The 144179-nt window shown below is 41.3% G+C and overlaps 2 protein-coding genes and 3 long non-coding RNA genes across 6 annotated transcripts; 3 read left to right on the top strand and 2 right to left on the bottom strand.

Moving 5' to 3' along the window:
• Positions 1 to 42286: 42286 nt before the first annotated feature.
• On the bottom strand, positions 42287 to 44801 carry LOC132076219 (uncharacterized). The gene is made up of 2 exons (XR_009418879.1): positions 44729 to 44801; positions 42287 to 43055 (listed from the first exon to the last, which is right to left on the bottom strand). It is a non-coding gene; the product is annotated as an uncharacterized LOC132076219 (long non-coding RNA).
• Positions 44802 to 51088: 6287 nt separating this feature from the next.
• On the top strand, positions 51089 to 99419 carry RHOBTB1 (Rho related BTB domain containing 1). The gene is made up of 11 exons (XM_059477400.1): positions 51089 to 51269; positions 55663 to 55758; positions 79625 to 79826; positions 80171 to 80274; positions 88350 to 88535; positions 90289 to 91256; positions 91682 to 91800; positions 93664 to 93814; positions 95343 to 95431; positions 96530 to 96635; positions 97140 to 99419. The coding sequence occupies exons 3-11, from the start codon at positions 79635 to 79637 to the stop codon at positions 97307 to 97309; spliced, it is 2085 nt and encodes a 694-aa protein (XP_059333383.1). The 5' UTR covers positions 51089 to 51269; positions 55663 to 55758; positions 79625 to 79634; the 3' UTR covers positions 97310 to 99419.
• An 8875-nt stretch (positions 99420 to 108294) lies between these two features.
• LOC132076359 (uncharacterized) lies at positions 108295 to 109244 on the top strand. Its single transcript, XR_009418893.1, has 2 exons — positions 108295 to 108430; positions 108932 to 109244. It is a non-coding gene; the product is annotated as an uncharacterized LOC132076359 (long non-coding RNA).
• Positions 109245 to 118823: 9579 nt separating this feature from the next.
• Positions 118824 to 127973, bottom strand: CDK1 (cyclin dependent kinase 1). 2 transcript variants are annotated; one of them, XM_059476850.1, is made up of 8 exons: positions 127878 to 127973; positions 126958 to 127008; positions 125414 to 125570; positions 124232 to 124355; positions 123681 to 123851; positions 122968 to 123131; positions 122702 to 122843; positions 118824 to 119698 (listed from the first exon to the last, which is right to left on the bottom strand). In XM_059476850.1, exons 2-8 carry the CDS (start codon positions 126992 to 126994, stop codon positions 119585 to 119587), a joined length of 909 nt encoding a protein of 302 aa, XP_059332833.1. In that variant the 5' UTR covers positions 126995 to 127008; positions 127878 to 127973; the 3' UTR covers positions 118824 to 119584. The 2 variants fall into 2 exon arrangements, with proteins under 2 accessions (XP_059332833.1, XP_059332832.1); XM_059476849.1 differs by lacking the exon at positions 127878 to 127973 and adding an exon at positions 127149 to 127168.
• A 334-nt stretch (positions 127974 to 128307) lies between these two features.
• On the top strand, positions 128308 to 131869 carry LOC132076509 (uncharacterized). Its single transcript, XR_009418937.1, has 4 exons — positions 128308 to 128467; positions 129751 to 129863; positions 130429 to 130474; positions 131537 to 131869. It is a non-coding gene; the product is annotated as an uncharacterized LOC132076509 (long non-coding RNA).
• Positions 131870 to 144179: the final 12310 nt, after the last annotated feature.

Here is a 144179-nt window from a genome sequence, read left to right as displayed (position 1 = left end):
TCACAAGCCCAAGTATTACTTCAGTGAGCAATTGAAACAAAGGGAAATTGGCATTGTCTCTTTAGACGTGTAATCAAACAAAGCTCCTCATGCCATTAAAGGTCATTGGAATTGGCTACAACATCACATTCTACAAGATTAATCAATTTGAATTAAAAAAAAAAAGGAAAAGAAGAGAACTCATTTTCTTGGAATGCACTTCAATTTTCTCCTCTGTTCTGAGCAAAATCTCCACTGGATTCAATCTAACTGCACAAAAAGGTTAACCCTCGCCTGTCTGTTGAAAGAATGTGATTTGCTTATGTAAATGCCAATGACCTCTATATTTCTAACATCCAATTGGAAATATTCCATAGAAATACCTTTATTATGGAGCTGATTCAGCTCAATAAATTCTGCCAGTGTTTGCCTAAAGACGCGGCTGCCCAGAACATACTGGGAAAGTGTGTAAGAGGAAAGTGAACAAACCGTATCGGCCAAAGCATTATGTGATTTCCAAGCCTGACAACAATGCAGAGTGTTTGTAATCTGTTCCCTGTGCTTTATCACCTATACAGATATGTATATAGATATATATGTAGGTGCTCAAATAATATAGACATCCTCTGTTCACCTGGTTTAATCATGATATTTTAACATGAATGCAGACTATAACCCAGAGGTCTTTATAGGCCTCTGGCACCCACATTTACTTCATTATGAAAGCTGATAGGAAATCACTCTGAATTACAAAAAACCCCAATGCTTTCTTAATATTCATCTGTGTGCACTGCTACAATGTAACACATGAGCTAAGCATTCACCTGCACAGTTACTTTCATTACAAAGGCAGCAGCAACATGGGCCAGCAGCAATTCTCTAAGATGTGTTAGTTGCTCACAGGCTGACAGAAGCAACCAGGAAAATCAGGGAAAGATCAAAATCTATGTTTCTCTGCTTCTCAGTTCCTTTGAGTAGACCCATGGCTCATGCTGGCCACTATTTTTCTTCATAGTTCTCATGACCATCAGTGTGGGGACTCAGTTCAGACCAGAGGTTTATGCAGCTTGAAGGCTGATAGCAGAAGACTGACAAAAGTAGGAATACTGGCATAAGTTTGGGGTTTTGCTTGTTTTTTGGGTTTTATTTTTCCAAAATCTGTTCTCTTTATGCTGGTTCTCATTTCAGCTTCCACTAATGAGGAACCATATCAGTTCCCCAGTGGTGGGGTCACTGAACTTTGCTAGTAGGAGGGCTCCCATTATACATTTGGCAATAATGATATTTATTTAGTACAAGTACAAACATAGAGAAATTCTGCTGGGCCAGTGCTCTCAGAACCTCAGATTCCTGGTTTAAGACATATTTTATGCCACTGACTCTTTCCTGCCCTGCTCCCACCAAATACAGTGGAGATTCTGTCTTTAATCTCACTTCATGCAAGATCAGTCTCTTAATTTAACTGTGAGTGCTTTTCAACAAACTCTCTGCCTGCAGCCCCATTGTCTTCAGTGGGATCACACAGAGCATACCTGCAATACAGGATCTGTTGCCAATAATCAGTGCTGGCCAACACACAGCAATTGCCCTCATTAAGGCTGCAGCTCGCAAAAGGAAAGTAGCATCCTAAACTTCAAGAAGGTGAGGTATCACAGCAGTGAGAGCAGAATGAGAGCAGAAAGAAGAAATCTTTTTGAATAGAGCCCTGCTGCAGCAATTACCCATCTGACAGGAATGTTACTTCATTAAGCAGGAAATACATCAAGGCTATTATACTCTGAGTTCTATATCATAATTGAAATAGTTGCAGAGGTATTTCTTTTGCTATCTGATAGATCTGCTTTTATATCTGCTGACAGGAATTCAGCTGGAATTAATAGCTGTAAATGTAGAATGTACAAAAGAAGTGTAGCTCCACACAGTGCACTAATTTCTTCATTACTCTTCAAGCACCTTAAGGATAAATGACATTGAATGCTCAGATTGTGAAACGTGTTAAACACCCCTGTAAATCTCCCAGGCATCACTGATTTCACTAATAACAAGTTATGCTAATTGCCCTGTGCATAATGAGGGCCAGATGTCTCGGTACTGAAGGTTACAAACATTCAATGGTACTAAGGCACCTCACTCATTTTGGTCACATTGCTTCTCGAAATATGATTTTAGTCCATGAAATTCATCTCTCCAGGATTCTAAAACCAAATGCTGTCCAAAAGGCTGGATTTAATTTTGTTTTTATTAAAGCCATGTCAAATTTAGAACTAGCATTTATGTGTAGTTGTACCTACTCAGCAAAGATAGTGAAATATTATTATGTATAGCCAAAAAAATCACAATGAATCACATAACTTCTGCAGACAGATTATATTATTTATTTCTTCTCTTAATGTTAATAGCACACATGATAAATCTGTCCTTTCTTCATTTTTCCCCTTCCCTCCCACTCTCTTTTTCCACCTACAAACCATTGTTTTTGTAGATCCTACATTCTTCTCTGTTGCCCTACATTTCTATAGCATACAATTTTTAATTACCTATTTTCTGTTCTAATCCATCAAAAGTTTAATTAGTATCTCAAGCTGGTCAAAACACTGGGAAAAAGAATAAAGAAAAATTTCCCATGTTTAAAAAACATTGACCAGACCTCTTGAGTGCATGTGCCTGTAAATAAGCAACTAAAATACATTCCATGAAATATATTATCTGAACTATCACACTGCTGACTCTGAAATACTTGGAAGTACAAATGTTTTCTAGGAATATAGCTGTGAGAATCTAAAAACACAAACACCAAAGATTTCCATTTCTGTACAGCTTCTCTTCCTAACACAAAAGACTACTACTTAACATGGTCCTTCATCAGAAAAGTCTCATGTTCTTTAAAAAGGACTAGTTGTGCTCAGTTTGTGGAAGCTGTTACTCTCATAAGATCTGTAACTAGAGTAAGATAATTATCTGGGGAAAAACTGAGTAGTTTTTGTTAACTAGAAGTCATCTATGATTTTGGCATAAAGAAGAGTCTGGACAGTCATAGCACAGTCACTGAAGGGTCTCCATGAAGAACAGCTCTTCTTGGAGCAAAATTGAGAACAATATTTATGTTCAGATTTGGGAGTCTTGTGTTTTATTTATGAATTTGCATACATCACATTATGGATTCTCAGGTCATTTCTAACAGATGGTAAATGTTAAGAAAGGAAAATGTGCTTGTAAGCACAACACTGCAAGCCATAGCAGGGCTTGAATGAATTGGGTTCTTGCATGTACAGTCCTCTGAATTTTAATACCCTTACACAATATTTCAACTCCAACAAAACCATTCATACATACCAGTGATTTTAAGGACAGTCTTTCACTGTCATGCAGAGAAAATTCTCATTTCTTAAGCATCTGTTCAGCTTTATCCTTGCAAAATCTGATTACGTGTATATATTAGACAAATTCCAATTAGTGATATAAAAGGATAAGTGAAACCTTTTTAAAACACATTTTTCCCCCTTCACTGAGAAAAGGCAAGGTCTTCAGCCCAAGTTGTAGTGAAAGCAATAAGTGATTTACTGTTCAACTTTTTCCTGCCTACTAAAATGGCACTTTTTCCTTTAATTTCCCTGCTTTACTCCACTTCAGGAGCTGCAAGTTACATGAAACCTACATTTAGAAATAATCATTGTCTGTCAGTTCACTATGATTTCTAAAGAATACCTTCTTCTATTCTTCTAAAAAGATTCATACTCTTAATGAGCAGCACATCTGGGACAATTTGCCTAATACAGTGATGTAATCCCTAATGGCAACAACTCTCACCCCAAAAAGTTTGATAAAGATCTGTGTAATATCCTCACTAAGTTAGACTCTGCTCTCATTTGAAATTGTACAGAGCTGAGGATGCTGCTATGAAATGGTATTTTGACATAGGCAACTAAAATGGGATTTTTTTCTGAGAAAGATTTATAAATACTGTGAAAATTATTCAAAATACAAATGTTTCCCAGATGAGTCAAGCATGCAGAACAGCTGTAACTTAGCCTAGTGGGCAGTAGAGAAGACTTGGCTAAGTCCTATGATACTCCACGGGTTTTGGGCGTTTTTTCTCTGTTACTGAAATTTAGTTTTTTTTCTTCTCCTTTCATTCCTTTTTCACCTCCACCTTGGAACAGCTGCATAAAACAAATTAGTCCTTGAAAGACAGGAACACTGAAAATATGAAGTAAAATAATTTCCCCTGGGATTGTAAAGTATTTGTGTTAAATCAAATGAAAAATCAAGTTAAACGTCCATACGAATATCCTAGGAGAAATATTTAGCCACTTTGATACTTTCTAACTATTTCCCCCACACCAAGGAACAGAGCAGGAGATTCCATTAAAATAATGTTATGTATGAATTACCCTTCACCCACGGAGAGTAGGGAAAATTACAGCTTTTATACTCTGTAATTTACAGGGACCTGTTTTGGGATGCACTAGGCTGACTACAACAGTGCTAAGTTTTTCCAGAATATAAAACATGCTATTTAGAGGAGGAGACCTGTACTGAACTCACAGGCACAATTCCAACCATTTCAAGGGTTCTGTTCCCGGCAATGTGCAGAAAATGCTGAGGTGCCTTTTCAGAGTGCAAGCCCAGCTTCACAGGACTGAAGTCATTCCCATGCTCTAAGATCTTTCCAAGCATTTGATAATACTTGGATGCAAGCATGTCTGTCTAATGGTTTTTATCCAACAGAAATCCAGTCAAAACCAGTTCACATTGATCATACCTGGCCCAAAAGATTGGCCATGCGCAAATCACAGAGTTGATAAGGAAATAAAACCTTCACATCTGGTTCTCCATCAGAAGGTTCGGTTCTCATCTCCAGACACAATAGCAACCATGTATTATCTCATATTTCAGTTTTCTGTTGTGCTTAAGCATTCCAAGCACAGTTTCAGTTGTGCTTAAGTATTCCAAGGTATGGTCTCACATACTCTTTATCAAGCCATATTTCATAGCTTGTTCAGCAAGTGAGACAGCTCTGGACACTTGGCTCCACAAAGCCAGCTGCAGTAAGACTGGGAACAAACTACTTTCAGTGCACCATCAAAGGAAATCTTCCTATTTCAGTAAATTTTCTGACTACTGTAATAACCAAAGTTATTACAAAAGACAGGACTATGATGACACTGTGGTATCCCAAATAAAGAGACACCAGGTGAAGTGGTATTGGATCTGTTCCACAGAGATACTCATAAATTCATTGGATCACATTTTTCCTCAGAGTTAGAGCACTTTTCAAGTACTGAACTTCCCAGAGCTAGATTACAGTTTACAAACAGGAGACCTAAGGTTTTACTAACTTTTATCAATATTCTAATAAAATAATTTCCATACTAAGAATACAGTTGCATATGAGATGCCATTTTATGAAGGTATTTTTAAATATTTATATTCTTACACTTTCTTTCTTGGGAAAGTCCAACAATTGCTGTATAAGGTAAATATTTTTTATTATTTACACAAGATCCCTCTTCATGAAGAGACATTTTGGGCATGAATCTGAGCCCTCTCAAAGACTGGCAGCATATTGAATTCAAACTTTATTCTATCCAAGTGAGACATTATATGGAAGCCTTTGGAAACTGTGCACATGAGACTGTTATTTTATATATAATTTCTGACCATCTTTGCAATCCTACCTATCTCAGGGAGGTCAGGGAACCTTTAGTTTAGTCAAGCCTGCTGAAGAAGCTGGGGAAAGCTTCAAATTGTCCTTGAACCGAATCATTGTGCCTAGTGCATTCAAATGTGTTTTTAATATCACAGTGTTTGCACAGACACAAGCAGAGCTCTGTTCATCACTATAGCTCTCAGGCAACACAAAGAATAAACAGCAATTGTCATGTTTGGTAATTTTTAATGATGCCTCTCACATCTTAGTGATTTTGTTTACAACTTTATCTGAAAGGACTGCAAAGTGCTGCCTCAGTTTCCCTGTTTCAAATGACAATGGTCTCACCAACTGCATGCTCTGAAGGCTGCTTCTGCAAAGAGCTACTGAGAGACATTTATCATGAAATGAAATTCATTTTTTGTTATACCACGTTTTTTCCAAATGGCTACTGTCTGCTTGCATACACAAAAGGAGTTGTTTTGTCAATGATTCGGGATTGTGTAGTACAGAGTACCTGGAGAGAGACAGGCTAGACAGGAGAGGCAACTTCTCAACCCCAGAAACTCTTGTCCTCTTAGAAAGCTTAACATGGGGGAAATTGTGCATTTCCTCTACACAGACCTTCTGAGGAACAAAGGAAAGCTGTCTAGAAAGTTCATCTTGTCTAGAATTAATAAGGATGAGTAGAGATAATACAAATTTTTCCCTTATTTTCTCTGTATTGATTCATACCTGGTTTTGTTTGCCTTCTATCTAGGCTTTCTTTTTTATCTATAAAGAGCCTGTGGCCCACTTTTTAGTCTTCCTAGGGTAAGTGAGGTCTGTCCAGGTACTTTTCCATTAGTAAACAGAAACATTTGCTGTCTCCTAGGTGCATAGCCTTGACAGCGAGAGGGGAGGGTAGAGCAGATGTGTTCTTCTTCAATTCTATTAATAGCAATGTAGCCTGATTGTCATTCAATAGGGAAATCACCTTTCTGCAGGGCTGATGCAAAGAAGTTAGAAATAGACAAGCAAAATGTCTTTTATGACTCCAGCTGTGCTCAGTGTTAAATCAATTGTGGGTGGTTCTTGTTCAAGGTTAGAAACAATATAATGGATAGTTCAGGCTGTGTAAATCCCATTTTCAGAACTGCCCTCTGAACACAGCATTTCTTCTTTCAGTCATGGTCCTCCAAACATAGTTTACTTAGTGATGCCCAGGAATTATCTTCCTTTGGACATATGCCTTCTCTGCTCCTGGATACCCAACAGGGCTGTGCTTATTGTGTCCTTGAGTCCCCCACAAGGTCAAGCTTTAGAACTGTCCATGCCAGCATATGGGCACTTTAGGGGCAAAGCTGGGTGTTGAGACCCCTACTACCAAATTGATAGGAGCACCCTGCCAAACTCCTGTGAGCTCAAAGGGGGCTGCAAACACCTTTGAAGAAACAAAACTGAGTAATGCATTTTTTCATCAAAATACACAGGCACTCACACAAATGTTTCAAATCTCCAAAGATCAAGCAAAAGCAGTCATAGATGTTTGCTCTGTCCGCTTGTACAGCCTCCTGTATCCACAGGAGCTGGCAATCCATGAGGATTGCAGACCCTGCAATTATGGCAAAGAGATATCATGAAATATCTAACTTTTGGGAAATTCAAAAATATCCATGTATCAGTAGACACCTTTTCAGGTGCAGTTTTTTCCTCCTTGCATACAGGAGAAACAGCCAAGCAAGTTTCTCATCACTTTTCGCAAGCATTTTTGTAGCACTGAGCCACCGTGCCTCCTTTTAGGCTTCTTCTTGCCTTGTACTTTTCTGTGCATGCAGTCCTGCGTCAAGGAACCCTGTCTGGGCCTGCTTTCTCAGCAGAGGCAGCAGCCTAAAGTGCCCTGACTTGCATGACACCTAGCCAGGATTAATGACTCTGTCACTGCTGCCCACGGCTCAGCGCAGCCCCCCCAGTGCCTCTGTTTTCTCACACCTCCCTCGGGTCATTCCCTATCCCCAAGGCTGACAGCCGAGCCCCAGGTGTTGGACACTCTCTGTGAGACATTTCCCCTCCAGCAATGGCATAGGGTGAACTAGATAATTATACAGTTTACTTTACCAGCCAAGGATTATTTTGTTTTTAATCTTTTGTTGCGTTCAGGCTACTTTATGTGAGGTGTTTGCTGGATTTGCAACCCTAAACTTGTCAAAGACACTCTGAATATGCTCCAGAGCCATTTCTTACATGTCACAGAGACTTATTTTCCACGCAATTTTACCAGCTGACTTGGTGTTATTGAAATGAAAAGCACATAAATGCCTCCTAAGAAATACTCATGATTTGTTTACTTCTCTTTAAAATCTTAATCCAAAATGTTAACACTGACATTATGCAAAATGCCACATTTACATTTAATAACAGCGTCCTGAATAAATATTTATCAAAACTGGATTTTTTAAATTAAACCTGTTGTGAATAAAAAAGCAGATAAATAACGCATACAACAAAAAACTTTCCTTAGTCAATCCACCCTTTGGCAGCATAGATAGTAAGTGATTGTGCAATAAAATAGGTAACATCTGAGCATGAACCTTCCTACTTTTGTGATGATTTGTTGACTGAGTATATGCACACACCGAGTTAATCAGATCAGTTGATTCCCCCATCTGTTCATTTCTCCCCAGAAAGAGAGACAACATTTTATTAATCATGAGCAAACTATAACATAAAAGCAGAAACTCAGATTCAGAGAGACCTAGCCTAGCAACAGAGCAATATTCTAATTTCAGAGGACCTAGCAAAAGGACTCCAGCATTCTGACTTCTGTGATCAAAATGTAATACTCCAGATGGGTGACATTTCTGATTTGTCAGCCTTAAAAAACCAAAACCTAAACTCTTATCTGTAACAACTCTAGTATAAACAATTCTTCTGTCTCACTGCCCAAATGAACTAAAGCATTTATGCTGTTTTTACACAGATGTAGTTTGGTCTACAAACTGGAGGCCCATTTTTATTTTTCTTCACTTGCTGATGAAAAGGTTATGCTCTTGCATCATCTGACTCATCACAGACCTGGCTCTATGTAATGGGGTGCTCCTGCCCACAAAGCTTGCTGTGGAGTTCCTCATTCTAACAGGATAAGACCACCTGTCCTGGGGATTCAGTGTGAACCAGTACAAAAGACAAGTTTCCCTCTTGAGGCACAAGATGTACTGCTACTTCATCACTGATCTGATTTCCAGACTTGTGTCTCATGGATTAGAGCCATGCTCTCTAACTCTGGCCTCCCAAGCCCTCTGTGGCCCTGGCCTGGCATTCAGTGCCCAAGCGCAATGCCCAGCACCAGCCCTGTCCTGCCTGAACAATTAAATTGATAGGAGAAGAGCAGGAGCAGAGAGCAAAGGAGAAAGAGGTCCCCAATATCCCCCCAAGGGACAGCAGACAGGTCACACTGATGGTGGCTGCCATTGGCCTGTAGAGCTGTCAGAAGGACTGAGCTGCAGCAGTAGCAACTGTGGGGAGCTTGAAGCTGCAAGATATTCTGAGCATGGCAGGGACTCCCCAGCTCTGGGAACAATGACACAAAACACAGAATATTCCCTCTGGAATCAGAGTTACAAATGAGCAGTGCTCTTGTACTGAACACAGCACAGCACAAAGCCAACCTTTCTGAGCCAGCTTTTCCTGCTTAATTTATTACAGATTGCATAAAAGCATAGAAATGATAGACGGTGCTTCACTTTGGGTAAAATTATGCAGGTCCATGGCAATTACAGTGAAATGATAAATATTTCCAGCAGAACTAGATGTTACACTTTATAGACACAGACACACAAATTCCCCCATGCAGGAACAGACAAAAATTCCCACTGACTGGTTTAAAGTTCATGAAATGGTCATACTGTTTCACTGACAGCTGTAATAAGAATACAATGTATTTTCTATTACTTTATCGCATACTGAAAAATTGTGTGGCTCATAAGGAAATAATTTGTGCTATAAAATTCCTAGTAAGGAAAATTGGTAAAATGTTATCATTAAGCACTTTAAAAAACAAATATCCAGTCCCAAGACTTCAGGACATTCTATTTCCTGACAATTGTTTGTTTGAATTAATTTACCAAATCCCCACAAGAAAGTTAATATATTTTGTAAAAGATTTTCACTAGCTTTTTTCCCACTTTCTAAAACTGGCTTTAGTACTTGTAAATTATAGAAAATAGTAGTCAGGGAATAGACCTTGTTCTGCCTCCTGTGTCACTGTACTCTGAACTATGATTGTACAAGCTCTACAATGGTTCACATCAGGTATATATCACCCTCCATGTCCTGGAGTTGTTTGAAATTCTTTTCCTACGGGCTGTATCCCTGTGGAAGCATAATTTCAGCCTTTTAGCAATTTTGGCATCTTTTTATACTTTCAAGATAATGTAAATTTGTTTTCATATCATTCCTTTCCTTTTTTTTTTTTTTTTCGGCTTTCTTTGTTTTTTCCAGTGAAGATACAGGAAATTGTAAGGCAAAGGAGAAAAGCCAAGTGTAGAACAGAGAAGTAAGCAAGAAAATTAAAATTTCTTGGCTTTGCAGGGTTTTTTCGCTTTATTTTGCATGAAAATGAGATGCTAACAGCCTTAGACAGAATTTCAATTCTTGCCACTGCCTTTAGACTGACTGCAGTTCATGGAGCATTACACTAACTTCTCATATTCTCTGAATTCTTTGGACTGGCACTATGTTATGAGGGTTTTGGCCTAATATGGTGATAATTTGGTCCTGAGCGAGACCTCCTAGATTCTAAAGAAAATCAAATAACAAATTATAACTCTGGAGAATGCGCCTCAGCATGAGCCATTTGGCTACTTTTTGTTTGAGTTTGGTTTGGTTTTATTGATGCACCTAAGGAATTGGGGTGGGGTATTAAGAAATTTTTTAAAAAACACAAAACCTATTTTCACACTGAAAGCACAATCCTCTAAAATTACAGTCTTTAAGGATGTACTTTCAGTGGGGGAGACACAAACCTAAAGAAACTCTCCCAAAGCTTCATCCTCACATATTTAAATTGTGGTACAGCTGAAATCAACTGCAAAATTTCCATTTACTTCAATGGGACTAAAAGTTCCCTCTGAGAATCTAATCAGTTTTCTTTATACTGTCATTTTTTCCTGCTCCTATTATGAACACTGATGCAATTTCTCTGCACAGACTTCTCCATAGCTTTTCAGCTCCAAGAGCATTCCTGATTCAATTTAGCTCATAAACAACTGCATTTGTTGTTCTTACAATATATTTCTCATAATGGTACCATTTTCACAAATGGACCCCAGCTCAGTAAAATTTATTCTGCCTAACATTAGTAAAAGCAGACAGATTTTCCTCAGGATACAGTTCCTAAGAGTTTTTGTTTCCATAGCTAGTGTTTTTCTGCATATCATTACAAAGACTGAAGGAGCATCTTCAATCCAGCTCATAAAATGGATTCAGAGTCTGAACCCCCTCCTTTTTCTACAAATACTAATCCTCTATCAGAAGTGTGGAGCTTCTCCACTCCCACTTGATGTTGAAATTAATGCATTAATTCTGCCAAGGATAAAAAAGTATTGACAATAAATAATAGTAGAATTATGTGGTAAATCTTAGATGGTCTGTTTATTATATTCTAAAATGGGTTTAGTAGATAGTATTTAGTCATCCTGTAGCAGAATGCTACATATAATATCATCTTAAAGAACAGATCATGCCTTTTCTGGTAACTTGTTTTGCAATATCTAGAATGATAGCACACCATGGACTTATTTGCTCATCAAGTCACTGGAGGGAGCTAAGTAAACACATCAATTATAGTTAAACTGAATTAGCAGCAAAAGCACACAATAACAGATTCTAAACTATTTGTTCCAAGCTACAGCCTAGAAAGACTATAAAACCCTGAAAGGCTTGACGAACAGAAAACAATATCTAGCTAGTTTAAAAAGAAAGAAGAATACAGATGTTGCTGCTCACTGGTGGGACATTCCTTAGGTGAATCAACAACTGAAACAAATTTACAAGGTAGATGTTCAATTGAAGAAAATCTACTCATATTCATTCAATGAGATTCTGAAATCAGCTGGTTAATCTGACATGTATATGTAACTGTTGTCTGCAACATAACTCCTGAAATTACTGCCTGTTCATTTGACTTACATATGAACTCTGTATTTATAATACTTGATATTTAAATGAAACTAACAAAATAACAGGAAGATCCATTAGCAGCCTAAGTATTGCTTCAATAGCACACGAGAGGTTACTCCCAAGGGATCACATCACCATGGAAGAGAGGAAGCTAATGATGCTCCCTGTAGGAAGGGGATTCATACTGACAAATAGCCAGATTATCAATCTGGTTAAGGCAATACAGTAAAGTGATGCAATGCTGGACTACAAGGCGAGAAGTAGAGACAAAACAAAAAAATCTGAACTAGAAAAGACATTCTTGGGAGAAAATTATTTAACAGTTATAAATAACATATCTGGGTATTAACACACTTTATATCCTGGTTACATAGTGCATCTTGCTTGATTATATACTGTGAGAAATTAATATTGTCATGCATGTTTTTATTGGATGTGAGAGAGAGCATTTATTACAAATGTCCACATCTTTTCCCCCATGAACAACACATAAATTAGTTTTTCCAGAAAAAGTCTGCCAGTTTTGGCTCAATGCCTCAGTGTCATGGTATGAGAGACACAGGCAATCAGAAGAGCTGCTGGCAGAAGCGAGTGCTGTATTATTCTCATTTACACTACTGACAAATCTGGCCCACTGCTACACTGGCTAAAACTGTTACTGTAGGAAACACAGCAGGTAAAACTTCCCAGTGGCAGAGGCCATGTGCTGCATGAATTCAAAGCATCCCCAGCTGTATGAACCTAAACCAGCCATCAGATGGAAAATGTCCTGTCACTGCTGATTTGACCTAAGAGAAAGCCTCTCCTAATCATTACTAATTTCCTGAGTCAGCCTGTTCCATTAATGCCTGGCACTAATCACACAGTTTTACAACTCAGTGCAATATTTGTGAACCAAAGGAAAACCCTCTGAGATTGAAGGATTATTAAAGACTATTATCCCAATACTAAAAAAATCACCAGAAAAAAACCCCCACAACCCTTTAAAGACAATGGTGAGAAATGGCAGGACTTTGATTTATGACATTATCATAAGATAAGAAGCATCTAATCCAAGGGAGGCAAACAATTACTTAGGGCTGGCTACATGTGTGGCAACATGTCCGTTACCTTTCTGCTAAATATCAAAGCTCCTGCAGTCCTTCCTCACTATCCCTGTAAGTTGGAAATCAGCTTTGCCATTTATAACACATGGCATTTCACTGAGGCACCCAATTGGGAGATATTTTTAGACTACAGAGGAGAGATTTGTTGGCTAATAACCTTGCAGCATTCCTGCATTATGTTGGTGGAAGAGTCACTGACAAAGTAACAGTTCAAACACTGCTTTTCTGTCATACTCTTGCCCTTTGTTAAATCCATCACCTTCAACCAAGAGCTTCTAATAGCTGAAAGTTCAGAAGTTTGTAAAAATAAAATGCCTATGTGCAATGTCTTGGATAAGATTCTGTCAAAGATCACAAGGTTAGGATCTGATGAGGCAAACATTTCTCCTATGGGAACAAATAATACCTAATTAGACCTACATATTTGACCCATTATGTGTGTATATATTTAAAATCATTCTATTGCCTCCTGGTGCCCATTTTATCTCGCTTTGTCAATTTTTTGGTAGAATTAGGTTACCTACTATAATCAATGGACATTTTATGGATGTGATTTAATACCATATACAAGCATCATCTCCCATTACAGCTGTATAAAAACTATTCACATTACTGATCTCTTGTGGACAGGTTGCAGGAGAAGACCAACAGCTTCTGGAACATAAATTTACTTCATTCTGTTCATTAATGTCTCCATGCTGCCGACCTAGAGAGCAGAAGAGATAATTATTAGGTGTTTTCAGCACCATTTCCCATTGAAATTAGTTTGCCATACCAGAAGCAGAAAACAAGAACTGCAAACCAGGTACAGCCCCCATATCTTCCCACTGAAGCAGAGTGAGTACTATGAATTCAGCACATTTCAAATACTGGTTATATTGTTCATGCAATTTAGCTTTTGCATTGTGTAGATATCTCATGCCTCTTTCATTAGCTGAAGCAATTAAAGTACAGTCAGACATAAGATTTATATTTTCATATTCTCTCTTTGTGCGATTCATTTTGAGATAATTAAAATAATTTTTCAGTGAAGCTGTCACAGCATAATGAAAAATGTTATGGGAATATAAACAAGACTTGTAAACATTTTATGAGGGTTTTTTTTTAAGTGGGAGGGATCCACAAGAGCTTTAAAAAATTGAAAAGGATTCCCAAGGTGAAGAAAGAACTATAATGGGATTTTTAAAACTCAGCTAACAATTACATGCAAATAATTACTTTCTCAGAAAAGAAATATATGAGAAAAACATCAGCTGATTAAAATAGTTCAGGATATTTCTCTCCTATTTTCTCTGTATGATTATTACTGTACCTGTCCAGATAACAGAACAGACAACGTAAAACAGCACACATAATTTCCTGCATTAGCTGCTATAATCTGCTGTGATTGAGAATGTATTTCTGGACACTGTCCAGACAGGCTTCTGGCAACCACAACAGTGACAAGACCTGATGTACCTTGTTAATTCTCTTAAGGCTAAATCCCACAGTCCTTGCCCAGGCTAAATTCTCATTGAGAGTTTTATTTAGGTTAAATTGTGACCTATTAACCTTAACATCTTGAATTCATAGTTCTTTCATCCATACTTTTTTTTCTTTAAATAAAGTATCAGGTTCACCTAATATGCTGATACAGAAAGATAGTCCGTGGTACATTTAGAGTCATGTGTCTTGTGCCACTGGGGAACAGTGCTGGAAAAAATGTTTCTGCGAGTTACGGGGTAGTTAAACTGATGTAAAATATGGAAATAGAAGACATGTATTAGATCATTCTCTTCACCGTTTTTCAAGCAGATATGTACAGGATAAACACAGAATCCACCACATACAGCACCAATTACATTACTAAATGCAGGACTAAAAGAGTTTTCTCCAGCAATTTTCTTTTTTTGAGTTTTGTCCCACTTAATTTACTGCCTATTCCTTTAGAGACTGGTTTACAGTTTAGTATTTTTCTTTCAGTCATCCTTGTTTCCTTTAGCAGCCTGGAGTTATTTTTTACCTCTGGTAGTAATCACAAGCCAATGTGAATACTGTGGAAGTACCATTCACATTTTAAAAAAATTATATATACTTAACAAAGATGCCTCCTGTTCCTTCAAATACTGGTTTCAAAACTCCTCTCCAATAAGCAAGCAGATAACTTGCCATGTCAGTTGCTTTTCTCAACACCTCTACTCCTTTTAATTATCTTTTTAATTAAAAATAGTAAAAACACCAATACAGGAAAAGCTAAGTGTTTCTGCTCTTCTGGTGCCATTGACATCAAATCCATCATTCAAAATCAATCAAAGCTTATTTTCTCTTCAGTACATTCTGATGCTTGACATTTGTGACGTTCCGCCCTGCATCTCTGTCTGCAAGTCCTTACATGACCTGAATCACTACAACCTCCATATTCCTTATCATTTATGGCTGGCATTAACACCTCTTTTGTTTGCTGGACTTTTTGCCACAGCCCTGTTTCAGTCTTCACTTTGTACTTTGCGAAGCTGTAGGCATTAAAAGCCTTCTACAGGATAATGCAGCAGATAAGACATCTAGATACCACCAGTTTGCTGCAACAGAGGCTGGATTTATTTCAAGGTTTACCATGTGCCTTCTGTATCTTTGCTTTTATAGTTTCATTTACTTATGTGCCTTCTTTTGCTGCAGAGAAATAGACTTTCTGCTAGGAAATGTTTGCCATCAAAGACATGATGTAGATAAAATTCTCTTTGAGATAGATGGTCTGAAGAACAACAGTATTAGTTAGAAAACAGCAGAAATTTCTACATTTAACTGCAAACCAAACATAACCTACAGACACAACATACCCTAAACTGTCAGTTTTCATGACAGACATTCCTGGACCCTGAACCCTCCTTCCATACAGATGACACTAGAACAGCCCAGGACAGCATAAGCCAATGGCTCAGTTCCATGCAGAAAGTTCTCTAAAAACAGTTATTCTTAATTGTATGAAATTTCCATTACTTGCTCCTTCCTCTGTAACTGATACAAATTCTGCTGTTGAATATTGCATACTTGGAACTAGGTAGCAGAAGCACTTCAATAACTATTCTTAAACAGAGTTTGTTGTTGTGCAATTTTCTCTTTAAAAATAATTTTTGATCATCTACTGCTTTTCTTTATTACTACTGATACTAAAGGCACCTATGCAACTCAGAGTGTAAAGTTAAAACCTGAAGGAAAACCCCCACACTTTCTGTGTTTTGCAGTGAGCAAGCACTTAGAAGGAACCAGACAACCCAGTTCACAGCACTGCCTTATTTGAAGTCCTTATGCTGAAGCTAATGATGCATCTAGCTAGGCATGTGAGTATCAGAACTAGAGAAACAGCTTGAAGAAATAAATCAACAATTTAGGGTTTAAAGGATTTGATTCACACCCTAATGAGAAGCCACAAATGATCATGAACTCTCACTTTGTTTTATGAGCATTCATTGCTGTTCTGTTGGATAAGATATGTGCTATTTCTGGATAATAGTTCATAAAGAAAATGTCTTGTGTAGTAAATAGAGCAAAGTGTTTCATTTTCTCAGGAGTAGAAAAAAGTTCCAAGTTACAGCCATTGGGATTGCTGTGTGCACTGAGCAAAAGCCTGATCCTCCCTTTCAAACCAACAAAGATTCTGAAGGAGAAACTAAGCTGTAGGTAGTGCTCAGAAGATCAGTTAATAAAGACACATTTATCCTTGGAAAGAGTGTTTTGGCCAGCATAGTTTTCATATTTTCCATAAACATAGCAAAAAAACAACCACTAAAAGGGGATTCTACTGGTACAATCTACATGCTTACAGCTGGTACTGCCAGCAGCAAAAATGCATTTTGAAAAACAAAGGGGATGAGAAGTTCTGTTCTCTCTCAGAAAAGAATAAAAGAGAGAAACCCAGACCAGAATAGATCAAAGAAAACATGTGGAACAACTTTATCTCCCATTTTTGTCTGAGCGCCTAGCATGAGGAACTCTCATGTTTCCTGCAGGTTCTCATTCATACAGAACCTCTCCTTTCACACACACATCCTTGTTTCTCACTGTTACAGGTCTTGTTTTCAAAAGAGGAGCAAGGTTGTCCAGAGTATATCCAGCCCTGGAGTGCCCACAGGGGAAATACTCCTCTCCTTATCACAATCCCTTGGCAAGCCTGCCACACTGCTGTTTCACAGACATGCATTATGACTTAGGGTGCCATCTGCTCCCCGCCTTGGTCACCCTTTAATCACTCACCACTGCACAGACACACACGTCCTAACAACTTCATTTCTGTCATTTCTCAGAGCCCTCACAGAGCCACATTTCTGCCTGGCATCTGCAAGGGCAACCTAACCAAGTGCAAGCCCTCCAGAGCCTCAGCTCTTCAGCAGGAGCTGCAGCACTAATAATGAACTGTGAATAACACTAATAAGGAACTGGGAACTAATAATGTAAGAGCTAGCAAGGACATTGATTAACAGACATTGCATCAGGACACATCAGTATAATTGGAACTACAAGAGCAACACAGATATTAAATACAATTCAGAAAACAAAGTTCTTTGCCAAGAAAATTCACATTTGTAGTAATATTTTTCCATAAAAGGAAAGCAAAACTGTCCTTTGAGACCTTCTTACTGAAAAGAAAGAAAGAGACTTTGTTACTGGATTTTTTTTTAAAATAGTCTCCTTATTTCTCCTAAAAGTGCCATGTTTTATTTTAGGACGAAAAAACCACACATACCACAAAAGATGCTAAAAATTTCTATTCCAATCAGCTTTTCCATAAATATCTGCTGTCCTAAACAATGCTTCAGACATGTTATCTAACCTGGGAAAGCTAAGGACACGTTTGAATTTCCAAGCAAATACAAAATGTAACTTAAAATAATTCAGCACCAGTTTCTACATTCCTTTTTTTGTCCATAGCTTAGACATGTGGATATTCTTCATATTTCTTTTTCTCCTGAGTCTAATCTGACATTCTCTTCCAAACACACACCATTTAAATCCCAAAGAAGGCCAGAAGCAAAATTTCTGGCTGGTAGAACTCCGCTGAAGTCAAGAGGAATTTATCCCATGTGCATAAAGATCTGGGGGCACAGCTGTAGCTTAAAAAGAAAGCAGAAAATTTAAAGCACTCTAGACACAAAAATGAATTGTAGAAGTTTGCTTAAATGGATAAATTAATGAGCTTCAATATATAATCCTGATTTACTGCTCTGAAGCTGTCACCTGCCATATAGAACATCCTTACAGCCTTGCTTGTCTTATAGTTACAAAGGAGCTAACCCTAGTAGTGGGATTTCAGCAAATGAAAAATCTACAAAGCCCAACCATATTTATTTGAAAAGTTAAAAACATGTATTTAAAGATGAAAGCATAAACCTCCTGCACAAAAGATTTACATGAACCTCACTAGTAAGACATTTTCTTCATTTAAAATTAGCTGCTGCATGAGTAGCATAACTAATGAAATGGTTTTCTTATAGATTTGTCCCCTACTGTCATGACCCAGTTCCTGCAGCAATATTTCCAGCTGCATCCTGCAAGAGACAGCTAGAAAGCAGAGTTATAGCTAATGTGACAGTGCAGAAATGCTAATTGGATGGTCAGGTACATTTTGACTGATTAGCTATAGCCAAATGTTATACATAATGTGAGTTCTGTCAGGGTGATCTTTCTTTGGAAAGCTCTTTTCTAGTCACAGCCAAGCCGCCCAGATTTTTTATTCACTTAGACATCTTTGTGTCCTACCTATGCCTCTTTCAGTTTTCACAGAAACTAACCCCTGGGCCCAATATAGGTGGAGGCAGAACTGACAGAGAGACAATCACTGCACATTGGCACAATGGTTTTCCTCGGGCACGTGACAAACAAATAAAGAAGGTAACATGTGGAAATACCTCAGAATCCCTGTCACTATAACAAAATGCTTCATTTAAACACTGCAGGATTTCTGTCCTTAATCATACTCACCCATAATGAGAGGCAGCAAATGTGTAACTCCAAAGGAGTTGCTTGTGCTGCTGGCGCCACTGCATGTCCCCTGCCTGAGGACAAGCTGAGGTAACAGAATAGCCTGCTCATGTCAGAAGTCATCCAGTTTTAAGGTTTGAAGTCCTTCATGGAGTTAGAAATGGGAATTGCAGTGGCCTCATTGGTGAGGAATACACTGATTTTTTAAATGTTATTTTTAAGGAAAAGCCTTAAGGAGATGAAGAACTGGAGAGCAAATAACAATCAGGGAAGCTGTGAAGCAACAGTCTTGTGAGTCTGTCAGAACATTTTATAACATTCAAGGCCAAACCCAGATAATCTGCATCAGCAAGGCAACCACGTGGTGAGAAATGCTGTCATGAGTCCTAAGTGCCATTTCTCTGAGCAGACAGGAGTTGGAAGTCTAGAATTCTTCTTTGCCATTAGTGAGGATTAAATAAAAGACTGTGGGTGGATGCATCCAAAACGCAGGACAATTTCCTTATCCTTCCACCCTGGAAGCATGAGAGTCTCAGGAGAAATTTTTAAAATGCAGGTTGACAAACAGTTCTCATTAAGGGGCAAACACTTTTTGTTTTCTGTCTGGAAAGCAATACACTTTGTGTAAAGCTTTAGTTGCTCCTAAGGTCTGATCTATGTGTTTTCCTAACGCATTAGATTTTGTTCCAAGTCAGATAACCACAATTTGGAAGAGGGAGGAAGAGGGATGAGGGGAGAGAGAGAGGATGGGGGGGGTGTAGGTTGTGTCTTGGATTAAAGACAGTACAGTAGCAATTGCTTCCCAATTACTTTAATTCCCTATTTCCTCTGGCTAGGCAATGTGATCACAACTCAAGGCTGCAGCTGTCAACACAAAATAATACAGTAAAATAATTTAACATATTCAAATATTGAGTGATATCTTTGAAAAAGGCAATGTAGGAGTTGTGCCACCCAGTGGAACAACTAAGAAGAAAATACTGAATACAGAAAGTTCTACAGTGCTCAAACTGCAAATACTTGCCATGGCATTATTTAGACTATGGTTGTTAGTTCAACTTCTTATTTATTGTTCTTCTGAAAACTCATCAGAAGCTACTGATACTTATTTGGCTAAGTATAGAAAACACAATTTAATGCAGGATTTTAAGGAGGTGCGACCCTTTACCTTTTCTTCTGTACCCTTCATGGCTATATAAAGATTTGATTTCTGAAAGATTTGTTTGCAATGAATTAAAATGTTCTGCCTCAGCCATGTTACTTCTCTCTTAATATTTGGTAGTAGATTAATTTCTACAGAGTATTTCTGCAAGAGTTTAATTAAGGCTGACAACAAGAAGCCAATGAGTAAAGACAATAGCACTGGTCTCAGAAAATAACTGTAGTTGCATTATGCAAAGTGCAAGCAATCCCAGTCTCCATATCCAATAATCAGACCAGCACAGGGCGCCTGTCTGATAAGGAAATGCTCATTAAGGATGTCTAGCAACATCAGCCTAAGGACGTGCATTTCAGATAAAAGTCTCTCCTTGGGACAAGAACTTCAGTGAATAAGATGTACTTAGCCTCTGCTTGTGACAAAGCCTTTTCCTATTACATTACTTAGAAAGACATTCTTTGCTCCACACATTTGAGGAAAAAAAAAACCAAAAAACCCAACACCTGAGAAAAGCATTATAAATCTCTTGCAGGCATGTCCCGGTAAAAGGAAAGAGACTCCCTTTAAGCTCCCAAGCTGTAAACTGGAGGACTGGAAGAATCTAAGTGGAGCTGCAGCATGGGACAAACACCTTCTCTCTTGCATAGGCTAGCAAAGCAGGAGGCAGTCAATGCTTTAGTAGGTGCCAAAGGTAACATCGAAAATCCTTCTGCTGTGAAGATAAAAAGCCAGAGTCCTTCTCTCCAGCAGCTCTCAGAGCCCAAACTCCTAGATATGCTAATATGCTGACACCACAATGTATTTGTCATTGTGCCTGCTTGGTATGAGGTAAAGCTTTCCACATAAACCTTAAATGCTTGTTCTAGGCCATGTCCATTTGCGCTGTAATCCTGTAAGTTATCTTTGTGAAGAACATCAGGAAGGGACAGTTTTGCTTTAACAATGCCTGGGCTTTGTCTATTTTAAAAGGCCTCCAAACACAGTGCCATGAGACCAGCCACAGAGGAACTCTAAGCCTTTTTTCTGAACCCTTGAAAAGCACATTAAACGAGCTTACTCTTGGTTCATTAAACATGTTGCCATACTGCCAGGTGACCTTTCAGTTGCAAATCTCTTCAAAACTGCCTTTTCTTGCATCAGCTATTCAGCATGTTCTCAGAATGCAGACATTTGTCTTATCATTTTATAATCATCACAAATCATAGGATAAGAATGACCATGTTTAGTAAGACAAAAGGCAATGTGAATGTGTTCCTTTTGGGTATGTATCTAAATATTCACTGTCAAATATGAGTCTAACATCTAGCTTCAAAAAGTGTAAGATTTGCATTTTGAGGGCTTCCACTCAGTGCATTTAAGCTCTGCATGAATTGAAGTGTATGCATACACCAATGCAGACAGAAAAAAATACATCAAGAAAAACATCCAAATAAATGCAAATATTTTTTGAATGAAAGCATAATTCCGATTTAATGAGCACATTTGTAACAGCAGTAGCTTTCCCTCTTCCTGTGTAGAAAAGGATCCTGTCATGATGAGAGGCCCAAGTACAGAGATGAAGAGAAATCACCAACTGCTCTTCTCAGCCTTGCCATTGCCTACGCAAGACAAGTGAGATATAGCAAAAGGATCTATGGTGATAAATATATTGTCAACGACCACTGGTTTGTTCTTGAAATTTCACATGTATGTTAATTTCAAGGCTGCTGAGACCTCATGTAACTTGCAAATATCCACATAGCTGTGATCACAAAAGAAATAGCAAATTTTCACATTACGTTCATGATGAAAAAAACCTGAAGATAGTTTTTAATTTATTCTTATTTCCCAATTATGAGTTAAAACTCATTCTTTCAGACTGGAGGCCTCCTTGGCAGTCTCATTGGAAATACTAAGGATTGCAAGAGCAAATGAACAAAGACAAGAAGAATTAGGTTTTGAACAACCCATATGTAATTTACACAGCGTTTAAGGATGAGTTAGAATTGTCTATTTGCAAGTAGATAGTTTTGCTTTTTATTTCTGAAAAAAAAAAATCAACAGTTGGCAAAAATAATTTGATTAATTCATTCTTTAGACACAGTACCTTCATTCCAGTGTTACTCCCATAGCTTTCAAGTTAAACCACACATCTTTCATCTTTATATGCAATATCTTAAATGTTTTGCATATTTTTTGTTCAAAAAATTACTAGTCTTTCAAAGCCACATGTTATCAACATATTCAAGTGTTGTGCGCTGACTCTAATGATTCTAGGCAACATTTCAGCCAACAAAAAAGGATTTTTCTGTTTAGATGGTGTTATCCAAGTGAAGTCATTGGGCTGACTCGTATTTTTGTATTATTATATTTTGAGAGAGTTATGGATCTCAATTCAAGGCACTTGTATACTGGAAAACAGAGCATAGCTTCAGACTGAGGTCACACATACGGGTACTTTGCTTAGAGGAAGAGCCAGCAAGAAGTTATTAACCAGCAGCAAGACCATGCTGCATAGGTGGACCATAGAACTTTCTCTGGGAGCATTCTCTCAAGTTGCTTCATTGGGAGTTACTTGGAGTTACAAAACCACAGTTTGCTCTAACGCTAATACTTGTGAAAAAAGGCTAATGAGGTGTCTAGTATAGAATCTTTCATCACTATTCACCTAGTTCAAAATATCTGCCTTATTGAATTATTAAGGTGGCTCTAAAGGGTTCTGACTAAGTGACTGGAACTCAGCAGTCAGTCTGGCTCTGGGTGACCTGCTAGTCTCTTCCTCCACAGTCTGCCATTCACACTCCTCTTTCAGCCCCTAAGGAGTGAAGAGATGGTTGGCTGAACTTAGCATCTTACAAGAGTGCTTAGGCACTGGAGCATGCTTATGTGAATCTGACATAGTGAGCTAGTGGAAAAATGCAGCCGGTTTAGCAATCACAACAAAATAATCTTTAAAGCCAATCATGCTGTTCCTCTAGGCTCCTGTTTCCAGAGGATCCCAACCAGAGGGTTTGCAACAAAAGCAAAGCAAATCTGCATGCCAGGAGGCAAAGCAGAACACCCTAATTCAGGTCAGTACATCCACCACCTCATGGCAGAGCTGGAGCTCTCACTGCTTTAAGGTGTGCACCTTTTATCTACCTAACAGCTACTCTGATTAGACATTCTACCATGTGCTGTGATCTTCATTTGCTTAATAGCCTCCAGATGTATTTTCACTTTTTCCTTGAAGCATTTGCAAGAAGGAAGGGGTAATATAACCAACTTTGAAGGCAAAATTTGGAGTGAAACATTAGGGAAAAAAAATGTTTTTCAGATCTTCTGGGTAAGACAGACTATCTTACCTTAAACAGTCACTCTTGTTAAAACCTGTGTAGCACCCCATTACCAAACCGTGGCAGGGATAATTAGGGAAGAGCTACTCCAAACACACGAATTCAGCTGAAATAATGCCCTGAGATCATTTAACTACATTTCTATATGAAACTAAGCTCATCTCTTAGTCTCTTCAGGGCTTGGGATAGAAGTCCAACTTTAGACTTTTCATTTTTCCCTTGTTAACAGTGGCTAAGCCAGGAGGCACACAGACCTACATTCTGAAATTCACCTGACAAAACTGGCAGCTCAAGACTAAACACGATTCGGCTTGAAAGTGATGAGCTTCTACACTTCTTCACTCAGATTTGTGTAAGATAGGAAAAGATATTTACCCCAAGGCTCCTTATTCACCAAGAATAAAAAAATTAGCATAGGAGCTGCCATTTATCAGAAAATTAAATTCTTTAGTCCAGCTGATGGTTTACACAGTAATAATGGATTGTTCTTTCTTGTTTTCACATTGTATAGGAGTTTTCTTTTTTCACATTATATAGAGGCTCACCTTTCTCTGTATTTTCAAATGCTTTGAGAACCCTCTTGAAAAGGCAGATGGCATTTATTATGAAATAATGTATAGAAATACAGGGGCAGGGAAGAGCTGATCATTACTTAAAAGTAGATTTCATTGTACTGTGGAAAGGCCTGGTTCTGCAATTGGAAGAGGACATCTCTGTTTCCTATTTAAGTCCAAGTATACTTCCTATCCATGTGTGCTCCCCTATGGTCTGAGGCCTCCAGGGTGCTGCTTTAAGCAAGAAGCCAGACTAAGTGTCCTGCAACATCCCTTCTGACCACCAGCTCTGTGACCTTGCCTCTCATTTCTATCTTATTCCTTACCCTCTTCACCCCACCCAAGCTTCTATGGCAGATATTTAATTTTTTAATTGTCCTAGAGCAATTTCCTCTGTCTGCTTGCAAGTATTATCATCTGTCTGACATGTCCAGCATGCCATAAACTTGCTATTCAGCAAGAGTAGCAGCAGTGATCTGCACTAACGTTCTGTTCATGAGAGAAGACCAGGAGGCACACACAGGAAAGAAGTTTAAGAGGCCAAAAAAAGAGGTCTGCTATAATTCATGATGGATCTTGTGCCGTCCACCTGCTCTTCCTAGCAGAAGCTTAAGGAATGATATGACAACAGCCAGCCAACATTAAGATATCATGAAGTAACTAAGGTCAAGAGGCATTTATGATGACATCTGTTATCATGAGAAACTGTCTAACTAGAATAATCTCACTTAGATAAGTGTCTGTGCCATGAAAACTGATCTGACAGCAGTCCCAGTTACTGTCAAGAACCTCACCATAAGCCTGTGCAATAAAAAATGTAACTTAGCAGTCACTGTCCTCCCTGCTCCAGAGGTGACCAGTGTAAATCAAGAGCTTACTGTATCACAGATGAGCTGAGTGACTTTAATGAGAAATCTCACTCTTATGGATTACTGTTCCCGTGCCACATCTTGTCAGCATTCTTCAGAAAATTATTCTACCCTTCCCAATTGCAAGGAAACAGATGGCACATGGAGGGAACTCTCTGATGTGTAATATCTTGGAAAAACAAGAATAAATAAATTAAAGACCAGAGGCCAACACTAAAATTGTCTTCTATCAAAATACAGCTTAACTCAGTGTCTTGGGTTTGTGTGTCAAGGTTTTGGTAGCAGTGGCTACCAGTGACAGAGTCTGCAGGGGTGGCTCCATGAGGAGCTGCTGGGAGCTTCTCCCTTATCTGCCATGCCAGCCAGCTTCAAGATGGACCCACTGCTGGCCAAGGCCAAGCCCATCAGCCATGGTGGTAGCACCTCTGGGGTAACAGATTTAAGAAGGAGCAGAAAAACTGCATGAGCAACAGCAGGCAGAGAGGGGAGTGAGAATATGTGAGAGAAACAACCTTGACACCAAGGTCAGTGGAAAAGGAGGTGGAGGAGATGCTCCAGGTGTCAAAGCTGAGATTCTCCTGCAGCCTGTGGTGACAGCTGTCCCCCTGCAGTCCATGATGGTCCATGGAGAAGCAACCCTTGGAGGACTCCAGATCAGAGCAAGGGAATGCCCCAAAAGAGGCTTCCCAATAGGAAGCCCATGCTGGAGGAGGTTCCAGGCAGGACCTGTGGCTCCATGGAGAAAGGAGCTGATTCTGGGGTAGGTTTGCTGCTAGTCCTGTTAACCCATAGGGGATCCATGCTGGAGCAGGCTGCCCCTGAAGGAGTGTCTCCAATTTGAGGGACTCCATGCTGGAGCAGGGGAAGAGTGTAAGGAGTTGTCCCCCTGAGAAGGAAGAAGCAGCAGAAGCAATTTGTAATGAGTTGACCACAGCCCCCATTACCTATCCCACTCTTCCACTGAGGCAGCAGTAGTTAGAGAATTCAGAGGTGCAGTTGACCTCAGGATGAAGGTCAGGATGAGGGATGGGGAAAAGGTGATATAGGATTCAGGTTTTATTTATCATTATCCTGCTCTGGTTTGATTGGTAATCAATTAAAATTATTTCCCCAAGTCAAGTCTGTTTTGCCTGTGACAGTAACTGGTGAGTGATCTCTCCCCAGATCTTGACCCATGTGTATTTCATTACATTTTCTGAGGGGAGGATGGAGCAACTTTGGTGGGCTCCTGGCATCCAGCCTGGGTCAACCTCACATGCTAGGCTGTGTGTGAGTAATAATTTTCTATTTAGCACTTACATAGGGCAGTCATTGTTGGATCCACATTTAGATGATTCCTGCAGCAGCTGCCTAGGCAATATGTGCTGTTTTCACAATGTGGAACAACATCAATAGAACAATCTACTGTAAGGTATAGAAACAGATGAAACAATGTTAACAGGAATATATTAATTTTCTTGGCTTTTTAAGTATCTGAACAAATACCAGAGCATCTATATTTCAGTCATAATTTATAAGTAGGCATATTGCATATGCATCTATGCATATGAAATCCATCCATGAGATCATAAATACTCAGTAAAGCATATTTATAACCACTCTTGCTAGTTCAATGAATGCTAAACTTTGAGAAGTAATATAGTATGTTACAAAATTAATATCTGAGTAGCAGTCAATGGATACCAAATGTATTCCTTTCTTTCCATGCTTCTCAGCTTTGTAATACAAGAAAGAAGGGAAAATTTTCCTAAAGGCAAGAGCTATACACAAACTTGCAAATAACCTCTTTAGCAACTTACAGATGGGTAATAAGTAGAGAAATAGCATTTTTTCTCATTGAGGTATTATGGGAAAGTTCAGTTCTTTTGTCTAACTACAGAGTGGCTTCCTTAGAGAAGTGTTTAATTCAAACACATTTGGCACAGTTTTAAACAATCATTACTTCTGCAAGCTGCATCAAGAAAAACCTCTGAGTACAGCATAGCATAGATATGTAACACATGAACATTCTATTAAAGCCATCAAAAACGTGGCACTTCTAGTAAGCTCCTGGAACTGTTTCTCTACTAGTATGTGATTCCTTTGATCAAAAGAACAGTGCTGTGGAAGGAGATTGGGTACTGTTACAGGATAAGTAATAATTCAGGGGATGCCCAAAGAACCTGCACCATTGGCAGTTATGTAGTGGCATTTGGTTGTTCTGAAAAAGTCTGCACTCCTGTAGATAATGAAAGCAAATAAAGTACTGCTGCAGTCCTGCAGACTTTCATTCCCTCTCCAGGGACTCTCTTGGAGCACACAAAATTGGGGTAAACACCTGATTTTTCAGATAGAGGTAGTTCTCCTAAGGTACTGATGAGATTTTGACACAAGGCTGAGCTCCTGCCCCTCTATGTAAATATCTCAGCAGGTGTAGCCAACAGCCTGTCACTGGAGGAATTCAGGTTCCACAGCCAGTGGCAAGGAACACAAAACAAAAAATACATAACAATTGGAGATTAAAAAGCCAAAAAATGGTATACAAAGCTCTATCTGAAGTCTGCCTAAGCAGTGTTTATCTCCTCAGCAATGCCACAAAGGTCAAGAGCCACTAAACCACCCATGCCACCATGAATTCCCTAGAAAAACTCCTGGATCTGTAAGGATCATACATTAAAGAAAAAGACAAAGCTTTTGCTAGAATCAGCTCAGTAGCCAAGCAGTTGTCACTGAGCCTATGAAAGTTTTGATGAGAGCAGACTGTGTTTTCTCTTTATAAGAAATGAACAGCTGTGATGCTACCTTTCATATTTTCATGAGTTTTAAATAAAGTAATTACATCCAGTCTTGTCTTCCATGACACAATCTATTACTTTTCACCTAAACACAGCTCTGCTGACACCTTCAGCACATCAAAAAAAGTTATTCTTTTGGCAGTTAAGATGACAAGTGTGTTGTTCTGTTTTGTGCTGGCTACATGGCAGTTGCCATGATGCAAACAACCTCTTGTCTTGCAGAGGATATGACTCAATGCTCTCACACAGGTAGTTCATTAGTCATGACCACAAGACCATGGTTCTATGCCATGATAAGCTCTGACTCCTGCTATTTCTATTATGCCCATGAGATTTTGAGGATGATACATGGGAACAGTCAATTGTGAATGAGAACAAGGTGCCCCATACTGAGATATCTGCTGTACAACTGTGCACTTTGCAGATGGATTTCCAGAAGCAGCTGAGGTTTTCTTTTTTCTGACATACATAATATTCATGACTGCGGTGTCAAAGATCAGTTAATACATAACTGAAATGAACTGAAATAATCATACAGTTCCCCCCTACCTCTAGGTTGCTATCAACACTGGTGTTTGCCCAAATACATCCCAGAAGGCATTCAGACTTGATTAAATTTACCAAGATACAGAGAATCCATCACTTCACTCAGTATTTTACTGTATTTGGCTCACTTTAATTTTTAAAGTTTCCAGCTCACCAAGTCATTGATTGTTCTACCTTTCCTCAGCAGATCTGGATGAAAACATGGGATAACAACTTCAATGCCACTGCTGAGCTGTTTTCTACTGCTAGTAGATCAGAGAAATGTGTTATCATCCAGGAGCTGACTTTCGTTGAAGATTTCTAAGCTTTAATTGATACATTTGCTACCAAGAAATTGCAATAATAAAGGAAGATTTTATTTGTGCCAATATTTTTGACACAAGAACTACTAATAGCCACTATATTTATATCAGTTTACTGACTCTGCAGAGACTTAAATTTTCTGCTCAATTTTATCACTGATCATGGATTAAAAGGTAAGTGCCTTAGGCAAGTGCCAATTTAACTCTGCAGGAGTTTTGAGCAAATTATGTGTTGGGATCATTTGGCCATTGGTCTATTAATTAGACATTTCTCCAAAAGACAATATATTAAGTTAACCTAAGCAATACACAACCAACATCAATATTTCTTCAGATTTCACTTTATCATCTGAGTGAGCTCAAAAAATCTGATGAAAGTTTTCATATAGACATGCAATGCAAACCTGTTATTCTGATTATTTACAGTTGGCTTGAACTGCTTGTTTAGCACATTCAAATACAAGTAGCAGATTTACCAGGATTATTACATACCTACATAAATATATATACACACCCCTAAAAAATTATATGTATATACACACACATAAGGCAAATAGTCCTACCATCCTTAGATCAAAACTTCCTGACTTTTATAAGAGAAAATGTATGAGCACAACCACTACTCAGTGGTTTGAACTCTTCCTGCCACAGCAAGTCTCTTCTATATTGACCCCATGTGAGAGAGATTTTCCTGAAGTGGCCTTTTAGACTGGCTGTATATGAACTCTCGCGCCCTGATACAGTTTCTAATGGCATCTTGAAGCTCCACAATGGTCAAAAAAAGACTTCTCCAGAAAGGCAACATTCTTTAAGAAATCAAATCGTTCAGATATTCCTCCTTGAGAAAGCAAGGAGGCAAAGAACAGAATGATTACAGTATTATTATATTATTCATAATGCTACATATTATTGTACCTAAACTTTTTTTTATATTACTGTTATCAATAAATCTTTAAGATATTCCAGATGCACAGCACTGATCTCAGCTGAAAAGGTTACGCTTAAAAGATATGTCACTTTTCTCAAATTGTTTCCACAGCAAACATTATCTAAGGGTTGTACTTGAAAAAAATCAAGATATGGTGACAAGCTCTCTTCTAGAGAAGAAACAGCAATATAAATAAATATAAATAGCCATATATGAGCCAGCTAAAAATAGTAAATGATGTTTTATTATGTGGCACATTTTAGGGAAGATGTATTTCTTTAACATGCCATACTATTATTAGTTGAAATTATTTTTTGAACAACAAATAACCTTGTAAATTCACTTAAACCAATAAAAAGTTACATTTCTCAGAACTTCCACAGTACATACAAGACAGTATTTATTCACTGTTCAAAATCTTCTTCACCCTGTGGGCCAGAAATCACTGGCATACCAGAACCTGTCCTAAAGTAGTCTATGAAGAGAAGGCAAAAAAACTACACATACATATTCTTACATGTGCAAGGAAGCAAACAAAGAAGCACAGGGAAGAAAAAACAAATATTCAGAGTTCAGCAAGTTGGCCATTATACAGAAGATTTTCCAGTATGAAGAGAATAATGTTATCATTGCACACATTTAAAATACCAGCATCAAAATACCAATGTCAAAACAGCCAAAGGGCAGAAAATCACTTCAGTTCCCAAGCCCAAAAGACAGTTATTAAGCCATTACATGCTGATTAAAATCTCATTTTAATGTCTAATATCCTACAGATGGCTTTGTACAGGCTTTTCTGAGAGTTGCAGGATGAGCTTCACCAGGTAATGCCTTCAGTCTCCTTAGCTGTAAATTCTTTGTTGGCAGAGCTAACTCAAAAGCTGGTCACTGTAAAATTTGTTTTTCAAAGGGTCCCTAAGCTTTTAAAATCAAAACCAAGAAATAAATTCCTTCCACTCTTGTTTTGTTTCAAAATTCCAGAATACCCTAAATCTACAGTGAGGGGCTCTGTATAAGTAATGATGTCTATTTCAAAGGGTAAACCAAGGTGATATGAAATAAAGCTAAGAGTTATATTTATACCACTGAGAAAGCTCCAGTTTTGGACTTCATTATGCTTTGCACTCCACAGGCCTTTCACTTGCACCATAAGACATGGAAGGGACTTTTCTCTGGTACAGGATGTGTCTGTTCCACCCTGTGTGAGCCTGTTGTGATATATGACAGTGGCATAACCAGTCCTTTCCTACCTCTTGGAGCTTTGTGCTGAATAACTTGGCTGAACCTCAGAATCCTGCTGTTGGCATTCAAATGGCACTGAAAGCCATATCTCACTAAACTGCACTGCTGTGTTTCCTGTGCTGCTTTAGAATGTCAAAAGAATCTTTTTATCATTTTGTGTCTAATTGAAATGAGACAGGGAGAACTCTAAAGGTTATATCTTGTGTTCTGTTCACAATCCTGACCTCCTTACCTCATTTCCATTATTAATAGATTTGTATTCCTTAAGACAGTAACAAATGAGGCTAGTCTTGGAAGTAGAGTAGTATCTTTCAATAGCTGTACTGAAATAATGGAAGAAAATAGAGAAGCTTGTAGACCCTAAAGGAGTGGGTTGTGTGCTGAATGCTCCTTTGTTTTTTCCTGCTACAGTAGCAGTCTAATAAAAAGATAATATAATGTTACCACTCACAAAGTATGCTTCATTTGTATCTCCAAATCACTGCAGCTGCAAAATAATCTACTTTAGAAAGGTGGCAGCTGAGAAGCCAGTTTAAAACAGAGCAACGGCTTAAAATAAAGAGATATCTTTATCTTCCAGTTACACTGCAGAGTTAAATTCCTCTGGTTGGTTAAACAAATAAAAGCCTTTCCATAATTCTTTAATACCAGCTAATTCTAGGGAAAAAATAGTAATTCAGATTTCAGATACACCTTTAATTAACCATGAGATTTAACTAGTTTCATCCTTGTGACTTCCCACAGTTCATCTACAGCAATAAATCTTAGTAACACTATGAAATCAAGCTCTCAATTTTAAAAGCCCATAATTTCTATATTTTTTTTTGTTCTCAAAGGACAAGATTCACCATAACCAACTTCTGTCTGTCTTCCACAAATTAGAAACCCTAAAGTTACCTCACTGCCTAGACTCCCTGGTAAAAGAATGGACAAAAAATTTACAGGGATGACTGACTTGTCTCCATGCCTAAGGCAGGCACTCACAACCATCTGTTGAAAGAGCCTCTCTCTTCTGTGGCCACACAAGAAGCCAAGAAAATTGTGTAGGCTATGGACTAAATGCAAGGGTCTGGTCCCATGTGAGATGCCTCAATATCACCACTGCTGCCCCAGAAGGGCAACAATTTGCCTTAGATCCTGTGTCATACCTGCCAGTCCTATGGCAGGACCTTTGAGCATTTCAAATGGCATTTACATGTCTGTTCAGGCAATTGATTACTGCTACAGACACCTAACTAAAAGCAGCTTAATTAAATAAAATTTTGAGCCACAGGAAAAATTAGTGAGCTTAGTAATGTTAAAAGATCTTCAGGTAATTACCTGAAGATGATGCAAAGATGAGACAGAGAAAAGCATAGAAAGCAATAAAGAAGGTGGCTCCTTCTCTTTCTGCCAAGGCAAAAGGCCTTTTTCCCCTACCACTTCTAGGCTTAAACCTGCCTTCCATCCCAGCACTCCCTACTTTGGATGCTAAGGAAAGAACTTTCCTTGTTTCAACCTGCTTTAACCAGGGCCAAGGCAAACAGGAATGCCTGTCATTTCACAGGAGTAGGACAAAATTGGTGTTTGCGTCCTGCAGCAGTCTCACTGCCACTACAAGAGGTTTCAGACAGTTTGCATTTGCAAATCCACAATTCCACAGGAAGCCTTCATGGGGCCTGGCCCCTCCACCACAATCAACAGCCTGTTTATAATCACATGTAATCAGCTGACCTGATGCGAATGCACATGAGATGGCACATTTGCCTCTGCACTTGCAATTGCTTTCAAGGTTTACTTATAGAGCAGGATTTCGCAAAAAACTAAAGGATTGTGTACACAGTACACAAAAAGGAGTACTGTTGAATAATAAATAGTTCACATTTTCTCTAAGAGGAAGAAGCATGGGTTACACATTGCTTTATTTGAGTTTCATGGATGTGTACTTCATGACTGCAGGAAGTTGGGTTCAGAAGACACTTCATTTCATACTTTGGATACACATCTTGATTAGATTATTCTGCAGCTGCCTCATTTTAAAAGAGGTGTTAAAAAAACCACTGTCCTATTTCCAAATCTGGTTCACACCCTTTGGTATGCTAAGAATTTTAATATGTCTCACATTCTACACTTTACTGTAAGAGTTAACAAATTCTGCCCTCAAAATCCATGCTTGTTGCTAAGTATGTGATATAATACTGAAAGAGAGAACTGCTTTATATCATTTTACACAGTATGAGCCATATAATAAGCATTTCTCCCTCAACTCTATCAGAAAAGTCTGTTTTTACTCACTGAAACATGAGTGTTTGAGGCCCCTGGGATTACAATCCCATTTTTAAACCATGTTTATCTGAAGATATATTTGTTTTCTAATATATAGGAATGCATTAAATCTAACAGCAAATAAGGCAGATGTGAACCATGAACACTTGCTTAGAAAATGTGAGATGAGGTAGGATAAGATGATGCTATCTGTAAAGATTCAGGCACATTTGCCACAGATTAAGAATAGATGTTTTCAAATACAAGTATTTGTTCTAAATTATTTGTTTCTCCTTGATCCTCAGACAGATTTAACTGCAGTGCAAACCTTTCATGTGCCTCCATATGCTGATTTTAAGTTAGCTTTGCATCTGATGAGCAGTACAGACACTGCATTTGCGTAGCTGAAACGTCTAAAATGTGAAAATCCATATTGAGCAGTAACAGGACATGCAAGCCACCCACCAAAGAATATGTCCTTTTTGCCAAGAACAAGGAGAGTCTTATTTGAAATAGCTCAAGTGACAAGAGGGTCACAGGAAGGCACAGCACACCAGTTTAGCCAGGCCACATTTTTCCTCCAGAATCACACCTCCCAAGGTGAAATCAGAGAAGATTGTCTTACACCACAACTGTGCTCTAGAAGCACAACTACAAACTGACACTGGCAATATGGATTGTTATCCGGTCAGCAAATATATTCAAAGTTAATGCCAATCTATCAAATACCTTCAGGCTCCATTACCCTTTCCTTTCACCCAGCTGCTGTTTACAGACAAAAGGAGTCCACTCTGTTTTGCTGAGCAGATCAAAGTGTAACAGGCTATATATGGCCTGCAGTGGAAAAAAAACAGTGTGGCATGTCATCACACTGCACTGACGTAAGGCCATTACAGGCAGCCACAGTGACACATTGCCTTTTGCACCTACGGCAATATTTTAAGCCTCTTTCCACCATGTCAAGTACAGAGGCCAGCCACCAGCAGCCTCAGGCAGAATGTGCCAGTGCTAGTGCCAGACAAAGAGGACTGGGACACTGGGGGCAACTCTAAACGTGGACTTGTGAGCTGAGGTCTGACTCAGCTCTGCCTGGGCAAGTGACTGACAGGTAAGGATGTGCTACCAAAGAAAACTCAACACTCAGCAGGACACAGAAAGGATAACAGCAAATTTCAACCATAGTTTACTGTTGATAGGAACTTGTGTAAAATCCTCCCTTTGGTAATGGAGTCTTAAAACACATATATTGCATGAGAGATTTTAATTATTCTCTAAAAACCTACATTTCTCAATTTAGGTAGTTAGGGTACTGCCAGAGTAGAAAGAGAACTGTGCTCAACTCTCTGCCAGGTTATGTGAGCACAGAGGAGGAGGTGATTTATCCCACTCCTCATATCCTCATCCTGAAAGCAGAATTCCAAACTCTCTACCAGGCCTTGCAAAACACAGGAGGAGACATGAAAAATCTACTGCTTCATCAAGTATTGTCAGTGTCTTTCAATGAAATACAGCCAGAAATATTTGGTTCATGGACTACTTCATATTCTTTCCTCTAATACTGTGGGGTAAACAGCACAACTTGGGAAGACCTGCTATGGAAATAGAAGTGAAATTTAGAAAATTCACTGAAGTAAAGAACAAATTTTCTGACCCTGAAGCATTATGAGGCATCTGGACTGGAGAACCTGGACCCTATACAAAGTGAATTCCATAGGAGGATTCTTTTACTATGTGTAACTCAAAGATGACATGGTAGTCAGAAATAATCATTACATTGCAAAATGGAATTATCTTCTTCCTTTCTTAAGGTGTCATGCTAATCACTGAGATACATGACCCTTGCTGCCTTCAGTATAATTCAGTGCATGAATTATGAAAGTGGCTTGTTCAGAGTTATGAGTACCACAACAAGAAACTTACCATAACAAGTAACTGTTTTATACTTCATTTCATTTCCCCTGTCAAGCCCTAAAACCTTGGGTCTACAGATTTAATGGAACAGTATTTTTTTAATCCAGCAACTGTACAGGAAATAGAGACAGTTACAATCTAATGAGTTTCTTATCAGAACATTCAGGTTGTTAGCAACTGATCCAGACCACTCCTACATATTTCTCATGATTCCCTATAGTGTAAGGTGCTGTGCTATTGTTTGATAATTTGCAACATGCTGGTACTTTCCCAGCTTCTGCATTTGTCTTGCATAAACATGATATAAGAGATATCTACAGAAGGACAAGAATGGCAGAGCACCAAAAACAGATGCAATAAAATGGAAGATGGGATGTGAAAACCACCTCTCAAGGTGAAATAGGCATTACTTGTAGATTTTGATCACTAGAGAATAAAGCTAGGCTAAACCCAGTGACATTGCAAGCTAGTTAGCATACCCCATGCAGAGAAACATTGTTTTATAGACTGGCTTATGATTAATAACACACCAGGAATGGTACACTCCAGCTGACATGCACAACTCCAGCTTAAAAGATTACCTTTTTTTCCCCAGTCATCATTAGAGTAAAAGTTTATGTTAGTCAAGCTAGCAAAAAGGAAAGAGGATTTGTTTTAGGGAAAAAACCTCTTGCACGATGAATGTTTAAGAATGTTTCAGCTTTCTATATTTGATCTACATGACTGGTTTATAAACTGCTTTTAAAACTGACAAACAAATCTTGTCAGAGAATAATACAACACACCACTAAGCTGTAGCAAATGATTTCCCTTAGGGTTTGGTTTTGCCATGTGTCCGGAAAAGACCAAATAAAAACATGTCCTCGCTAAAATAAAGCAGTTTTTCAAAATTCAGCATTCTTTCCATACACAAAGGTTTTTTTTTTTGTAGCAAGGCTGTGCTGTCTTTTTGGTTTATGTACAGCCATATGCTTTCAATAAATGTCAGCAAGAACAGAACAACTTCACCAGGCTCCTCAGAGAGTGTTTCACCTGGCTGTATAACAGCTGCATTTCCCTGAAAGCTGAGAAGCCCTAGGTTTATGATTAACAATTTAATGTTAGTTACATCATGGGAGAGGCACCTTGTGCAATCTTCTTACATAATTTACTGTACACAGTATTCATTCCAACGTGAGTTGTAAGTCATCCATGAGTAAGTCCTGAAGAATTAGAAGAAGCTGTAAGCAATACACAGGAAAGCCTAGCAACAATGAGCATTTGTGATTTGTTAATGACTTGGTATTAACCTTTACATTTTGGGTTTTCAACTGCTATGTGTAATCATCAGAAACCTCCAGACAGATGTAATCTCTCACATCCCCAAGTTGTAAAATGGGCCTTTCGACCATTTTTTTCCAAACTGCTTTCTTGTTAGCGCTTGCTGTAGAAAATTACTAAGAAAGTATTAATATCTTTTGATGGCAGAACAATGAATTTCTGACAAAGCTGGCATTCTGCATAATCATGATCACCATTACTTTATATGAGTGCATGATCTCATTAGACTTATCTTTTTCTCACTCAGCTGGGACTACTCTTACATATGTAAGGTTGCTAACACATTTGGATGATTGAAGATTTCATTGAAACCAGTAGCTTGCAATGACATTCATAATACTGCAGCTACTTCCTAAGCATACCAGCAACAGTCTACACTTCATGAAGTTTAGTGTATGGGAACAGTATAAATAGAAGTAGACAAAAGAAAAACAAAATTTCCCCATTGCAGGAGTTGTGTCAGAGGGCCTCTGAATAGAGGGTTGTTTACGAACTGAGGGAGAATGATTCCACTTGAGGAATATGATTGCAAGACACAAGTGTTTGCTATCACAAATAACACCAGTAAACATACAATTCAGCAAATATGGGTACCACTAATAAAAGTGCAAAGCTCTATCAGTTACTTCCTTTAAAAGTACTGAAAAAAACTCACATTCCCTCCCACATGTGGAGGACACACTCCTACAGCCGTTTTCACTCATAGGCCTGCAAATTTTTTTTGCTGCTAGGTTTTTCATACACTTTGAATTACAAACGTGGCAGAAGTAGGAGCCTTCTTTCTATATCTTTGCTTACAAAGGTGAATAACACATAACAGTACCATAACTGCATTATATGCCTACAATATATAATGTATTAATATCTTTGCTTACAAAGGTGAATAACACATAACAGTACCATAACTGCATTATATGCCTACAATATATAATGTATTAAATGTTACACTACAGCAGAGAAAGGCTATCCTTCCATTTAAAACCTGCAAGCAGATTCTAAGTATTACTGCAGTTTCTAAATAGATCTGTTGTGTCCTCTTCATCCATGAAGTGCTTAATTCAAACATCTCTTTCCACACCAAATTTATCAGACCCCAGGGATCCCTTTGGTATCAGGAATCACAGCTCAATAATGCAATCAGATGGCCTGTGAGAAGAGGGTTACTGATCCATTTGTTCTCTGGGATGCTCAAAACATCCTGAAGTCTGCTGATTTGACTGAGTGGTCTCTGTTGTAGAGAGGGAATTCTCAGAAGGCAAGGAGCTGCCAGAGCAGCTTCTTTCACAATCTCCTCCAATGGGCCTCTTTTCTAGCAAGAGGCACAGCTGGGAGCAGAGAGTGCGCACTCCCTGCTGGCACAGATCCCAAGGGCCATGGCTGTTACCACGTGTGTTGGTGACACTGGGACAGGCACAGCTCTGCAGCCACAGAGTGGAGCTTTCTGCCAGCTGCAGCCAACTCTGCACTGCCCTGCTGCAACGTTTGTGCAAGCTGCCAAACAGCCAGTTTGCCTTCATACTCGGTCAATATGAATTGTTGCAGGTGGGATTGTCAGGAATGACTTATGGCACACCTGCACAGCCAGAGTACAGTGACTGAAACTATCACACATTGCAGGTGTTTTTTTCCAGCAAGACTCAGATTCTCTGTGTATGCATCTATTTTTCTTTTATATAATTACTTCAAATGTAGTTTTTTTGGAAGAAGTTGCTACATACTGTAGCTACACACTGTGTTTCACAAAATCCACATTCTGATCATTTTGCTCAATTTTCTACTGCCTGTTCACTGAACTATGTCTTTCCATATCATTTTTCTTAAAGGCTTAATGCACTTGTGAGCCCACAGTACATCTCTTTCTACATAACACTGCAGGTAGTAGAACCTCAAATGAGTACAGCAGGAGATTCCACACAGGCATACATAGAACATGTGTGTACATATCCAAATGGCAGAACCAGGCATAGAAGACAAGCCCTGAGAATCACAGCCAGGAATTAGTGACTGTATCAGCATCAAGGGATCACCATCAGCCAGGCTTTGTGGTGGAGGAACACCATATGACCACATTCAATTTCTTCTTTGAAATGCCCTGTTCACTACAGCAGTAGTAGAAATGGTCATCTTAACTTCTAACAGAATTAGATGTAAGATCTGCACCTCAAGGAAAGTATAAGCTGTGTTCTTAGTCTGACATTCCTGTTTCCAGTGGATCCCAAAGGCCATTGGAAGAGGACTATACATCACTTTTTCTGCCCCGGGCTCAAAGTAATTTGCTATTTTGCATAAAAATGGCCTTCGTGAGTCTGAACAACTATACTTGAGTATCAGTAATTAGGCAAGTGACAAGAAGGCTACTACAGGTACAAAATGTGTTTTGTATGTGTTCTACATATTTCCAGTGCACCAAAGATATTTAATTAGCTTCATCCATATTAATAATGCTGAGAAAAAAATAATGTTGATAAGAGATCCCCACAGCCCCAAGTGCTTTCTGACCTAGTACTGCAAGAGTTCCCTTCCTCATTATTTTGAACTAGGTTCCTTATGTTATAATTATAACAGGTAATGTTATTTCTGTCCAAGCTCACGAAGTATCAAATGTGTGAGAGGAAATTACATGCTGTTTTATAGAGCGCCACTTGGAAAAATTTGATTTGATATATAATTTTAAGCTTATGGAGTCAACTTGCCATGTTAATTCTGAATTCATAAGCATTGCCTTAGGTTTGGTTAATGTGGTTTTGTATTTTAATATAGAATAAAACAATAATGTAGCATCTCTGCCTGAGAGAGATTCAAGACCTAAGTAGAAATTCATTATAAGGAAATTAATTCCCCATGGTGCAATGTGAGGTCACCTGGGCTGAGTAAAGATAACAGCCAGGATTACGTAGAGTAGCCTTATTTTGGGATATCAAATAAGACACATCATAAAAACTTGGGGTTTCAAAGGACAAGAGATCCACTGTTTTCAGAAAGAAGGTAGCTTGAGTGCCACCAAAAGCAATGAGCCAGTAAATCTTGGAAAATAAATGCTTTATTCCAAGAAGAAAAAATTTTTAAGGACAAATATCCTTTTTCCATTTTGCATTAGGCACTTAAAAACCCTGCCAACATTTGCAAAGCTTATATGATTTAATGATTGTATGAGAAGAAGCAGCTGTAAGGAAACTGACAGCTATGAAATCCTAAAGTAAATTTTGCATAAAATACCTTTATTAATAGGTGGAAACTTCTGTATTAGAGGACACTCTCCTATGCTGTGCCCATTGAAGTAAACACAACTTTTCATAAAGCTGCCTTAAAATCACAATATAGCAACAGCTACAGTAGATGTCACAAGACCTACACAGAGGAGAATACTGTCATTCCCTACTTAATGTGTCCTTTCTGCTGTGCCTAGCTATCATGCTTAACTAAATACAATAAATGCAATCAAAGACTTCCTCTGTGATGGTACTAAAAAAGTAAGTGGATTACTGGAGGGTGGGGATGGGCAGGGCAGGCTGAGGGGTACAGTCACTCTACCATCTTCCTAAGATAAACTGTATTTACATTTCCCCAGTGTCTGGTGTGCAGTGACCTTGAAGCCTGACTGTTCTCACAGTAACTGTGTCAGGTGTGACAGCAGAGGTACTCAGATAGCTGCACTCACTGCTGCAGCAAGATAGAAACCAAAGGAGGGCATAGGCCATCCTTCACTTTTAAGAGGATAATATACTTGATGATCCATCACTTTGGGTCCATGGCTTTATTTTTGTACCTCTTACTTCTTGTACAGAACTGTGAAACTGCTTAGGAGTGCATTGTCATCCCCAGCTGCCTCTGAGCCCTACCTTTCCTCAGATTTTAAATGCCTCTTGGTATCCCTCAAAAGGCCTGTGGAAATATGAAGTTTCATGCCTCTCTACTAACACCCTCCACTACCTCTCCTCCCTCAGAAAGACTTTTTCCCCAATCAAGTATATATTTGTGAACATAATAGCAAGAATATGAAATCTGTGCTAACCATTAGGAAGCTACCAATATGCTGAGAGCACGTCAGTGAAACAGTAACTGGAAAAGAATGTACGGGGATTTTCTGTATCTCAGGTTAAGGTCTAAACCAATTTATTTTAGCTACTGTGCAAAGATACCTGTGTGGATACCATTGCTAAAACTGGCCCATTAAACCCTAAGCTCCATGCTGAACTGAATTTATAAATCCTCCTTAGAATCTTCCTTGGACTATCTAAACATTGCCTTCCTTAAGTATTTATGAAGATCAAAATCTTTGATGCATCAGAAAAAAATACCACATTTTCCTTCTTGTTATACTGCCTTGCTTTGCCAGATAGCACAATGTGCATAAAATACATTTGGCTCTTCTGTGACCATGCAAAGAAACAGCCACTGTTTGATGGGATACAGCCATGCTCCTGGCTCCCTCCCCCTCAGCCTTCCACCTCAGGAAGAATGGGAACAGGGGGATCCTGGACTGCAGCCCTTTCCCTGTGTTCCTGAACATTTGGGTAAGCACTCAGCACATCCTCATACCTGCCAGAGACTCAGGGGCAGCCATGAATTAAAGACCAGCTATTTTTTTTCTTTCAATGCAATGTTTGAAAACCTATTCAAGAGCCTCTTCTTTATCTTCCTCCTCCCTTTTTTTCTCTCCTCATGACTGTCATTTCTTTTGACTGAGTATCATATCACTGGGATTGATTGCACAAGAGTCACCTGAATGCCAGTCACAATGTTTAACCTTCCATTCACCTGCATGCTCTGAGACACATGATCTCCTTCAAACACTCACCCTATGATTTACAGGTCAGGGAAAAGTGAACACTGAGGCAGCAAAGTGCAGGGCTTTAAATGAGCTGAAATGAAATGTTTCATATATGTAGGCATTGCTAAACAGTAAAGTCCTTGTTTATGATACACCTTATTTTACCTTCAACCCACAGTGACTTTATCACACTTCATTTGTAAATTCTGGGCATAAATTCTCACAAAGCTAATGTATTTCATTTATTCATACTGGTAAATCTTTCCTTAAGAAAGTTGTCCTGCTAAATCTTTTAGGGCTGAGACAATGCCTACAATTGTGCATCAGCTGAAAATAAAAAGCCTTAAGAACAGGCCAGTTTTTCCTGTCCAGGTTCTATGGGAAATCAGCACCACATATTTCCAGGAAGGCTACACTGTTCCAGTACCAAAAGCTATGTAAATCCATTGGCCCAAGACTCCATTTGAACTAATGGCAAATGGAGCCTATGGCAGTACCCTTACTGATACCTAAATTACTTGGCAGGCTGCTGCATTCTAAGAGGGGACAGAAGAAATAAAAATCTTTATCCCAGAGGCCCAAATCTATTATGCAGCAGAGAAGTAAGACAGTGTATTTCACAGAAAACCAGGCTAGTAAGAAAATAACTCCTTAATAAACAACCACTCTTATGGCATGACAATTTCTTTATATGCACATACCTAGTCCCACCCAAATATGTCACCATTTCAGCCTATGCCAACTGTTGAGTAAAGTTTAGCCGTGGTACAGACACTATTAGATCCCCAGAAGATGTAAACATGAAATTGTATCTTCCTTAGCTCTGCTACTCACAGATCTACTTGTAATCCAAGAGACAAACTAGACAAGGCATCCTGGCAGATCCACCAAAGTTCTCACTGACTTTCTCCCTTGGCAGCCTTCTAGTTTCAAAAATGCAATTCTCTTCTCCAGCTGCTAGATGCAGCAACTTCTGAAGACATTGAGTTTATCAAGGAGAGTCATTCCAGACAAAAAATCCCCACACTCTAGAATTTTTCAGATTTACACTAATTTGTGCTATGGGACTTTTCACTTTCATTGCTTTATTCTGCCACTAAAAAGTAGATATGAATCCCTTTTATTCTCACTATCTGGGCAGCAGTGTCTTTGCTTTTATTTCCTGACAGGATCAAATACCAATGAAAAAATATTGAGTGCTTGAAAGCTCAGAAATAGAAATACAGCCTAAGAACTAAAATATTTTCAGATGAATGCATGAACTCTGTGAATCAAATTTTGCAGTCACCAATCACCAACTGCTGCTTACTCCTCTAATGACCCAGACTAATACCAAAATAAAAAGACCCTTGCTAGGTAATTCAGAAAGTCAGTCATGTCACTAAGGCTACATTGTTTGGGGTTTTTTTTTGCCTCATAGATCATCTTAGTCGAAAGTTGAAGTCATCTATTTTCCACAAAACAAATCTCAAATTTAAAAATAACCTGGCTTTTAACAATAGATTTTGTCAAGTTTTTCCACTTTTTATTCTGTTCTTGGGAGCCACAATATGTAACAGTACAAGTGCTGTGATAAACAGATGACAGGATAGATTACCATGTTATCTTTTAAGAGCAAAAACAGATTCAGGGTTAGAAAGAAAGGAAATTTCTACAGTCTGAAGTATTGACACTGATCTCTGCCTGACTTGCCAGGCTAGGACTTTGCAGCTGATTTGCTACCAGTACCAGCGTCTCTGACCTGCTGATGAGAGGAGGAGCCTCAACATGAGACTCTGCAGAAGTGCTGCTGGTCTGTACTAGATAAGGAAAGTGCCTATCACTGCAAGTTCAAATCCCATTCCATAGAACTGAATCTTGATGCCCTGTAGGTGCTGCTGGTGACTGTAGCACCAGAGATGCCTGGTCCTTGCAGCTTGGAATCTGACTGTGTGTTGAAGATTCACTGGCAGCTTTAAAAGCCCTTTGGCTCTGTGACTCAGTTTATTTAGGACCATTAGGATAACTGCCATCTATGCAGATAACTCGTAACAGTTTCTCTTAGCAACTCTAGGTGCTGCCATCTAAACTGGTAGGTAGGATGCTTCTTTCAGGTTTCTCAGCACAAGAAAGATGTGGACATGCTAGAGTGGGTCCAGAAGAGGGCCACAAAAGTAGTCAGAAGGATGGAACACCTCTCCTATGAGGAAAAGCTGAGGGAGTTGTTGTTTGGTCTGGAGAAGAAATGACTTTGAGGAGACCCTATTGTAGCCTTTGAAAACTTGTATGGGACCTATAAGAAAAATGGGGAGAAACATTTTAGTAGGGTTTGTACAATAGGACAAGGGGTAATGTTTTTAAACTGAAAGAGGGAACTAGATATAAGGTAGATATTTTTTACAATGAGGAGGGCCAAACACTGCCACAAGTGATGGATGCATCATCCCTGGAAACATCCATGGTCAGGCTAAACAGGGCTCTGAACACCCTAATCTACTTGAAGATGTCCCAGCACACCGCAGGTGGGTCGCAACTTTAAAGGTCACTTCTAACACAAACTATTCTATGATTCTCTTATTACTTTGCTGTTTCAGCATTTCTGACCAGATCTAATTGTTTCTTTTCCCCTGTATCTTCTGTGGACTGTTTAGTGTACACTCCCAACTCCATAAGTGATACGATGCACTCTTGTATTGAGAAACACAAATGTCCATTTATGGTTTTTATGCCAGTGGATTGGGTTAACCCTAAACACTGACAAATGCCAGGCTACAAAGAGTGAGTCACATCACAGACAGTGTTCTGGATCTTCAGAACATGAAAATACAACCAAGAACTCTTTATGGAAGTTGTCAAATTTTCAAAACTCACATTCTTCCTAATAGACTCTAAATGAATGGGCAAACAAAAAAAAGATACTTCAACATTATCACTAAATTTATAGAATTCCCTAAATGGAAAAAAAAAGTTCACAGTCTATGAACTATATAGAAATTCCAGTACAACACTTAAAAGTTCTTTGAATGATTTACATATGTTCTAAACATGTCATGGACAAAGAAGTATTATCCTGTAAAGGCTTAAACAAACTATCAAATACTTGTAAAAATGTCTATCAACTCTTTATAAACTGGTGAAAGAACCTGTTAAAGAGCAAGTAGTTCAAGTAACAATGCCTACACCAACTGGTCAACTCCTTTTACAGGTTTCAAGACATTTGGATTTCCCTGAAATATTTTAAACTATGATTCTTCAAATGCTCTGGTGTTTTCTGAAAATTCTAGCAAAAGAGCAACCAGTATCCAGAAAGTGTGATGGATCACTGACAGTGATCTTGTTAGAGACAATGAAAAGTTTGATTGAGTTTAGTGCCATATGCACTCAGTCTGAAAAGAGTAAGTAATCAGTAACAAAGCACAGGACATTTCCAAAATTTCCTGTATGTACTAAAATTGTCTTCACATTTTTCTTTTTTTGAGCTACAGGAGCTAGTTATGTATCCAGAAGAAAGCTTTTCTGTGGTTATCAAGACACATAGATCTTAAGCCCAAGTGAAGATCTGCAGATTAAGTACTAGTTTTGCATAATTTAATTAACTATTTTCATTAATATGTAAATCTGAAGATTTGAAAGCAATAATCAGTATTCCCTTTATTTTTTCCTCATATTTCCTAATTCTCTAAACTTGTTAATAGGTTCATTTAAGTGCATCTGGCATATTTTCAATGTCTCTGTTGGAAAACACAGAGAAAGTTTTTTCATGCAGTATACCACAATCTTTAAACATAGAGGCAATAAAAAACATCATAATTCTCTCTCTTGGTCTTCTTTAACTCTCCAGTTCCACAAACAATTAAATCCAAACCATCAGATCCAACATCTTGCTAGAACAAAGAAGTCAGAATCTCTTATCATTATATTGCAAACATTACATATTGTTGTTTCCTTATTGCAAGAGTTTCATACCTCTTTGGTGTTTCTCACAGGCATCTCCTCTAAGTACTGACTCCCCTTCTTCTCACAGCAGCAAATTGACACCAGTTCCCCCTCAACCAACCACCCCACTCTTTTATAGCACTCTTCTTCTCATTGACTACAGCTGTGGTCTGTTGTTAAAGTCCAGCTTGTTCCTAATCTCTAATAATTGCCTCAGCTGCAACTCCTTAGGGGTAAGATTACTTTCTATACTACCTTTATTTTCTTATAATCTATCCCCCTACAAGAATCTGAATCCAGACACAAGGATTACTTACTGACTGCCATTGTAGCAGACCTCTCTTATTTTCAGTGAGACAACTCTGGTCTCCACTAGTGGATACACTGCAAGGTGATAATTCTTAACTTCTCTCAAAAGCTGACAGCAAAATAAGGATTCCAAGTGCACATGGAACAAAGGAGAATTTCTACTTTGCACTCAGGTCCTCTGTGGTCTCAGAAATGGTTTCGTGCTGTGTTGATTTTGGCTTCTGAGGAGCCATGGCACTTACAGCCCACAGCAGAGGGTAGCAAATAAACCTGAGGTTTGAGTTTGGGCCTTTTTAGCAGCAAAAACTTTTGTTGAAATGTTTTATATAAGCACCTACATTTTGTTTTAGCTGATAAATGGGAGACAAAAGAAAGTGACACAGAGTGTTTCCCTTCACAAAGAATTGAAAACAGAGAGCAAGTCGATTAAACAGCATGAAAAATACTACTACACTTAAATATCCTTTTATGGATGGCAGCCTATTACCAGGTCTAGAAAAATGTTCACATTGAGGTTCAAACTCCCAATAACAAAGCATATTACTGTAACTCATTGGACCAGCTTGAGAACTATCAAAATTGCCAATGTTTACATTTCAGATATAAGAGTGAATAAATTTTTGCAGGCATATCATAATCTGAGCTATCAGAAGGCACTGATTTTCCTATAGTTATACAGACTGGCTAGTTTTGGCCAAAGTTCCTTGGTACTGTAAGTGGTATTTGTGAGGATAGAAACAAGGAATTCTTTTACAGCAACCAGTGTTTGAACTGATGCATAAATCATCACAAAAACATATGCTTTTTGACTGTGATGCTTGTGAGAGACTCCCACACACACCGCACAAGAGGAGTTTGGGCCTGGATGATGGGGATTTGGAGGTGGTGTGCTCATTCTATCTTCCACACTGGTGCAGACTTCAAGATAAGGAGTGGAAACACACAAAACAATTTGACATTTGAATAGGAAGGGAGATAAAATTGTATCTTTTTGCTTCGAAACTCATGGTCACCAAAAGAATTTGTGCCAGCAAACAAGTAATTGTATTAAATCCAATACAGATTTTCAGCAAAACAGTGTTTAATTCACAATGGACCTGCTCTCCTTGAGTTACAGCTGATCACAAATGCTTTCCAAGCAAGGTAAAACTGTGCTGTTCTAGTTTGGTAGCATTTAACATTTGCTGCACAGTGAAAGGTTATGGTGAAAGGCTCTTGAGAACTAAGCCTACATAGTATCACAGGTCTTGGCTCGTTGTACAGAGGATTTGTTAGGAAAGCAGCTACATTGGTGCAAATCCTCTGTATTGGCAGAGCAAACAACCACACACGCTACGCAGTGTTGCAATCCATCTGGGTTTCAAGTGGGGATTAAATTCTGCAGCCCAGGCTAAACAGGGGAACTATATAGCCACAAACCCTTACCTTGCAGGAGCGCACGCAAATGGAGGGACTGAGCCACTTCTTCTCTACAGCACATTCATCCATGGGCTCTGCAGTCACATGTGTAGAAAAAGGAGGGGAGGGGAGGGGAGGGGATGGGGTAGGAATATTTTGCTCTCTTCTTGTACTGCCTCAGTTTTACATCTGACCATAACAATGGGTAAGCTTCAAACAGTTTAACACTCTACATCAGTTCATGATCTCTTTTTCCTGGATCAATTTTGTGTAGTTATGAAGTCATGCAAGCTTTTCTTGATGAATTTTATTCTTTACCAAAGACTAGTTCAGTGTGGTTAAACATATTCACTACATTTAATAAAACTGTGAAAATAAATGAGTGGAAAGGCTTGTCTTTATCCTCCTTCCATAGCATTGCTGTTCTTTCCACTGTTCTTTGGAGTGTACTCCTCAAAGGCTTGTCCAAGCTAGTTATAAGCATTTTTATTTTAAAAGAATGAACTGTATTAAGACATGATTTTGAGCAATGATGGATAAAGAGGAACTGTCCATCAAACCAGAGTTAATAAATGTTAATTTCTTTGAACCACTAGAACTCAGGAGCTCTGCTGTCACTTATGCTTTGTGCTCATAAATATGTGTCACTTGTGCACATATTTATGAGCACAAAGCAATGGGAGATTCAGGTTTTCCAAAATCAGGAATGGATTCCCTCTGCATTACTTTTGTATAATACAGATTCAACATTTCCACAAACTATTTCTCCTCAGGATAAAATATTTCACTATTACAACAGTCTGCCAGTGAAATCTTTTTTCTCTCACAGTTTCCAAGTCAGCATCCTTACCCAGATAAACCTCTGCCAGTCTTACGTAGGTTTGTCTAGCATGAACACAATGGGATTCATGGTGGTGACTGCTTCAGTGTTTATAAGATTATTTTTATAACACTCTATAAGGACGAGATAAACTTCCACCAGAAGGTTCTAGCATACCTCCTGACGTTTTATTTGACTCTTGTTCTGCTCACAGCTCTCACTGAACCATTTATAATGTTTTAGGTTTGGACTTGCCAAATCCTCATAGGGAAGAACTAAAACCTCTCACTCCTCTGATTTGTTGTATTGAAGCTGTAAGAGGGCCTTCTAAGAAAGGCTCTGAAAGCCCTCAGGAAGGCTCCTGACAGTGATTGTGATGGCTCTTAGGAAAAACAAGCAGACTTCAAAGCCAGTACAATCTTTGCCACACACAGATGTGGAGAACAGGAACTCCACCTGTCCTAACACCAAATGAGAGGGAATAGGAATGGAAGCCAGACTGGGGACTCTGGGCAGAGCAGGAGAATATTTAGCAAGAGGATGCCACTGTCAGAAGTCTGTTCCAGACCAATGTGGCAGTAAAGGGATACAGTAACTACAGTCATAACCCTAAGACAATAGAGGATAAAACATTAAAAACATCCCAATAAATTGTAGCATAATGAGCCATTGGCTTCCCAGCCTGTCTGGAAAGCCTGGGACATGCTCATCCCCATGTCCCATATGACCTCCTGTGTCACCACAGTTCACGTGGCAGAACTGAACACATGAACACTCCCTGCTCTCCCATGGCACAAAGGTCTGTGCTCCATTCACTGCCAGTGACTCCTATTGCTCCAAGGCACTGGTTGGAAACAGCTGAGGAGACTTCCAGAAAGCTCACAATCTACCTCCATCCTATGTAGTGAGTGCTGAAGAGTACAAATGCACTTACTATCACAAAACAGATTTTGTTTCATTTTTCTGCAGAAAAAAATTACCTCTCCCAAATCTTTTACCCTTTAAGAACCCAGACATATAATGAAAGCCATGAGTCACCTGAGCTACTCTAGTCAGACTAATGTAACTGCAGCTTGGTAATGGTGTAGCAATGAAAAGACTCACAATCATAAGCATTTTTGTCACCTCAGTATCTCCTGTGAATGAGGAGAAATCACATCTTGACATTATGACTGGTATCAGTCTGTCTTATGTCTGGGTTCAAGAGATAAAGTCATAAAAGTTACACAACTGTCAGCCAACAATTATTCTTAACGGCAAATTACATAAATTGTTTTTCTTCTATTCCTGGAAGCCTAGAATTTACACAGCTTCTCCTCATCTATTCCATGTGCACTTTGAAGGATAATGGTACTCCATCTCTGCTTATAGATGCAACATCTGTAATTTTGCACAAAAACAAGCACAATATTAAAAGCATAAATTAATTTTTCAGAAATCAATATGGACTATAAATGAAAGTTGGTGGAAAGGGAGCAAGTATTCTGTAAGATCATTAGCTTTCCATACTACTGCCTAATTAATTTAAGGCTGAAATGGAATTATCATACCTTAAAGGGGAGGTGATTTACTAAATACTTGCTTATTTTTCCCTGAATGAAACATACAGTCTCAGCATTGAAGGCATAATTTTAATGTAATGAAAATATCCTACACCCAGTCACTATAGATCAGTGATAAAACAGGAAATCCTGCTTTTGCTGGCATGAGAAAGTAAATAAGTGAGACTACCCTCAGACTAGCAATGTTTCCTCTCTGATACAGCTGAGAAGCTGTCTTGCGTTGGACTCAGTCTGGGATTAAACACGAGAGTTCAATTTCTAAAATTGTCAGTCAAGAACCTTTCAAACAACCTAAATCCATTTTGAAGTGCTGAAGGAAATGCATGAAACAGAATCAAGCCATTCAGTGTTCATAAAACAGCTGATTTAAAGCAAACTGTATAACCTGTTGTGTGGGTGGACTTTTATCTCATGTCGGTTTAGTTAGCAAAGCTAAAAATATTAGCCAATACAAGGTTGGAGGTTGTCCTCTGAACAGATGCAGATGATAACCCTGGTGAGCTCAGCTGTCTGCTCCAATTGCCTTGCAAATGATAGTGTGTTGCCAGCACAAATTACAGGAATTTAGACAGTTTGTTTGCACAGAGTGAAATTGCACAACTATACAATTCTGCACGCAAATACTGTGGAAGCATGGTGGAGGCTTCCTTGTTGGGGCTCTAAATATGAGTTAGCAGGACTCTGTATAAATTCTTCCCAAATAAAACAATCCTTCCAATTCTGGGGAGTAACTATGGCCTAGCAATCTTTCTTTGTGCTTGGTACCACATATGCAACAAAGGTCATTATCTTTCAGTCATTTATTCTAAACTTTACATTTAGCCAGGTTTCTAACAGTTTCTGTCCACTTAATGAGGGCTTCAGAATTCCAGTGCCATTTGTTTTAAAGGCTCAGCTCCTGAAATCCTATGATCATTCTCCCACATTTCTTTTGCAAATGTAAAACACAGGGTGTGCTAGTGTTTGATAGTAGACTAAAGCTGATTTATGTGCTGAAAGCAGTCTGTCCCTGGCATCACAGAGCTCTATACAGGCTAATTCCCCCTGCTGCACAGCTCAGCATCCTGATACAGCATGCATGTATATTTCACTATTCATACAGTACACAGCAGGTATATTTCAAGCCTTCATGACTCCACAGGGAAGCACATGAAACGAAAATCATCAAGAGAAGTGAGAAGATTCGACGAACCCTGCTTCTCTTATGTTTTTTGTGATATGGGGGCTAGGTTCATTAGTTCTGCACAGACTGCCTGATCTCTGCCATTGAGATAGGAGAGCAGCTTGGCTGCCAGCCCAGCCTGCCTCTCTACCTGCATTGCTGCCGGCTCCTGCTGCCCTTAGGCCCCGTGTCTCAGCCCTTCCCCTTCCAGAGGGGCTGTGCTGTCAGGAACTCCCCGTGACCACCATCAAACATCACCGACGAGAAGCACCGGCACAAGGGCCGAGTGCCTGGGCCCCACAGTCCTCCCAAATCCTCCTCAACAGCACAGGATGACCCAGGGTGGAACATTGAGTCCAAGACCCTGAGTAAGCAGAAAATTCCTTTAACACCAGGCTATGGGCCGTTCGTCAAATTTACCTAAGTATTTCAGCAATACATTCTACAACCGTTTTAAATGCCTGATGGAGCTGGATTATTTACGGTGTCCCGCTATTGTTCTTTTTAAAGACTTCTCTTAGCGTATTATTGATAGAGAGGTCAGACACCCTAAGGGCAGTGTAAGGGAAAGCATCCTGAGCGGAAAACAGGCTTAACGTTTTTTTTAATCTACGATTCAGCACGAAAGTCCTGTGTGGGGAATCTGAGGCGAGCAGTGCGGTGGGATTTACTCGTCAGCAATGTTTAACACAGGAGTATTCACAGTTCAGGGAGGCGCACACACCTTGATCCACATCTCATGGTGCGGATGCTCACACGGAGCAGGGAGGAGGCGGCTGGGGACCCCACCCTCTCGCGCACGGAGGTGATGCCATTGCGGCCGCTCCCCGCACGGGGCCCCGCAGGATTTCCTGCCTCAGCAGCCCCTCAATTCCTGGAAGCGCTCTCTCCCGAGGGCAGGAAGGGCGAGCGCGCCGCCGCCGCCGGCAGCCCCGGAGCCCCGTGAGGGGCGCGGCGATCCCCGGCCCCTCAGAGCGGAGCGGAGCGGAGCGGCGCGCGCCCTTCCCGCCGCCGCCGCGCGCGCGCCGCTGCAACGGCCGCGGCAGCAGCGCCGCGTGCCGGGGCGCGCTCACGTGACGGCGCTCGTTGGCTGGGACGCGCGCGCCCGCTCCGCGCTGGGCACGGCACAGAACGGCACGGCACAAAACAGCACGGCACGGCAGAGAGCAGCACAGAACGGAACGGCACGGTACGGCACGGCAGGGAACGGCACGGCACAGCAGGGCGGGACGGCACCGCACCCGAGACACCGCACCGCCCTCCGCGCCCCGCCGAGCGTCACTTGTGTCCTGTCCCCAGGCAGTCCCGCTCCGCCCTCAGGTGAGTGAGACGCTGCGGCCCCGGGGCAGGCGCGGGACGGGCAGACGCCGCTGCCGCCGGTCGCTGCCGCCGGTCGCTGTGGGTGACCCAGCGGGGCCGGGCGCCGTGGGAGCTGCGGCGGAGGAAGGAGCGGCGGGCGGCTGGGCACCGCGGGGCTGGGACCGGCGGGCCGCGGGCGCTCCCCGTTCCGGGCCGGCTCCTGACAGGAGCAGCCCCCAGCTCCCGCTCCAGGACGGACTCCGCACCTGCCCGCCTCGCCGTGATGTCCCGTTCCCTCGCCCTGACGTCCCGTTCCCTTCCGCGGTAAGGTCAGAAATGCGGACGGCTCGCTCGGGTGTCAGGCGGTCCTGCTGCATCGCTCCCGAGCCGTTCCATACCGTTGGACGTGTGCGCTCATTCCCTGGTTTCCCACGGTGCACGCAGGGCGCTGGGTATTTATCATTACACCTGGCTTGACTTTTACGTGCTCCTGCAGAGGGCTTCTTTACAACATTCACCTTGGCTAACTCCTGTTTGTGAAAACTAAATGGACAAAACTAAATTCTGTTTGTATTTCACTTTCTGGGTATGGGTTTGCACATTTGCCATAGAAATGAAACTTTCTTCTCGTGTAGAATCTCCAGGCACTTTCTGCATGCACTTTGTTTGAAAAGCAATTTGCTGAATTAACGTAGCATGCACAAAGATAACTTGAGTTGACATACTAGCAGCATACCATCTATCTCGTGAGCAAAAATGGAATATTCCTGCCCTTAGGTTCCTTTTTAATCTTAAATTATTAATGGTTCTGTGCATAGGAAGAATGAAATTTGTAATTGGTACAGAGTGCAAATGCATGTAGAGAGCTGGATACAAGAGCAGCTGGTTATAAAAAAGGATGTGCCTCCCTAAAAAACCTTGCATGAGAATGACATTCAAGAGCTCTTTCCCTTGCTTACAGTTGTTGAGAACCTCTGGGGAGAAGCAGAAGGCCATACTAGCCCAACTCTTCTGTAGCTCTTGGGAAAAAGAAATGACAAAAGGGAAAACCTTTTCCCTATTTGGGGAGCATAGGAAAGCTGAGCTTTAGTTACTTGCACTTTCGTTTAGCAGCTGTTTGACTGAGTTGTTGGGGGTGCTCTTAAGATAGGGCTAGTGGCAGTCATAATATCTCATCCTCTTTTAGAACCTGATTGTCAACTTCACACCCAATGTTGTCATTTGTACTTAGTTAAATGGAAATATTTGTATCACACTTCATCATGTTGTTGTCTGTGTAATCAATGCAGGAAAAAGTTCCTGTTTCTCTTAGAGATCCCAGAAAAAAAACATAGTTACCAAAACTGAAATAGAAAGGGCAAAACACTTGCATTTGCTGTGTGTCCAACATTTAGGGTTTGAATGTATGTTGAAAGGAAGTGTTGGTTTAGGTATCAATGGGAAGTAACATTTCTACGGTCTGTTCAACCATGTAATGTAGAGCAAGTGAGGTGTGTCATAGTAAAGATTACAACAGTGAACTAAGGTTCTGCTCTTTCTTCTACTTAAATTTCTCCCAGTATTTGAACTTTTAAAGGCAAAAGTTTGAAGTGAGACCATGTTAAGCAAGTCAGAAACATAAGGCTTAAAAGCACTTTTCTTCCATGTAATCCCTTACAGTTTGTTGAAGAGGCTTGGAGCAGATGTACTGTGAATTTGTGGTGTTACAGAAACTGAAACCAATGCACAGAGGTGATGGGCCAGTTAAAGGAAGCTTGTAAAAAAACTTGAGAGGATAAAATTCTGCAATATTGTTAGTTTGGTAATAATAATAATAATAGAAATCCCCAACAAACCAAAACAAAACAGGAGTGGGGCAAACACTGGATCAGCTAAGGCTTCTGAACAACACAAAGGTGAAGCTGAGGTGGATTTGAGGGAAAAACTGGGCTGTTTTCTTGAGTTTTCTGTAGTGTCAGTGTGTTAGAGGAGTGTCTTGTCCATCACATAAGAGGCTTCTAAACCAGATTAGACATGACTTGGCCACAAGGAGTCATCCAGGGAGCCCAGTGTTCCACCTGGCCTCCCTTGTGATCCTTCTGGGTCTGGTTTGCACTGGAAATGCTCCACTTGCCAACCTGCAGCAGGTGTTCCTGTTCCTCACCTGCCTATTTAAAAGAAATCCCCCACTTTGGAGAATTACACCATGCAAGTACATCCCTGAGTGAATTACTGTGTGTTCCAGCAGGTTTTATTTTCCCTCAGCCCACGGTGACCTTGCTGTGTGTCCTGCACACACGGTGTGCTCGTAGCTGTGGGTGAGCATTAGCCTGGGTACTGCCTGGGTGCAGAGAGATGGGAGAGAGAGGGAAGGGCACTGCCACTGCCAGAGCTGATGCTTTCTCTGCAGGCACACAGGGGGAGGGTCACAGCAAGGCAGCTCTCTCCTGAGCTGTGAGCTTCTCCAGACTCTGGGAAGGAAGGTGCATGTGAGGTTCAGCTGCTCTGTTCCTCTGAGTGCAGATCATCATCACAGAGAGAGATCTGCCTCCACTGCCATGGTATGAGAGCTGTTTGTATTTTGGAGTTGTAATAGTGTAGAGCAGTGCTAATTAAGAACTCAGCTATCTTCAAAACCAGAAAGGGGAAGACTGAAGGGCAGGGGGATGAAGGCCATAAACTTTTATCTGTGAAGTGGAACTTTTAGGCTTATGCTTTAGTAATGATGAAAATCAGGTTTAGCTACATTTCTGTCTGCTTACATTCTTCAAACAACTGGTCTCATTTTACAGCATAACAATTTAAAAAATATCCCAGCAAGCAAGAGAGTCTTAATGTGGCCTTTAATAGGAGAATAATGTAAATGATTAATGATTGATGAAGAAGAATTGTGAATGAGCTTGTGGAAGGGCTTTGCATGTCTGTTTGAGATTAAGAAGGATCTTGATATATCCTTGGAGGTCATGTCTGTAGATTTTAATGAGGGTGAAGCAGAGAAAGGCAGTTAAAAGCAAATGAGATCTCAGTAATGTAAAAACATAGAAAGCTCTGGGTTTATGATCAGATAAACCAGATGCCCTTTTTTTAGTTTGGTTTTTTTTAAAAGAAATTTTCTGAAAGAAGCTGCAAGTAACTTCTAATCTGCCATCAATACTCAAGAAACAAGTAAACAGTTACAAGTGGTACAGTATCACATAAAGTATCTTTTTAAACAGTTTTAGAGCCCTGAGTATTAATTAATAATTAATAATTTGGGGAGCTGTTTAATTGTGGGTTAAGGCTGTTATTGTAGGGCTTACAAAGGGAGCTGTGGGGGCCTGCCTTGGAGGAAGTAAGGGTGAGCACAGCAGAAAAGATGGTGAGAAGATTCTCCACCGTAATAGCTGCATGAAACATGGCAGTTCAGGAAGACTGATATGTCTTTGCCACTAAAATGCTCATTGATAAGTAGCAAAAGGAAGGACAGGACTCCTAGAGGACATAAACATCATCCCTCTAGCTCTAGTGTCAATTCTTGTGGCTTGTCTATTCCACAGAGGTGGAATAAAGTGTTACTTCATTTTCTGTTTGCTCTCTCTCTCTTGTGTTGTGCTGGGTATCTACAGAAGGTTGTAACTTCTGTGAGAAATTAACTTCAGTCCTAAATTCAGTTCTGAAATGATCCTGATAAGAAGGGAGAAGTGCCCGGTGGGCCACTGCTCTGTTCATTTGAAGACTCTGCATTTCACTGCTGCTATTTAAGTTGGCCTGAACCTCTGAAACCTACTTATGCCCCCAAGCTTTGCTTTTAGGGCAGCATCTGAGGTGAAATCAATGTTATTCCCACCTTTGGTTCTTGGAAAACCTTCACCTTGCTCCTGGATGGGAACCAAGCCACAATAAAGTAGGCATTTACCAAACCCAATTAAGGACTTTTATAGTTAATTTCATTTGTTACCAAAGGGGGGAAGCAACACAGAATTCCCAGTTCATGTGTCATCAGGCTGTCAGCTCATATTTTAGAGTCTTGTCACCTTGAAGGTAGCCAAAAAAATCCCTCCTCAGAGCCTGTTGCCTAAGAGAGAGGAGTTGGTTAACTGGGATACAGCAGTGTTAGCTTCTGACACCTAAGGTGGTTTGAGTTTTTTTAAATTTAAATCCATAAAGAAATTATTCATGAAAAAGCTTCATTTGACAGAGTTGTGTCAATCTCCAATTATACCCAAAAGCTCATCAAGCTACCCATGATTTCTTCACTGCATTGGAGCAAAGAGTGTTTTAATAAAGATACACAGTTTACCTGTTTCAAACTTCAGAAGACTCTTTTATTGACCAAGCAGGCCTGTTTTATAATATAAAATGCATCATAAAAGATGTTGTTACTATTGCATGCATTGTAATTTTAGGTTGAAAATAGTAAAGTTTATTCTCTTTTTTTCCCTTCTTTCCTCCTTAGGAGTGCCATGTTAAGAGAAAGACATGAAGTATTTTTAAAGAAATTCTGCTTTTGATCAAGCTGCTAAAAATGGATGTGAACATTTTCTCCTATGAGGTAAGTATTGACAGGGAGAAATAAAAAAACCCCTGAGTTGTTTCACTTAGTGTTGCCTTTCACCCCTGCTCTTCTGACCAGCAGCTTTTGGTCAAGTATTTTAGAGTTAAAACATCTGTGTCTTGGCAAACTTTGCACCAAAAGTCTTAACTGAAAAGTCCTGCAAATAACAGTTTTATTTACAGGATTAGTCAGCTTTGTTCTGATACTCCAGAAGATAAAAACAAATGTTGGTGTTGAAGGGTTGGTAATGAGCAGCTTCTGCACAGAGTAGCTTTTGACCCAATGTCAGCCTTTTTTCCAAGCATCAAAGAAACAGAAGCTGCAAAGTCTGATTTTCAAGAGTGAATTCTCACACAGACTAACTGCAGGTGCAGGAAATGAGTGAGATCCTGGGATGAAGGAAGAGTTTGCACCACAAACATGTAGGTACTTTTCCATGCATCCAGGCAGCTTTCTCAGTTCCTGCTCTAGGCAGCCTAGGGAAAAGTGGGGCTTTTGCCAGCCTGAGTTACAGATGTATATTTATATTGCTTTTGTCAAGTATCACAGCCAGATCTTCACAGTTCCTGCAGTAAGTATGTAAGTTAGTTAAACCAAATACATGTCCTTGATGTTGGCTCATGGGAAAATTCAGGTTTTAAGGAACCTCTGGAGATCATAGAGTCAAACCCTCTGCTCACAATTTGGAGTAGTGAATGAAAGTAGGTCATTTTCATCCACTGGCCTTCTCAGTCTGTTGTATGTCAGAAGTATTAACAAAAGATGGATTTATAGCTTTCCATATGTATTAAATGTACATTTTAATAGTGCAGATAGGGACATAAGATGCTACTAAAATTTGCCAGAAGGGATAATGTTTTAATTAAGACAGGATTGCACAGGAATGGTCTATTTCTCTAAACAAAGGAAACAATAAATCTCTGATGTGTTGTTTTCTTGCAATTGCAAATGAAACCTCCACTAACACTGACCTAATGTCATGCTGCTAGTATTTTCAAGATGGGTTCCCTGCAGGAATTACCCCTTCCCAGGCATCTCTGGGGAATTGATTTATTTACTTCCTCCTGTAAGCAAAATTGCTTTCTCATAATAAAAGGAAGGGAAGTGAACACTGCTTATCCTGTCTGAAACATGTTACTGAAACATTTCCTCTGAAGTATAAATATTTTTTCATGCGAAAACATAGTGACAATGTGAATAAAAATAAACATCTTGTCAGGAAGCTTAGGGAGCAATCTCCCCCCTGGGCTCTAAAAGTAAACACAAACCAAGCATCTCTCCTCCCTCCATCATTGTGTACTACCAAGCAGAACATTCTGTGAGCCCTAGGAGTAGCTACTTCCACTGTTTTGGCCAGGGAGGATTATACAATGAAGGGGTTAATCTTGTCAGGAGAAAGACATTTTAGCATTCAGAGCCTCATTGGAGGGTCAATGAAGTGAAGAGACACTTGGTTTACTTTGGATTTATGCTTATCTCTATGTGCTTTGAATTGATCCCTCAAAATTGGTAATTTAATAGCTTTAATAGTTACATTAGTAATTTAATGAGCCCCTTTCAGGACATCATCAAAGACAGACATATACTTTGTGAATAAAAATAGAAGTAATTTTACAGGTAATGCAGTTCCTGAAAGCCAATATACAGTATTACACATATGCAAGTTGTGATTGTTATGGTTTAACCCCAGCCAGAAGCTAAGTACCATGCAGCTGCTTGCTTGGGTACAAAAAGGTAAAACCCGTGGGCTTAGGACTGTTTAATAATTGAAATAAAATAGAATAATCGTTTGAATTGGAAGGGAGAGAAATAAAACCCCAGAAAAACAAGTGGTGCACATGTGCTGGCTGAGGCCCAGCCCAGCCCTGAGCAGCAATTGGTAGCTCCCAGTTGATTCCCCCAATTTCTACACTGGGCATGACCTTTTAGGGTATGGAATGTCCCTTTGGGCAGTTTGGGTCACCTGTCCTGCCCTGCTCCCCCTCAGCTTCTGGTGTACCTGCTCACTGAAATGTCTCAGTTTGGAGTGAGCACCACCAAGCAACACCCACAACACCCGTGCGTCATCAGCGTTCTCATAGTGAGTGCGAAGCACAGCTCTGACCAGCAACCAGGAGGAAAATTAACTCTAGTCCAGCTGAACCCAGGACAGTGATGCTATGAATTATTTAATATGCATTGATTGATCTCACCATCAAAAAGTACCTATTGAGGGAAATGGCACACCCAAGAATCCAAATTTCTCTTTTCTCCTCTGCTCCCAGTGTCAAGCCTTGCTTCCCAGTCTGTTTTAAAATGAATTTCTGAGTAAGATGTATAGCTCACGTAGGTATATTACAGAACAATATTCTCAGAAACTTGCTGTTTCCACACCAGTTCCTGTTATTTCTCTTATTTGGTCTCACTTCTCAAAGTGAATATATCTGCAGGTCTGAAAAAAAGCTAACTTGTAGATGGATATGTGCTTGAATCAGAAAATGCTGCCTCTCTGGAAGGTGTGTATTTGTAGAGGTGTTATTTACTCCTTAATATCCCAGTCAAAGCTTATTTGCTTTTGGGCTTCTGTGTCACTTGAGGTATTATGAGACAAGTAGTAGTAAATTTAGCTGTCTGGGTAAAGAAGCTACTGCTCTCTCAGAGATTAGTGTCTTCACAGTCAGTGGAATAAAATAGCTACTGCCTCTACAGTGCAATCTGGCACTTGAATGTATCTGACAATTCAGAATGGTAAATACAAAGTTCTGGACTGTGCAAAGCCAGCAGAGGGGTGTGTGTGCAACAGTAACCTTCAGCAGAATTAAATTTGTCGGAGGAAATTTTAAATTTTAAAGCTGCTTGAACTAGTTCTTCTCAGACTTATGGCTGCTTATGACTAGATTAGAAAACAAGGACTGCCTTGTGTGGGTGGTTCAGGTGTGAGAGGAAGGGCAGTGTTGCTGTTTGTTGCTTTTGATCTTTGTAATTAAATTTATGTTCTCTAGCACTATTTATCATACTGTTGAAATCCATGTTTCTGACTTTTTCATGGGATTTGCTGTGCTTTACATTAAGAAGAATGACTGTTTTTCACAACACCTATGTAGAATCAGGAACAATTTGTTACAGTTAGGTGGGAAAGGAAGAAAGAAATGATGCAGTTCTGAAATGTCCATTAATTCAGGGAGATTATGCATCAAGGTACCCAACATAAGAAATCAAAGCTGGGATATAAAATCAGTGCTGTTCCATCAGAACATTCTCTTGCCAGCTGGAATTACCTGTCTCTCACACCTCTGGAAGCAAGGGCCTAGCACCCTCAAAATGAGGATTTGCAGTAACAAAAACATGGTATGGTACCAGTACCTGAGCTTTAGCTGCTTTTTGTTTTCAGCTGCTTTCTCAGTGGTAGAATTTGCTTCTGCATGGGCTCCTAGATGTGCTCAGCATGGGCAGGTGTCCCAGTAATTGTCCTGAGCAACAGGTACAGTTTACACTTGAGATGGATGTATGTATGGGGGTAAATAAGATTAATACCTTTGTAGTTCTTCTCTTCTACCATTACCCACGAAAAGAACTATTGCCTGACTCACAAAAGACTTTTAAAAAGTTTAAAAATAGAAAGCTACGTGTCTTGCTGCTTTGTTGAAAGAGAAAAAGCCCCTTCTAGTAGAATTCATGTTTCTTTGGCAATGACTTTCAGGCAATGAGTGGATGAGAAATTTCAAGGCACTAGAATATCTTTGATTTTGTTAAAGCTCCCTGAATGCCTGATTAGCTTCAAAACCACTGCTATTGCTGGTTCTAGCTTGTTTTTAATTTTACAAAGGTGTATTCTGTTCCTGACACATTTAAATGCTGCAATTGTAAGTGTAATTGGAAGGTGATGTCTTTTACTCAGTACTTTGCAAATTACACAGTATACACACACTCCTTTAAGTTCTCTGATTTGTGCCTAATCTGTAGTTCAAACGTGTAACAGTGATACTTTTCAGGCAGATCCTGGAAGTAGTCCTACACCCTCTGTGAAAACTGCAAATATATGCAAGAAGTATGTGATTTCATGGTTGATAGCTTTTGAATGGTAGCATTTAAAAGAACAAAATCCTTCTTGGAAACTATTCCTAATAAACATAATTAGGGAAGTTTCATCAAGCAGCCTGTGGTGAAACATGCAAACTGTCTTTATTGCCTGCTGCTTAGACTTGGAATCACTTGTGTGTGATTTCTTCTATGGATCACTTGTGTGCATTCTTCTGCAATTTCTGCAATTACCATTATCCTTCAGCTACACCATTTTGCTAGAATTTATAGAAAGTGTTTCAGAGAGTGAAAGATATCCATCAGAACCAACCCTGGTAATATTCTTTTTGCATATGGTTTATGGTCCTAACTCATTGGGGAAACAAAAAAAAAAAAAGGAACTAAATTTGTTCAGGCATATTGAAGTAAACCTCTAAAATACATGAGTGACATTTGGAAGAAATGCACAAGTAGGAACCTTGTGTTGATATAATCCAGTTTCACCTACTGAATTTGTTGTGTTGCAAAAATGCAGGCTTTGCAAGGCAGTCTTTGCTAGTGTGACTAAATCATGTCAGTAAACTGGTGTAAGGTGGTGGTAAGAGGCACAAGGTCTTACCTTCCTGGCAAAGCTTCCTCTTTCAAAAAAATGAGTGGTTCCAAGGTATAAAACACACAGAATATAACAAAGTTTGAATTTTGGTCTTGAATTCATAAAATCCCACAGTGTTGCTACTGTGTGGAATCACACTGTTCAAAATAAATGTAGAATTGTACTGTAATCTTGGGAGGGATTGTAATCCAAATAAGCACACTCTTTGAACAACCTAGTGAAAAAATACTGAAGTTGCAGGTGCATCATTCATTTCTGGTTTTTTTCAGCTGCTTTATGATCTTTCTAAGACAGGCATGTAGCAACTGATTCTGTGAACTTTTTCTTCTTGAATTACTCCCCGAACTGAAGCCCAGAGGAGTCCCTGGAAGCTTTTCCTCTACTCTTTCAGAAGGATTTATATCAGGCTCTTAAAACCATAACTGGGTCTTACTTTCATGTCTAGCTCACTATGGGACAGAGGTAGAGAGGAGTAAATTGTAGCTAATAAGGCTGTTTCTCTAAGATCAGTGATGATGAGATTAAGCTGCCTTTGATTCTTCTACTTAATCCTGCTCTGTTGGTTTGACAGCCTATAAAGATCAGAGTATGGCTGGTGGCTGCTGTTCTTGTATATAAGCAGTGATTCAGAGACCAGGAACATTAGGCTTTGGCAACTGTGAAAAAGGCGACAAAATCCACTTTGTTTCTCTTCCCCTCACCCTACCCCATGTTTTCCAGTTCCTGTAACTAGAGATCTGTGTTCAAGACTTGTCCTCATCATCTCTTTATACCACCAACAGAAGGAATTCCAAGCAGGGGTGGCACATTGTTGCAGAGATCTCTATTTTTTTATTGCTCCTGTGGAATTTCTGAAATCTTTGATGACTATTTTAGGTTCTAAAATTTGGTCTGCATTTTGTATCCTCCTGTGTATAAATCTACTAGGCATTTAGTAGGCGATTTATGCAATCCTCAAAAGGCAGGGAGAGCATTTATAATGCTTGGAAGAAAAAGGGCTGATCCATTTATATACGGTTTTTAAAGCTCAATAGCTTAGATCAAGAGTAAGAAGCAAAGACTGTGTATGTCATTGAAAACCTCCTGTAGTTGTAGTATAAAGATGTTTCAAGTCTCTTGGAAACTCAGTTCTCAGAGACAAGTGAATTTTGACTGATCTATATAGAGGAGAGATAGAGACTGACAGCTAGCCACAAGGTCAGACAGACAGACAGAAAATCTTCCCCAGCTGACTGTTTGCTATGACTCTTATTTCATTCCACAAAGGAGTTCTTTCCATTCCATTAACATCTGATTAGATGGCAGAAACATTTTAAGAAGCTCTGAACAGTTATGCAGATGCCAGCACTATTACTTCCAGATTCATTCCCTTGCCAAACAGCAAAATGACATAGTCAAGAAGAAATCCTCCTACTAGTCAGTTTTTTCTATTTAAGTTGGGTTTTTTTTTTTAATGTGTTTTTATAAGTTGATTAAATCTTTTGTATCCATGTTGTAGTCCTGAGGAGTGAGAAGTGTGGAATATAACAAATACAAGCTGTTGCAAAATTGCTCCCATTAGAAGACATTACACATGTGATACAAAACTCTGCCATAGAGCCAATTCTTAAAACAGCCTCATCCTCTCTGGGTTGGGAGTGCAGTGAGCCATAACCCTGCCACTTCTTCCCTTGGGAGACTCTTATATAACTGCTCAGCTGTTTCTCTTGCTGTTCTTCTTATTAAGCCAAAATTTTGTTTTGCTTAATTGTGTCCTGGTACACCTAACTTTGCAGACTGGAACTGTTCAAAGTGGATCCACTCCCTTTTAAGACCAGACCCCACAGTCTGTAGAAAGAGAAGGATGGCAGCAAAGGCAGTTTATCAGAGTTTAAGGGACCATCAGAGAGACTGTAACAGCACAGGTGAACAGGCTGGGACATACCTGGCTCAGCTGAGTGCCTTTCCATCAGCGGGACAGCCACATCTGGAGATGCCTGAGGCTGAGAGCAGCGAGGAGGGCGAGGGCAGGGCTCCTTCCCCTCTGCTGGGCACTTGTGGGGTGGCTGCTGAGAAACTCTGCTCAGTTTTGGGCTTCACCCTTCCAAAGAGAGATTGACCAACTGAAGACAGTGCTGCTAATGATAATAGTGCCCTGAACCAAGGGCTGCTGATACTGTGGGGAATATGAAACACGAGATACGCACAGACACACTGAGCGAGCTGCTTATCTAACCTGGAGAAGAGAAGGTTAAGAGGGAATCTCATTACTACCTCAATAGTCACAAGGGGTTATGGGGAAACCAGGTCTTCTCTGTGCAACAAAAGGACAAAAGGCAGCAGTCATAAGTAGCAGCAGGGAGGGTGTAAAGAAAAAATTTTCTCACTGTTGTAAAAAAAGCCATTTGCATAGCGAGTGGCTAAGCAATGAAACACATGGATTGGAGGTTGTGGAGTGATTGTCCTTAACCAGATCAAACTTTGAAGTTAGCTGTGCATTGAGGAGGAGGTTGGACTAGATGACCTCTGGAGGACTCTTGCCACCTAAATTGATATTCTGTTTTGGAGTGAGGTGGAGAAAATTAGGGTCTTGTAATTAACAAGATTAAATATGGAAGCAGGGAAATGCAAAAGCCAATATCCTACACATAATTAGATTGAAAACTAAAGCATTGTCGAAATATAACCCTCTGAGAAAAAGGTAGATATTTAATTTTTATTCCAAATTATAAGTATTGGCATTTTCCTTCTGTAGATGGTTTCTTTCCTGTTTACTTGGCTGTTCAAAATGCATGCTGATATTAAGCCTTCTATATCCCTTTTCTAGTGAAAAAGAATGGGGAAATATAATTCATAAGGCAAACCACTGGTGCTATGTATCATTCACAGAATGCTCTAACAAAATCTGGGGCACTGCAGACTTCTTAAGCAACGATGGTCTTGCACTATTTTTAGCAGTCCATGAAGAACTGAAAAAAACCCTAACAAATAAATGTATAGTGCTCTAGGTTGGTGTCTGATGACAACAGTGAAGGAAGGTACCATTGTGTGTGTTACTTGTTTCCATCTCTGAGAATTAAGACAAATGTGGGATTGTAGAAAAAGGGATGCAACTGGCCTAATCAATTTGCATAGCTGGCTGAGAGCAGATGTTGATGTCACTAAATAGAGACACCTTACGTCAAATGCAAACCAAAGAGAAGAACAGACTGGGTACAATGTGCAATAGTTTTGAAAAGAAAGCTAATTAGGAATGCATGAGCATTTGGCAAGGGTACATTGCAGCCCTGAATGCAAACCTTTTAATACAAAAATTGTATTGACAGGAAATGAGTTGAATTTTATTTCAATGTTTACAGAGTATATTCTTACATAGTTTTATTCAAGCCATTTGTTCTCTTTATGAACTTTTTATGGATAAAATCTAATGAAATATATTCTAAACCATTACAAAAGTAGTTAGAAATTATTTTGATCTACCCACGTCATTGAAGTCTCTAAGCCTAATTGTGGGGGGAAAGTAGACTACAATGACAGGAGCTGGGTAATTCTGATGTTTTAATTCACATGCTGCCAGCTGGCTGAGACTACACATACCACATGCAATGGGTGGATGGTGAAGTCCACAACTGAAGTACCACATTTCCTTATTTTGGTTGTACAACATTTACTCATGTTCTCTTTGTATTGTTGAAAGCAAATTTTATGGACTGAAGAGAGCACTTCTGTCCCTGTGGGATTGCCATATGCTATGTGGAACCCATGCAGGACAATTTGACTTACTTTGTTTTACTTAATTCCTTGTGCATTTAAATTATTTCCACTAACATTTTTTTAATCCAAACATGCTCCTAAAATCTTCTAATATGAAAGGCCCTGCATTCAAGGGTAAGGGAGAGAGAGAAACTCTAGGACTATTTGATATATACTATTTGGTTTTGGGTTTGGACAGTCCCAGGCAGTCTCTGCAATGTCATACCTGCCCTCTTTCAGTGAACGAGCTCAGGTCTGTAACTGTCCCTACTGAGTGTTGTTGGTGTAGCTTGTCATAGGAAACTGCATTTGTGCTTGGGTGTTGCAACCTAAAGCAGAAGGGAAATAATCTCAGTTGTCCTGAATTAAAAGCTTGAGTGGGTCCTCAGAGGGAGCAAAGAGCCACGTCACCACATTTTTACATTTTTTTTAAGCAGACTGTACCTAGATGTCTAATACAGGGAAGAGCCTCTTGCTTCCACATGACCCTTGGGTCTGGGATGTAGACTTTCTCAGCATGCTGATAAACAGAAATGTAAAATCTAAACCCCGGAGTTACCATGCTTAGACTATCAATCCTCTGCAGATGCAGCAGACTTAGATTATGATGGGATGGTGAGAAGCCTAGGTTCCCCTTCCAGAAGAGTTTGTCAAAGAAGCCAAACCAAGTGCTTGTAGTCCCTTCTTCCTGCACTTCCTGTTATCCTTGAGTGGTGTTTTTTCAACCTGTCTCCTCCTGAGCCTTTCTCTGGTTTCTCAGAAGTGCAGAGGATGGAAGGGCCTGTGGGCACTGAGCTTCAGTGTTTCTGAGCTGGTAGAAAGTTCCTTAAGGAGTTCTGCTAACACTGCAGGTTGGAGCAGCGTCTGGAATTAAACTGACTCTCAAGATCCAGGAGTAGAAAGGTTATTTGTAAACTCCGTTACAGTCTCTGCACAACTGATACTCTCTCCTGATGTTTTTAAATCATCTGAGAAATATAGTCTCAAAACCAAAAGGTTAGTTTAGCCCCAGAGTAAAAAATAATACATTGGAGCATATGGGGATGTGGATTTACATTTGTGCTTTCAAATGCATTTTATAATTTAGCAAAACTAAGATAATTCTAAGTAGAATTCTCCATGGGAGTTAATACATTTTTAAATTATTATTTTAGGTTTTTTTATCCAGTTGTTCTCTCAGTTGTGAGATAGCGTTTAAGGCACATAACTGAGCTGCAGTGACAGAGCTCGCTTGGCAGCCCATAAACATGTTTTGGAAAGCTGTATTGACTTGGCAAAAGCAGACTGTAGTTAAATGCTGCCGTGGTCCAATGCCATGTCCTTTAGGATTGCTTGCAAAGACAGAGCTTATTCCCTTCTCCCTTTCCCTCTAGCTGTTATTCCTCCCTGAAAACAAACAAATGAAAATGAAAAATCCAAGCTGGCTACCTGGAATACTTGAACATCCAAATGAGTAAAACTTTACCATTCATGTATTTTTAATGCTTATGCAAAGTCAGTGGGAATATTTGTGGTTTATTACTGTGCGTTCTTGTACCAAAGCCTAGAAACTGTCAGTTGCTCCACACCCTATTAGAGATGCATTCCAACCACTTCTCAATGTGTCAGTCAAGTTTATGGTCAAAACTAAACTGTTTGTTTTAAAAGTTGGGGAGAATGTAAATATGCTTCCCTACAGGATTATGTCTCAGAGAACAGAGAATTTCTGGTTGTCCTGGGGTTTTATTTTTTACTTTATTTTATACTAGAAAAGCTGCAATCTGAATTATGTAAGAAGTTTTACATTTGTGGTAGGAAAGCACTGAGTGGTAAAAATTGCTGTAGATGGTCATTAAAATAGAAATTATATAGTAGCATGTACCTATTTCCACAGCAGTAGAAGCCTTTATCACCCTTTGATGAAACAGGGAAAAAGAGAGAAACTTGAGACCGTTTCTTTATCCCCATCAAAAGCAATGCCCTCTTTCTCTTTCTCCCATTTTAACCACCTGACTAATCTTTGTCATTGCTGTATTTTGCTAAATTTACTATTGTGCACTAAAAATAACACTTTCTTCCTGTCCTCTTCCCCCCCCTTTTTTTGTTTTTTGTAGAAAAGCTCTGTAAAGAGCTGGGAATCAGATCTAAAGGTTTGTGGGTTTTTTATTGGCTTGGTTTGGAATTTTTTTTGAATTGCAGTCCAACACTTCTTGAGTCAGTATCATGGCAAGTCTGGTTGCTTTGTGTCAGTTTTCTCTGACATGATGTTAACTTACCTGTTCTCACATTAGCATCACTGTTTGCAGCAGTAATAGTCTAGGTATTTTTAATAGAGACATGGGTTCTAGCTCTGATTTTTCTCCAGGAAGTGATCATTTAGACTGTAGGAAAAAGGTACCAATAAGGTATTAAAAATTGACATACTGAAACAGTTTAGTAAAAGGAATGCCTTTTGTATAACACTGCTTTGCCCAACCTCCTGAATTGAGTGGGATGAACATGAAGTTTTTGTGTTTATCTGAGAGACAAGTGAATACATGGAGTTGTTGTTCTTGCACAGAATGAAAAATTTAACTCTCATTTGTGGAGAAGAAAAAAATCCCATAGAACTTGAAACTTAAAAACCAGAAGGTAATCAAACCACACATTTTAAATCTGTTTACTTTTATTTTTACTTTTTGTTGCCTGCATTATCAACTTGATATTTCTTTGCTTGTAAGTAGATGTCTGAGTGAGAGTTCTTTTACTTTCTGGTGCATTTGTTTTCATCCATCCAAACTGTGCAAAGCTAGGAAAATAATATTTGCCATGATTCCTGTTGTTCTCCTGCCCCTAATAGCCTCCTTTTATAGGAAGTTGCAAACTATAATTTGTCCTGACATAGATGTACTCAACTGAAAATTGTTGCAGACTGACCTGGTTAATGTAAGTTTGGCTTCTGGGTATTTGAAAAATGTAAGTAATTGAGTATAACCAAATGCATTTGGATACTGTTAACCTGTTACCGGTACAGATAAGTATTCTTGTAAGTGGGGTTTTAAACAACTTTATAATGTTTTCTAACAAATTATGGTTTTAATGCTACGAGACTGTGCAATGTGTGAGACTAGGTTGCTGTAAGAGAGTATTTTTTGAATAGTGACTACTTTTTGAATAGTCACAGCTATGTCAAAAACTGTCCTTAGCTGTGCAATTGTGCCCATGCCTCTTACTGGTTAGTGACAGTTTTGTTGATGTCAAGTGGTAAACACAGAGCCAGAGACTGCAATTTTAGCAGGGGGCCAGGTGTGAGTTGTAACACACAGGGCCTGGAGCTGCTTTCACTGCTGCTTTCAAGTCTAGATTGTCACTGTAAGACAAAGGGAGGTTGTGATTTAGTTGTGATGTATGTATTTTACATGAAGGCTTCAAAAACTAGTGAGACTAGAGAGAAATGATTTCAAAAGCTATCAGCAGCACCTGCAGTAAGAAATCACATAGCCAACTTTGGGCATCATCCAGGGAGGCTTTCAGGACCTTTGCTCTGTGACTGTATTAACAGTATTTACAGTGTATACGTATAAAGACGTCTGCTTGTGCGCGGTGTTGCTTTGATTTCAAGTTGTTTCGTGTCCGAGCTTTACCGTACGAGGCCATGGCAGAAAGCCTGAGCTACGGGCAGGGGCGGGATGCTCCCGGTGATCCCGGCTGCGGGCCGTGGGGCAGGGGTGGGATGCTCCCGGTGATCCCCGGCTGCGGGCCGTGGGGCAGGAGTGGGATGCTCCCGGTGATCCCCGGCTGCGGGCCGTGGGGCAGGGGTGGGATGCTCCCGGTGATCCCGGCTGCGGGCCGTGGGGCAGGGGTGGGATGCTCCCGGTGATCCCCGGCTGCGGGCCGTGGGGCAGGGGTGGGATGCTCCCGGTGATCCCGGCTGCGGGCCGTGGGGCAGGGGTGGGATGCTCCCGGTGATCCCGGCTGCGGGCCGTGGGGCAGGGGTGGGATGCTCCCGGTGATCCCCGGCTGCGGGCCGTGGGGCAGGGGTGGGATGCTCCCGGTGATCCCCGGCTGCGGGCCGTGGGGCAGGAGTGGGATGCTCCCGGTGATCCCCGGCTGCGGGCCGTGGGGCAGGAGTGGGATGCTCCCGGTGATCCCCGGCTGCGGGCCGTGGGGCAGGATGCTCCCCGCCATCCCCGCTGCGGGCCGTGGGTCGCTCCGTCGGGCGGGATGCGGGGGCGGCTCCATCCTCCGCCCCTTTACGCGCGGCCGCGGTTTCATGAATGAAATCCAATCGCCGCGCTAAAGATAGACCGGGGGCTGGCACGTCACGGCTCCGCCGCCCCAGGCAGCGCCGCAGGCCGGGCCGGGCCGGGCCGGTCGGGCGGAGCGGCACCGGGGGCGATGCCGCCTCCCCGCCGAGGCGCGGCGGCTCCGGGCGCGGCCCCGCCGCCGTGAGGAGCAGCGGGAAGGGGGCGCGGCGGCGGCCGCCACCCCCGCGGGGCCGGGCAGCTCCGCCGTACCCAGCCCGGCCGCCGGGCAGCCCGCCCTCCCGGGTAGGTGCCGCGTCGCCCGGGCGCGATCGTGCTCCGAGTGCCGGTGTGCGGGCAGGGGCCGCCGGCGGGTCCGCAGGGGGCGGGTGGCGGCGCCCGCGCGTCCCGTTTGCCCGCAGGTGCTCTCCCGGCTCGTCGGGAGAGAGCAGGAGGTGGTGGCATCCTCCCCTCCTCCGAGGACAGAGAGGGCTGAGTCCTTGGTGAAGCAGATCTGCCTGGCTTCCTTTTGCAGCGAGGCCACGAGGTGCAAGGCAAAAATAGACGGGTGTGATGTGCACGGGAAGCACAAACCTCCTGGCGCTTGGTACCTCTGAGTGTCACTTAGTGAAAACCCGAGGGATATCTTTTTCCCCTCCCCATTCTTTCCCCTGCTTTGTCTGTGGAGGCTACTGTGAGCTGCTGTGACAACAGCAGGAGGCTGTTGAGGGCTCTTGTGGCACAGATTATCAGGTGTTTATGTCGGGACCTTTCTGTGGGCCATAGAAAGGGGCTGTAGAGACAAACGGTAGTAGACTTTTAGTCTGTGTAGTCTACCTTTAGTAGGTATTGTGGCATCTGACATCTAGAGCAAAGAGAAATCAGTCACTGGATGTACCGAGGCAGACTAGGTGGAGGAGTTGCCGTCTATTGGTCGAGACACTACTCTGAAGGCAACAATATACTTGTTTAAAAAATTATAATAATAAAAGAAAGCCCTTGAGGTTCTGCATATGGTCACAGCAAGAGCAAGGAAGTGATGCCAGAATGGTCTCAATGACTTTGTTCATCCTCAGTTTGTGTACTATTTCAGGACACACAGCTGACTTGAAGCCAAATGTTCAGCTTGAGCTGTAATAGCTTGAGCTCTACTGGAAGCTGAGGTGGAAATTAGCTTTTCCAGTGTGCTTAAGGGGAGTCCTTCAGCTGCTGGTCTTTCTAGGCAGAAATAATGCATGTGGGGAGAAACCCACCATCAATAGGATCATGCTGGAGTTGTCATGACTGCTCAGTGTAAGTAGTAATATTTCAGTACAGGCTGTATTTCAGAAACAGGAGTCACACCTCATGGAAACAGAATGGCTTCATTTCTTTTCAGTATTTTTCTGAGGTCCTCTTCCATTAGGTTATGCTTTTCTTTCTGTGTATGTTGCATTTGCACACCTGATTCTATGTCTCAGATATACAGTGCATCTACACACTATTAAAAAAAAAAAAAAAGTGATTTCAGTATTTCTACTAGGATTCTTTATTTAAGTGACATAATACTTTATGAGCATAAGATCTGGGACAGGCTCAGATACAAAGAAGTATTTTTATCCAAGAAGAAATAAACATCAATTTTAGCTCTGGGAAGCTTTCTAAAACTCCTGCCCTTTTAAAACTCCAAGCTTCATAAATACTATAAGCATTAGGCTGAGAGGAAGAACTGATCACTTGACCAGTAAATCCTGATGTTTGATTCTTTGTTAATACATTTTATTTGCTGGAAAAATACCTAAGTCCTTTATCCAGATGTTACCCTGTGCTGAAGGGGACGAAAGGACAGAAGAGGAGAAGCAAAGGAGCAACAGGTGTTTGACATGTTCCTCCCTTGCTCCCTTCCTTCCTGCCAGAAAAGTATAAAACATTGTAGAGCAAAGTATGTGCTTGGGGAGGGGAAAAGGAAGTGCTCAGGTGTCCTTGCTGCATGCAGCAGACTTGCAGAGCAGCTAAGAGACTGGGTGATTGTATCCTTGGATCACTGATTGGGTTTCCATAAAAGAGCTCAAAACTTTGTGCTGAAGGAGTGAGTGGTGCATGAGCTATAATTTGTCACCTGCAGTGTGTGTGGTCATAGCTGGGGCTCTTTGGCATTACAGACAGGTCATGAAATAAAAATATGGATTCCCTCTGCCTCCCATCCAACACTATTCTACTTTTCTGTTTTCCTCTCCTTTCTGTCTCACATGAAACAAAAGACAGCAATTTCTTTCTTCTTTTTAAATTATTTTTTTCTTTGCTCTGTGTGGCACTAGACATCACAAGTAAACCCTCCATCTCTGTGTCTCCTGCACTACTCCATTAATGTTGCTGGATTTGCATTTGAGACGTAAGTGCAGAACTTGACCCATGATCTGAAAATAGCATTTACCTGAAGTCTGCCATCCTGAAATGTTTGCTGTTCCAATGAGTGTTTAGGTCCTTGGGTGGGTTTTTCCTGCTGTCATTATGAGGTCTCGCTCTTCTTTGGTAGTTTCCTAGTGGTAATATTGTCTGGGAATGAATAAAAGCACATATAATGTCTTTCTAAGATCACTGATTAACAAAGAAGAGAATGCATGAGAAATGTTACATAAAGTTCAAAAAGCAAGAGCCTGATTCTATCTTTTGGAATTAGAACAAGTACAGAAAGTGAATTCAACAGCTCTCTGTGCTAGAAGGTCACCAATGTCTCTGGAATATTCTGTGTTTGTAGCTCTAGTGAAGCCTGATAAACATTTTCCCTACAGAAATGAACAAAAGTTGTGAGAATGCCTTATTTGGTGGTGATTGTTGTTATTCTTTCAGTACTGTTGGGAGCTCTGCTTGGGAACAGCTACAGTGTCAGCACCTCTTTCATGTGTGTGTACAGTCACCAACAACCTCTGCTAAAGTAGCAGTAGTTTAATACTGCACAAGCATCTTCATTACATAAGAGTAAAATCAGGCATTTCATGGAGTTTATTATGATGAAACCTGGTACTGAGTGAGACTTTTCCAGGGACCCATCTCCCTTTAAGCTTTGAGTTTTATATGTTATCCCAGGTACTCTTGGGCACGACAGTCATTAAGGATTCAGCTGCAGCTTTACCCAGTTATGTTAATCCAAGTACCAAAGAAGGAATCAGAGCACCTGATGCTCTAGCTACACTGATGCATCATGTGGTGCAGTAGCAGGGGATTTGTGAATGAAAATATTGGTGCTGAGGACCCAGTGTCCACACTGCACACTGCTCAGGGACAGAGGGCAGTACTTCAGACTGCCTTTAATCTGGTCCCATGGACCGAATGCTTGTCACTGGTGGGTGGCACACATTCCCTGTCAAAATTCAGTTTATGCACTCTGGCTGCACCTGATGTGAACCAAACCATGGAATATTTGCTTAAAAAATGTATTCTTCAGCTGAATTAACATGCTGTTAGCAGTGTACCCTTTTTCAGCTCTTACAGCATAATTTTCTGTTGCAGAAGGAGGACTGATCTGAGGATTTTATGGGTGGCTGCTTTAAAAAGTGCCAGCTGTTTGGTGATGGTTATCACCATCAATGGGTATTGTCCATTCTTCAGGTACTTGGTTCTCAGCCACTTTTATTCACATCAGGCACAGTTAATTTCAGTTTGTGATGATGTGACAGATTATGACCCACAGCAATGCCGGATCTTGGTCACTGCCTAGTCCCTTGTGTCTGCTGTGATTATCTCTGGTGAGTGGAATGAACAGTCAGCTGTAGTCAGGTATATCTGGAATCCTCACAAGATGCACAGGCAAAGCTGAAGTGCCAGCCTTAAATTGGTGATGTGCCAGCTGTAGGGATGTTCCCCCTTTCCAGGAGTAGGTCCTCTATATGGGCACTGTTTTCCACATCGCTGTGCACACCAAGAAAGGAGAAGCAAAAGGAGGCACAAGGGACTGCCTTGTGTAGTAGTGTCTGGAAAATTGGTAAAGGGAGGAGTGGCAGTGCTGCAGGCTCTGCCACCACGTAAAAATCTCATCCCAGATTCCCACACATGAGGTTTCTGAAATGGTTAAATGTCCTTCACCTGCCATGTGGGTTAATTTCTAGGGCACTGATCTCATCTCAGAGGATATCCCAAGGTATGTCACAGGTCAAAATAATTTGTAAGCTGCTCAGTGTAATCAGCTTGTTGATTTCTGCCCTTCAGGTCTTCCTGAAGAACTTATCAGATACTTGACGTAGCTCAAGTCTAATGCTGAACTCTCATTTGGGTCTCTATTTGGTCTGATAGACTGAGTGTGTATAACACAAAAATTGGTCCTTGTGAGGTGCAATTTTTTTTTTTTTTTTTTTTGAGGAGGCTCAGAAGAATCTGTTATTGTACCTAAAATTGAATGTTTTCATTCTCAGCTATTGAGCTGTCTGCCCTCAGCAGAGAGCAGTCTGTTTTACACATTGTTATGGGGGAAGAATTTGTGTTTTACTAGTATCTCTGATTTTTGGGCATCTGAGGAAATGCTCATTCTTACTGATCCGAAGTTTTTGTGTCATCACAGTGGTAAGTTGGACTTGACAGAGGATCCTAATAATTAACAGATGTAAACAAATCTGGAGTCATGCAGGCAGAGAAGGAGCAGAATGACAGGCATCTGACGCAGCAAACCAGGAATTATTATTCCCTGTCTCTGCAATTTCTGTGAGGGTTGTGGTGATCATTTTATTGAGAAGTTCCCTAGCAAACTTAGAGACATCTGTTCTGTCTTCAACTTTACATCGACATTAGGGGTTGCTCCTTTCATTTCTGGATGAAGCCATGGTCAATTTTTCCTCCCTTTAAAACGTGAGGGATAGAACTTGAGGATTATGGCAGCTGAATGGAAGCTTCTGAAAACTTCTGTCTTTACAAAGTAAGAGGCAGCATCCAGAAATGAATCTGATGCTTATTGATCAAAAGCTGACATGAAAGAAGTTGGTTCAGGCAAGCCAAATAGAGTCTCTCTTGATGACAGCCTCAGTGTTTAACTTCTCCAGCTGTATCAAATTTTAGCAGCATTTTGAGGGATTTATTTCTTTGTTGACACTGGCCCTAAGCTATCCCAGGACAGAAGAAAAAGGGTAGAACCAGGTTCTGCCAGTGTGGAAGATAAAGGTGGTTCTGTTGAGCTGCACTCTTGTGGCAGCAACAGCTAGGGTTGTCTCATTTATCACCTTGTGCAGTGAAACATTTCCATCAGCTGCCCTTCTCTTCCCACCCATGGGAGAGCCCAGGGTCTCACATTTGCAATCAGGTCAGCTTTACAATGTAAGGGTTTTTCTCTTTCCCCAGTCATTGGTGTATCTGTTTTCTTCTGCTGATGGGCCAGGTAGGGCAAGTAGGTGATAAATTCCAGAGTTAATCCTGAATTTCTTCCTTCTGAGGTTGTCTCTTCAATCTTTCCATATAAACTGCCAGAACTTTAAATAATGGCAAAAGGGTAATGCTGCTTCATCCTGGACAAGAATCCAGCCTGATATGCATCATGCCCACCTTTGTCCCCTGGTGGCCTAGTGATCTGATCCCACCTTGTGTCTTACTACCCTTTGTGCCCAGCTAGTTCTTTGATGCTGACCAGGAATAGTTTTCCTTTTGAAACTAGTGTCCCCTGCAGGCCTCCTATGATTTAGTAAAATACTAATATTAATGTACACCTTGTAAAAAATGTTTTGTGATGCTCTTTCAACTGCTGGTAGTTTATCTGTTGCTTGATCCCATGTTGTGATTAACTTCCCAAATATACTTGGTGGGGCCCTAAATGCATTGATTAAATTGAGGCAAACCACAAAACAGCCTTCTGGCCCTTAACCTTGCCCCAAATCAGAGCTGTCTGTGAATTCTACACTCTTGCATAGGTGAACACTGAGTTCCCCCTGCTTTGTCCCCTGGCATATCTGTGTTAATCCACCAAAGATTCTGAAACGCCACATGGTGGGTTTTATATTGAGAAGGAGCATTTCACACACTTCTTCTGGCTCATGTGCACATTGGTCCCTGCCAGCGTGCTGGTGCCTTGGGATTATGCACTGCAAGGTAGAGATTGCAGTGCCTGAAGGACTTGGCATTTTGTATCTCCTTTTCCAGTTTCCATGGTTGCAAGCAGTAATTTTGCAACTTGGGGATGGAGGCAAAAGTGTTGCACGGTCTTGTAAATTTTTTTATATTCTTTTTGACATGTTATTGCCTAATAGCTCTCTGAAAGAGTCACTGCAAAGCTATACTAAAAAATACATCTCCAGAATAGATTGAAATATGGAGGAGCTACAAATGCACTTCATATAGTTTCAGGGAAGTGTGTTTTTTGGGGATAATTGTTGATTATCTTATTGCCTTACTGGTAGCCTTAGTTTTTCAGATAATTCCAATGCCCGCCATTCATATTAAGTCATGGTAGTCTTTGGTGTCTCTTTCCATTATATTTCTTTAGTAAAATGGTGGCATTTTAATTGTGGTTGGCCCCCCCTTTGTTTGAAGGAGTTCCTGGTTTGTATGTTTGGTCAGATTACTTGACACAGGTTGAAATTATTAATTTTCTTTTTTTTCATGGAATAGCTTGAAGTAAAACTCCACTGAGCAGGCAAGGTTCTTATATGCTGTCATTCTGAGCTGTCATCTGAAGAGTTTGCTCTTAGCACAAGAGCTAAGTAAAATGCTTGCTTTGAGGGGTCCTGTAAGTACACAGCTAAGAAGTGAATGGCTCCAGGATCACCCCATAATCACTGATTAATGTAGACACTCTTTGTGATTTGTTTGTGCTGAAGAGAAAAGGGTTGGATAATTAGCTACTGTTCTTTGAAAAATAAATCTTGGTTATGTTTTGTATATGCCAAGTGAGGATTTTAGACATCTGGACATTTCAAGTGGACATTTAGAGATCCACAGGGGTGGATTCCTGATTCTCCACAGGCAACTCGCTATTGGGTTTGGATCTTCATCCACCTTGTTTCTAGCAGAGAAAAATGTAATCATAACTTTATATATAAGCTGCATTCTTAAAACAAGTTCATGGTTATGATCTGGTTATCTATTGTATATTGATACATCTACACTGATACAGAGAGTTAGGGGGATTGTGTGTGTCTGTTGTGTTTAATTTGTGTACCAGTGGACTTGATAATCAGGTGATGTGCTTCTGCAGATCTTTTGGAAAATTTCTCCAGAAAGGGAGTGTTTCATTATTGAGGCTGACCAACTCACATGCTATGGCAACCACAACTGTTTTATGGTGACTATAGTAACAACTCATTTAGCAATGAGGAAAAACTAAATGAAAAACCAAGCACCCCATGGCAATTGGAGGTGAGGCAAGAAAAAAAGAAATTGGCAACTATAACCATCTGAAAGCTGTGGTTCAGAACAGTAGCCTTATATTTCTTTGGAAATAAATCAGCTTTATTTGGAATATTTAACTGCTAATCAAGTGAATGAATTAAATGGCTTTATGTTAGATCTTGAGTCTGCTCACATCTCCTGCTTTTTTGGCTGCCTCTGTCTTCTCTTCATCTGCAAACAATCACAGGTGACAATGTAAAAATAGAACATCCTAAGAGATTTTTGAGATCCTGTGTTATTCTTACGGGTATCTTTTTTCCATTTCCATCCATCTGCTCATCTTTCTTTAGAACTGGTTTAAGCAGCTGAATTTTGTGCTCCTTTCTTTTGGAAACGGTGATTTCTGATCAGACTTCTCTGGTAGGTTCTTTGCTGGCCTTTCTGTCTTTATCTAGCTTTTTTGCCAGTGCCCTTTCTGAGACTGGTCACACTTCCAGTAACTTTCCTCATAGTTTTACCCTGCTATGTTTTGCTAGTAAACTGAGCTGTTTCTGGTTGTAGGTTGGTTTTAGCAAGTTTTTCGTTGATCTTAGAATGTTATGCCTTTATCTAAATCTTTATATATGCTGCTTTGTTCTTGTCTAACCAGTTCAGTTTCAGTTCTAGTTGGTCTTCCTGGATATTACCAGACTTTCAGAGCTCAAATCTAGTTGTCTTTTTTTTTTTTTTTTTTTAATTCTAGTTTTGTAAATACATGTTCAGCATTTTTAATCAGTGTGATTATATAATAGGTTTAGCACCAGCTTAACCTAGAGGCTACCTTAAAAAAACTAACTGTGGCTGTGTTCTTTAGATCTTGCATGTATTCCTGGCTTTAATCATTCCAGTAGCCAGAAGGCATCTGGCTACATTTGTAAGCATTTAATCAACTTGTTTTGCTAATTGTTTATACTGGAATTTGTTGTTAGCATCTGGTTTTACTTGATGTGTCTAAATATCTGTCCGGGCTTCTGTCTGTCAGTCTCTTCAGGAGCTATTTCTGCTTTAATCCCTTCCTGGAAACTAGTGAAGAATATTAAAATGGTCTAGATTTTTAACACGTAGTTACATTATTGATACTGGAGGATATTTAAGAACTTTCCTTAACATAGCCACAGAGCTCTACTTTTGTTTTTATTGCCAGTTTATTTTAATCTCTGTCCTGTGCAGTATTGAGTCATGCTAAAAATATCTTCATTAGATTGCCATTGATCTATGGCAGGGCATTCAGGCATGCTGCGACTGAGTCCTGTGATAACTTTGCTTTAATTAAGTTATTAAGTATATTGGAAAATTAAAACCCTAGTAATTTAATTTTTTTTTCATATGCTCCTTTTCTAGAATTCTCAGATAGTTGCATTGATTTATCTAGTTACTTTTCTTTAGATTTGCCTGTTAATTTTAAGCTGCCTTTGTTATCCTCTTGGAAATTTTTTAAGATTCCAGACTTTGTACTTAATACATATTTTGTGACTGACTGAAGCAGAACATTTTATGTAGAACTACCATTTAAGAACTTTGGAAGAATTTTTAAATCAAATTGTTATATAATACGACAGCTAATCTGTGTAACAGCTTTTTAATGGAATATTGGGTTGGAAGAAAAATTGATTTGGCATCTCTGCTTGGTAGTTTAAAACCAACCAGACACACTGGCTAGCCATGCTCCTTCATTTTGCTTCCTAGCCTTGTAAACATTTCCACATTCCATCTGTGATGTCTAGTCCATGCATGAATAAAATATGAAGTAATTTAATACCCCCACATAATATGTCAAGGGGGTTGCTGTTTATTCTCAGACTTGAAACTTTTTAAGATCACGTGCTGAAAGCTCTCGGGGTTTTGCTACTCATTTGGGGCCCTGCCTGTGAGGCTGTGGTGTATGAACGTGCCATGTTCTCTGTAGCATGGAGACAAAAAAGAGGGTTTTTTTGTACTTTTACTCATATTGTGACTGAGGAGGAACAAGGAGTTACCTCTGGGTTCTCCTCCTGTGTTTGGAATCACAGAGAGGGGACAGAGCCCGTGGCCATCCCAGGTACCAGCCTCATGGGAGCTTCCATCCAGCAGGCAGCTGGGGCTGGATCACAGGAGGGAACTGGGAGCCTCTGGAGTGCTCTACCTCCAGGGCAGTAACCTCTCAGGATGCAGGTTACAGGCCAGGTGAATGGATGGAGGCTGTCTCTAACATGTTTGTGTCCTCACCAGCCCAAACCTCGGTGCTGGAGTCATGAGGTGCTGAGGGCTCACGTGTGCCCAACGCTCTTTGTGCGTTTGTGTGTGTCCAAAGAGTGTTCTCTGCTCTGCATCTGGCACGTTGCAGAGCTCTCCTTGTGCAACCATGCACTTGGGCCAGTGTCTGGGCTGTTTCAGTCCTGGGTAGGATAACTTCAAAATGTATTCTTATTTTGAGAGTCTGTGCTGCAGCATTTCCAGAAGCATTCAGTGTCTGTAGAAACATCAGTGTGACACAGTAGTGGCAAAAATCACTCTTGCACCTTATCTGTGTCGTCCCTAACTCCTCCCTCCACACATAAATGAAGATTACAAATATGCCTTAGCCATTATAGTTATTAGCGCATAGCCCATAGTCAAAATTTTATCTAAATGGGTAACCTTGAGTTCTTACAAAGACTTTTCTTTCTTGGTGTACATCAGTTTAAATAATGAAAAAGAATACGGTTAAAATCAGTGTTTGACTAGTAGTTACTAAACATGATTTTTACTTAAATAAGAACATAGTGCCTCTGACAGTGAAAAATGGGCACCAAAATAGCTTGAATCTGTTACTTTAAACAGCCTGACAGCTAATATATAGTCTATATCTAAGTGTGAATGAGATGTGAATATTAAAAAAGGCATTAAAACAAGTAATTGGATTTCTTTATCTGTAGTGCTTTCTTCTCAGAAAAGAGGACACCACACACTCCACCTGTGTTTTGTCAATTAAATTGCTGTAGGTTCCTTGCTGAAATAATTATTAGGCAAGCCTTACTGAAAAGGTTTGTGACTTGCATTTTCCCTGTACTCCCTCCTTAATTACAATTCCCTGGCAGAGTCCAGATTGCTCAGCAGACTGCTAGACATTAGAAAATCAAATTCAGATATATCAAACTATGATCCCACATATGAAAATGACAGACTGTAGTAAACATGCTTGAGTTGGTTTTAGTCTTTCAAATATCCATTTTTTCCAGCTTGCCTTTGTATCCAGGCATTTGTTCAATACATTGCCATAGAATATTTAAGGAAATACTTTCTATAATATCTTTCCATGAGGACAGTATCTTCAAAAAACTTCTTCTCTTCACTTTCCATTTTACATCAAAAAGAATTTCTAGGTATAGAGAAGTATATTTGCAAGTTCCTGCTTGGCTCTTTGGTTTCATGTTAGTCCATGATCTGTAAAAACTTTTCCTTGGACAATGAAGAATGTGTGATACATGCAGGGTGTAATGGGAATTGTGGTTTTGTAGTGAACAGTCTCTGGAGTTGTTGTACAAGTTTTATTGTGTGCTAAAGCCATCTGTGTGAGTTGCTATTAGCAATATTGTCTGGACAGCCCTAAATCAAATCCTGAATGGGGAGGACTGCAGAAGGCAGGTTTATACTGGTATCCTTCAGGTTAAACCCACTGATGCCCAGGCTTTTTTTCCTCCTGGCATAAAAAGTATTAGCAAGAGGTAAGTTTATGCTAGCTGTCCTTGTTTCACCAAGATCTATCTTCTGCAAACAGGCTTGTGTTTACAGAAACCAAAGTGAAAATAGCATGTGAGCAGCATAAAGGCACTGCGGTCCAAAGAGTTGTGTATTTGCATAACTGAGCAGTATTTAAAGGACTGGCTGGCCTACTTTGGGACAGTTCACCACACACTTTTCCTTAAGAGTTTGTTGTCTCCAGGCATCTCTCAAGAAGAGGAAGTAAAAGGCTCTGATTCTAAACAGCACTGTTTTCACACAGAAGTAGAAAACGACTTTAACTGTCTTGTTCCAGTTTTTGGTAAATGGACATTGACATGGACTACGAAAGACCCAACGTTGAAACTATCAAGTGTGTGGTGGTTGGAGATAACGCAGTGGGAAAGACTCGTCTGATCTGTGCCAGAGCCTGCAACACAACCTTGACTCAGTATCAGCTGCTGGCCACGCACGTCCCGACCGTCTGGGCCATTGATCAGTACCGTGTCTGCCAGGAGGTAAGGGCTGCAGCTGTGCAAGGTGTGCAGCGCATGCTGCGAGGTGCTGCTGTTGTTTCTTGGCAAGCCTCACCCTGCCAGGATGCAGCGATGAGCTCACAAGTATTTTATGAGTGACCTCTACTGCAGCCATGCTCTGATACACCTCTCGTTCTAAAGTAATTTCTTCATCAAACCTATTTTTAGGGATATAAATATTCTGCCTGATTTATAAGATACATCTTTTGGTAAAAACTGCATGAGGTAGACCCTTGACCTAGTATGTTTTGGACCTTTTGATGGGGTGAATTACAAAGTAACTGTCTGATGGAGGGAAAGAGAATGTTTTGTGTGTTCTCTTCTAGGTCCTTGAACGCTCAAGAGATGTTGTGGATGAAGTGAGTGTTTCTCTCAGGCTGTGGGATACTTTTGGGGACCACCACAAAGACAGGCGCTTTGCTTATGGAAGGTAAATTGATCCAAGTAAAATTTTAAGAAATACTTGCATTCAAACTTGGTGGAAATAAATTGCAAATCTAAATTTTGAAAAGCAAGGACTTAGCAATCATGGGTGTTCATGCTCCTGCCCACTGCAAAGAGGATTATCTGCTGGAAGGATTAAAAAGATATAAATATTTAAAAAGCAGCATAGTTTTACTATGCTACGTTTCCTTGAACAGCCTGCTAAGCTCTGTCAACAACTGTTGTCCTATTTTGAATTTTAAAGTACATTCTCCAAAATAAGATCGTAGCTTCAGAAAATTCATCATGAGCATTCTCTGCCTGTACAAGCAGTGTTTGATATAATTGCCTAACAAGCAACAAACAAGGAGAGATGTTGGGAAATATCACTCTCACTCAATGAAATATTTATTTTATTAAAACCTGTGATGTTGAATGGGCAGCTAACCTCTTGAGAGCAGAGCTAGATTCATGAAAGATGAGGCTCTTCTGTATATCCTTAATTAAAGCTGAGGTTTTCCTTCTATGAATATAAAATGTCTGTTAGTGAATCAGTTAACCCTGGAAATTCCAAAAATACATGTATAATAAATATATATTTAAATGAACGTGATCTAGATTTTTCCAGTGTGTATTATATATGTGCGTGTATAAACATATGTTTGTAAAAGTTCAGCATAGTTTCAGCAAGGACTGAAGCCAGTGATAGTCTTTCTGGTTTGTTTAATTAGATCTGACCTTGTGGCAGTACAGACAGCAGAACAGCTGTATTAGGCAAATACTGAGCTGAAGGTGGGTTTTGGACATGTATTTTCATAACTCACTTTTGAGAGGTCTCAGTCCTCACACATTTTTTTCACCTTGTTGAACTTTTTCATAACCTTTTCATATCTGCTTCAGTCACTGCAGTTGATCAGACCTTCACAGACAGACACTTTTTTTTTCCAGCTGGGAATGAATGCCCTTTGTAGAGTGTCAGCCCCAGCTTTCTATTGCATGTGGCCAAACTGTACTGTCTTGCTGTTTTTCTTCTCTCTGTGCTGCCTGATGACACAAGTGACTTTGAAGGAGGATGGTCTTTTCTATTCTCTACCTCTTAGAAATGCTGGAGAGGGTTCTGCTGGTTGAATCCACCCATTAAATTTTCAGGTTTCAGAACTCTGTATGTTTGTACAACACTCCTTTGTGTACAGCACTGTTAGTTGAGTTTTCACAGTCATGAATAACCTGGAATTTTCTGTCGGGAAACAACAACACATCTGGGCTGCACAACCTGTACCATTTGTAAATAATTTCTGTGAGAGAAGTTACAAACTTTAAGGTAATATTTACCTTAATATTTAGTGCTACTGGAAGATGTCCATAGATACTGTTTTACCTTTTGGCAGCACGTGGAGCCTGCATTGATAAATTTGGATGTAACTTCATGTTTCCACTCACTGCTCTGCTTTGATGTGGCCTCCCGATATTCTGCAACAGATACTGTGTCACTGAGAAGATTACTGGAGATTAGGAGAGCAGAATCAGGCATGTTCTGAACCCTGATCCCACATTTACTGACAGGATGGGAGAGGGAGGAAACAACATACTTAGATTCTAATCCTGCAAACGCCAAGGAGGACGTGAATAACTTGAGATCTCGAGGATTAAGCATATGAACACAGTGATTCATTTGTGAGGTTTGCAGAACTGAACTTGTGTAGAATGAGGTTTGCTGTATCCTAATTAGCTTTAAAAGGCTGTTCTGGAAGCCTGCTCTCCTGTTAGTGGTTTTTCTGCAAGTCTATTAATGAAGAAAGTAACTGGAAGCTCTACAGAAATACTTTATAAATAGAATTTCAGTTTTAAAATGTTGTGATTGTAAGCACTTAGGTACTTGCTTGTTTTAAGAACGTTAATGCTGCAGTCAAAACAGACTGTTTTGTATTTCATCTGGGCTGGCATTTTAAAACTAGTTTTTCAATGCTGAATGTTCATATTTCTAGGAATTTATTTTAAATCACGTCTGTACATTGAGCTGTAGTCTAGTCAGCTGTGTCAAGTCTTGCAATTCAGTGAAAGGCCAATTTCATGGAAAACTGTTCAAGGTTACACCTGCAAGTGCCCTGTGTTTTGATTGTCTGAAGGATCATATAATAATATAATCCTCTGGTTCTCTTAAAAAAATTCTGTGCATCTGCACCTCATGCAGGTGAAGGCTTACTCCAGCAAACATTCAGCCAAGACCTCTAATTGTCCTAAACCTGTGTAACAAGAACCAGCAAGTCATTAACTCGCCTGCTGCTCCTTGGAAAAGTTTGCTCCATACAGTTCTAGAAAATGTTACATAAATAGATTATGCTATAGATGACTGGGTGAACAGTTAATCGGGCTTGTAGCACAGATAAATCCTTCTTAACTTTATTTTTCACAGATAGAAACATGAAAGGAGGGGAAAAGGAATCTATTTTCCACTATTTTTGTGTGACAGGACTAGAGAAACATTTGAATGCCACTGGGGATGGAATAGTTAATGTTTCTCTGCCATCCCTTAATGGGAGTATGGAGAGTGAGATCAGCTTGCATTCTGCTCTGTGGTGTGTAGTTTAATAATCACACTCCTCTGGGAGCTTTGGGAAACAGTTCCTGACAGCTTAAGGGAGTGAGGGGGATGTGGCTGCAGAGACTTGTGGAAATATTTGCTGCAGTTTACAGAATGACATTTTTCACCCCCCTTAGACTAAAGTGTGTGCTTTAGTTTTGGAAATATCCCGTTCAGTTCAGCTTAAGGAGTATGTGATGCCAAACAGCCAATTATTAATAATCTCCTGTAGGGTTTCATCTGGTGCACAATCATCCCAAAATGCTGTAAAATGATAATGCCTTGGTTATGATTTAGTGTATTGATTTCCAGCTCCCAGCCACCTCTTTGTTTAATAACAACCTACCCTGGGTGCTATTGTATTCTCTAAGTCTGCAGATGAGGTGTGAACTTCATTTAAAGCCCGAGTTTTTATTCTGTAGCAGTTTCTCTGGGAGGCAAGTGTAAAGACAAAACATCTTAATTTACATTTCAACTTGTCAGGATTCACTATCTCCCATTCTCTTGTCCAATCTGGTTTTGAATGAGACTGTCAACATATCATCATGTTCAAGCTAATCCTAGAAGCTGGCTTGTAGTTATTTTTCTCCCTTTTTGCATCCTTTCTTTTTTTTTTTTTTTTTTGTTTTCCTCCCTCAGGTGAACATGTTTAGCTAATTTGATAAATAGCCTCTGTATCCTGGGGGTTTTTAACATGCAGCTCTAGTATGTGTAAACATAAGCACAAACCTGCAAAGAGTTAATTCAATCAAATATTTATTCTCAATACCGTGAATGGGGGTTGTTAGCTAATTCAGCCAGGATGACTTATTTACTTGCAACTTAAATATGAGCTGTAGACCAAACAAAATCTGTTCATGCAGCATGGACAGAAAACAGCTTTTTCCTCATGACTTACAAATGTGAATGAGTCTTGCTGTTAGACTGCTGAGAGAGTCTCTTAAAATGGGTTTAGAATATTTCCTCTGTTGTGAATGGATTTTGTAAGCCTTGTGGGTATTGTATGCATGCAGAGGAACACATGCATTCAGCTTTCTGTGTGATTACAATTCCCTTTACCAGTTACTCCAATGTAATTGAATCCCTAAAAGTATAGCTTTGGAATGCTGCTGAAAGGAGTCCATGAGAACAGAGCTTTATCACTGATATCTGAAGACTTCTACCAACCTCTGTCTAATTTTTTTTCCTCAAGGGACAATGATGATGCTGTTTCTGTAAGAACAAAATCAAGGTAGCTTTGATGGAAAATGGTACTTGCATTCATCAAATTCAGTGAGATTAGGGTGAGGTATGTGGCTTCACAGAGTTGGTCTGCCTTTAGTTAGATCAGTGCCCTCTGTCATGGAGCAGCTGGTGCCTGAACTGAGGCTGGGCCAGCAGCTCCCCTCCTTTCTTCAGAGGTCTGGGGTTTCAGAAGTGCCTTGTGAATGAAAGCTCACACATTCCCTGTGCCTCTCAAGCCATTGCTGGCCTGGGATGGAAGTGGTCCTCAGAGATGTCTCTCTAGAGCAGAGGTACTGAACAGACACAGGGCAGTCTCTTGCTCACTGGCAGAGGCTCAGCTGATGGGGAATCCAGTTATTTCAGGTGTCTTCAGCTCTGCTGCTTCCTCTTGTCACATTTTCTGCCACAAAAAAGCAATAGGCAGTATCTTCAAATCATCTTCAGCTACCCAAATTTGTGAGCCTCCCCTTCTACTTTACAGTGGTTTATAACCATTTAGGTTCATCATATGATCATGAAGAACTGTGAAAAACCATTTTTACAACATATACATATATTTGTCATGATTTTTTTCTCTTTTGAGTTTGACTTAGGCCCAAGAAAGACTGTGATAATGAGAGAGGGTCACATAGACAGCTTTCTGCAATAACTTTATTTTGATAGGCTATGTGTATGCACTGTTTTCTTTCTTCTTCTTTTGTTACCAGTGTGAACATTTGAGGCTCTTTCATTTAGCTGATAGGGAAGTAAATGCTTTATATACTTGGGCCACTGAAATTAATGCAGACCTGCTTCTCTCCTCTGCATCCCACCATGGTTCCATACTGTGAGTAGAAAGAGGTTGCTATGGAATTTCTGTTAGGAATCCTTCCTTCTTTAGAAAGGTGTGTGCCAAATGGGGCTGTTAGTGAGCCTGAGGCTCACCTTGATGTATACATAATTTATCTATAATAGAAGGACACTTCCAATGCTTTAATCCTTCCTTAAGGAGTAAAAAAGTATGTGGCAGATGTTATTTGTGGTATTGCATAATTTCATATTTTGCCTTGCCTTCCTAAGTCAGAGACTGGGTGGAAGGGTGGCATTTGGGCTCTACACTGAAAGGCTGCAAGGCAACATCAAAATCTTTTGGAAATGATAAGTGTGGGAAGCTACTTTTTGTCGAAATCTTGATCTTAGTGAATTATTTCTTTGTGAATAGGTATTAGATGGATTTCTTGTGCTGTTTTCCACTCCCAGGGTCTCAGGATCTCAGTCTGGGTTTCCTGGTTTTCCATGGCAGGGGGGTGGAAAGTGTTGGTCTTTAAGGTCTGTTCCAACCCAAACTGTTCAATGATTCTATAAAGCACTTCTTGGTGTTCAGGTTTATAAAAATGTTTCTTGAATTATTCCTGAATTTCACTGGGAAATGGCTATGAAATTTGTTTTTAGAATAAGTGCAGCTTGTATTTGTGAATATGTTGCCGCAGAGAGAAAGGACAAATCAGGTTTACTTCTTTTTTCTTCTTTCTCATTCTCTGGGTAACCAACACAAAAAAGTAACTGCACAAAAACAGCAGTAGAATAGGCATTTTAAAAAATCATACCCTTTTACATTCCCTGAGAATATTAAAATAACATTGGTAAATTTTTAATGTTTAGGAAATATTCATGCATATTTTAACCTGACAGGGTCTGCTTTTTTATGAACAAATGTCGAACCAAACTTTATACTGCAGTGTTAGCAAGTTGTAAATGTGCCTTTGACATTAATAGGAATTGTAGGTACTTTAATTAAAGTTTCCAAAGGACACCTTTCCTGAAATGCTCACAGTTCTATGTAGCTGGTTAATCTTCCTCATCCATTTCTGTCTCCAGTTGGTACTGAGTGCAAATTGTGCTTATGACTTGAATGAAAACTTAATTTATGATGATGGAGTGGCTGTATTTTGTGAGCTAGCAGAGGCAGCTGTGCTGCTGGTTCAGCGTGTGAACTCTGCCACTACCCAGTGCTTTCCCATCCGTCCTGTTCCTGGCACAGAACCATTAATTTCTCTCTGTCCAGAGCAGAACTCTCAGGAATCTTTGTTTGATGGGGAAAGGATAAATAATAGGATAAATACAGGATAAATAATAGGATAAATACAAGTAAAATAATTTGCAAGTCACTTTTTTTTACCTCTTTACTCTGTTTTTCTTTCCATGTGGAAAGCAGTAAGGTGACAGTGTCCTGTTAGTGCAGTGCAGTGAGTTTTGGAAGAACCCAGCTTTGCTCCTCTCTGTTTTACAGTTTCCCAGCAAAGGTCAGAGGCAAGAGCTGCTCAAGGACCACGGTGGCAAAAACATGATACTGCCTTGGCAAGGGCTGTAAGACATGCAGGGCTGTGCTGGGGCAGCCTGCCCTGCCCAGGGACACAGCTCACTCCTGGCTCCCTCCTGAGCACAGGCTGTGCCCAGCCCTGTGCACCTGGGGACTGCTGTGTCCTGCCTGTGAACACCTGCTGGAGTTGTTTCCTTTTGGTTTTCTGGGAAATGTGATGTGTGTCTTGTGGCTTGTAAGGTCAGGAGGGTTGGGTCCTCCTGACTGCAATTACTGGGCTTAGGTATTAATTTCTGAAGGATGCTGACAGGCTGTCTCTGTAAGATGCTTAGCTGTAATTAGGAGCAGCCAGGCAGCCAATGCTTGCCACTCCAGCAGTTATGATGGCCTTGAATTAAACAACAATTGACCCTATTAGAGTACATGTAACACAGAGTTTTTTGTACTTTAGCTGTACATTGATTTCTCTGTCTGGGATCTGAGCAAATGTCTGCTGGAGTTTAGGTTTTACTCCTACCTGACCTTGAATAGAGCAAGTTTGAGTTTAAAGCATGTTTGCCTCAGCTGTGCAGCAGACCATTGTGTTGGCTGCTTAGCCCTTCCCTATTTACTAGAGAACTTTCCAGTTTGAAAAGGCCTTGTTCCTGGATATGACAGATGTGTTGCAGTTTATCTAAGACAGAAATTTGGAGCAGGAGCATTTCTCTTGCATTAAATTGATGCTCACAGCAGTCTCCATATTGTGTGCAGCTGTCTTTAGAAATAGCTGGATATATCTATGCCCTCAGTGAAATGTAGAAAGCAGCACTACTGAGGAGGTATTTCATTATTTAAAAGGTGAATGTTAAAATTCACTGCTGCTGATGCTCTGTACATGACACAAACTGCAAATACAACATATTGGTGCTAAATTAAAGAATAATAGAACTGAGATAGAGATGGCATTGCTGAGCTTATCCTGCTGACAATTCTGTAGCAATAAGTTGCTTCCTCAAAATGTCCCTTCTCCCCAATTTTTCTTATGAGTTTAAATTCAACTTTTTTTTCTTTCTTTTCTTTCTGTTTTTTTCCCCATAAAACCCAAGAGCTTGAGAACTGCTTGTTTATAAATAATGAAATTGCCCCTAGTTAGATATGCCCTGAGACAAGCATTCAATCATTTCTCTGCCTTTGGGTGCCAGCTCTGACAAGAGTTAGGCTGTGGTTCAGTGGATGAACTGTCAACCTTAATCCTTATAATTTATATAGCAAGTTCATTTAGTGAAGTAATTTCTGTTTTCAGAAACCTTTAAAAGCCTGCAAATATTGCCATGCTTAGTCTAATTTAAGCCACTGTCCTATTCTACAGTTTACTGACCTTATTTTCACTGTAATGTTTATTTTTGCTGATATTGTAGAAGTGGTCGTTCTGCAGTAGTTTGCCCTTCTAACAGGTTATTTATTAAAGACATTGCAGAATTGCTGTGCAAAGCACATTGCGAAAGCCACCACCTCAGTACTTCAAACAGTGCAGTAAAGGTATTTCTCCATGCCAAGTTCACAAGTGATCTGTCTGCCTGCGTGGCTCTCCTGAAGTTTTGCACAGCTCCTCTCTAATTCCTAAGCACCAATGATCTTTGAACTGCAATTTAGGTGTCCAGTCAGCAGAATTGTTTCTGGAGCAGTGGCAGCCTGTGAGTAACTGCTGTGTAAAAGTAGAGAATGGAAAGCCCTACCTCTCTTCTTAGTGCTCCGCTCCCACGTGCTGGGATCATCTCAGCATGGAGGGGCAGTGCTTCCTGGGTATGTGGCTTTGTGCTCCCATGCTTTTGTGGTGAAATGTGTAGCTTCTCTCACACCTTTGCACCAACAACATCTACTCTGACATCTGGGTGTCAGCACGTTTGTCAAAGAGCAGAGCAGAGTAATGGAAGTAGGTGAAACTGCAGCAAAAATCATTTGTGGGTTTTTAATCAGGTATTTTCTTGTTCCCTTCTAGGTCTGATGTTGTTGTTCTGTGCTTTTCAATTGCTAATCCTAATTCCCTGAATCATGTGAAAACAATGTGGTATCAAGAAATCAAGCACTTCTGTCCTCGCACACCTGTCATCCTGGTGGGCTGCCAGCTGGATCTCCGCTACGCCGACCTCGAGGCTGTTAACAGAGCCAGACGGCCTCTGGCAAGGTAAAGTTTAAACAAAAATGAGAATTTAAAAAAAAATCACCTTGGTAGTCAGGTACAACACTTGCACAAGAGAAACTGGAGAGCCTAGTTTCCTTTTTTTTGGCAATGAGAATATATGTGCTTTCTTCTTTTTTTAATTCTGTTGTCTGAGTTGGTTATTTCTTTAACACACACAGTTATTAAGTTTTCCAAAAAAGTTTTGCACACTGGCTGTCTAAACATGTTTGGGTGGCAGAACACTACGGTAAGGTAGAGATGGTAATGATTATTGAATGTTTTCTTGGGTATTTTTCTCCATGAACATATGTATCCTGTCCTACCCTCTCACTATTGTCAGGTACTATTTTAAACTGGCAGATTCTACTCAAATTTTCTTAATTCTCAGGTTTTTGGTTTTTTGCTAAATGTAATCCTAGATCATAGCAGAAAATGAAATGGTTGCAAATTAAACTTCTAAAAGTTCTGAGATTAAAAGAGAATTTGGTGGTTGTTCTAGAGAAGCTTTGTCTCTCCCAGATACAAAATACAACCATTCACATATTTGGCAACAACAGTCCCACAATAACTGGCTTGCTTCTAATTTATTCCTTTTATGGGAATTTGAATGAGACCAGATTCACGGAAATAAGATCCATGATTGTGTAATTAATGACTGTATTGTAACAAATTTCCGTAAAGAGATTGAATTAATATTTTGTGGGCCCTTAGAAAACTTTGCATTGCATTGCAGTCAAACTCTCGACTTAGCAATATGATTTTTATAGGTCTGTTTGTTCATTAAACATTTCTTTGTTGTGAGGGCGGGGTGGGCTTTTTGATTGACTCTTTAAAAGGAAATTGTGTTTTTCCAAAACTCCTCTTCTGCCCTAATCCTGCTCCCTGATTTCACCATTAGTAAGTTTGAGTCAGAGCTCTGTGTGTCTGGCACAGGCTCCTGCCTCCTGAGCTGGTTATTTGTTAGCTGGCACTCAGCAAGCTGTTGTCTGGGGCGTGTTCCATCTGTGCCAGCTCGTGTCTGCCCAATATGGTGGGCTCACAGAACACACTCTTGGGTCGTGTCTTCTGGGGAGATGATTTTTTTTTTTTTTTTTTTTTGCTGGGAAAATGGATCCTAGCCCAGACTTTTTACTGGTTTGTTTACCCTGTATCATGTACTAGAGCTGCTCTGGAAATTCATGAGTTCCCACATAATACTCCTGCAGCCAAAACAAGCCTATCTCTTGCAGTGGCTGTTGTTACTCTTTTGTTGTAGGATACTATGATTTTCTTTAAAAAGCATGAGCTTAAGGAATATTTCCATTTCATATTTAGCTGTATTTCTGGTATTTTTTATGTCATGAGAATTTCCATTTCTGTTTAAATGATGGTTGTGACAGAATATCTGAGTAGTAAGGGGTGGTAGAAGGATTTTAAATAATGAAAGCTCTCGAGTATCCTATCAAATTTTTTTATTTTAAATTTCACTTTAAGTAAGAGGCAGCTCCATTTTGCCTAAGTGATTTCTGCATATGTTTAGTCACATTGCAAAGACACCACCAAACTTAAATGAAAATAGAAGTATGTGCTATTGTAAAACTTTGTGGAGTCATGATTGTAGATTTCCGAAGGGCTTTGTACACTTAGTTTTATATTTTGTTTCATTTGAATGATAGTTATGTCAGATTTAGTGCTGAATTTTAAAAAAATATTTGGTAAAATTCCACGCTTTCTAGCGTAACTTTGTGTGACAAGGTTCATTTTTTGTTTACCCTAGGCCAATAAAAAGGGGAGACATTTTGCCACCAGAGAGAGGGAGAGAGGTTGCCAAGGAACTCGGGATACCCTACTATGAAACCAGTGTATTTGACCAGTTTGGAATTAAAGATGTGTTTGACAATGCAATTAGAGCTGCCCTGATCTCCAGAAGACACCTGCAATTCTGGAAATCTCATTTGAAGAAGGTCCAAAAACCTTTGCTTCAGGCTCCATTCCTACCTCCAAAAGCCCCTCCTCCAGTTATCAAAATTCCTGAGTGTCCCACGCTGAGCATGAATGAAGCTGGATATTTATTGGACAGCCCGCTGTGTGCAGATGTCATGTTTGTTCTTCAGGAGCAGGACTGCATTTTTGCTCACAAGATTTACCTAGCTACCTCCTCTTCCAAGTTTTATGACCTTTTCTTAATGGAATGTGAGGAAAGTCCATACTTGGATGAAACACAGTGTAATAAAGAAAATACAAGTAAGGATGTTCTGACAAGTCACCTTGAGACAAACAGTGACAGTGACGAGGCATCCCTGAAATCTCTTGATGTTAAAATTCCCCCACCAGAAAGTAGTGAGTCTTTAAACGTGCTTGAATCTGAATGTGGTGAAACAAACTCTGCAGCAAGATCTCTGTCCTGCTGGGGTAAGGGGTTTGTTAGTGTGCACAAGGAAATGCAAGTGAATCCTGTCTCAAAGAGGACGTGTCCTGTAACTGTGGTAAAAATGGATTCCTCTGTGCAGGCTGCACCTTTTAAAACTGTTTTGCAGTTTTTATACACAGGCCAACTGGATGAAAATGAAAAAGACCTCACCAGACTGGCTCAGATTGCTGAAATCTTGGAAGTCTTTGACTTGAGAATGATGGTGGAGAATATTATGAATAAAGAAGCCTTCATGAATCAAGAGATTACTAAAGCATTTCATGTCAGGAAAGCTAATCGGATAAAAGAGTGCCTTTGCAAAGGGACATTTTCTGGTAAGTAAATACATGCTTAAGCAGGAAGAGAACTATTTTTTTTTCTCATCCATGTTACTGTCACTTCATAGACTTCAAACAGTGTGACAGCTTACATTGTTCTGAGAGGAGGGATGACCCCAAAATTGTGGTGTTACCCAGGCCAACTGTTCCAGCCTGGGATTCTGTAGTTTCATTTCTCAAAATCTACTCACAGCTTTTAAATAAGAAACCCAATTACCAGAAATGTTGAACATTCAATATCCCCCTTTACAATTAAAGTTTTTTATTAACTATTTAAAATGTAAGAGTTATTTTTGAGATGGAGATCATGGGAAATGAAGGAAGTCCTTGGTTAACAGCATGAAGGTGAAACACATTCTTGAGAACAGGTTGCACCCTAAGCACAGACTTGCAGCACTGCTGTGCCTTTGTTCCCATGGCAGATGTGACATTTAAATTGGACGATGGAAGCATCAAGGCCCACAAGCCACTGCTGATCTGCAGCTGTGAGTGGATGTCTGCTATGTTTGGAGGATCATTTATTGAAAGCTCCAACAGTGAGGTATTTGTCTATTTTTGTCTCTTTTGTTTACAATGTCTGATGCATTTAGGATGATGGAAGCATCATTTATTTGAAAGGTTGCAACAATCCCTAAAATCAGGGATTTATTCTTCTTTGCAAACCTGGGGTTCTTTTCTTCTTAAGGCATTAAATAAGGCTGCCCAGGACACAACATACTTTCTCCAATGCACAAGTCTTCCTCCAGCACTGGACTGTGTTTAAACACAAAGTCCTGTCAAATATTAAATGTGGGGAAGGAAATTAAATAGGAATTTGTGAATTTCTTTAAAATATTTTTTTAGATTTTGTGAATATATATTTATAAAATCAAAATCACTACAAAGAATACTTGGGGTAGGGACATTGATAAAGAAATTAAAGATAAAAAAGGGTTAAAGACATATGAGTGTTAAACTAGAAAAGGAAGCTGTTTTCACAGTAGAAACTGAGCTAACTTTAGGAGAAATTCTACTAACTTTAGTAGAAACTCAGCCTAGATTCCGTAATGCATCATCTTGTCCTGTGGACTAAAGCAGGTATGCAATACAGTTCAAAAGATCTCAATGCTTTGAATAAGATTTTGCAGAAGAAGCCCTGTATTTTCATGTGCCTTCATGGTCTGTTTTTCAAATTCCAGACACATTGCTAATATTTTTTCTTGTGCCATACCCAGTTGTTTTTGTTTGTTTTTCTTGTTACTTTCCAGTTATGCTCATATGAAGTGTTAAAGTTTTTTGTGTTTAATATCCTGATAGATATTTTTCTACTTAGATTTTTCTGGCTTCTTCTAATACAGCTGTAAACATAATTCCTTTCCCAGAGGCACACTCAACAAGTGGTTAAAAAAAAAATAAAGAATTTGATTCTAGTATGCAGCATTTGGCAATGAAGAATATGCATTTATTTTCTACCAGCCTATTTTTAATTATTAGCTTCACAGTCTTAGCTCATCATTCCAATTTAAAATATTTAGCTTCCATTTTGTAGAGTTTAAAGCATTCAGTAATCCTTTTGGAAGTTTTAAAATATAGGTAGATATTAATTGAATGGTTTAGAAATAATAAAACCCATCTATTTTTACATACTACCTTTTATGTATTTGGGGCAAATTTTATAAACTCATTCATTAAATTTACAGTTCTCTGCATTAACAAAAATATATCAATAATGAATGAGTTTCACAGCTAGCTGCTCTCACTTGGAGAACTGAGCTGTTTCCCAGAGTGGCTGATATGCATGAAAGGTTTATGCTTTAGCATGAGAAATTAGACAGTTTTTATCCTAGTCCTGGCAGCTTCATTCCATGCTGGTTACACTCACTACATGTGTGGGGCAGAAAGGGCTTACTTTTTTTTTCCTCATTTCTTCAGTTCTCAGTTCCTTCTCAACCTTGTTTACCTGGACAATTTGGTTATTTACCAAAAGACAGAGGGGTGGTTTTACTGTTATCCTTTGTTTTCTGTTATTCTCAAAATCCACAGGAAATCCCTTGCCAGGAGCAGATAGATTGCTTTCCTCAAGGAGTCCACCAAGGGAGGTTTGGCATGGGAAGTGCTCAGTGGCTGTTATGTGTAGCTGTCAATTTGCAGGCTGGAGAGCATTGAACAGAGTCACTGTTTGATGTGGATCCAATTCCAGCTTGGATATAACCTGGCAAAGGATCTGACTCTGGAGCAGTGCTTACCTGTTGGCAGTCTTGAACTTGAATGGGAAATTTCTGCTTTGAAAAATGTTTTCTCTGCATTTCTGAAATGCCTTGAAGAGAAAAAGGAGACAGTCAGGCAAAGTAAGAGAAGTGAAATGTAGCTGCTATCTGAAAATCCCTTAATAATTACTAATTCTCTTCTTAAATATCTTTTCCAGGTAGCTCTGCCCAACATAAACAAGACCTCCATGCAAGCAGTTTTAGATTACTTGTATACCAAGCAACTGTCCTCCAGTCAGGAACTGGACACCCTTGAGTTAATTGCATTGGCAAATAGGTTTTGCCTTCCTCACCTGATTGCTCTAGCAGGTAACAATTTTTTGGCCAGTATCTTCTGCAACAGCTGAAATTTGCTTTAATGGTTTTTGGAACACATCACATTTTCTCAAATGTCAGAGATTTTTTTTTTTTTTTCTGAGAGGGGTATTGTAATGCAAATTGATATTTTCACACAGAGAAATGTATTTGCCTCTCTCTTGCCTTTTTTAGTTTCGTGATAATCCAGCTCAGAGCACTGAAGTTTTCTGTGCTTTAAAAACAGAAAGAGTAAACCTTCTCTTTAGCATTGAGGATAATGTCTGTGGATTGTAATATCCATTCTGTTGTTGATAATTTACCTAAAACCAGGAAGGATGTTGGGTTTTCCATTAAGTAATGAATGAAATGCTCCACTTTATATTTCTGTTCAAAGAGAGTAACTGAGCCAATTCAGAACTTAGCTATATGATCATGTTTTTAGAAATGCTGTCTAGGTCCCTTTTCACTAGATGAGAATTGGATATTTTGGTATATCCATGGGGACTGAACCTCATTTCAATCCCATATTTAAAGAAAAATTACAGGTTAGAATACCACTAAAGTTTTAAAAATAAATCCATACACAACCCCACCCTCTGGGATTGTTTGGGTCGTGTTAATTTGTCTCTCTCTGTGTCAGTAATTTGGCATTGTTCTGGAGACATGACCAAGACCAAAACTCAGAGAAAGCTGAAACAAAGCTACACCTACCTACAGGACTACATTTAGGCAAAATTTAATCACATACCAAACCCTGGCTGTCCTTCAGCTGTGCATCAGGACTGTGTCTGTTGTCTTTACTGCTTCTGATAGACCAAATCTTTATTGCCAGATTTTATTTGCACACTTTGGCTTACTTTTGGGTAGTTTTTAAGGTAACTGCAATATAAACATACATTCATTATTAAGAATATTTCATTCCATGTAATTCTTGGTGAAATAATTTTGAGTCCAAAGGCTACTGCCAACAACTAAACCCAGCAGAATCAAACCAACTGCCAATGTTTCCCAAAAAACACTCAGACTTTTAAGATTCTAGGAAGGGGTTAAGGAGAATCTTGAACTGAGGTGATTGTTGAGGGGGGCTGGTTAGCCTTCATCTGAATCCCTAGGAACAGCCAATCTGAAAACTTAGAGGGCTTCAAGTGACCTTTTCTCTATCTGTGCTGTGTGAATACTCATTAATAAATAATTCAGTTGCCCTGTTGATTAAAAACTTTGTATGACTGAAAGGAGACAGCTGATCCATATTTCTAATTTAAATTGAATATTGCACCCATGCCAGAGAAAGACCAGTGGCTGCTGAACTTTGTGCTTCCATAAGTGGTTATGAGCCACATTTCAGCCACAGCTCTAAAGGTCAGGATTTGACTTGCCCAGACCTCAGCTTGCTAAGGATACCTGTGTGAACATGGCCCCTGCATAATGCTGGTTGCCACCAGGAGGAGGGAGCACATGCTGCCTGGCTTCTTTGTGACCATGGTGTGACCTTGCAGTGTGGCTGCTTGCCCTGTGAGTGATGAGTTTTCTCCCCTAACAGAGCAGCATGCCGTGCAAGAGCTGACAAAGGCCTCCATGAGCGGCGTTGCAATAGATGGAGAAGTCCTCTCCTATTTGGAACTGGCACAGGTCAGTGTTCACAGCCTTCTGGAGAGATTCTGGTCAGCTGCTGGACTTGCTTTTAGCTCCCTACTGGTTCTGAGCATTGCTTCCAAGTGGCTCAAAGCCTGCACTTCTGAGACTGACTGACAATAAAACTTAGCTCTGTTGTCTATTTTAAAGGAGGTTTTTTTTCATTAGTTCAAAGGTAAAATATCCCTTTAAGTAACCTCAGAGGAGTTGTCATCCAAATATATATTTTACTTTGTGTTGATTGTGGAACTTCCAAGCTCCATGTTCTCATGACCATGGTGCACTAACTAACATGAAAAGCAATGTATTAAGCTGGTCAGCTTTGTAATGGGGATTGATTCTTGCATTCCTTTCAATTCAGTTCTTGGAGATATATTTAGACCTGTACTGCAAAGAAAACATTTCTTGAATCCTTAAACTGGCTACTTAAAGTCAATCACCTGATAGTTCAGTGTATGTGCAAATCTTCTTTATGTTCAAGTGCATTTCAGTATTTCTTGAGTCCTATAAATAATTAAAAGAGAGAGCTCTTAGCTCACAGCTAAACTGCACAACTGTTTCCCAAAATGCAGCAGACTCTCAGCTACAGTGGAACAAGCTGAAATATTGTTTAAATTTTATTATTCCTGATTTCACACTAACAATGAGTCAGCTGCAGCTTAGCTTGAAGTAGCACTAAAACACTGCACAAAAGTAGCACTAAAACACTGGCCACCATGCAAGATACCCTGCAGCTGTTTTTGAGACCCTCTGTACAATACCTGTAATCTTGTTGCAAAACCAGAACTGAGCCCCTCCCAAGAGAAAGCAGCTCACTTCATTTCATTTTTATCTTAAGAAGAGAAATCTTTCTTGTATTTCCTTCTCCTGTTTGGAGACAGAAGCAATATTTCTTATGCTGTTAGAATATCCTCTGTGGCCAGCACCTAGCTCATGTTTATACTCTGAGATCAGAGCTGGCAGTCAGAATGATCACCTGGGACAGTACAGCCAGGTACCATCTGCTGGGACCATTCTAGCTTTAGTTGTTAATAGGGGCTGCAAAATGAATGATAACCCCAGGAAATGGAATAAGCTCTTTGTTTTTCTTCACAGTTTCACAATGCTAACCAGCTGGCAGCTTGGTGCTTGCACTACATCTGCACCAATTACAACAGCGTTTGCTCCAAGTTCCGCAAGGAAATCAAAGCTAAATCTTCAGGTATGGGCAACTTCCCTGCCAATTTTCATCAGGTTTCCCCTTCTTTCTCCCCACCCAGTTGATTAAACATAAAGACAAAGATGAGCTCACGTAGCTAAGCCATGAGACTGAACCTCTGTGCTATCTTGAACAGCATTCATAAATTCTTATCTGCAAAGAAAGGTCATAATCATTAGCCTGATTGCTGGGCAAGCATCATGTTCTTTACCTAATTCAGTGATGCTAAAAGGAACGGAGCTCTTTTCAGGCTCTGCAATGAAAAATACACTCTTATAAAGGCCTTGCTTTTTTACAGCTTTGGTGAACCAATGCCTCTTGTGTGTAACCGCTTTCAAAGTCTTTTCACACATAAGGCATTTGAGGAAACCGGGTGAATCCTTGATAAGCAAGCCAGCATAGAAAATGTATCAATGATTACCTGCATAGCTTTTTGCAAGACATTTCTGGCATTTGTGTATCTTACTGGCATCTTTGGGGATTTTTAATTGGTTTTTTTTCCATCAGATAATCAAGAATATTTTGAGAGGCATCGGTGGCCGCCTGTGTGGTATTTGAAGGAAGAAGATCACTACCAGCGAGTTAAAAAGGAGAGGGAAAAGGAAGATGTTGCACTGAACAAACATCATTCAAAGCGGAAGTGGTGCTTCTGGAATTCCTCTGCTGTAGTTGCCTGAACAAAGCAAATAAGTGGAAATCCATAGCCAGAAGTTACTCTTATTGTTAGAAATAAGATAAAGTTCAGGTTTTCAGGAAACTGTGTTCCACTTGTGCATTTATTACTTCTAGGGTCAAAAGCACAAGCTCACTGAAAATGAGCCTGGAACAGCTCCTTGAAGTCATATGTATATTTTTGACTGGTAAGCAGATAAATGTCAACCATTATTACATTACTTTTTATACAAAAAAACCAAATCCAGCATTAATGTGTCAATCTCCAGTTGGGAAATATTTTTATACTGTCTGGTGTATTTTGTTCAGATAAAATTCTGGATACTGTTTTGTTTTACAGACCACAAAATAACCATGTAGCAGCTTTGTAATTAGATTTTAACTATTTTTACTATGCGAGTACAGTGAAATAGACAATCTTCAGTCATAAGAGACTGCTTTTAGAGTATCTCATAAAAAGTCATCTTAGGAAAAAAATCTAGCTGTCTACTATAGGTTGTCTTTTTCAAACTAAGTACTGTGCACTGGTAATATAATTAGATGGTTATTTCCTCTTTCTAAAGCAAAGGGTTAGAATAAGATCCAATAACTGCAAGATATAGAGTGCTTGATCTTTGCTCAGCTGAATAATAGACAATATAATTACCTGTTCAACTGCAGGCAAATGTATTTCTAATATTTGCCATGTAAGTGCAAATAATTATGAATATGTGGGCCATGTGAAATCTAGTGATTCTAAGTATTCAGAGGTTTTATATGTCTAGATCAAAGAGGATATTTCTAAAATCATTTAGAAGGGCTTATTAATTTATATCCTTATACAAGTATGGATTTGAATGCAAAAAGCAGTCACACTGCTTGCATTTGAATTACTGCATGGCAGTTACCTTGTTCTGCAGGATCTTCACCATGCAGCCGTTCCTCATGCTGAATTCCTTTTTGCTTCAGTGCAAGCAAATGAAAGGGCTGCACAAACAAGTAGATCTAGTTATCTAGTGTTCCAGCATTTTGTAAGTGAAGAAGGGTCTTCACAAACAAGATTACTTCAGTTTGATCCAAATTATTTTATAGCTTTCCCAGGTAGAACTGAGAATTTTAGGTTATTTTTAAGTAGGTGATATATTTCCTGTGGAAGCAAATGTTCCCAGAATGCTGGGGGCAGACTGATGACAGAAAGGCAGGAATTCTGCACAAGTGGTGCAGGACAAGCAAAAGCTTCCAGTGTTTCTAAATAGCCTGTGTGTTTATGACTTTTTATCAACCATTACTCTAAAGCTGCAGTGTTACACTAGATTACATAAGGATGAGAGCATTTTTTTAAAAGACCAAAACTAAAATACATAGACTGTAGAACATACACATGCAATCCTGTGCAGTGTCTCAGGCACAACTCTGTAACCAAGGTAGTAATGTGTATTAGGTTTGTTAATACTGTTCAGTGCTGGCAGCTCAGCACACCAATGTGAAAAGCTGTCTGTTTGTTTGTGGTTTTTTCTCTGTATCCAAAGGCAAGGCAGTACAGTCACCCCCCAGCACTGAAAGGCTTTGGCCTGAAAGCCATAAACACCTCGACATATTTGCATTCTGCACGGACTCATTGCCAGGCTGAGGCTGCCCCAGCTGGGTGGTGGGAGCCACCAGCATGGAGGAGAGGCTGCTCTACAAACCTGTATGAGGAGAGCAAGGGAGAGATTCCTACCCCTCTGAGATCCATCACCACGTGGTGATAAAGAAGGGCTATAAACGATGGTTGCAAATATGTCTCCTTAATTCTGGGTCAGTGGCAAAGTGGACAAGAACATGGAGTGAGAGAAGGTATGTCAAGACAGAATAATAGCTGTTGTCATAAAATGTTAAGCAGTCACATTTTAAGTAAGTATTGCTACTAGGTTTTACACAACCAAAGCTACTGTATGATTGTAATCTTGCCAAACTGTAATGGATATATAAATGAACCTGAGGTATATGCAATAATATCCAGTTATTCTAGTTATCAGCTACTATAACCAAGTGGCTGGTTCATTTGGTTAATGCTGTCTATGGCCTTTAATCTTGGTGGTTATTTTGTGTTTTTTATTTTGGAAAAAAAAGTAAATAAAACTGTTTAGTTACAAATTGTCTCCTAGCTCTTTGAAGAAACTTCCTTAATTTTGCCTTGCATCCTTCCCTTTTTAATGCTGCTTGTAAGCATTCAGTTGTGCTGCCATTCATTGAATTTTACTGAAATTTTGCATATTTGCATAGCACATTAGGATTTATGGTTGGGAATGTCACAAGGAAATCCTACAGTTTGCATATGATATTGGAAGGTTGGTGCTTGTCAGTTACTGTTAAACTGCACAGCAAAAGAAAAACAAACCTCTTGCCACTTTTCCCCATGGTTTCTAATATTTAATTAGCATGATATTACCCAAGGGACATGAAACTAATTGGTCATGACAGACACAGGGAGGAAAAATGTAGGTAAACAGCAGGATGTCTGTAAGGTTTTCAGTGTGCTCCAAAATATGTATAAACACTGTTTTCTCCACTTTCTCCCTGCCTTAGTTGTCAACCATCTTACAGAATTCCTCATTACCTATTAGCAAACCCTCAGCTTCCTGAATACAGCTTATTTAATTGATAGATGTGTAAAGCTGGTACTTTTCTAGACAATTTTTGCAAGATATCATGCAAAGAATGCCATGTTAAGAGCTTTGAAAAAAATCACAAAGCAATGGCAATGACATTGAAAGTAAGTACATTCAGTACAGTGTTTGCTTTTCAAGTGCTAATTTATGAAAATGTTACATATTTAATTTACTTTTGGAAGCAAAATTTTATTTCTTTGAACTTACCATTAGTAAAAAAAGGTAATGGGCTCAAAAGAGAGAGTGGTGATGTCAGGTGTAAAAATGTTTCTTTGTTTATGATAAAAGCAGTAGCATAGGAGGAAGGAGCAAATCAGAAGCATTGCTCTCCAGGGTATTCTGTTTGAAATATTAAGACCAATATTAAGAAGTCTTTGCTTCTGGGGAGTCTCATTCATCTTACCTCTTAGAAACAATGTTTTCCTATTTGTTCTTTAAGACAGAATTTCTGCCAGCAAGTTTTTCTGCACCACAACAGAAAAGTTTCTGTGGCTTCCTACCTGCAAGTAGCCCACCAAAGCCAGAAATAGCCAGGTGTTGTGTAAGATGGGAGTAGCCAGACTTCAGCCACAACCCCTGATTTCATTCACTGAAGATCTTCACAGTCCTTTAGTCAGATCAGGCCTCAAAGTGAGCAGAGGTAAGCTAGACAACACTAAAAATGTGTTAACAAAGCAAAGGTAAGCTAGACAACACTAAAAATGTGCTAACATAACATTTGTTATGTTAAGAAGGGTTGCCTAGTAGAAAAGAGTAGTCTGGAAATCCCTTCTGAGCACTGAAAGCATGGTTCTAACAGAGGGAGTAAGGAAAAGCAGCACAGTGATTTATTGCCCTGATTCTTCAGCAGCTTGCCTACAGATAGCCCTCAAGAACAGCTTATGCCTAGAAGTGTTTGATTTGTAGAACTGGGGGATTTCTTTCTTCCATGTTCAAATAACAAGCACTGATAGAGCAACTGAAGGCATTTGGAAATCCTTCTCTCAGGGTCAGGTCTCTCATCCTCTGGACAAAGAGGTTTAGATAAAGATCTAATGTACTAAATAGGATTAATTTTGGTACGCAAACTCCGGGATGGTGACATATTTCAATTCTTAACAGACTTTAATCCTAAAGTCTGGTGAAGAGATTTGCTTTGTCAGATGAAACTACAGTTTTGTCCCTATTCTGTCCCCTTTTTTAAAATCACAGTCTTGCTACTCTTGTCACAGGATAGGCCAACATTAATTTACTCTGGGTTGGATTCCAAAGTACGTACTATGCAGTGAGATGTCTTTAAGGGGGATGCTTGCCACTCCCGAATCCCCTTAGATTTTTGGTCTATTAAAATGATCTAACAGCATTTGCATGAGTTTACTTCTCCTGCAGGCAAGATTCCCATTGAAATGGATGAGATACTACACACACACTTGGGGCTTTGAGGTGCTGCCTAATGAATTTCCACATTATCATTTGCCTGTGTTCCAAATCTCCCAAAGAAGTCAGCTCTGTGTACTGCATGCAGGATAAGACAGTGTGTTAGCAGTGATAATCCCCATCCTGAAGGCTCTACAATAGGATAATTCATTGTCAGTTAACTTATGCCTTTGCCTTTAGCTAAGAGAACACAACCCATGTCATGGATTCACTTTGCACTAGCAGCCAGAGTAGTGAGACTGTTGTATATTTATATATGCAAACCAAATCCCTCACTGCTGCTTACATAAAAACCTTGATTTCTGGTATAAGTATGAAAAGCTTTTGGATCAAGGCGGCAGGAGGCTAAGATGGAAATTTGAACATTAGAAGATGCAAGAATGGTTATGCTAATGTATCCCAGCTCTAGAGAAGATCAAACTGAAAAGGTATAGCTGTGATTCAGGGCAAGCCTGGCATGGGACAACAGACTTGTGTGATGGCTCCTTTATAATTGTTCAGCCTCACCAGCTGGTTTGTAAGCAGGCCATATCTACAGCGTCTATCACTGGGATGTTCTGCAGCAGCAAACATTCCCAAGAGGCAGGTCCTGCATCCCACCCCCACAGGGGGCCCAGGTTACAGTGAAAACATTACAGTACATTGCTAACTCATATCAAGTCCTTTCCTGTACTCTGGTACCTCACAGTGTGTCCTTTGGCCTGCAGAGATGTCCTGGACATCATAGATCTGTTTTGTATATGTTGTGTCTGTGTATGTTTTTGTAACATCTTGAAGGATATTCCAGAGCAACAAGGACCTTACCCCAACACAGGAAGGATCTTCAGCCAGTTTCCTCCCAAGTGGCAGCAGATACTGGAATCAAGCTCTGTGGCAGCCAGGCATTGGCCTGTCTAGGGATTTCAAGATAAGAGTAATATAAATTAACAAATTTGCAAAACACCCAAAGTCAGAGACTGAGTGACTGAACAGAGGCATGAGCTGTGTGCCTGCATGGAGTATTTCAGGTACCATCAGAAGATGCTAAACTGGGAGGGGGATATGCCCTGGAGATAGCAGCTCTGATTTTCAGCTTTAAAGAAAAGCAGCCTTCACCTTTAGACAGAATTAGCAAGCTGGGTGCCATCCTTCTGTATTGCACAGGTCTGAGGCCATGGAGGGCTCCCTCACCCTCCACCCTCACACTCATCTGAAGTTTTAGATAAGCAGCCAAGCGATGACACTTCATGTAAAGATTTTCATAAGAAATTTTCTTGCCTTTGACATTAAAAAAGAAGAGATTCTTTAGTCCCCACTGGGATTAATATTTTTTTTAATTTATGGCTCTATAATAAGGATTACATGGCATTCCAGGTATTAGTACTGAGTATTCAAATTATCCTCACAGGCTATAAAAAACCCCCTATAATTAGCAGTTTATGAGTACATGATTAAATTTCCATCTTAGTTATTAAATATAAGCTGGTCATTCTGACTTCATGATCAGATGTGATTGCCTCCACCACTCAGTATTTTAAATATTAGTTATGCACTACATATTACAAAGAAAGTTCCTTACATATTTCTCTTGGGTCCTTAATTACAGCTACTTGTAAAATTTTGTGGATCCCTGTGCTCTTTGTATCACATTTACATTTTTCAGTTATGGAGTGTGTAGCGTGAGTTTCTAAATAATTGGCAGATCTCATCATGTGTTGAAAATCAGATAATGGTGCCTTTTCCCACAAGCAGTCTAAAGACAGGGGGTTTCTGAGGAGTCCCTGGGGACTCTCTGGGGTGGGAAATCTCTGTGAGTCCCTCCTGCTCTTGCAGGAACAGGACAGCTCTCCCTGCCACAGGAAGAGCTGCATCATCTTGCAGAGGATGTGATCAAGTGTCAGCAGTCCTGCAGTCTGTAAGCCATCCCACAGCACTCTGAAACAGCCTCAGCCAGGTGTGAGCACTCACACATTTGCTGCTCATCCCACAAGGACTCCCTCAGGCTGTTCTCTTGAGGCAGGTCCTCCCCAGCTTTGCTCCCCCTTCCTTTTGGCTGCCAAGGACAGCAAGGTCTGAGCATGCAGAGGTGATTTTTGGCCTGCTGAGCACAGTGCAGCTCTGGCAGCTCCCACAGCTGCACAGCCCTGCCCAGCTCCCTGGGGTAGGAAAGGTAACGAGCTGTAGACTGATGTCTGCCCTTAATGGGTGTTTTACCTGCTATGTGGGTCTGTTTGTTTGTTTGGTTTGTTTTCTGGAAGCTGTTTGTTAAGAAGACAGGAGGAATAAGAAATAAAATATTACTGTATCCAAAGATTATTTGGGTGATTACCTCAAGATAATTGGGTAATTAGGTTAAAGACTTGCTTTCCTTTCTGCTTAGGCCTCCAGTATGTCTGAAGGTGAGGAGGTGACTGAAGGTCAGAGCAGGCATTGCTGGGCAGAATTTTCCTGTTAATAGAAGAGATTGCTCCTCTGTAGCTGAACAGAGGGGCAAGGAGACTGGTGCCTGGGAGTTTGTTAGAATCCAAGAAATTATTCACCTTTAATTTTTTCTGCTACCTAATTGGCAAGGCACTATAGTAGGTGCTGTAGGGCTCCAGGAAGTGTTCTGTGCCCTGCACGGAGTGGGGGTACAGGGAGCACATGTGCCACACATCTGTAAAAGGCAGGCACTTGCTGCAGCTGTAGGGGTAGGATTTAGTGGCTTTGTTGTGCTCTTCTGGATCCATGGCTTTGTTTTGACATTGCACACCTGCCCAGCCCATTAACTCAGAGACTTGGGCCAGAGAACGTCATCCTAGAACCACGTTCTACCCTTGGGCTTCAAAAAGTTGTTTCCTTAAATCTGGTACCCAGACACTGAACAGAAATCCAGAAATCTTACCTACTGTGCTTTCAACCCTCCTAAGCTGTTTTTCAGTCCCTGTCAGACTTCCCATGCAGAGCAGTCAAGCTGCAGAACTTGTTTCATGACACTGGGGGTGTGAAGAGCTTTGAGTTCCCAGGTAACCTGGAAAGGTTCATGGATGAGAACTTTACTGGGAGTTAATAAATGTATAGAAAAACATGCCTGACTGAGCAATTTCCAAAGCTGAACAAATAGCTGGGGGTCTGCAGAAGAGCTGTTGCTACCTGGTCATGCTGTTCTTTGTTTCTCTGGACATCAGGTTTTGGCCACTGTCAGACTCAGTGTAAGGGACAGACAAATCCTTGGTGTGACCCAGTAGTGCTCATCTCTTTGCTCCAGAAGTGCTGGGATGAAGAATTCAATGCAAGAAGGAGGCTCTTCCCACCTAACCATGTGCTGCTTTGCAAGGAGCCTACCTAAGAACCCTATCCAGCAGGGTTCTTTCCATGCCCTTTGGCTGATCACCTTCCACTATTGAAAGTTCTCATGATCCTCTAATGCTATTGTTGTAACTGCTAATAGTAAATCCAGGTGACACTGATGGCAGCAGGTTAACACACAGCACTGCAGTGTGCTTTCACTGCACCACCTGCACTGAATGGAATTACTGCCCATCCACTAAGCCACACCTTGGCAGGCTGGCCAGCACCCACAAGCACCCACAACCACTCTAGCACACTTTGCACCACCTGGAGGGTTATCCAAAATTTGTACCAGGCTGCTCTCGGGGTTTGTATCTCTATTGTTCAGCACAATTGAAACAGAAATGGTTTGGCCAGGGTCATGCAAATGATCCAGACCTGCCCCTGGTCTTGGGGAGGAGAGGGGAGTCTCTCCTCTCCTTTAGGTGCACAACTGACCATAATCAATGCTCAGTGGACTGTCAGGTGTAAGCTACAGGTTCAATGCTCTCTCTGTAACTGCTGCATCAGCCATTTTCTTTCAAGGACACATAAGCATAAGACAGATCTCTTTAGATTCCCTTTTTGCCTCAATTGCAATAGCTAGTGAATAAAACCCAGCCACCACATTTTCCCCTTGTCCCTTCAGCACTCAGCTACACCATCATCCTCTGGTTTAGCATCAGCTGAGTGAAGCACTAACCAAGTCAAAACCATTTGACACGGGCCCTTGGCATTTCCTGAGCATCCTCATTCCTTGACAAGGCTTTAGGTGGGCACAGGGAGGGCAGACTGGGCACCATGTCTGTATTAGTTCTGAGGTCTCTGTGCACTGGCATGCTGTAGGAAGCCAGCAGGCTCCCAGGGAAGAGTTAGCCCTTCCAGCCAGCCAAGAAAGCAGGCATCTGTAGTGCATGGAGGGCTGTCTGCAGCCTGAGCTGGAAACCAGAGAACCCCAAACCTATGGAATGTGGAAAGGCTCTCAGGGAGTAACTAAGCATTCCATTAACATGAAAGTTGGATGGCATCAAATGAAACTAGCATGAGGCAGATTCACAACCAAGAGCTCTTCTTCACACCAGTGTTAGCTGAGCTGCAAAATTTCTTGCCAGAGAACACAGGCTGGAAGCTTACACAGCTCCCAAAAGAAACCTTTAGGGAAGAAGCCTATCAAATACAGATCACCACCTCTACTTCAGAACTTAAGGCCAAGGCATTGGAAGTTTGGAATATACTACCAAATGTAATTTTGTGCCTACCTTTTTTTTATATTTCCTGGAGCATCTGCTGTTGGCCACTGTCAGATGCAGGAACCAGGGCAGAGCAGACCTTTGGTCATCTGCTTGTGGCTGTTGCTGAGACTGGGATTAAGGACTCCCCTGCCTCACTACAAAGAGCCAAACCTGCTGTTCCCCTCCCTGTGCTTCAGCAGAGTCCCTTGTGGTCGTACAGGTTGGGCTTCTACTGGGTGTCAGTTCAGGAGCTCATCACTTGTCTCATGGCAAGTACAGGTTCAGTCCATGAAAAGGGAGGAGGGAAAGCAAAGGGATTTACCCTTCTATCCATTCCTGGAATGTTGTAGTGTTCCTGCACTGTTTTGTGCCAAAGAGGAGGTCAGATCCATGAAGTGACTGTGGGGTGAAGGACTGCAAAGCAGACACCCCTCTGGGCACAGGAGCTACACCAGCTCCTGGGAGTGACATGTTCTGGTCCTGCCCAATATCCCTAGTGATGAAATCTGCTCTCACCTTCAGTGAATGCTGGTTTTTGATGCTAAATCATATGAGGATCCACAGCACAAATAGTGTCTGCCAGGGATTTTAAATAATCTGGAATAATTTTGCCCTAACCAAGCACCCTAAGTGATGCTGTAGATTCAGCTCTTGTGATCCCTGGGCTCACCTACACTGCCCTGCTCTCTAGGAATCCCTTCTGCCTGTTGGGAATTAATCAGTTTCCAACTCTAGAGTTGCACAGTAGCATATTAACAAAAGAAATCCCTGCTGTGAGCAGTGATAGTAGGGAAAGAGGGAGATATGTCTTGCCTTAAGTATGGCCCTGAGCCTGTTGCTGACTGCAGAGAGCCAAGGTAAATATGTGTCCGGCTTGCCCTCAGCCTTGCTGCTCCCTCACTTGGCTGATTTTCACAGACAAAGCACCATCACTTAGTGTGATACACATTCCTTCTATTGCACTGGGAATAATCCTTCATTGCTATAAGCTTTTTCAATTTTCTTAAGGCCTTTTACTACTTTGCCAGCATAGCATAATTTATTTTGTTGAGTGGTTTACACATTGAAGTGTGTGAAGTTGTATTTATATGTCTCTGATGAGTTCTTTCCTGGCTAGTGGATCAGTGCTATGGGTTTTTTTTTTACTTTAGCTTTCTGCTTTCACAGTGCAATTTTTTAACCTAAAACTGAGACTCCAGACCTGCTGACTTCTGCCACTTCACACCAGTTCAATTCTCAACTCCAGCAGACACAGTAGAGCCTGGAACCTTCCCTGTAGTGGGAGCTTTCACTATTGTCCAGAGTGGCTGGGGACCCTTTAAACAGCAAACTGCAGCTGTCCCTCTGGGGTGCTGTCCTTGGGTTTTCTGGCTTTGTGCCCTTAGTTTAAGTTACATATGTTATTCCATGTATTTCTTACATAGAGATTCAAAAGTTTAGGCTCTGTATGGATAGGAAAGAACCACTTCAGTTTTAAAGGCAAAAGTAGACATTCTTCTCCCTCTTGGAACTCAAGGTTTTTGTAAACTGTAAGGTGTGGGCAACAAGCTGTGGGTGTGCTCACAACAGAGCTAAAGTTACACTTGTTTTTGTGCAAATGCCATCAGTGGCTGAGAGCTTGTGCAGCGCCTCAGGTAGGACAGAACAAGGCACAGTGAGAGCCATCAGACACTGCCCATCCTCACTATTTTTTGTGAAAGGATGAAGAGGCAACACACTCCTCCCAGATATGCTGATAAACACATTTCAGTCACAGCACATCACTTGATCTGCCATAAATGCCTTTTGGGAAGTGCCCAGGTTCAGCTTAGAGCCATGTTGGGGCTTAGGACCAGGATTTTTAAACAGAGACCCAAACCTTAGAGAGAACACCTATATTTGTCAATGGAGTATATATGGAGCCTATTGTCATTAAACTAATCTGGTTAACAAAACCCACAGCTTTTCCTAAAGACAGATTCAAAGGATTTAAAGTTCAGGGAGGATAGCACCTTCTGACCTTGCCCTGCTTCACTGGCATCCTGCTGGGCAGTACTGTGACACTTATTGGCATTTTGGACTGGTAGGAAGAAAAGGGAAAAGAATATTTAGAGGAGGCTGAAGTGTCCACAGTAGGGAACAGGAGAAGAAACCAGGCCTTGCTAGTAGATGCAGAATCATCTTTGCAAACCTCATGCACATACTCAGCTCCAGGTGCTCCCCCTTGTCTATCACCCTCTGACCTCCAGCTGCAGGGAAGCACTGGAGCAACTCATTAGGCAGGGCCACAGGTGAGTCCTCAGGACAACCTTCCCACCCTTCCCTTTGGATGAGTGCCACCTGCACAGATGGCTTCCTCTTGGCTCTGCTTTCTGCTGAATTGTAGGTGCTGGAGCCTGCCTCACATCAAATCTGCCTTTGCATTGCTAGCTAGAGCAGAGCTGTGTGGCTGGTTGTGAAGAGCATCACATTCCCTCAGAAACAGGAGGCTCCCTTACCTGCTTGTTGTAAGGGTTTTGAGGATTGCCAGGAGAAGAGGAAAACATGTCAAACACAAAATGCATTACATCATCTGAAGAAGGTAAGTTAAAATCTGAATGGGCTGCTGGGAGCTTAACTCAAGCAATAGCAGTAGCTGATCATTAACTTTTCCTTGGTAGAGCAGGCAGTGCTATAAAAGCATATTACTAAGATGACTTAATTTAGCACCACAACACCTCTTTTAAGTAGGTGGATTACCTCCCTGAATAGGGAGAGAGTAATAGAAAAGTACTCTGGAAGTTAATTGGAAGTACATCAGCTGCACAGAGCCCCACACCTACTTGTAGCTTTATACTTGTATAAAGCTACAACAACAATTCCCTCTTAGTTTGGAGCAAAGCATTTGCCCTGCTATTAGTGACCAGCTGGGATTTGTGGTCAAGATCTCCCACATGGCAGCTCATCCCTACAGTTATTAGATGTTTTACTACTTATTCCTTAATTAAACACCTCTTTCTTTAGCACAGTAGTGTAGTGTAGCAGCAGGGAGCAGTGACTGAAGTCCAAAGATGATGAGAATTTACAACTGTTTTCTTACCAGAGGCATCCAGCAGTGTCATGAACTAGCACAAGCCAACTCCAGTGAAACCAGCAGAAGAAGGCTCATAGCCAGCTGAGGTCCTGGATGCCAGAACTAGACAGAGGAAGCTGTAAGGAGCCCTTACTTCAGTCTAGAAGCAAACATACAGGTTAAACAAACAGACCTATACTGCAGAGAGCAGGCAACCATTGAAGTGCCATGGGATGGGAGGTTTCATGCAAAGGGTTTCTATAGGTTTTGGAATATAAAAATCTCCTTTTCCAGTTTACACTTCATATATAATAGAATAAAAAGATCCATTTAAGCCCAAGAAGTGTGAAACATTTATCTTCTCCTTCCTTTAGCTCTAAGCACTCTTCTCTTGCCCACCAGCAACAAACTCTGGATGAGCACCTTCAGTTTTTATAGCCCTCCTGTTCCCCAGAAGCCTTTGCAGCCCCTCCCCTCCTCTTCCTCCTCCCCTGGGCTTTATTTCAGTGGGCTTTAACCTACAAAGTTCAGCACAGGTTTTAATTGTTATATCCATCTTTTCCTGCTGAAATTGTGTTCTACGAAGTGCAATAATGCCTTCTTGCTTTTGTTTTGGAAGGAAAAGATTTTTAATGAGAAATATTTTTACATCATAGTGTAAACCTACTCATGCACTTTGACGTGTTCTTCTGTTGTGGAGTCATCTGCCACAGCCCTGCCTGAAATCTGGAGCTTGGATCTCAAAGAGGGCATCTCCTCAGAGAATCTTGAGGAAGAAAGGTTAGAGAATTCTGCTGATCCAGAGAGAAAGATAGTGGTGTTTAATGCTTTTGTGTGTGCTGTTGCTTCACTTTCAGTCTGCAGCTGAAATTTTCCTGAAATTATTCACATGTAACCTCTCTTCCTTGGTTCCATCAGGCAGCAAGGCCTGAGGAAGGATTTCAGTGTTTCAGTGTTGTTGTCCTTTGCACAGCAGAAGGCAAACACTCCTCTGTGTCTGCTCCCTGACCTCCCACAGAGGTGAGGGGTTCACCCCTCCCTTGGAGCAGCATCATCATTTCTTTGATGCTGTACCTGCCCATGTCACACACCCTGTGTTTGGTGACAGCCTGGGGGTTTGCAGGGAGCAGGTGCATGTGACTAAATGTATGAAGAAATTACCGGGGATACTCACATGCTTTGGATGTGTCCACCAGAGAGTCTCTGGAGCTCTCAGATGTTATTAGTATGTTTTTCTCAGTGTATTAGTGTGTGTTCTTCAGCATGATGAAGCTCCTGGGGATGCTCTGCCAATCTCTTCAGGTAAACACTCCTAGTGCTGCAATTTTACCTGCTGTAGGGGAGATGCCTCCTGCCAGGAAAGTGATGGGTGCTTTATAGAAGAGATGTGGGTGTGTTCCCTTCACCTGCTCCTGCCAGCCCTGTTACTGCTCCTTGGGGCAGTGACCTCCTGAGCCCAGTGTGGTTGTTGGACATGGGACAGGCCCAGGTGGGCCCTGGGATGGACCTGCTCCCATCAACAGAGAGCTCTGGGGCACCAGTCCCTGCACACAGGTGGGGACAGCTGAGCCAAGCCTCACACCCTCCCCTCTGGGCCCTTGCAGGAGGCTGGTGTGGGGATGTGGAATTTTTTGGGGTGCTTTGCACAAGGCAGTGGTTGTGTTCTTCCAGCAGATGCAGGCTGACAAGCCACAATCAAGTACAGCTAGTCCCTATAACAGTGGGGCTATTTATCTTGCAGTCCCTCTGTGAGGCTTAGAGACTATAATCACAGATCACAGCATATGCTGAGTTGGAAGGGATGCACAAGGGTCATCAAGCCCAGCTGCTGGCCCTGCACAGCACCATCCCCAAAGAACCACACAAAGCGCCCAAGAATATTATCCTAATGCTTCTTGAGCTCTGTCAGGCTTGGTGCAGCAGCCACTTCTCTGAAACAAGAAGCCTTTTAAATGAGAGCAGACACTGATAATCCCACATAGCCACAGGACATTAAACCTCCAGTATTGATGTCTCACTTTGACTCATTTATCTGGTCAGAAAGTCTTATGGGGCCAATTGAGATCACATAGCTCATTATTTTATAGCCAGAAATTATTAAAATAATAACAATAAGGTAATAATAATAAACCTTCACTTACTTTAATGACAAATCTTTATGACTGCCAATTCCTCCAGCTTGCAGATAACTCCCATAGCCTGAAACTCTTCTGTGTGAGTCCCATGCTCTTGTTCCACAGTCCCAAGGGTAAAATCTGAATAGATACTTGAACTCCTCAATTGGTGAAAGTCTTTCTGGGCCCTTATAAGAGAATTCACTGAACAGAAAAATCTTTCCTTTGGAAGCCAGTTTATTAAAATGGCAAAGTCAAGCACTGTCAAAATCAAGCCTGTCACTTTGAAATTGTAGGGCCAGATGGTGAGAATTTTTTCTGCTGGTCAGAGAACTTTCTGAATGCTCAGTTACTTAGACCAGACTGGTTTTGGGGTGTTTTTTTAAGTATGTTTTCTGTAAGACCTAAATTTGGATTACCCCTCATTTGTCATAGGCTAACAGCACATATCACCTGGTATAGGCCAGCTGCTTGAGGTAATGTCATGTCCCAGAATAACCTTTCCATTTTGGCCATGCCTTTGGTAAATCAAGGAAGCCTGTGAGCCTATTCCTTGTGTGTGCTCCTCCTCAGTCTTAGCAAGCCACAATTGTAATGCAGTGGCATGTTAGTTCTGCTTTCTTTGGTTGTTTTTTCCCCCAGGAGGCCTGAAGTAACAGAATACTTTCAGTACAGGGCTTAAGATCCAGACAGCAGGACAATCCCTGTCCTAACACAAGGAATGACTGCAGAACAACTAGTGCTGGTTGTGGGCTGGCTACTGAAGTGAAAACTGCCTGGGATATGCCTTTAACATGCTCTGAGGCTGTTCAAATTTCTGGGGGTTTGGTTTTGTTTATCTGGTTGCTGCTGAAGAAGCTTTCCTTCCTTTGGTATTTTAAAGGCATGTGTTGTGACCTGTCACTTGCTAGATTTGTTTGATGTGAAATTTGAGTCTGGCCATGGAAAAACACACTGCAGGAATGTGTTTATTTTGCTCTCTGCTGGAGGCAACACTAGTTTCCAGTTTTCTTGAAGTTTCAGCCGAGTGTTGTGTTGCAAATGTAATAATCGCATTCAGGAGGAAAATTGGTATCTGAGATCTACAAATGGAAGGCCCAGAACCTGCAACTTTGCTTTAGCTTCTCCCAGGCAAACAGCCACATTCCCACAAAACTCATTGCAGAAATGGGGCTGGAAACACCAAAGTTCAAATTCCCAGCCATGTCCATCCTCCCTAGACACAAAGGCAATCTGCTGAGCCTTTTGGCCTCATCAGCTGGGAGATACTTTCCATATTGCAAAATACCAAATGGATTTTAAGGCCATTTACTCCTATCCTAAAAAATTAAAGAAATCAAATCAAACAAGCAATGGAACCAAAGCAAAACCATTTTTAAGGCTGCTTGGCTGCAGAGAGATTGTCAAGCACAATCATTTGCTTTGCAAATGGTCCCTGTTTAAAGTAACTGTTCCATGTGTGCAGAGTACTCCCAGTTCATGTGACAATATAAAGGTGTTGAGAGCTAATTAAAACAGTTGATACTTGTTCAAAGCTTGAAGAAGGGAAAACCTGGACAAGTGCCGCTTTTTGTTATCCATAAACTTGTCTTTTCCTAAGTCAGGGTTATTCTTGACTAAGAAAACATTACATGAAAAAATTATTTTACATAGATGAATAAAATGTTATGTATAATTTTTTCATTGCAGCAAACTGTAATGTTAGAGCTATTTTTTTCTTATTTTTACTGACATGAGAGCAAATTAAACTCTACCTTATTTCTCTAGTCTTTTTCTTCAAGGGGACGGGTTTAGTTTTAATTGCACATGGCAATAGCCATCTTATGACTCTAGTTAGGATACATTTAATAATTTTTAAGGAAAAATTATTAATACATTAATAATTAAAAATTAATTATTTTTAAGGAAAAAAATAGCATCTTCCATGGATTTCTTTCCTGTAGCTTTTCAGGAGGAAGCTGAGTGCTGTGTCAAGCTCCCCCAGCACAGGTGATTGAAGCACTGCAGTGCTTGCTGGTGCCTCTCCTGCAGCCCCCAGTGTGTGTGCTGCACTGCAAGGCATGCTGAACCTCCTGACCATGAGCTTTGGTATTCCTGGTGCACAGGGGCACAGTCTGGGGTGCTGGAGGTGTGCAGGAAGAGTTAAACCACAGTCAGTCCCTGGCTGGGCTTTGCAGGAGTGGAACAATGATGTATGGGGACTCTCAGAGTTAAGTCAATGACAGATTCTGCTAAAGACTTTCTTTTTCTTTGTGCTCAATCTCTGTCTATAAAATTAATGTTACTTATGGAAATGGGTATGCTATGTGTGATTTTTATTTCTCTTTGAAAATGCTGTAGTATAAAACAGCTGCTTTAGTATTTTTTCCCTACTTACCAGAACAAGTACTCTGACAGGTCCACATGGCATAGCAGAGGGGCACCTGCTGTGTATTTACATTTATTTATGATCTTTTACTATGTGTAAAAATGCCATTTTACCTAGACCATATCATGAGCACTTGAATGAGAACTGGGAAATTATTAGTGTGTTTTTTCATTCCCCAAAATAACTATCAAAGTACAGCTCCTACACATTAGCACTTGCATTTCTGCCTCAAGCAGCTCAGTGAACAGAATTATTAGTATAAACTTATGGTGGTTATTTAGCTGTAAATCACTCTGTGCATTGAGAGGAGAGAAGAAAATCCTAATGCTTCATGTACCAGCACTGGGGTGAATTTTACCAGGCATGTGACTGTATAATCCCATGGCTCTAAGAGCAGATCAAGTCATCTAGGAAGTATTTGACATAGTTCTGCTTTTAGCTTTTGCATTTAGGGGAACACATATCAACAAGTAAAAATAAGACCTTATATTTGAAATCAGTGTTGAGGACCAGCTTCTCAACTGCTATAAATGTGATTTTATTATTATTATTACTATTATTTACCAGCAGAGAATCTACTCAAGCTTATGAAAGGTACTTAAAATTGACAGCCTGCAGAAGAAAACCACAGGCACAATTTTGCACACACGTATCAAATCCAAAATGGAAAATCTGGAGATTAAGCATGCAGACCTCAAAAAAATCACTGCAAAACTGGCCACTGTGGACAATTGATAGCGATTTGAGAGACTGATTATGAGCCTGTTGTAGTTTAACTATATTGACTGGCACTCCTGTGGTAGTTGCTTTATTAAGCATTGTCATTTTGATCATTAATTTCAGCATGAAATGGTTTTTACAGAGGCTTTTGTGCATTAGCCTAAGTGATTCTTCACTAAAGAGAGAAATCAGTATGTCAGTACGGTACTGGACATCTTTGAAGTTTGCAAAATTTAACTGCCCAGATGTTTCATGAAAGGCTTTCAATTCAGATATTATTTTCAGCCTGGCTGCCTACCAGAAAATAAATACCCTTCAATTTTTCATGGAGCCAGGAGAGTCTGAGGCAGTTTTCCTGCTCTTCCCTGCCCCCTGCCCGGCTGCCGGTACCGAGGTGCCAGAGTGACACCGCGTGGCCAAGGGAGAGGCAGCGCAAACTTCAGGGATAACAAGAAAATGTAACTTTTACCCCAAACACACATCAGGACTTCACATATCTTGTTGCAGCTCTTCAGAAATAATCTTTGCTACAGTTCCATTGTTTTTATTTTCCTACATGTATATATTAAGCCCCAAATACTAAGAGAGAAAATAAAATTTGTTTAATTACTGATTTAGGGAAAAGTACCAGATTTATACCATGAGATTTTAAATTAAAAAAAAATACGCTTTTCTGAAGTCTTTTACATATTATTATAGTATTCATGATAATTTCTCTGACAACTTTTAAGAAATACTTTTTTCCTTATAGAAACACAAAATAATTTAAGCTTTCTTATCCATCTGCCAATTTTATGTGTTCTACACTCTTTGGGTTCATCTTTTTATCCTTTTGCCTGTCACCAAAGGATGCTGAGTAGTTTTCCAGGAATTCAGTAGTTCCAGTACACCTCAGGAAGATTCTGAGCTGGGTGAGGTAATTAATAGTAGTTGTAATTCCTCATCCTCAGATGATAGTTTTAAAATAAAAAAAAAATCAAGAAAAATCTAAGAGAAGAGAGCCCCCTCTCCTTTCTTGGAGCCAGTGAGTTAATGGATATTTCAGAAACATATCTGGATTGGGGGGAGAAAAATTGATAGATCTCAGGCACATTTGTAATACAAAATGTTATATGCTCAGAGCATATCAAACACAGTTTGCTCAAATCAAACACAGTCCAGCAAACAGCTGTGAAATATTTACACTCCTGCCCACAGTTTACATGGCAAAGGGCTGAAGTGAAGCGCAGAAAGTCAAGGACTGGCTCGCTCTGAGTGAGTTCTGAGATCACACAAGAAAGGCTGAGATCCTGTGGGGAGCTACCAAAGATGTCCCACCAGGAGGGACACCAAGAGTCCCAGTCCTTTCCCTGCCTAGTTTAACCAGTTAAATCCTTCCTGATCCCCTCAGGGGTCTGAGGAGTGCCAGGCCCAGCAGGGAGCTGCTCACAGCACATCCACTGAGAGAACCTGCAGGGGAAAGGACTGAGCTCTCCTGTCATCCCCCCATGCCAGCAACTGGGAGCATCTCAGAGCCCTGCTCTTGTGTGAAGGAGTCAGGATGGGACCCCCTCAGGTGTTAGATCATCCTCCTGGAATGCAAGACATGCAGAGCCAGCCCTTGGCTGGGCTGTGATGTTCTTCCTCTAACCACTGGCAAGGGGAAAGGCCTTAAAAAAAGTTCATCTGTGATGCCTCTTATGGTAATAGATGAGATAAGAGGAGAAAAATAGCACTGAAGGGTAACTGGAAATGGCTGTGAGGACTGTTGAGGATAAAGGCACAAAATCTCTCCTTTTTTACACAAAAAACCCCACCTGCTTCTGAAAGACCAGCAATTGGCAGGAAAAGTGATGGGTAATGTGTCTTGTGCAAAGAAATGCAGAAGATGGAGAGCAAATGAAAAGGAGGGAAGGTGTTGTAGCACTGCTGGGTTAGAAGGGCCCATGGGCCTTGCTCAGCAAGTCCAAGCTGTCATGGAAAAATTACATTCCTCGGGCCCAAGGGTCCATGCTGGAAATTACCCAGATCCCTGGGTTTGGCTCTCAGTCAAACACTTGGCCTTGCATTTGGCCAGGTATTTTGTGAGTTGTATGCAGGCTTTTTTAATAATTCAATTGGTTGTCACTTAAAATAGTTGGGGAAAAATATTTTTTTTAAAAGTCCCCTCCCAACAGTCTAATCTAAACCCTTCAGAGGTCAGTAGAAAAGTTTTCATTAAATTCAAGGAACTGAATATTACTATTGCTATAAAGCCACTAATTATTCCCCAGGGCATAATGTCTGTCACTTCAGCAATTTGGAGAGACCAGCTCTCACCTCCAATTCTTCCATTAAAGGCAGCCAGCCACCTGTACTGGAGATACATGTTTGAGATCACTCAATTAATCTGTTAGCAGTAGCATCAATAGCCTGCTATTGATTCAAACACAACAAGAATTTATTGAAATAGCCAGGTAGAAGTAAAATATGCCCAACAACAGAGGAGAACACCCAGTACCCTGCTGACATTTACACATGAGGAGACAATGCTTTATAGGGGAATATAGTGGAACAAAATCAAAAGCCATTACTTGGAATGAGCCATTGATGCAGCAGATGTAAACCAGAGCCGCTGGTGGTCAAAGCAATGGGAAATTCTGAGATTGCTCCATAAATTGATGCAGCTTGTCAGAAATAAGGCAAGGAGCTTGGTGGAGAAGAAATAGTCAGGCTTAATGAAAGTAGGGCCTGTAGATCAGTGTTTCCTTATTCCCACTCAGTCTTTAGAAACCCAATATAAAATAAAATCAAACAGAGGCAGTGGTAGTGCTGTGCCTTTCTGCAAGTCTGTGGGCACCAAGAAGGAAATAATGCTGGTCAAACCTGGCTGTTCAGAAGTAACCCAGATACCAACATGGGAACACTGGGAAGTTCCCAGTCATTTGCTGCTTTAAGGTAATTTTAAGTGTACCAAATGCAATTGGACTGAGTAGGTGTCTTTTCTGAGTCAGCAGATGTATTACCCATGCCTTCTGGACCAATATAAAATTTACACCTACCCCACACTTCAGCCTGCTAGCACTCAGCAACTTAAAAAAACCTAACCCACTGCCAAAACCCATTTGATCCTGTGTAAAATCCTATTATTGTATACACAAAAGTTTTTCACCTACATTACTTTTTAATGGCATGAAGGACAAGCAAGTGAAGTCAAACACCAAGTTAAGTTTATCACTTTCAGCTGGGGTTTACTTGTGCTCTAGTAGAAAACAAGATACTGAGCAGCCATAGTACCAGAGGCAATATTGGTACATCACATTATAGAACTTCATTTTAGACAGGAGCACATTGCTCTTAAATAAAGTAATTAAATCCTCAGTTCTTACAACATTCAGAAGAAAGCTTCTGCAATAGGTATCAATAAATAGGTCTGCTGATCACCCACAGGGGATTAAATCCCCAAAGTGCAGAGTATGCCAAGTTTTCACTGGAATAAAACTGAGTTTTAGGTGGCCAAAGCTTGAAGATCACAAACCTTCCACATGCTGAGTGCAGGCAGCAGGGCAGATGATGTTATTTTCAGTAAGGGAAGTGATTTGCCTCACTGCTAAGTTTTCCTCATTGATGACAGTGGAGCCGTGCCAGTGAGTCAGGTGTCTCAGTGACACTCAGCACCTGATCTCACTGAGGCACAGATAGACAGTGTTGTGTTCCCCTGGCCCTCCCCTTTCTAGGAGCACTATAATAGCTCCTTCAGAGCTACACTGATGTCACAGCAGCTGTTACAGTGCCTGGATAAACAAGAAAGATTGCAGACTTGAAGTTATTGTTTGAAAAGCTCACTTTTGAAATTTTAGTACTTAAGTTGTTAGTTAAGATAGGCTAAAGCATTCCCTGTATCACATTAAGCTGAGACAGACACCAGTTACTTACAAAACAAAAATAAGGCTTTACCAGTACTGCAACAAAATATTTAGTTTGCCCAGCTGAAGTTTTTTTCCACACAGTCTGGTCTATCCCCTAGCTTCTGATTTTTAATGCAGTTACTGGCAGGTTCCTCTTTTTCTACACCAAGGTAACCAATTAGCAGCAACAATTACAAACCTCTTGGCCTGTAAAGCCTGTATCAAGTTACTGCATGCAAATGGAGACAAATTAGGTCCCACTTTGTCTTGAAATTGCATCCTTTCACTGGTGTTAACAGAAAGGAACCAGCCATCACAATCTTCTCCCCCACTGCCTTCAATATAAGTAACTTACCTGTATGACTTCAAAACTCCTCTCCTCCTCAGTGCTCTGCTATCAAATGATCCCATTAAGCCAAGTAAGCCAAGTTTCCAGTATTTCTGGAGATTAAGAAGCACTTTGCAGAGAACAGTGCTAACAGCCCAAGTGTATTTATCTCTCACCATGCTGCTTGTTAACAAAAGTTAGGTTAACACTTTCAGCTACTCATGGACACAACAAACATGTGATGAACTGGATGGATGTCATCACCTCCACTGCTTTTAGTGTCCAGTCAGCAGCTGTAGGAGAGCTCCTACAAACCTCATTGCTTATAGAGTTCATATCAGAGCTTTCAGACACCTGATTTAGAAATGTAAATATTTCAATACTATTGCCCACTGTGCTGCAAGCCTTGGCCTCAGCCAGCAAAGAAAGGAGCACAACAGTGCCTAAGATGTAAACCCCATCCCTCCTGATGTGTCTAAAGGCCAACAATGAAGGTAGGAATTGGAAACTAACACACAATCCAGTATTAGTACACACCTTTAAACTTTATTTGAACTTTTAACAATATTCTCACCTGTTCAATTAAATGCCAGGGAGCTTAAAAAAGCTTCTGCTTTAATTATGAAAAAGTCTGGAGCCATGTGGCATCTCAGTTTATGATTACAATTACTAGGAGTTCACAACAGCCAACATCTTGGTGAATTCTTGGGCCTCCAAGACAATAACAAAAACATAGAGCAAGGGAATTATCTCAAATAATGATTTGCAGCTGCCTTGAAAAACTCAAAATCAGTTTGGCCATCCACACTTTTTAAGCTGCTGTTCTTCAGCATATCTCAGTGTCCTTTCACACATCAGTTGCCATGCTCAAGTAAAACTGTAACTGACACAACACTGAAACAACTCAAACTCAAGAATTTCCTATCATGTCAGGAACAACCATTTACAAGTTTGGGTTAGCACCTTTTTTAGCCAAGTGGTACCTTTCCAGTGCATTCCAAAGAAAACAAGTGTCCTTCTGTAGAGCAGCTGTGGCCTGGAAATAAGTTCAGTCCTTCACTGGGGTTAAAGCTTTATTTATAGAAAGGTGACTGCATTAATTGCAGCAATATTTGCATTGGATTTGAACTCAGCACTAACAGGTTAATATTTACATTTAGGTAACACTTAAACCGAAACAAACAGAATACAGCCAATCTTAAGAGCAGAAAGACAGACATACAAATGACAGACTGAAGAGTAAAAGTAATCACAGTTATTTCACTCTGGATGATTTAGTCTGAAGGCCTATTTCTTAATCAGATTAGCAGGAAGAGTGGATTTGTCCAAATCATCAAAATATGGATGGTTCAAGGCCATTTTGCCAGAAATCCTTTTTGCAGGATCATAAATTAACATTTTCTGGAAGAAAAAAAACAAAATCACATTTACTTCCTCATGAAATGTGAGCTAAAATCATGTTAAATACATATAATAATAATAACAACAACAACTACTATAAAGACAGTTCCCCCTTTGTTCTGTGCTCTCCTAGTTGGAGAGGTTATTTCCCCTACAAGTCAGTAGCAGTGTGTAGTACCTCAGAAGATGAAGAATCCCCTGTTCAATAACCAAGTACCACATCCACTAAATCCAGAACCAGGCAACCAAGCAGCAATAATTGTCTCAGCTTCTTACTGAGGGAAATTAATAAGCTTTAGGCTGGTAAAGCCCTAAATGTTTACAAGGACAAGTGGTCAGACACTTGTTTGTTGCTGACATTGAACAAAGTGATGTCAAATGGCTTCTGCTCAGGTTGGTGACTTTACAATTTAAAATAAGAGAATGCTCACTCAGTTTCAAAATCCAAATTGGAAAGTAGATGACAAGCAGGTAGAACTGAAGAAAACAGTTAACACTTGAGTCTCTTTGCAATAAAATATTTCAGTTGAATACCTCAAAGGTGATGAGAGCAAAAAGAGGGGATGTCACAGCCATTAAAATAACCCTCAGAAGTTTCTAAAACAGGAGGAAATTGGTTTTCCTAGCCATTAAAAAAAAGTATCTGTAGCTTATACAAGGGGTCAAAACAGGAATGAAGCAGTTTTTTACTAGACCCAACATGAGCAAAGCCTTTTTATTTCTCCTTACTAAAGGACAGACAGACCATTTCAAATTCAAGTAATAAGGATTCCACCAGCTGCCTCTCCCCTGTCTGCACAATAAATTTGTTTTCCAGAACAAAACTTAACCAGTCTTACTCTGCCCAGTATTCAGTCTTGACATTTAATTATCTTTACACTTCATTCTACAGGGAGTCTTCCAGGTTGATTTAAACCACTGAATTTGCATTTATATTCTCTGAACTTCTGCCAAATACAATGCTGCCTCTAGATTTAACCTTGCATGCCCAATTTTACTTTGTGGCAGGTTCCCATTACCTATACCTAGAACAGTGTCCTGTAGTTAATTCTGATATCAAAGTTTCTCTCAAAATTGGCTCAAAGAGGGGAATTTCTCTGAAGAGATGCTGTGACACTGAGACTACAGCACCACAACTGATGGAGCAAGTGAAGGAAACCTCTCTGAGCAGTCTGGAACATTAGTTTTCCCTGGTACCTACTGTCCTGATAATTCAAAGCTTTTGAGGATAGCCATCAAGTGCTTTGAAATGCTGGCCATAGAAGTCATTTAGCTTATGAAGGTCTTAAACTCACAACCTCACTCATGCAATCTGAATTACACATGTTTGTGTTAAGACATTGTCAAAGACAGCTCCTTTACATACATCTGCAATAGTCTATTGAAAAAAAATTAAACATTGAAACATTTTCATTGATAAATCTGAGCTTGTGCTCTAGAACAAACTATTTAGTTTTGTTGCCTTTAAAGTTATATTATGGGTTTAAAAGACTTTAAAGTGCCATAGGAAACTTAAAGGTATTCCAGTCAGGAATACCACTGTCACCACACACTAATAGGAAACTAAAATGTTAACATTAAGGCAGAAGTGTACAAGACTTTAGAGAACTTAATATGCTTTGAGACTAGAATTACGTGAACACCATAAAGAATTCGTACTTTTTTTAAACTTTATTAGCAGCAGCCCCAACCACTGGTTTCACAGAGTGATGCCCAACCTAAGCTCAGATGAGCCCTTGCAGGTCCTTTTCATGCAGCTGTTTCAACAAGATTCTCCTGCCTGTTCCTTTCATTTTAGTTTGTAAATACAGTCAGCAATAATTCTATTTCAAACTGATTTAATAAAGATGCTGTCAGGAGTTGTATCTCTTTAAGACAGCTGTGCTACAAGGTTCAGAGCTATCCAGGACAACTGCATGTTCAACAAATGCTCAGGCTGTCAGCGTGAACTGGGGCTGTCCCCCAAGAAAAACTGAGAAATTGTGATCACTTGAGCTTTTTGGGTAACAGTGCTTCATTCAGAGCATTCTGCCATATTCCCAAAATGGGTGATGAACTGCTCTGTGAGTGCTCACAGCCATGAGCCAGGTACACAGCTACTGCTGTGCAAGGGGGTTCTGAAGTGTCAGCTTGCCTTGAGACACACAGAGCACCCAACCCACAGCCCCATCTGTAGGTCTGCACTGTACAAATGTAGCTTTAGAACAGCTAAGGTACATTATTATACCTCAGGACATGTAAGAGTACACCTAAGATGTGACCTAAATTAGCCCTCAGTGGCAGCACATGAGCTGGAGAGCACTAAATGGAAAAGCCTGATGAAGAGCTTGCCAATTAAAAGCCTGGTGTGGTGGTTTAACTGCCTGGCCACAGAACTAAAGGAAACTCACACAGACACAAAAGATACCAATTAAAAGTTAATACACCACAGGCAAAAATATTTAGCTCCAAATTTAAGGACAATTGAGACAGACACTACAGACAGACTTGAACTAAGTTTCTTGTCTCAGCTAATCAATACATTCAGCTATTTCTATCCTTGTATTCAGTTAAGACCATCATGAAAGTTTAACCAAGATGAGCCCACCAAGCTTAATTCACACGCTACCACAAAATAGACAATTCCAACTGGTTCAGCAGTCACACAGCCACATCACAACTGGTGCTGGAAGAAAGGTGACAGCTACTTTATGGGCAGAAGCCTTCACTTAAACCTCTTTGTAAAGACTCATCCTCACTTTCAAGTTATACGTGGCTTATTATTATAAAAAAGCTGAGGCATAATTGCTTCAAGTGAAAAACAGTCTGGTATCACTTGTGAAAGGAATTAATGTCACACAAGGTGTGAGTTGTACAAGAAGGAAGGCTGATACCACTGCAGATAGCTTGAAGATGTCCATATTTTCCTCCCAGCTATGACTGATGAGTACAGCTTTGTGTATTCTGGAGTATTTCAAACAGCCCACTCAGGTTTTAATCAGCAGTTTAGGACAGACTACTTACAGCCAGCAGATCAAGTCCATCTTTATCCAAGTTTTTGACATGTGTTTCAAGACTGACAGGTTTCCATTTTGGGAATGTGTTTTTATAGTCTTGCAGGGATTCCACCTCAGGCCATACCTCGTTGTTGGGGGTCCCTAAAGCTCTGTGCAAGCATAAGCAAAACATTAGCAATTTAGTCTGAAATCTATGTGCTATTACACTTTTAAATACACACAACTGTTGTGTGGTGCCACACAGGCAGCAAGCAAAGGGTCAGCCTTACATACCTGAAGATTCTGAAGATCTGGTCAATCTCTGAATCCCCATGGAAAAGTGGCTTTTTAGTTGCCAGCTCAGCAAATATGGTTCCTATGCTCCAGATATCTACAGGGGTAGAGTAACGAGCAGATCCCAGCAGCACTTCTGGAGATCTGTACCACAGTGTCACTACCTGTGGAACAAGGGAAGGTTAAGTTTGTGGAATCAGCTCCTTTAATTGACTGCAAGATCAATGGTTCATTTGTTATTAAGCAGCATGCAGTTTTTTGCCAAAAATAGCCAGTACTATAAGTTTTAGTGGAAGTGTAACAATAGTTTCAAACTTCATTTGTAGACAAACCAACTCCACTGCAGTAGCTTCTACTTCAAGAAAAGCAGCTGCCTGCACAACTTCCCTAAGAGCAGGAATCCTTTGGCACCCAGTCACAAAACCCCTCAAACCCAAGTGCTGTGCAGAGCAAAAATGCCTTTATTACACAGCAAGCAACAAGTTTGAGTCCATCTGACTCACTCTGAGTGGGATTTATAAAATGTTTTGGAACCTTAGCGTGAAACCACAGTCAAAGAACTGGAAAATTGTTTTGGAAAACAAAACCTAACTTTTTTATAGTTTTGTTAGCTTATGGCTTGAAAAAACTTTCTTTTTAGCTGTTTCAGAATGAGTTCTTAGCAGAGAGCACATGCACACTATCCAAACCACCAGAGGTATGTCCCAACTCACTTCATGGGTGTAGACCCGCACTGGGATTCCAAAGGCTCGGGCCAATCCAAAGTCTGCCAGTTTAATCACTCCCTTGTCATCTATCAGGAGGTTCTGAGGTTTCAAGTCTCTGTGCAGAACTCTTCTTGAGTGGCAGAAGACAATGCCTTGCAAAATTTGGTACAGATAACTCTAGAAAGGATGAGGTGGCAGGAAAGAAAGAAAGTAGTTACCTTTAGTACATGTCAGTGTCCTGCAACACAAAGGTGTTCCCTTCATTAGCTCTCCCCACAGCAGCAGGAAATGGAGATCCAAAGCATTGCAGATACTAAGTTAATATCAATCAAAAAGCTACACAAATTAAAATTAGTTTAAGACAGTTTAATCTCAGTAATTAAAAGATTTTCAAGTGGCATTTGAAAGCAAAACTCACATTCCTCTTATTATCTACTGTTACTTATTTAACCTTTCATTTCTGCTCAAGGAGTTAATTATACTGAAAGTAAGAGCTGCTTATGGCTTAGTAGGTCATCATGAAATTCCCTCTTGGGTTAAGAAATTGTCCGCATTACCTTGACACGTGAACGCTCCAGATACTGGCCAGATGGAATACTATCCAAATATTTCTTGAGATCCATGGAAAGGAATTCAAAGACAAGGTACAGTCTCGAATCCTGCATGAGAACATCCTGAAGACTAAAAATTGAGTATACAATTACTTCCACTGCAAAATACATGAACTCCCATTTCCTTTCTCAACAGGGATACAAGCTGATATTTCCAGGTTTCTATTGTGGAAGTCTTAAAAGTCTTCAAACAACTTAGTGAGTTATACTGTCACCTGGATAATCAAGTATAGCTGAAATAGTGTCAAACTAAGATAAAAGCCTATAAGCTTCCTCTTAAACTTATGTTCTCTCAAATCAGACACAGAAGTCTTTCAGACACAGAAAAAATACTTTTGCCATTAAAAAACCCCACCTGTGGGTGTTGGTGCCTAGCTTCTTAGAGGCTGGCCTGTCACAGCAGAGCCTGAATTATTGGGAACTTAAGGGAATATTTAATAGGAATCCAACAGACACAGCAGGATTTGCACACATTTTTAAGTATCTCCATCATCCTGATTGGAGCGGAAGGGTTCCTAAACCCAAACATGCACACATTGAGACACTACCTGGTTGGAACCTGGCCAGTTTAAAAGCACATTAAAAATCAAGTACTTTGCTGCATCAAAGAGCAAGCAAATATGCTGTGGGAAGACAAAGGCTGCAATCATTTTTACATGTCAGACAGTCACTGATGGAAGTTTCACCCATAGCTCAGGTGTGCCAGCTATGACAGCATCAAAACACATCTAAATTTCTGCTCCAGAACAGCAGGGAGAACATCACAACACTGAAGTCAAACAGTATTCCAAGGTGGTAAATAAATTTCTGAGTCTGCCTTAAGTAAGAGCTACAGCCAGTTTTCATGAGGTATGCTGCCTCCATTCTCACAATAACCTCTCTGAAAAGAATTTACATAAATTTGTAAATTAACAAAAAGTAGTTAGAGTCCTAGAACAAAAAGAGGCAGCATGAGGAAGGCTTATTAGAAAACTGGCATAAATATGGAGTTTAAAATATTTGCTGCAAAGCAGATACTGTATTAAGCAGAGAGGTTCTCATCTCACTAGAGGAGTGGAAAAATAATTTATGATCTGATGGGAGCTAGTGCCCCTCCAAGAGTTTAGCTAAATAGCAGTATATGCATACCAGACTATATTGGGATGATTCAGCTCTTTTAATAAAGAAATTTCTCGGATAGCAGTGCTTGGAACACCTTCCTCCTCACTTTCTAGGCGTATTTTCTTCATTGCAACCACCTGGCCTGTGGTTTTGTGACGACCTTTATACACAACACCATAGGTACCTGAACAAAAAGACAGTGAAACAAATATAGAAGTACCAGCTTCAGGTACAAATAAGTTATTGCAAACTGGAGGTGCTAACATAGGTAAAATCCTTACAAATGGAGTATTTGTTCAGATTACAAAGTACTACCTTAGCTGTAGAGTTAAACTGAGCAATATTTTTGTTTGTTTAAAGAAGGCTACCCATGAAGTGTAGCATTTGTTAGGACAGGTACTTAGAAGCCTAAGTGTGAAAGGTGACTATTTGGAAGATGTAGTTATAAAATCAGGTACTATTCCAGTTTCAAGTTGATTAACTTCCAGGCAAGATCATTAGAAAGGATTATGATTTTGCCATTGATACATCATATTAAAATGCTAAAGGTTTAGCTGTAAAGGGAAGTAGTGCTCCTTCTGCAGTCTGAGATCCAGCCATCCGTGGGTGTGAGCTGTAGAAATACCTCTGGCTCAATGCTCAGTGCAGGAGAGAGCCTAGTGCTGAGGGTCTCAGCAGAAGCTGAAACTGGAACCAAGAGTAAATCTCAAATCAATCCATCTTAATTATCAGTGCTCACAGAAGTAGAACCCTCAAACCAAGACATCATAAGCCTTCTCTTTTTACCCTTCTTGAAGCGTTAATCCCTCACATGAAGCCCAAACTAGTTTATTTCAGAAAGATTCAGGCACAAGGCTTTGGTTACAAAGCTTTGTTACAAGATCCAAGCACACCTTTTGCTATTGCCTCGGAGTGGGCAATCTCAGAGCAATGTACTTTAAACTCTCAATTTATAAAAAACAGAATTCTACAGTGATCACAGACTGGATTTCCAATAACAGGAAGGTTGTGACCAGCACCTGCATTGAAGCCATCTTCTTAGTGCCTCAATGTGAAGCAATTGTTAAAAAATCACTTCTCCACAGAGCTTTGCTATCTTGCTTTCCTCTGACACATGCCCTGCCTGTATATAATCAGAGCAGAACAATCCAGAAAACACTACTCCCTACCAGAGCTCCAAGCAAAACAACATTGCACAACTTCAGGGGCAACTGGTAAGTTTATAGTCAGAGAAATGGGGGAGCTTCCTAAGCTGTAAGCTGCTTTCAGGACTCAGAACATGTTTTTTCTTCCATCTGGAGAAATGTTACAGCATTAGCCATCAAAATGAAGGCAGACACTTTTCAACACTGGTCAGTTGTTTTTAAAAAGACCATGTCACTTTCAAAAAAAGGGGCAGGCTGAAAGCTTTTACAGATATACATAGCTACCACAGTAATTAAGCCACAGGCTTATTTAGCCACTTGGTGAATCTCAGCGTGTCCTGTAACAGGCAGAGTGCACAGATCTTCTGGGACACTTCATAGCTCAAACTGTGGAGCATTTCAAAGCTCACTGTTCCCCATACTTACCTTCCCCAATCTTCTCTATTTTCGTGTAATCGTCCATTGCTGTGGTTATCTCTGAAAAGGACGGGAAAAAAGAAACAGAAAATGAGGGTCAACAGTTGCTGTCCTGAACACAGACAAGTCATTGAACCTGTGCCAAGTCTTTAGAAGCGAGTAGTGCCTCACGTAATTAAGATGTAATGTGAAACACTTACTGCTCTCATCAACAGGAACACTGAACATATTTATTGCAAATTCCAGCTAGAAAAACTACACCCCAAGGTACGAAAGGGCAATAACTTCAAGCAGAAAAAAAAAAATTAAAAATCTTCGGAGAAAACTTTTCCAGGGGACTGATAAACGTGCGCCCTACTCATAATTTTTACCTAACTACTCGCTTAAGAGGAACGAGTTAGAAACAGATAAAAAAAAATTAGCTAGAAACGGACAGGAATGCTCCTATGCAAAACTGCGGAACCGGGTGTGAGCCACGCCAGGGGACACGGGCCCAGGGTGTCACCGCGCGGCGGGAGGCGACAGCCGGGACCGGCACTCCGCACCTCCCCCGCTGCTCCGGACCGGCACCAGCTCCGGCTCCGGGGGGCCACGGACACCGAATCACCTCCGGCTCCGGGGGGGAGGAGGGGGTCACGGACACCGAGCAGAGCCCGGTTACCGCCGGCTCCGTGCGGCTGCTGGCTCCGGGCAGGCCGCGCTCGGTGCAGCCCAGCCCCCGTCGCGCTCCCGCCGCCCCGAGGCGCTCCCCCGCTCCCGGGCCGTCTCTCCGGGGCGTTCCCCGCCGCGCACCGGGCCGGGTCGGTCCGGGCGGCCGCGCTGTGCCCCGGGCTGGGGAGCGGGACCCCGCGCGGGCTCGGGAGCGCGCATCCCTCCGCCCCGGCCGCCCCCGGCCGCGCGCGCCAACGGCCCCGCCGCGCGCCCCTCACCTGCGGAGCCGCCGCGCGCGCGCGCCGCACGAGCCGCCGCCGCTCAGGCACGTCCGCAGCACCGCGCGGAGCAGGGGCGGGGCCGCCGCGCATTCGAACCGGCCGCCTGCCGCGCTCCGCCAATGGCGCCGCGCCGGGCCCGTTCAAAGCGGCCAATCAGCGCGCTCCGCGCCAAAGCGAGGCCCAAAGGGCGGCTTTCGGCTCCGCCAGGGGAGGGAGGGGGAAATAGAGAAATGCTGCGCGGGCGGGCGCGGCAAGCTAAGGGTATACCGGACGTCTCCTTGGTTTGCCGTCACCGCGAGTGGAGGCAGTCTGGCAGGGCGGGTGGGTCGTTCCGCGTAGCCCTCAGCCGGTGACACGGGGGCGCTGGGACGGCGCCGCTGGGCGGACTGGGCACGATCCCAGAGGCACGGAACGGGTCAGGCTGCAAGGGACACCTGTGGGTCACCTGGTCCCACCTTTCTGCTCATGCAGAGCCGTTCCAGCGCACATGGCACAGGATCATGTCCAGACGGTTCTGGGATATCTCCAGCGAGTAAGAATCCACGTCCTCTGTGGGCAGTCTGTCCCAGAGCTCGCTCACCTCACAGGTAGAGTTCTGCCTCGTAGAACTCCTGGGCATTCCTCTGGTGCCATTGCTGGTCCCAGGGAGCAGCGCCTGGTCCCTGCTCTGAGCCCTCCCTGCAGTCAGGGACGGTGTCCCCTCTGAGGGACCCCCGCAGGGACGGTGTCCCCTCTGAGGGACACACACAGGGACGATGTTCCCTCTGAGGGACCCATGCAGGGACGGTGTTCCCTCTGAGGGACCCACAGGGACGGTGTCCCCTCTGAGGGACACACGCAGGGACGGTGTCCCCTCTGAGGGACACACGCAGGGACGGTGTCCCCTCTGAGGGACACACACAGGGACGATGTTCCCTCTGAGGGACCCACGCAGGGACGGTGTCCCCTCTGAGGGACACACACAGGGACGGTGTTCCCTCTGAGGGACACACGCAGGGACGGTGTTCCCTCTGAGGGACCCATGCAGGGACGGTGTTCCCTCTGAGGGACCCACAGGGACGGTGTTCCCTCTGAGGGACACACAGGGACGGTGTTCCCTCTGAGGGACACACAGGGACGATGTTCCCTCTGAGGGACACACAGGGACGATGTTCCCTCTCAGCTGTCTCCAGGCTGAACAGTCCCAGCTCCTTCAGCCTTTCCTCCACAAAGAGATGCTTCAGTGCTTGATCAACTCTTCATGGGACCTTGGGTACCACCGGGATAACCCCTTGGGCTGCTGGCATGGTCTGGGGAGTATAATCGTGTTTGGACCAGGCTGGGCGTTGGCTGCAGCATCTCCTTTTAATCAAGTCCCTAAGATTTGGATGCTGCAGCTTCTGCTTTTAATCAAGTCTGTTAGATTTGGATGCCATGGCCAACCAGAGCATAAATTCATTATTTCTGTCTGCATGGGCGCTGATCTGGGCAGAGCTGCTATGGCCTTGGGAGCTGTTTTTAAGGCATATGCCTTAATGAGAGGTCATTGGGTAACTTAATTCCCCAGAAGCTGGGATGTGTGTCGGAAGGAAATTAAAGTTCTGCATGCCTCCTCCCAGATTAAGAAAGATTAGTTGATGTGCTATCCCAGCTTCTGAAAGAAAGGTTGGGGATGAAATTAGAGAGGCACCTGTGGGCCCTGCTCAGCAAGCACTCTGCCAGCTGCAGCCATCCTCCACCGGTACCCAGGAAAGTGGTGCTACAGTACACCAGTTAACAAAAAAATACTGGGAAAATACTACTCCAAACAAATTTTGTTACTGAGAAACTGAAATGCTAAATAAATTAACCAAGTCATGTGTTTCTAGTTTTACAAGTCTTTCCCCTGCAGGACAGCTCCGCGGTGGATCTGTGGTGCTGCTGACCCACTCTAGCACCAATTGATCATCAGCACTGGCAGTCCTGGACCAACAGCTCCTGTGGAAACCTACAGTCCCTGCAGGGGTGAGACACAGGCACTGCTGATGTTACTGCCTTTTGTAATTACTTCACTGCACTGGTTTACAACATTCTTGAAGGATGGCTTTGCTGCTTGTCTGAAATGTAAGCAGGGCAGGGTGCTGCGAACAAAAACATGCGGCTTCTCCCTTAAAGCATTTCTTTGGGATGGTGATTCCAGGAGGCAGGGCAGTTTATGGTGCACTTCCTTCTCATCCCTGCCCCGTGGCAAAGGCAGAGGCAGCCCGTCCAACTCCTCCCCCTGAGTGTGTTTCAGGGGTAAAGCCCCTCCACTTTCCCCTCCCTCCTGGGGAATTTTTGCAGCATATGGTGCGCGTGCTTGTGGGTTTCTGTTTACTTTGAATCCTGTATTATCACCACTTGCTGGGAATTTACCTGCCTAGAACAAGGCTTTTGTATATCTGGGAAATTCCATACGGGAATGTGACTTGTGCAATCTTGTGCAACTCATAGGAGAAGAGCCTGATGTGCTCTGCCCTGCACAGTGACAGAGAATTTCTACCTAGGGGAGTTGTTTTCTATTACCAGCAATGTTGTTTCCTATTGCCAGGGCTTGAGCTACTGCTGCTGGACCAGACCCTGCCTAGGGACCTTAGGTAGGTTGCCAAAGTCCAACTTTCCCTTTAGAGGAAAAGAAAACATTTCTTGGAAGTCCCAGACATATGGTAACCCTAGTTAATTTACAGACGTTGGTGGTGGTATCATAATCATTCAGTACTATAAATTGTTCTAAGTTATATTGAAATATATAGAGATTATCCCTCTCCTTTCTGACTGGATAGTGCTTATCTGGGTTGATCATTGCTTTGGACATGGCAGGAGATAATGATGCTGCTTGAGACAAGCCATTCAAGTACATTTGCAATGACTTCTGAGTTTGAAGGGATTGACTGTTCTGCTTGAGGGAACAGCAGCAGTGAGCCCACTGACAACTGAGTCACAGATGGGTGCATGTGGGAATCCCCAGGACTGCTGCTCCCTTTTAGAGCAAAACACGGGGAAATGCAGAACTGAGGGAACACTCCAAGGCAAACAGCAAAGGAATCTCGACAACACAATGTTAATTGCATTTTATTTATACAAATGACCAAGGGGCACATCTATTAAAACCTCTTTGGCATCCCAGACTTGCCTTTGCCTGACCTGCAGCGCTGTTTGTGCAAGGCACACGGGATCAGACGACAATGCCGAGCTGGGATTATGGCATTACAGCTGTATTCATGGCTGGGAACCCAGTGTAATGCTCTGAACAACTCCTTTCTGCTGACTACAGGGCAGCTGCAAAAGTCAATATCCTCTTGTCTTTCATATATTAATCATATTCTCCTCAGCAATAACTTCACTGTAAGGAAGAGAAAAAGTGTGTTCTGTCTTTTACATAATGATGGGACTGAAAAGGTCAACTGGTTGGTGAATACTAATGAGAGTGTCTAAAATAGGTTGTGTTCACTGTGTTCGAAAGCAGATAAGTACAAACATTGATGGCTCCTTTTAACATTTATTTAAACTCAAAGATTATTTTGTTAAGATGAAAAATGCAGAAGTACAGTAGGAGAGATGTACTTCCACTTAGGAATGCAAGGTAATATTAGAGGGATGGTATCTCTGATGTATATCTCAGATGATACATTTTACCTGTTAAATCTCTTGTTATGCAGGACAGTTCCCACTATCATGAAACATGGACAACTTCTCTGCTGCTCTCCTGCTGCATTAGCATTTTGATAGGATGCCAGAAAACAAAAAGCTCCTGAGAACTGTTTAAAAATAAAACAAAAGGATGGAAGCTGCTTAGAAAAAAATAATTAAAATGTCAGTGTCTCCTTACAGCATTAATATAAATATTTTAAATGCACTTAAAGTACTTGAATTCAGGTTAAAATTATTTTAAAGTTTTTATTTTTGTAACATGCACTAAATCACTTTACCTGAAAATCTCAAATATTTATATGATTGCAATAACAAAAGTATCATAAACCATCTGTTCATTTCAAATAAAGAAATATTGTAAATAGAAGAACTGCTTATTCATGGTCACTGGTTTTTCATGGGTTGGTACCTTCTTGGAGGAAAACTCAGCTGAAAATCAGGGAAAGTTTTACAGTGAACATCGCAGCACACAAAATCTTCCCCCAGCTCTGCTTTGCCAAACTCCTTTCCCACAACAGGGAATGCTCCACTGTCACTGTGGATCTTCCTTCATCATGGGACACACAGCTGGTTTCATAAAAACCTTTAGAGAAATACCTACAGATATCCAGCCTGGATTTTATTTTAGTAACTGTAATTAAATGAGAAAGGTGATCAGCATACATGTATCATAGCTGGGGGAAAAAAACCAAACAAACAGTGGTTTTTGTTTCTTTGGAGCATCTGGGCAAACAGCCAGGCTCCGCCAAAGTCTTTGGCAAAACTCCCATTAACTTCACTCTTGACTCCAGGTCAGGTGGCGGGTTCCTGATTTTAGTTTTTGCATTTTACTTAGCTTACAATTCAAGAAATAAAATGGTGGAACCCAATAAACTGCTTTTAAACTTCTGTTTGGGTGCGTGAGAGCAGGGGAGGTGCAGTCGAGGCCCCACTTGGAGCTCCCTCAGCCTGGATGTGCAGGCAAGCAGTGCTGCTGGCTAGAAAGGGCTGGTTTGGAGGTGGGTGTGGAGGGCTGGATACAGCACATCCCTCCAGGACACAAGGCACAAACCCAGCCCTGGGTACAGCACATCCCTGCAGGGAACAAGGCACAAACCCAGCCCTGGGTAGCAGCACATCCCTGCAGGGAACAGGGCACAAACCCAGCCCTGGGTACAGCACATCCCTGCAGGACACAAGGCACAAACCCAGCCCTGGGTACAGCACATCCCTCCAGGACACAAGGCACAAACCCAGCCCTGGGTACAGCACATCCCTCCAGGACACAAGGCACAAACCCAGCCCTGGGTACAGCACATCCCTCCAGGACACAAGGCACAAACCCAGCCCTGGGTACAGCACATCCCTGCAGGGAACAGGGCACAAACCCAGCCCTGGATACAGCACATCCCTCCAGGGAACAAGGCACAAACCCAGCCCTGGATACAGCACATCCCTCCAGGACACAAGGCACAAACCCAGCCCTGGGTAGCAGCACATCCCTCCAGGGAACAAGGCACAAACCCAGCCCTGGGTACAGCACATCCCTCCAGGACACAAGGCACAAACCCAGCCCTGGGTACAGCACATCCCTGCAGGGAAAAAGGCACAAACCCCATTCCCCGAGGCTGTGCACAAACCTTAGGCCCTGTCTTTGGCAGCAGTGTAACTCAATCAGCAGCATTCCTCACTTGGAGAGGGTTGCATTAAAAATCTCTCTCCTGTAATGGCTGTTTCATTTCAACACGTAATACTCCTTTTATCCAACTTACCTCAGGTTTTAGCTGTTTATCCTTTTTCATCTTACAACAACCACCCACTACTGTGCTCGATCAGATCAAATGCACGGCGACAGCACATTTAAATTCCAAACCTCTGTCAGGGAAGCCTGACCTGAAACCTCTCCCGAAGTAAGGGAAGTCAACTTTTCTTTCCCTCCAGGTATCATTCCTGCTGCCAAAAAAAAAAGCTGTACTCTTCCAGGTGGGAGTGTAGATGAGACAAGTGAGGTTTATAAGCCTGTGGAAATACAATATGGATTTACATGTACACATCACACTTAACTTTGTTTAAATATTCCTCCTCCTAGCAATTGTAAGAGTATCTTAAAAACCGCTTTTCATTTCAAGGAAACCTTTTCTTTTTTCCCCTAAGGATGATATTTTCTTTCTCAATCTGCAAATCCCACTTAAGTCTCTCTACCTGTTCTTCCCAAGGAGCCAAGGAAGATGGTGTGCAGTGATGGTGTGGTCCGTGAGCTGCACAAAAACAACGTGTGACCCAGGCACAGAACTGCTAATTGCCACTGCCCATCAGTGGACGTGACCAGCCTTGCATCACACTTGCTTTTAGCCAACAGGGAGCTTGTGATCCTTTCCCCCAATCTCCTCTGGCTCCCAGTTCTCCAAGTGGGCTGAGGAAATGAGTCACATCCAAAACAAGAGGGATAAAAACATTCTGGGGAATTACCATCTCCATCTCCACAAGACATTGGCTTGTGAGACACAGCCAAAGTCTTCGGTTAAATATTTTTATTTGGCTCTGTATACAAAGAAAAAAGTTTACAGGAGAGAGGGAGTGACAAGCAATTAGTTACACAGTATCCAAAGATGTCTAAACACCTCTAGTCAGTTTATGCAGCTGGGTACGTGTTTCATAAATTGCACCTACAGCACTGAGGCCCTCAGTAGGACAACTAACTGGATTCAGCTGTTATCACCAATATTTCTAGGTAAATTAGTGCTTAATAGCATTTGTTATGTTTCACCATTACAAATGGTTTCTAATTAAAACCGAAAAAGGGGTTGATGCACCGGGACAGCCTTATGAGAAGTAACGATAGGGCAAAATAATTTAAGTCAAAACTAAAGTAATCTTAATTGCTTTTACAATACTCTCAAAATTTTGTGCTGTGATAAAACACGTTTTAATGAGATGGATTAAAACATTTTTTAAACTGAGAAAAAGCACAAGCAGAACTAACTGCTGGTTTGATCATCGTGGGATCTCACCTGTGAGGTTTGCAGAGCCCTCATCTTGGCCCGGGCGAGGGAGGAACACCGGGACGGACTCCCGAGGCTGGAGCGCGTTGTGCGGGAGTATCAGCTAATCGCCATCCGCAGGTGCAGCTCCCCGTGGCCATCCTCCCCCGCCGCTCGTGTGCGGGCGGTTTCGCATTTGCATTGCAGCGAACGCAGCACACCTGTGGCACTGCCGCTGGGACGGGGCTCATCAGCGCCCGGCGCGAGGATCTGGTTGGCTCGGGAGTTTTGTTTAACAAACTTCAGCCGAGCGCTCCCCTGCACCCCTCACGCAGCGGGCGCTCCGCGGGCAGAGCAGGGCGCCGTGTCCAGGTGAGCCGCGGGGGCTGAGGGAGCTCCCCAGCCCTCCGGAGCCCCCGGCAGCGGCCGCTCTCCCGCTTTTCCAGCGGGGCGGACTTCGGGGCGCTGCCCCCGCCCTGTGGCATCTCCGGCGCGGCCGGCCCAGGCACGGGGCGGGCCGGGGCGGCGGCGGTGCGGGTCCCGGAGCCAGCGCGGGTCCCGGAGCCGGCGCGCCCGCCCCCGTGCCCTGCCCGCCGCGGGAGGAGAGCGCGGCGGGCCCGGCCCCACCTGCGGGGGCGGTGGCGCGGGCAGGACGGCCCGGCGCTGGGGTGAGCCCGGGACGGCAGGGCGAGGTGAGGAGCGCTGCAACATGGCCTCCTCCTCCTCCTCCTGCTCCTTCCCCTCGCGTTCGGCGGCACGGGGCGGCTGGGACCAGGTGAGCGCGCAGCCCTCGGGCGGGGAGAGGCGGGCGCGGGTCCGGCGGCTCTTTCTGCTTTTCCTTCTTTTCCCTCCCTCCTTCTCCTCCTCCTCCCTTCTCTCGTGGGCGCTCCGGGTCAGCGCGGGGTGAGCGGCGGTCGGGCGGCAGGGGAGCGGCTGTGCCGCCCGCCCAGGTGCGAGGCTGCAGCGGGGAGCGCCTGACCCGGCCCCGCCGGGAGGCCCGCACGGCTCTGCCCTGCCGGGGCCAGCGGTGGCCAAACCCCTCCCAAAACAACGCGCGACCCCCCGCGTTAATGCCCAGCTCTGCTGGGAATGCGGCGTTTTGGGGCGCAGCTCTGTTGCGTGTCTGCCTTGCCTGTATTTCACACCTCTGTGGTGAGGCAGCGATGTGCTTGCGGGACGGGGGCTGAAAAAGCCACCCAGGTAAGGGCCGGAGGCTCCCGCATCCCTGCCTGGCCCCGCTCCCGGTGTGCGGGTCGCTGTGGGGCCGGCTCACATCCCATCGCCCGGGGGCTGCGCAGGGACACCCACCGCAAGCCATCCTGCTGCGGGGCAGGTGGAGAGAAGGTGCTGGTGAAGGCTTCACCACAGGAATTGTTTTTCTCCCTCTTCCCTCCTCCGCAGTGGTCGGAGCGGGGCCGCAGGGTCAGGTGAAGGAGCTTTGCTGCTGTGCGTGTCTGCCCCAGGTATTCGATGTGGTCACTCTCTGTTTATTGCTCTCACCAATGCTGCCTTGTGTGGTGAGTGAGTGCACTGGTCCCACGTTCTTCCTACTGAACACAAATGGCTTAATCCATTTTAACTGTGAAGAATTGTGTTCTCAGGGCATAGAAAGAGTATATTTTGCCTTATTACTGGCAAAATGACACTTCTTCCACTAGAAGTAAGTTTAGAGAAAAGGGATTGGGAAAGTATGATAACTGAATTATCTCTCACCCACCCCCTGCTTTTTATTTTTTTTTTTTTGGGCTACATGCCCAGAACTCCTGAAACTAAAACTGAAAACTTTCAAGATTGAAGGTATAATTAATCAAGGCTGAATAAGCTTTATTCTTTGTGGTTTGGTTTTTTTTTTTTCTTTCTTCCCTGAAGTTGGTATCTTTTAAATCATTAAACTTTCCTGCTTTTAACACCACTTTTGCTACTGCTTGAAACACTTAACTGGACACAGAAGATGGAATATTATCTGTTTTACTGTAGATTGTTATGGTTTCTCATGTTTCTCCCTCAAATCTGTGTGCTGTTCGTGCTTTGAAACGGAATGTAAATTAACACCCCAGGAGGACTGATCAGCTGGAAATAAGTCACTGCTCTGGCAGTCAGGCTCTCTAAGCTCTGGTTGGGCAAGATGCTGTTCCCCCTGGCCAGCACCTCTCTCTTCTTTTTGTGAGCCCTGTGTTTTGAGTTCTCTGAACAAGAGGACAGTGCTTCTTACTGTGCTGTCAGAGCTCCAGGCATTTCTGCCTCTCTTTCATCAATTGTCTCAAGGATAAAGAAAGAAAATAAAACCTTGTGTGTTCACCAAGCAGGTAGCTTAAAAACTTATTCACAGAAAGGTTTGTAACCTAGGCTGGGCTGCAAGTGCTGAGTTCCTTAAGAAGGTGGTGACTGTTCTCAGTCTCTAAGTTGTGCGTGTTACAATTTTGGGCTTGGAATAACCTCAGGGTCAGTAGAGACTCAGCTTTGTCCTCTGACCCTTCAGTCCATCGGGGACAGCAAATTTCCCTCTGGTTTGAGAAGACTCTTAGGTCAGGCTCCAAACTTTGAGGGTTCTGTTTGTGTGGTGGGTATTTGAGATGCTCAGATCCTGAGACACTGCCAGGGCTCTGTGTTGGAGATGGGGACATGCTTTGACACAGTCAGTGTTTGTTAGTGTGTTCCTTACAGAAATATTTCTGCCACCGTTAATCTCTCGCTTCTGTGGGCATTGACTAATGCATGATTTTTGTTCCAAATGATACTGTACTATCATGTGCTGTTGCTCTGTTGATGCCTACCAGAGGATGAGGTTGGGGATTTCCATTATTGAAAACCTGTCACCTCTCCCATCTTTTCTAGATCCTAATTTATTGCTCATGTTCTTTTTGGAGATAATGAGATATGTCTGTTATAATGCACTGGTTTACAAAATTATGTGAATAATTGTGTGTGGCCAAACAGTTTCCTTTCTAAAATAAAAAGCCAGTTACAGTTTTCCCTAAGACAATTTCCAGGCTTTGCAGAGCTAAAACTGTTAATGGCATAAAAAAATAATTTGTTATTCAAGGCTGTTTATAGTCCTGCATTACTTTGTAGTTGATTATTTAGATGGCTGTTTGGTGTTTATTTCACTTCAGTGTTTTCTAAAATGTCTTGTTCAGAAGCTTGTGTTTCTAAAACGTGACAGGAAGACCAGAATGTATTTTGTTGTTGGAGTTAGTTTTGTTAGTTTCTTGTTTTAGTTCTTTTGTTTTGACAGCTCTTGGCCTCAGCACCGTGGGCACTCCTCGAGTCAATGCCTAGAAGTTAATTATGCTTGTAGGTCACCTAGAGTGCCGTGCTTTGTTCCAAGGTGTTTCTCTTTGGTATATTTAAGGTGCTGAAATTTTGGGGATTGTCTAGGGCTTGAAAGAGATCTTTGAACTTCAGCAATGAAAAACTTTTATACTTTTTGCCACTTAGCTTAAAACTGGGGTGTTTGTGGGAAGAGAGGAGACAGTGGTCAAGTTGTTGGGCAAGGGGAGGAAGAAACCCAAATGCAGTTCAAATACGATAGCCTTGTTGTTATCACATAAATGATAGCAATAAAAATAAATAATTTACTGCTAAAGTGGAAAGTTTATTTCACAGAGTAAGCTTTTAAGTGTGGTCTGTGAGACTGCAAGTCCAATCATAGCTGCCCTGAAAAGCAATAATACATGCAAATGTTATTCAGTCATTGAAAACTCTGGGGGAAATGGCAGTTTAGCAGTTAAAAAAAAAAACCAAAAAAAACCAACAACTAAACAATCCTCCCAAACCCGTCCCTTTGTAGCATACAGATCAGACCACATGAGCCTCAGTTCCAGACAGTTGTTCAACACAGGCAAATTCCTGTTCTTGCGGTTTGCTCTGGTTTTATTCTACATTTTATCAGCTTATTTTTTGATTTTTTTTTTCCTCCACTCCAAACTCTCGGAGTTCTCTTCTTACATACTCTGTTTCTCAAAATTCAGTGCTCTTGACACCATGTAAAAACTATTGACATACTAATCCAGTCGATGATTACCTATTAAAAGTTATTTTTGCCACTCTCTGTTGTCTGGAGTGGGAATATTTCCCATATACATTAGGGTTTTGATAAGTTGTTGACAATGGTGCTTGTGCTCTGCTGGCATGGCTCTTGGTATGACAAAATAAGACCTGGCATGTTGCATTAATTCTGAGAAAAGCATGGTTTTGCAATCTTTAATCAGGCAAAGTTTCATTAGCTCTGTGAGGGAGTTTTACTCGTGGCCTAAGGAAGATTTATTTTTTTTTAACAGCTGGTGGCACTTGTTAGCTTTTTCCAGAGGCATGATGTGATGAGGAATTAGAGGCATGAGGGTAATATTTTCTATTTCTGTGGGTTTTGTGCTTGACTTCTGATATGAAGCGTTAAATAGCTATTTGTGATGCTGACATGCCTAAGAATGAGAGTTTTGAAGTTTGAATTTTCCGAAACAAATCCTTCAAAATAGTTTAGAGCATATTTTTTTCTTTAATTTGGTAAAGGTAGTTCAGATTCCATTATTTTCTTCTCTGAAAAATTTTTGTAATTGGACAAAAATGGAAAAGGAAATGTTGTGTTGTTTTTTTTTTTTTTTTTTTCAGGTTAGGGAGGAGGGGGAAAAGTAGCAGGAACTTTTGCTCTCATATTCTGTGGTTACTAAGTGCCAGAACTTTGCTACTCTTTTGATGAGTTGCATGTGCTGCCTGCTGGTTGCTTCTGGTCACTTTTGCCCTCTCAGCTGTTGAATTACATCAGAGTGCACATAAAGCACAGAAAATAATATTGCTTGCACTGTGTGTGTCTGCTGCCCTTGCCATGGGGATGCTTGACAGGCTGTGTAACCCTGAGGAGGATGAAGAGGAGGATGAAGCAAAGAAAATTGCTTCAATAAAGTATTTATTAGTGTGATTGTGACATTGTGAGCAGCCTGGCTCTGTTTGTGTCGGTCACTGCCTCGTTGTTCCTGTGATGGTTGGGCACTCCTAGAGTCTTGCCCAGCTTTAGTATCCTCCTCTTGGGCAGAACCCACCCTGTTTAGTCTTGGAGCAGTGGCTGTTCTTTCTTCTCTACTCCCCTGGGATATCCCACAAAAATGAATCTACTATTAGCTGCTTGATTTTTACAGTAATTTCTTCTCTTGAATGCATTTAAAGCTTCAGTTCCCACCGACTCTTTGGAGAGGAAAGGGCACCATACTTCAGTCACTCTTTAAAATTCCAGGAAGTTGTTTTCCTCCAAGGGCATTCTGAGCTTGGTGCCCTTCAGAGGAGAAATTCTTCAAACTTTCCATAAAATATCTGGGGTATGCATCGTGCCTTTATCGGGAGGCCTTATTGATCCTATCTGACCATGACTTGGAAAAAGCTGTGAGCTAATGAAAGGAGTCTTGCATGGCAAAACCACGAGTGTTTCCTTTTGCCCTGTGTTCCACTGCTGAAGCAAGGCCTGGCTGAGCTGCTGCACTGACCTGCTGTTATTGCTGAAAGCGGGCTGTGATGACAGCTCCTTTTAATAGCAGAATCTGAAGTAACATTCTGCAATGACAGAGGAGCTGATGGCATGTGAATGTTGTAGGAGAGCTGGTTTCTTACCAGAGACTTCATGGAGGCTGGCTTCTTTAGGTTTTAAAACCTCAATGGTATTTTCCATCTGTTTTGGAAAATACTTTTAAAGGAATTTTAATAAAGGTAATTTTCAGATGACATGCACACAACAGGTGGGAGCTAGTTTTATGATCTTTGCATGCTATTGTTACTAGTACCATAATTTAAGCATATGTGCCTTTTAAAGAAAAGAATATGGGATTTCTAGCTTCCATGACAATTAGTTTGCTCTATTAAAAGCAGAAATTAACAAGATTATGAATGACCACACCCTGGCCTCATAACCAGCAGGAGTTCCTCTGCTTTCATTTCTGTGGGTTCAGAATTCCTGCCTGTTCCTGTATGGAGGGTGCTGATGATGTAGTTTGTGAGGAATTCCTTAGCACTAGGAAGATGTTCAAGCAGCTGTCTCTGTTGTTCTTCTGAATTTAAAATTTAGAAGTCTGAAGTCATCTGTGGTGGGAAACCTCCATTTTCAAAGAAATGTTATGCAAACTGCTCTAACTTGGTTTTGACCCAGTTTACTAATCTGTAGATTTTTGTTGCATGTGTCTCACTCTTAGAAGATTATCTGCTTTTCTGTTTCTTGCCCTATTTTTTTTTTTTTTTGGAGGGGGAAGCAGGGGGAGGGTATGGTGTGCATGGGGATGATTTTATTTAAGGTCTCCTTTCCATCCTGTAATTCCAGATTTGTTTCTGTCCATTTAATAGTTTGCCTTGCCCAACATAGTGGTTTCTGTGCAGATTCACTTTCCTCAGAGCATTTGTTCAGCTTTAGGTCAAAAAAACTCATCTTGAGGTTGCTGAACTTAGCTGAGCAAAGAGCTCCCAGTCACAGCACAGAAGGGAAATGCTGAAAAATGATCATTACTTGTTAGCCTTTTCTCACTGAGATAATCTCATCTATATGGGAACCCACAGGTGATTTTAAAAGCACAAAAGTCAGGTGCACCTGGGAATGCAGGTGTTGATTATTGAGGAGAGTTCATTTAAACCATTAGGAACTTCCTTGTTTCTTTACAAATCTCCTCCTCTTTGGCAGGTTTCTGTTTGTGCTGTGGAGGAACCCCAAGAAACTGATTCCTTCTGCTCTGCAGGACTGACCCTTTCATGGAGGTGTTTTAGGGGTGGATGTGTGATTTTGGGTGAGGAGGTAAAGCATTATTTGTGTGCAAGGTTGTGTGACGCCAGGGTGCTCTTTAAATTGTATATTTGTGGTGGAATAGAACACTGGAAACTGAGCAGAAGGGGTGAGTCAGCTGGTCTTCTGTTCTGACAATCAATACTGCATTCAGGGAGAGCAAAAAGACATCTAATTATAGTGTAAGTATGCTATTATATTAAAAAGTAACATATACTAGTTATCATGTTATGGGTTTTAAGGGAGAGGTTAATTAACTTGGCCAAACGAGGAGTAGTACTGACTTTATGATAATCTTTCAAAGGAATACTAGGGGAATGAATAAATTTGGTAACTTTCTCAAAACTTCAAAATGATTCATTACTCCCCTCCAGTGACCACAGTGCTGTTCTGTAAAGGCAAACAGCTTATTGACCAACCTAAAACTAAAAAGAGGGGGACTCTGTATGAGTATTTTTGTATTTTATTCAAACAGATAAATTGCATTGTGTTGTGTTTTGGTGGGTTTAGTTTTTGTAGATATCCTAGGCCGCTTCTGTAAGTCAAGATCAGCAGAGATGAGTTCAGGCATAGTAATTATATCTTTACATATGACTGCATGGTGCAACATCCCAGCTACACAAACTGGTACATGTATCACCCAGAACTGTGGAGCAAATTGTCTTTAAAGTGTGGTAAGATAAAGGAAGACAAAGATGGAATATGTTCTTAACAGCCTCTTACAGCACTTATGTGAGAACATTACATACACCTAGGCTTGCTCTCTTGAAGCTGTTGGAGATTGTGTTCAAATTTAACTGGGCTTTAAATTAGTGAAAGCAATGACTTTTTGTGCCACAGACACGACCCCATTGTGCAGGTGAAGGACCTATAAGTGTGATTCAGTGCTTTGAATCTCCAATAGCAGAACCAATTTCCTTTCATATTCCTCTCTATATCTGGATTCTGCTTGCTCCTGTTCAAAGAATATTGCAGAGAGAGCACATATGCATTTGTCTGAGAAGGCAAATAATTTCACAGGTCATGACTTTGCAAATGCATGAGACAGCCTTGCTCTGTGATAGGAGCCTTTGGTGGGAACTAGTGACAGTGAAGAGGGAAAAGGGCAGAGCCTCCTAAATGGCATCCACCTCATAAACATTTGCCATGCAAAACAGCAGCAAGCAGGGCAGGGGCTCAGCTTTTACAGCTGGGCTCATCTGTAGCTCACAAGGCTGGTCTTGGACTTGGTGCTTATGTCCTCAGCTGGGAATTCAACTTGTGCCTTCAACATCCCATTCAGGTGCCTTAGTTCTGAGCATTCTTTGCACAGCAGAGAGCTTTCTCTTCCATGTTGTTTGTTTAGTTGGTTTGTTGTTTGTTTTTTTTATTTTTAATTTTCCCCTCTCTCTCCCTTGTTGCATCAAATCTCCTGCTGAAGTCTGTTGATCCTTGCAATCCTCTGCAAAAAACCCTGTTTATTTTCCTCCATCCCTCTGTTAATCACTTTGTGAAGATTTTAATTCAGTAAGGTACTCTTGCTCTTGGAGTTTTTGCTTTATCCTTCAATTGATACAGGCTGAACTTTGCAGCCTTTAGTCATTTTGGTGGTGCAGCTCACAGCACATTTCTGGGAAGTGTTTTGCTGCTGTAGCTGGGGAGAGAGGGGCTGTAGGATGGTTGTGGCAGGGAGCAGGGCAGGTGTTTGCTACCTGGTTTCACTGCTGCACAAGGTGTTATGTAAATAGGCTGAGCCTTGCCTCTGATTTCTGTGATGTAATGTTTCATAAATAAGCACCGTGGTGTTGGGAACCCAGGTGTCAGAGGCAGCAAGCCAAACACACTGAGAAACAATGGGACGAGTCTGAAGGGTGATACAATTTTCCAGCAGTCCTCCTGTAGGAGCTAATCCTGCATTTTAGGGAAACTCATTGGAAGGAACATCTTTCTGGAGGGGAATGATAAATTGTGACATGTTCACCTGCACCTGGTTTAGTGGTTGGAAAAGCCTGGGACTAGCAATAAGGAGGTCGGTAAGTCCCAAATGAGGCTATTTTTATCAAGTCTCATGGGTAACAGCAATGTTTCAATATAAAGATAAGATATACAATCTGCTGTTCTAATTGAATCATAAATCAAACAGGTCTAGGAAAAAAAAGAGAGAGAAGAATGCAGATGCATCAGTCTGTGTCAGCTCAGCATACCTTCCTGTGGGTGGCCTGCGTTTCTTTTCACGGGCTCCATCCCTGCAAAGCTGCTTTGTGATCTCAGCCTGATGTGGGTCAAAAGGGGAAGATTGTTAACATTCCTCCTGCCCCTCTCCATCACCATCAGCAGCTCTCAGTGGATGTCAGTCCTTTGGGCTTGTGTGGGAGAGGACAGGGGAATTCTGTGCTGCTTCTAACTGCTCTTCCACATATTTCTGTCTGTCTCTTATCTGGGCAATAACCCAGCTCCCAGTTTTGGATGATTATTATGAGTTGTGATTGATTTAGTAATTGCTCTGCTGGCATACTAGTATTTTCATATTTTATTTGCATTCATGTGCCCATCAGGATGTCTATGATATAAGAAAAGCTAAACAAACAGCTTTTGTCCAAGAAATCATAATTTGAGGTAGTGTTCTCTGTTACTGCCCTCTAAGAGCTGTCTTGTCCCTGGCTGGCACCTTGAATGCTATTGTGTATGTGGCTCTTTCTCTCCACTTTAATAGTGGTGCTGTATTGGCTGTGATTCTACTACAGTTTGGTTTTACAGGATAGAAACAACTGTATTTTTTGGCTGAATTTGAACTGCTTTCCAAGTGATGTGTACTTTGTTCTGGAAATGAATTCCACTGGGCTGTTATAGGGAGTTTAGAATGACTCATTACAGTGATACAAGTAGGTAACAACATGGCTCTGAAGCCATTAAAGGCTTTTCATTTTGTGTTACATTTGTTCCAACCATCATAACTCTAAT

This window comes from Ammospiza nelsoni, chromosome 8, assembly GCF_027579445.1.
Source record: "Ammospiza nelsoni isolate bAmmNel1 chromosome 8, bAmmNel1.pri, whole genome shotgun sequence".
In the NCBI taxonomy this organism is placed as follows: Eukaryota; Metazoa; Chordata; class Aves; order Passeriformes; family Passerellidae; genus Ammospiza; species Ammospiza nelsoni.
Note: the sequence above shows the minus strand (reverse complement) of the source record. Positions and strands in the feature narration are given on the sequence as shown.

Bases quoted from the DNA above. Each gene is read 5' to 3' on its own strand.
- RHOBTB1 (XM_059477400.1), top strand. From the start codon at position 79,635: ATGGACATTGACATGGACTACGAAAGACCCAACGTTGAAACTATCAAG. The intron at 79,827-80,170 runs GTAAGGGCTGCA...GTTCTCTTCTAG, and splicing joins AGTACCGTGTCTGCCAGGAG to GTCCTTGAACGCTCAAGAGA. The intron at 96,636-97,139 runs GTATGGGCAACT...TTTTTCCATCAG, and splicing joins AATCAAAGCTAAATCTTCAG to ATAATCAAGAATATTTTGAG.
- CDK1 (XM_059476850.1), bottom strand. From the start codon at position 126,994: ATGGACGATTACACGAAAATAGAGAAGATTGGGGAAG. The intron at 123,852-124,231 runs GTAATGCGGACA...CATCCTTTCTAG, and splicing joins TGGAGCGTTCACGTGTCAAG to AGTTATCTGTACCAAATTTT. The intron at 119,699-122,701 runs GTAAGTAGTCTG...TTTTTCTTCCAG, and splicing joins ATGGACTTGATCTGCTGGCT to AAAATGTTAATTTATGATCC.